Source organism: Epinephelus lanceolatus, chromosome 24, assembly GCF_041903045.1.
Source record: "Epinephelus lanceolatus isolate andai-2023 chromosome 24, ASM4190304v1, whole genome shotgun sequence".
NCBI classification, from domain to species: Eukaryota; Metazoa; Chordata; class Actinopteri; order Perciformes; family Serranidae; genus Epinephelus; species Epinephelus lanceolatus.
In genome coordinates this window covers 3,234,018-3,349,730 of record NC_135757.1, presented here as the reverse complement: position 1 = coordinate 3,349,730, position 115,713 = coordinate 3,234,018, and the positions used below count along the sequence as shown (strand labels likewise).

Here is a 115,713-nt window from a genome sequence, read left to right as displayed (position 1 = left end):
CTCAAAGATACACAAAAGTTTCCTAGAAAAGACATAAAACAACCAAAAGAGACACTAAATGACCTCAAAATTTCTCCCCTGTACAGTTGTGTACAGAGAAATTAGCTTGAGAGGCTGAAACTGTTTTTTGTCCCAGGCTGTAAACATGTTTATTTCTGCTGTTTAGTTGGACAGTTTAACATAGAGGTCTGCGGGGACTGACTCACTTTGGGAGCCAGCCTCTAGTGGACGTTACAGGAACTGCAGTTTTTGCAGCTGTTCATTTCTCAGCCCCGCAGGTTGCTGCCTGCTCTACACACACTGAGGCTGATGTCAGAGTTCTTCAGGTATGTGGTCATGAATCATTAGACGGGTTAACGTGTTGACCTGATGGTGGCGTTAACTGAAAAGTGAAAGGAGCACCACATTTATCACAACACATTCAGAAGGAAGCATGAACGTCTGTAGAAAGTCTAATAAGAATCCATCCAGTAGTTGTTCAGATACTTCGGTCCGGATCAAAGTGGCGGCTGACCTTACCTGCTGCCTCTGGGTTTAAGATTCAAAGATGCATAGCCTCGGGGAGCGAACTTCCTGTGAACAACTTCAAAGTAGCTCAGCATTTCCTCATAGACATTAGTCAGAGGCTTTGACTGAGGCCAAACTTTATCCAAACAAAGACACCAGCAGCAGTGACTAATAAGCTTGGATACAGTCTTAACTATTTTCTCTACGGCGGCGTCAGGCTGTAAAACACTACCTGATCTTTCAGATGCTGTTAACACACCTGGTTATTCAACACCAACGGAACTAACTGAGTGATTATTTTGCATGTAGCTGTGAACATCTGCAGCCTTTATCCTGTAAACAATGACGAACATAACGGTTATGAGAACATGAGCTCAGCGTGACTCATTTGCTCAGAGGTATCTGACACAGGACGGTGAAAAGACAAATCACACACCATCCTGCTTTCTCAGCCTCAGTGACACAGCTGATGTGAGTAAAACAAGATGTATTGCTTTATGTATTGAAAGAATAAGATAATGATAAAGATGGCCAGAGCTGATGACATTATAGATACTAAACAAATGTTGATACAAGAGAGCGTATACCCAGTTTAGATGTGGATACACCCATACCATTTGGGTAGTAGTACCCCGAAAGTGTTGGGTAGGTATAATATATTAGAATATCTGATGAAAAAAAGTCTGATAACATAATGGAAAGGATCCCTACAGAGATACAGCTTTTTGTTAAAGAGTGACATCCTTTTTGTTCAACCGAAAACAGCCCTGAATGGAGTCTGGTGGGTTTGGTGATGGTGATTACAAGGCTGTTTCTGGTTAAACAAAAAGGATCTTACTCTTTATCACAAAGCTCCATTTCTGTAGGGATCATTCCCATAATGTTGTCGGACACTTAGAATTACAATCTGATCCTGTCAGTGGCAAAAAACTTGAAATTGGTCCTTTATTTAGAGAGATTGCTGCAGCCAGCAGCAACGAAACACACTGCAATGTAAAAATGTAGGCCCATTTTCAAAAACTGTTGTTATTGTCAGGCTCAGATTGTAATTCTGAGTCTGTCGATTAATTTTTTTTTTAAAATTGGTCCTTTATTTAGAAAGATCGTTGCAGCCAGCAGCGGCAAATCACACTGCAATGTAACCACACGAGGTTGCTGTTAATGTACATCCACTCAAAGTACTTGTTTTTGCCACTGACAGGCTCAGATTGTTATTGTGAAAGTCTTACAACATAATGGAAAGGATCCCTACAGAGATATAGCTTTGTTTTAACGAGTAAGATCCTTTTTGTTGAACCAGGAACACTCCTGAAATCACCAGCCAGCAGCGGCGAAACACACTGCAATGTAATAATGTAGGCCCAATTTTAAAAATTGTCATTGACAGGCTCAGAAGGTAATTCTGAGCCTGTCAATGACAAGTTTTTTTTTAAATAGGTCTTTTATTTAGAGAGATCGCTGTAGCCGGCAGCGGAGAGACACACTGCAATGTAACCACACAGGGTTGCCGTTAATGTACGTCCACTCAAAGTGTTTGTTTTTGTCATTGACAGGCTCAGATTGTTATTCTGAGTCTGTCAATGACAAACGTTTTTGAAATGGATCCTTTATTTAGAGAGATCGTTGCAGCCGACAGCAGCAAAACACACTGCAATGTAACCACACAGGGTTGCTGTTAATGTACATCCACTCAAAGTGTTTGTTTTTGCCACTGACAGGCTCAGATTGTTATTCTAAGTGTCTGACAACATTATGGAAAGGATCCCTACAGAGATAGAGCTTTGTTCTAAAGAGTAAGATTCTTTTTGTTTAACCAGAAACAGCCCTGAATGGAGTCTGGTGGGTTTGGTGACGGTGATTTCAGGGCTGTTTCTGGTTAAACAAAAAGAATCTTACTCTTTAACAATAAGGTCTATCTCTGTAGGGATCATTTCCATAATGTTGTCAGACATTCAGAATTACAATCTGAGCCTGTCAGTGACAAAAAATTTGAAATATTGCTGCAGCCAGCAGCGGCGAAACACACTGCAATGTAACCACACGGGGTTGCTGTTAACGTACATCCACTCAAAGTGTTTATTTTTGTCACTGACAGGCTCAGATTGTTATTGTGAAAGGATCCCTACAGAGATAGAGCTTTGTGTTGCAGAGTAAGATTGTAAGATTGATGGTGTGATCATGCCCTAAATGGTTACATTGCAGCCTGCTGTTCTCAATACTGGACCAATTTAAAAAACTGTTGTTCCCATTAGTCACTTAGACACACAAACACTGGAAAATAGGATCCAGGCTGAAAAATACCAAACCTGCACTTCAAGGCCACGCTCAGATTTGGTTATTTCCTACTGTGAACTTTGTATTTCTACCTCCCAGTCACTGTGACGAAAGATAATCTGCACAAACATCCAAATAACCACCACGACAAATGTCAGATTTTTACACAGCGAGCATTAAAGTCGACACTGTAAATCTGCCCAGTAAAGCTCAGTCGGATTCCTCTCTCCTCAAACTGTTTCCCATCAGTGAAAGTGGGTTTTTGCAGGCAGGAGTTTCCAGCAGTTAACACATGGTAAAATCATCTTATGAAAGACAATCAAACCACAGTAAATAAACTATAAAGGCTCAGTAAAATAAGCCACAAAGAGCCGGACGAAACAGACGCAACTTACAAAAATCAGCTGATAAGAGCAGAATAGGGGGGAAAATGCTCTCCAGCACAAAGTCCTTGTGTAGATACGAGACGCTGCATCACTTAATGGGCAAATGAATGTGACTGATTCCTTCAGTGCTCAGTTTGAAGGTCAAACAGTCTCATGCTGTAAGTTAAGTTTACATCTGTCACACTAATAAAACCCTTTCAGCTTCTGTTGCTGCTCAGCAGAACAAAACTAAGACACTTTCTCTGCGTTCGTGGATACTTAAAAGATGCAAGAAGTCAACAATCGACCCTTTTGTTTCTTCAGAAACGTTCTCAGATTCAGCGACGCTAACCCTCCAACCACATCACGTGGCGGGCTATTTAATGGACTAACATTTAAACATGCTATTGACAACACATGATGCTAAATTGAGGTCTAATGGTCCAATAAACTCGCCACAGACAAACCGTCCTTTGTGGCGCTCGGGGCTTTAAAATGACGCTGGAAAAAAGTTGGATGTTAGGTGCCTTGCTCAGCTGCTCTCAGAGGCTTTATTCAGGCTTTGTAACGTTCTCTTATCTTAGTTTTGGTTTCCAAAAATGGGTGAAATATAATTAGAGCCTCTGAAACCACTAAAATAGGCACAATAAGCAAAGCTCCCAGATTACAGTAATGAAAAGCACTGCCACAGTTTGATACAAAGCAACCACCCTCCTTAATTTACGTCCAAACTCACCAACATCTGCCACCAATTTACCAGAACACGGCTGCGCCGGATACAACTATTAACCAGAGCTGCAGCCTGCCGTGTCTCCGCCGGCTGCTTTCACCACTAACCAGGGCTGGAGGATGAGCCGCAGGTCCGAGGCCCTTCCAGACCTGGAGGACCTGACATGGAAAATAACACGGCTGCAGCAGGCCTGTAATTTCAAGTGGCCGTGACCTTTAATCATATCTTGATCTACGTCCTTTATCCCCACGTCTGTCGGTGGCACGATGCTAATTTGAGACCTCGTGTGTCTGAAAGTTTCGACCTGATCGCCGTGCCGCGCTTGGAGACGGGGACGAACAGATGGAGGCTTATTATTTTTGTCAACCGTCTGTGAAACCAGAAAACAGTCGAACACGAGTTAAAGAGATGGAGATGGAGGCAGGGATTGTGATATATTGTTGGGGACACATCCATGAAGATTGCTGCAAACGGCAACCACACGCTGCCGTCTGAAATAATCATCAGCACATGAACCATTATCATAAATTCCATTATTATACTTCCTGGTTCTAGAGTTATGGTGCAATGAAGGTCTGCGTTTCGACTGCTGAGGGTAGATACTGGCGTTCACTCCTGGGACAAATGACTCTGCAGTAATCTGCGTGTCCTGATTTTGCCAAGTGGTCATTTGCCAACGTTTGTGAAGTCTCTTTCATGGCATCACAAACCACTTGGCAAAATCAGAACGTTTGCAGTAATGTCTGATTTATATCGGCTTCGATCAGCAGTGATAGAGATACCTGGGTGGACGTGCTACTTTTAGCCCCTTTGCTGGTGCGATGCAAACACACACCGCCTACATACTATAAGATTTAAAAGTTAAGTTAATGTATAAATTTGAGCTAATTTACCAAAAATATATTTACAATGTTTACGCTGTCAATTAGTTAAATATTTGTGCTTTATTATTTACATATTTACAGATTCAGATATTTACACCAGCATCTTTTGAAACAGTTAAAACAGTGTCTTCAACTGCTTCTGTGGTTTTACCTCATTTCAGTTTCATTTGCCCCGGTCTAGGTCATTCCTAGCCTCTGATTGGTTGGGTTAGTCACATGGGTGTTAGAGACAAGGAAGTGTAATTGTTGTTGTGATTCTGGTGCCGGGAGCCTCAGGGTCTGTTCGAAACCGCATACTTACCTCCTACTCATACTAACTCTTTGAGTATGTAGTGTGTTTACACTGCGCAGTATGCGATTTTTAGTACGCGAGAAGTTCCCGGATGCATACTAGATTCGCCAGAAATGTTGAGTATACATCATGAGCTTACTACTCACACTCAAATTACCCAAGATGCAATGTAACGTGACGTCATCGATCGTCACTTCCTTGCCGCGAACAGGAGAAAAAGAAAAAAGAAGAAGAAGTTATTTATTTATTTATATTTATTACTACTGTATATTATAACTTATGAAACTTTATGAAATCATTCACTTCACAACGACTTTGTTGTTCAATGATGTACATTTTTCCCTCCAATTTTCAGGCTGTGAGGTATGTTATATTGCGTTGTATATTATGATTAGATTTATAGTTGATTAAAAAGGAAACTTACATCTGAGAACAATCCCAAGACGATTGCGAGCATGATGCACTGAAGACGGCGGGCCGATCTTCGTCTCAGAGCTGACAAGACTCTCCGGTGAGGCATTTTGAACGGTCAAATTCCGTTAACGGGACGAGATCGGTCAAAACGGCAGTTTCAAGCTAGCTACATCAAGGGTAGGTTCGCCTCCCGTTTTCAAAGTAAAAGCACAATTTTTATCATTATAGTTTTCTGTATAAGAAAGGACAATGGGTGTTTTATTTTGTGAAAATAACCGGAGGTGCGTTGCTCACTACGGCTAGCTTGAGTAGCGCCGAAATCTCCGAAATTGTCCGAACAAAATTGTAAACAGCTGGTATTTGGTCAGATTTTCAACACGTTGTGGATCTAAATGGCTACTTTCTCGCCTAAAAATGTTTCAAATGTTGCTAAAGTTATATATTTACAGAGTTTAGAGCTTAAGCGAAATCAGCTTAAGGCCGGCTGATTTCGGCTCGGGCAGGAGCGAAATGCATTGTGGGTTATCATGTAGTATGCTACAGTGTAAACGGTCTGCATACTGTCTGTTGATTGAGTATGTAGTATGTAGTATGGCAGTATGTAGTATGTCAGTATGTAGTATGTAGTATGGCAGTATGTAGTATGGCAGTATGTAGTATGTAGTATGGCAGTATGTAGTATGGCAGTATGTAGTATGTAGTATGGCAGTATGTAGTATGGCAGTATGTAGTATGTAATATGTAGTATGGCAGTATGTAGTATGGCAGTATGTAGTATGTAGTATGGCAGTATGTAGTATGTAGTATGGCAGTATGGCAGTATGTAGTATGTAGTATGGCAGTATGTAGTATGGCAGTATGTAGTATGTAGTATGGCAGTATGTAGTATGACAGTATGTAGTATGGCAGTATGTAGTATGTAGTATGGCAGTATGTAGTATGTCAGTATGTAGTATGTAGTATGGCAGTATGTAGTATGACAGTATGTAGTATGGCAGTATGTAGTATGACAGTATGTAGTATGTAGTATGGCAGTATGTAGTATGACAGTATGTAGTATGGCAGTATGTAGTATGTAGTATGGCAGCATGTAGTATGGCAGTATGTAGTATGTAGTATGTAGTATGACAGTATGTAGTATGGCAGTATGTAGTATGTAGTATGGCAGTATGTAGTATGGTAGTATGTAGTATGGCAGTATGTAGTATGACAGTATGTAGTATGTAGTATGGCAGTATGTAGTATGACAGTATGTAGTATGGCAGTATGTAGTATGTAGTATGGCAGTATGTAGTATGGCAGTATGTAGTATGTAGTATGTAGTATGGCAGTATGTAGTATGACAGTATGTAGTATGGCAGTATGTAGTATGTAGTATGACAGTATGTAGTATGGCAGTATGTAGTATGTAGTATGGCAGTATGTAGTATGGTAGTATGTAGTATGCGGTTTCGAACACAGCATCAGTAAAGTTCTGTCTCAATCCTGCTGTTTCTGCTCATGAAAAGTGTCTAAATGCCACCTATCGAACCCTCACGTTACAACACCATCTGTCTCGCCGCCGATCGGCTGTTGCTGCCCCTCCCGTCTCAGTGCTGAAGCACTGTCACTGTAGGAGGCACTCCTCCTGCTCCACTCTTTCATTAAACCTGTTAAAAGAAGCTGGGTAACGTGAGCTATGTGATGCTAACAGTTAGCCCTGTCACTGGGGAATATTGCGCCGTTATGCCGCCTCACCACCAGTGTTGTGCTAGTTACTGAAAAATAGTAACTGGTTACCGTTACTAGTTACTTCATTAAAAAGTAACTCAGTTAATTAATCAAAATAGTAATGTGTTACTGAGAAAAGTAACTTTTTAGTTACTAAAATGTTTTAGCGAAAGGGAACTTCAGTTTGTGAAGGAATACTGCATGCTGTGCGCCGTTTTAAAACCTGGCCAAAAATAACAGAGTAACGCACTGTTTGGTAACGGTAACTGAGTTACTGAATTTAAAAACTAACATGTTAGTGTATTAGTTACTGACAAAACTAACGGCGTTACTGTAACGCGTTACTAATAGCACGTTATTGCCCAACACTGCTCACCACTTAGCAGCCACGTATCAAGCCGATGTGAAAGGACGGCTTTTTTCCCTGGAGTATGACGCCGGAAGTATTCGAGAACTTCGGAGTGACACTGGGCTGCATGAGTAGATGCACTCTTCCTTCTGCTCAGTGATACAGTTGGCGGGTGTAGTTCAGTAGAAAGAAAATAGTTCCTACATGACACTGCTCACAGCAAGGTCTGTGGATTATCTTGAGTAACCAGGCCATGGTTTCTGCAAAGAGACATTGATGCTGAGTTTTTCGTTTTGGCGCTTTGAGCACCACAAGCCGAGTGCCACACCAAAACTAATCTTGCCTGATAAACAGCGCTACAGGTAAGAGGAAGAATATGTATTTCTGATTTCGGGGTGAACTGTCCCTTTAAGAGGCTTGGCCCACAGAAGTCGGTGGATTTACGGTAATGCTTCATTTTATGAGTCTGTAGTTTCTGAAAAAAGTTCCACTAACATTCTCACTGTGTGATTTGGTGCTAATTACACGGAGAATAGAGAGTGTTCACGTCCAATTGATTAATTACAGCTGAACACACAGGAGTGTGACGGAGCCAATAATTCAACTTATATGAGGAGTTCAGTTTCACACATGAACATTTTCTGCTTCTCTCTGCTCTAAGTAAAACTGAAATGTTGAGGATACAGTCTGAGATAAAAAAAACTCTATGAATTTATTTGAATTTTCGGACCACAATGTTTTCGTTGCATCATCTGAAGCCAAATTAATTCAGATGTTCTTTTGGGAAAATATTGAGCTGGGGCTTAATGTTGTTACATTTACACTCATTACTGTGAAATCTAATAAAGCACATTTCATTTATTAGATTGACTCATGGCAGACGCACGCAAACAAAACCTCATGTACAGAGTAGTCGTATGAAGGAAGGAATGATCAGGTGGAACGTCCTCGGTGCAGCGTGTCGCCAACAGCCGACGAATGGCGGAGTTCATGAGTTGTAGTCGGAGTTTGGGAGCGCGTTTACTGCCGTGTAAATGCCACCTCTGCATGTCGCAGTAAAACGCTGCAGCGGCCTGTGGTGGCACAGTGGAACGTTACCGCAGCTCTCCGGGCCTGTTGATGAGGCGTCGTCGCCCCCTCTGCTCTCTGTGCACCTAATTCAGAGAGCAAACACTGCTGCAAGTTCTGATCAGAAAAAAACACTAATTCATAATCACGCTGTCAGCCTTCAGTTGACTATTATACTTTTAAACACACTATCATTTGTTTTAATTGCCCGCCGTAAATCAGTTTGTGTTTGTGTCTCCATTGAGAGCAACAGTTGCTCGGCTCCATTAGCGCCTGCAGATCACAAAGCCATTAATTCAGGCTGCGCAGGCACAAATCAACCTGTCATCCTCCGCGCAATCACTCGACTCAGAGAAGCCAGAGCTGCAGACTGACAGAAAAAAAAGCCGCTGTTGCTCTTTAAAAAAGTCTTGTAAAGAAAAGTGCGAGCGCTGCTGCCAGGCGCTGCCGGCCCGAGCCAAGCTGTATTAAAACAGGGTGTATTTTAAACAAAGGTTGCTTTTTAATAAGGCCAGAGGGTGGCATATCGCAGATAGCTGTTGACTGGTAACTGCCGTGTTTAGCGTTAAACACAACGTGTCTGCCATGGCAACACGCAGGCCAAGAGTTCCCCGTCGGTGCTGCCAGCCAAGCTGGAACTGTTTTACATGCAGAGCAATCACAAATGAGAAGTGCAGTTTAATTACGGGGGAAGAAAGAAAGAATAAAGAGGCTTTATGTGAGATAGTTTATACACGTGCATCAGATCAGGGTGCCAGGTAGCACCAGCCATCTCAGAGCTGTAGATGCATCTCGTGTTTCCCTCAGCTGACAGTGGTTGTTCCTGCCACGTTAGTGCCACGAAAAGTGTTTGTTTTTTACCAAGACGTTGTTGCGTTTCCTGTTGGGATAGTGCCATTAAGGTGGTTGTTTTTCATGGGGATATCGCTGCATTTCCTGCCAGCATAGTTCCACAAAAAGTGGTTGATTTTTACAAAGACATCGCTGCTTTTTCTGCCAGAGTAGCAACAAGATAAGTGTTGCTTTCCACCCAAGCATAGCTGCATTTGATGACGAGGAAGTGCCATGAAAAGTAATTATTTTTGGCAAGACATGGCTGCTTTTCCTGCCAGGAATGGCAACATGAAAAGTGTTGCTTTCCACTGAGACATGGCTGCATGTCCTGTCGACATAATACCACGAAAGGAAATTGTTTTTTACTGAGACATTACTGCATTTCATGCCAGGATAGTGCCACAAAAAACTGTTGTGTTCTATCAAGATGTCACTGCTTTTTCTGCTGGGATGGCGACACAAAAAGTGTTGCTTTCCACCGAGACATGGCTGCGTTTCATGCCGAGAAAGTTCATCACAAAGCGGATGGTTTTTGTTGAGACATCGCTACGTTTCCTGCCATGATAGTGCCACAAAATGGGGTTGTTTTTCCCAAGATGTCACTGCTCTTTCTGCCAGGATAGTGACACAAAAAGCACTGCTTTCCACTGACACATGGCTGCGTTTCATGCTGAGAAAGGGCCACAAAAAGCAAATGTTTTTTGCCAAGACATTGCTGCATTACATGCTGAGAAAGTGCCTCAAGAAACAGATGGTTTTTGTTGAAACATCGCTGCGTTTCCTGCCCGAACAGTGACATGGAAAGCATTGCTTACGTGGCTGCAGATTATGACGAGAAAGTGCCACAAACAGGTTGTTGTGACGAAGACATTGCTGCGTTTCCTGCCAGGATAGTGCCAGATATCGCTGCGTTTCCTGCTGAGAAAGTGCCACGAATTTCTACCAAGACGTCACGGGGATAGCACCACAGAAAGTGTCACTTTCCACTGAGACACGGCTGCGTTTCTTGCGGCGTAAGAAAAGATGATGGTTTTTGACTGAGATGTTGCTGCATTCCCTGCCCAGGATATATGACTGTTCATAGATGAAGTGCACACAGACAGTGTGTAGGAACAGCTGTTTGTCCTCCATGAAGCTGGAGGAGGTCAAATCAGGATGCGTCCAACTGTCTGTCATGCACGTTATCTCTGACTAATGTGATTTTGATGAAACTTTGGGGACGTCTTTATGCTGCTCTTGCTTTGTTACATAACACAACAATGTTTGCAGGACACAATCTCAGTCCACTCACTTTCACAGCTTTATCAGACTGCAGCAGTCGACCTGCAGCTTGTGTTTACACTTGATTTACACGTGTTTGTTTATTCGTCATCGTTATACCTGCAAACTTCTGCTTTTCTTTTTGCGTTAAATAATGCAAGTGAAGTGGAGCTCCTCTCCACGCTGCCACTGCAGCTCAAAGCAGCTCTCAGCATCTTGGTCTGAACTTCAAACACCAAATAAAAACCCAGCTTCTTGTCATTATTTCCATCCAGAAGAATCCTGATGCGTGACAGTTGATATTTACAGCTCTGATTCTGGAAGTAAGCAGCGTATTACACAACCTAAGCCGTCAATACCAGAAATCACAAATGAGTAAAAGAATCCAGTTTACTTTATAACCGACAGATGTTGGATGACAAATATTACGAAGCAGCCGCCGACTTCTGAGCCTTTTTATTTTCACCCTGAACTTGGATTTGTGTGCTTTTCAGTTTTGTAAATTTGGTTCCTGGCGTGCTGCAGCAGGTCCTGCACCAAGAGCACAAACACCATGATATATCATGCCAGAACACAATGAACAACACAGAAATCCTGCAGATTCATGACCCTGTAATAGCCGGTTCACCTTGCTCCGACAGAGCGTAGGAGGACACGGGGCCTGGCTGCCAAATGACCGAAACATTGGATGAACATGTACATGCGCCTTGGCAGCTTCGCAGCCCGTCACCGTGCAGGCAGAGTGAAGCAACATGGGGAGAGAAACTGAACCTTCACCTGGAGATAAGAACCCAGCTACAGTGACACACTTTGTTCAGCTGAGTCATGTGTTGCTGTCATGGGAAGAGCTCCCAAATGTCAGATTTTCAGTGACAGCTTTTGTTTCCAGCACCAGTTATATAAACATGACCGTGAGCTTCAGAGGATGGGTATGAACCTGCAGCACTTCCTGTGTCCTCCAAAATAATTTAAGTGCTGTACTTGAACTTTATTTGACGACAGTTTGGAGCTAGATGTTCTCTATAGGGCAACACAGATTTATTAAAACTAAATTAAATATATTCTGCTTCTTCCTCTTCTTCTTTTCAATAACTGTATTCGTGCATCAATAAAAAAATGATAAATATAATTATTTTAATACTGTAAAATGACAAGTTGACAAAAAATAAAAAATAAAAGGACAAAGCATTCTCAAGCAACATTATTCATTTTGGTGGATTTATTGTAATATTTGTAGATGTAAATAGACATATTTATACTATAATAAATTTATTATTTATATTATTACGATTTTTTATTTTTAATTTTTTAATTTTTCTTATTGTTACATTATTTTTTTTGTATGCCAATAAAAATAAATACATATTTTTTATTCAGATGTGTATTTATTATTTTAATACTGTGATATGACAGTGTGACAAAAAAGAAGACAGGTTTGCTTGTTTTTTATTATTATTATTTTGTTTTATTTTTTAGCAGTAGTAGTGGGACACTAGTAAAATCAATAAATAATTAAATAAATAAAGCACTCTAATAGGGTTATTTTTATTACTATTATTATTATATTTATTTCTTTTTATTTTTATTTTTTTCTTCTTATTATATTGATAACTTTTTTGTTAACTTTTTTGTTTTGTTAAAATAACGAAAAAACATGCCGAAATTAATTGTTATTATTATTATTATTATTATCATCAAAAGTAATATGATTTTTTAAATTTCTATTTTTCTTATTATCAAATTAATCACTTTTTGTATGCCAATAAAAAAGATTTGTATTTATTATTTTAATACTGTGATCTGACAGTGTGACAAAAAAAGAAGACAGGTTTGCTAAAATTAGTTGGATTTATTGTAATATTTGTAAATGTAAAGAGATTTATTAATACCACAGCAAACATTATTATTATTATTGTTTTTTATTATTGTTATTTTGTTTTACTTTTTAGTATTAGTAGTAGAAGTGGTATGATAGTAAAACAAATAAATAATAAAATAAATAATTCATATAAACAGGATTTTTAATATTTTTTTATTATTATTTCATTTATTTCTTTTTGTTTTTATTTTTATTTTTCTTCTTGTTTGATAACTTTTTTGTACAGCAATTAAACAACGAAGAAACATGCTAAAATGATTTAATCATAGACCATTCATTGTGCTTTAAATTTATTTAATTACTGTAGTTGAATTCATTATTATTATTATTATCATCATCATCAAAAGTAACAGGATTTTATTTTTAATTTTTCTTATTTTCATATTAATATTTTTTTGTATACCAATAAAAAAATAAATACATATTTTTTTATTCAGATTTGTATTTATTATTTTAATACTGTGATCTGACAGTGTGACATAAAAAACACGTGTGCTAAAATTAGTTGGATTTATTATTGTTATTTTGTTTTATTTTTTAGGAGTAGTAGAAGTAGTGGAACGCTGGTAAAATAAATAAATAATAAAATAAATAAAGCAAATAGGGTTATTTTTATTACTATTATTATTATTATCAGTATTATTAGTAGTAGTATAATTGTTATCATAATTATTATTATATTATTATTTATTTATTTTTGTTTTAATTTTTTAAATTACTTTAATTATGTTTTTCTGTAAAAAAACATGCTAAAATTATTTAATTATAGACCATTCATTGTTCTTTAAATCTATTTAATTACAGTATTATTTTTTATTATTATTATCATTATTTTTAGTATAATTGTTATCATAATTATTATTATTTCATTTATTTCTTTTTGTTTTTATTTTTTAATTACTTAAATTCTGTAAAAAAAAACATGCTAAATTTATTATTTTTAATATTATTATTAATAAATTATTTTGTTTTTATTTTTCTTGTTATGTCGATACATTATTTTGTACAACAATAAAAATAAATAAATACTATTACTTATTTTTATTTTTGTTTGTGTTGTTTGTCGTTATAATGTGTACAGCAGTAAAAATAATTAAAACACTGTAATATGATAGGATAGCAATCACAGAATCCCTCTTAAGGTCGGTCGGGTTGGAATGCAGCCTCCCAGTCATTCCTGCTCCGCGGTGTCAGCCTCACTCGATCCACATCCGGTCCACCTTAAATATTTCTGCTCTCTGAGCGCACCGCGACGGGAGCGCGCGGCAGCGGCGGCAGCAGCGGCTCTGTCAAATCACAACGGGAGTGACGCGCAGGCGGAGCACTTACATCAAAACCCTCCGAGGACTTTTTTTTTAACGCGTAAAAGTCACGGTGTTTTCGGTAAATCGGTGTGGAAGTACGCAGACGTCAGGATTATGAAAAGCTGCGATAGTTAGCCAGCGTCTCGCGGGCGTTTGGAGCACGTTACGTACACAAAGTAAGTTTTTCTCCCAGCTGAGAGGCGCACGAGACGCGACCGAGGACTAACGTTAAAGGGGATTTTACCGTCTCGGCTTTCTGTCGTTGTTTTTATTGTTTGTTTGTTTACACCGAGGGATGTGAGTCTGCCTGTTTGGAGCTGTTTTTATTGACACAAACAACAAGGATAACGCCACTTGTGTTTGAACCCCGCTCTGTTTGAAGTCACCATGCTGACGAACACGGCGCTTTACGCGGTGAAGAAACGGAAGAAGCCGGTTCAGAAAATGTGAGTAAACAAGCGTAAACACACACAAACATCACGGGAATGTTCCGGAAGTGTTCCTGGAATATCTCATACTGCGTGTGGCTGCATAAGAAGCGTGTATACAATAGTTCAATGTGCTTTTATAGCGGCTACAGCGCTGCTACGGTGTCCCTGAAGGCACCATCTGTACTTAAACTGTAATACTTTAATAATGCTGCATCATAAAGTGCCCTTAATCATTATTTACTTGTGTTATTTACATACAAATAACATGCATTATTACAGGAACATGTGTTTCATGCTGTATTTCACTCCCTAAATCATTCATACATGTACACACGCTGCTCTCTAGGTGCAGCGCACACACCTCCAGACTGCATCACAGCCTCTGCATCCACACAGGCCATAAAGTCTATTTTCCCTGCTGTGGTTATGCAATGCTGGCCAGTGCTGAAGTCCAGCAGCACTTCAGGCACATGCAGCATGGAAAATAAAGAAAACCTTTGCTCCAGTGTTATTTTGAATCCAGTTATATCATGTGAGACAGCTGGGCGTCCCACAGGAGCTCCTTTTGACTTCTTTATTTCCCCTCTCTTTCTGAGGGTGGAATTTGGAGTTTGGTTATTAGTGCTGGATTGTTTGAGTGTGCCAGTGAGAGCCAGAAGACCATGCGTCAGGGTCGTATGTACAGGACGGAGATGCTCCAGTGGTTCAGTGTGGCACCCTTTGTTAGCACTGATTGATTTTGATGATTTTTTGGGAGCTTCTCGTACTTGTCCAAGGCTCTCTGGTGGTCTCTGGACCACAGTTCGGCTGCCAGTGCTCTTTCTGGCCTGCTCACAAGTGTCTATATATTTGTGCATTTAAGGAACTATAAGGAAGATAATAAATCACAGACTCTATTGATGACTCGTGCTTTAAAGAACCTTCTGAAATGTCTCTAACATGGGTCCTTGCATAGACCTTTCTGCGCAAGAACCCTCAATAAACGTCATGTAGTTCTTCGTCGACTCAATCGTGCCGTAAAGAGACCTTTACGAAGGTTTTCTTAGAGCGATTCTGTTCTGAATAAAGTCGAAATAGTTCTCCAGAGAACATTAATGTCAGAAGACCTGTTGAGAACTGAACTGCACAGTCTGAATCTGCAGTGGGAGGCAGTCTGAACACTGTGGCTAGAACGACACACCCTCCAGTCTGTTATTGTCTCATTCTGCTAATCGACACATGCGGGAGATGCCGCAGTAAATTAAATGTTAGCAGCCGTCCCGAGAGCGCTGCCTCGTAATGTAATGACAGCTAAATAGAGGGTCGTGAATGAGTTTACACCCTCGGTTCCCTTGTCTTGTAGTCAGACGTCTGAAATAAGGTCTGTGGTCAACACAAGCTGAAGAGACTTTCACGGTTTGTTCGTAAAATGTCACTAAATATCCCACTTTGAATTTCTAAGCTGTAATGTGTCTTAAAAAAGACGTTTGCTAGCAAGTGGCTAAATGAGACTACACAACGTCATCATGCCGAACACAGCTTAACAGCCTCGATGCGTCAACGTTAGCTTTTTACTTCTGGCGTTTGCGCTGAGGCTTCAGCAGTCATTGAAGTGGAGTTCATTTGCTAAGATTATCTTGCTGAATCCAAAATCCAGTGGAAAAATCCCATTGGCTTTTTGGCGACGCTAACGTCTGCATCGGCCTAACAAAAACGTCATCCCTTCAGCACTCTATAGGCTGTGACTGCAGCAGTTGCGGAGGCAGCAGGTTGTTTTTGAAATTAAGTCACTAGAACATCTGAAAAGGCACCAAATCTAACGAAAAAGTCGCCAAATTGATGACAGTGATTGGCGCTGTAAAAGACAGGGGTGCGCCGGATCTAGGCTAGAACACAAGACAACGTAAGACCTTCATTGGAAAACAGACTGCGGAACAATAATCTTTTTATCTCGGTCATCTTGAAATGCTCGAATGATACTTCCTAGTCCTTGAAGAGTGGTGTAAAAACTTTTAGGAACGTTCTTTAATGGACCATGCACACGTTCTGATGACCTCGATAGTGCTTTAAAGAACTACTTACAAAGGTTCTGCAATTTAGCTCACCGTTGCGTTTATTTTTGTTATTTTAACTGCAAGTAAAGAAGTCAAGCACCATGGTAAAATGGCTCTTCTTTGACTTCTCATTACTATTAGAAGAATAGACCCTTAATGGTGCTGCAGAGAACCTTTAGAGACCCTGCATGTGGTGTCAAATAATGCCTTTCACCATGCTAGTTTACGATAAATCCCTTTTAGTACTGTACAGAACTTTTTTGGAGATGTTCTCTTGATGAACATGCTTCAGTCGTCGCTCAAAGACTCATTATAGTGCTGCAGAGAACTGTTTTGAGGTGTTCTCCAAAGCACCATGCTGGAGTCGGTGTTCTTCAACCCTTCATGGTGCATTAAAGAACCTTTCAGAGAGGTTTCGTCAAGCACCATGCTCAAACCGTACCTCGTAGTCCCTTGACGGTGCTGTATAAACTTATTAGTGAGGTTCTTTAATGCACCATGCACAGATGTTCTTCCAGTGACCTTTGACATCGCTTTGAAGAACTACCTACAAAACCTCTGTATTTGAGTTCGTCCATAGTATTTTTGTGGGTTCAAATCCGAAGTAGAGCTTCAAAGAACATTTAGGGGAAGTTTCCAAAAGCACCACACACAAAGCGTTCGTCGTAGAACCCTTTACAGTGGGACAGCACCATGGTAACATGGCTCGTCTTTGACTTCTGATAACTATTAGAGAAATCGACCCTTAATGGTGCTGCAGAGAACCTTTAGATGGACCCTAGAGGAAGTCTTTCACAGTGCTAGAGAGAATTTTTTGAAGCATCATGCTTAAGTCCTGTCCAGAACCACGCCAGTTTACTCTGGATCCTTCATAGTGCTGTAAATAACATGTTTGGAGATGTTCTCTTGATAAGCATTCTTGACTACTTCCTTAAAGACCCAGAGAACTGTTTAAGGTGCTGAAATGGGTGGTTGTAGACCCTTCATGGTGCTGTAAAGAACCTTGTAGAGATGCTCTGTTAAGTACTATGCTGAAATGGTACCTCCAAGTCCCTGTCAGTGCTGTAGAAACGCTTTAGGGAGGTTCTTAAATGCACCATGCATAAATGTTCTTCCACCAACCTTTGTTTTAAGACCTATTCACAAAAGTTCTCCTTAGCGTTGTATTTTTGTGGTTTCACCTGCAAGTAGAACTGCAAAAGTACCTTCAGGGGAAGTACCTGAAGGCACCACACAAGTGTTCTTCCTAGGAACCTTTACAGTGGTATAGCACTTCATACACCTCTCATAACTGTAGAAATAGTTAATGGTGCTTTAGAGAACGAAGGAACCCTCTGAGGAAATCCGAAGCACACTGTTAAAGGGTTCTTCTAGATCCTCCATGGAACTGTTAATAAGTGTAGTAACATGCTTGGATAGTTCCTCAAGGACTCAAAGAGAACTGTTTGGTTCTCTAAAGCACCATGCACACATAGGTGTTCCCAGACACTTGGTGGTGCTACAGAGAACCCTTCCAGAACATAAGAGCAGCTCTGAGCCACGCTGTCTTCCTCACTGGGATTTTACCAGTTTGTGATTTCTAACTTTAACAAGCCAGACGGGAGTGTTAACTGCTGCATACAGAACCACAGGCTCGAGCAGAGAACCACGGCCAGAACCCTGCCAGAACCGCGGTTTCAGTGTGTGTGTGGTACTACCTGCATTAATCATAATCAGGACGTGGAGCGAGAGCACTCTCACGCAATGTTTCCACGAGGGAGGAGGGAGGGAGGGAGGATGGCGTAATCTGAGACTCGCTGTGTGTTTTTTTTTTTCTCCTCCTTCTCCTCGACTGCCACAACATACTTTTTTCCTGTCTTTCCTTCTGTCTCTCTGGGTGTTTTTTCGGGGGGTTGTTTCTTTCCTCCCTCCCTCAACACAAATTAACATAGTTCAGTGTCACGCAAACGCTTACATAACTGTGCCATGTTCGCTCGCCTTTGGTTTTTCAGGAAAAGTTGCTCTCAGGGAGTTTATCTTTATGTTTTTTTTGTTTGGGAAAGAGTGAGTGAGTTATGAGTGTGTGTGTTAGAGACAGAGACAGTTTAACCCACACACAGGTCTCGAGGCGACGTTACGGCAGTCTGCCCTCAGGCAGTGTGCCTTTATATTTACACTGCGTTGTCAAGGGAGAACATTTGAATGTATGGTGATTTCTCTGCGTCCGTTAGAGAGAAACAAACACACAAAGGTTGATATAGGTTAAAAGACCCATATATGATGCTAGAACACATTTCTGGACATCAACGTGCAGCTCTTACAGCCCTCATGCTTCTGGTTTCAGTCTCTCCACTAGTTTCTGGAGTCTGGCTGCAGGGATTTGTTCCCATTGAATTCCCACAAGAGCTTCAGTGAAGTCCAGCACTGATGCTGCGCGATAAGGCCTGGCTGCAGTTCATCTCAGAGGACGGGGCTGAGGTTGGGGATGGATGTGGTTCCAGAGGAGTGAAAAACCAAGATTACTTGTGTCGGATTTAGTGGCATCTAGTGGTGAGGATTGCAGATTGCAGCCAAATGAAACCTCGCCATGTGCTCAGCATGAACCCGCAGTTAGTTTTTACCATGAGCCGAATTATTCGTAGAGGTCTCTTCCTCTCCAGAACAATCGGACCTGGTGAATTAAATCGCTAAAAACACTGAATAAAGCAGTTTCATGTTAAAAATCAGTGTTTTTACAATGCAATTTTGGCTCGTCATGGAGGGGCTGACGCTCCAATGGGAGTCTCCCCCTGTGGAGCCAGTGTTTCGTTTGTCCGTTCTGGGCTTCGGCAGAATCATTCCAGACTTCTTGGACCAGACCTGCTTCTTACGTGGGTAACTTATGTGTCAACTTACAAATGAACTTCATCCCTCAAGCGCACAATTCCCCTCTCATTCATTTCCATTCAATGCAAGGAGAGGGACAAATGAAACATATGCTACCGATGGCAAAGCAAATTTGCGTCTTCGCAACTCTGACCAGTGAAGTCGCAGCCTCATCTAATAGCAAAGTTCTGGGCTACTGTAGAAATGTGGCAGTGCAATATTGTGAGCCCAGTGTGGACAAGATGGCTCATTCTAGGGCAACAGATGAAACCTCTGCCATGTGCTAAGCGGGAACCCGCAGTTAGGTTTCCTCTAATTTTTACCGTGAGCCGAATTATTCGTAGAGGTCTCTTCCATCGCTAAAAATACTGAATAAAGCAGTTTCATGTTAGAAATCTGTGTTTTTACAATGCTGTTTGGCTCGTTGTGGAGGGGCTGATAACTACAGTGGCCGAGGCGCCAACGGGAGTCCTTCTATGTGGAGCCAGTGTTTTGTTTGTCCGTTCTGGACTTCGGCTTCTTGTCAATATACCCCCCCAAACTGTACACGCTGGAGCTTTAAACGGTCGTTCACAGCCTCTTTAAATAGTCTCTCTAGCTTCTGTCTGACCTGACAGGTATCTGCAAACAAAAGAAAAACTGCTGACGTATACAAATGTGTGCAAAGTGTGGACACACTTCACCAAAGTCAACAAAACAGTTGTCGTAATTTAGAGGAAGGGTACTTACGACGAGAGGGGAGCAAGACTTGCTTAGATGTTTATCTATCGTCCGTCCGTCAGAGTGCAGTGTACTTCTGGGGACGTTTCGACGAGTGGGAATTCTAAGTGCGTGACACATCAGTGTCACTAAAGTTGCCTGTCTGAGTTTTTCTTATTTTTACTTATTATGTCATGATGAGAGTGATAACACATGTTATAGAAGTTTCTTTGAATTATATCATTGATTGAGTGTGATACACAGATTAATATGCTGATTCACACTCCTAGAAAGAGTCAGGAAAGTTGAAGAACTTCATAAAACGACACAAAAGCACACAGAAACTCCACACTGGTGTTGTGTGATGACGGTAAAATGTGGAACATTTATTCACTTGTGAATGTTTATATCCAGCGCTGGCCTGCGGATGAATGCGAGTGCCAGAACACTGGAGCGACTCAGCAGGAACTAAACGGTCAGATGTCGCTGCTGGTTACTGGGTTTTTTGTGTGTTTTCATGGGGTCATGCTGATGTGAGGCTCACCGGCTGTTTCTCTTATGACTGTCATGTGACATCAGTCTCAGCTTTCACTTCCCAGACGTTACGACACCAGTAAACATCAAAACAGTGGTGCTGTGATTTTGTGTTTATTTTGTGAGTCCTGTTTTTGGTCATCTGCATTGCTGATACTAGATATTGGCTTTTTTAGTCTGACATCGCCTCTCTGGGCCTGACATCGCCTCTCTGGGCCTGATGTCGCCTCTCTGGGCCTGGTATCGCCTCTCTGGGCCTGACATCGCCTCTCTGGGTCTGGTGTCGCCTCTCTGGGTCTGACATCGCCTCTCTGGGCCTGACGTCGCCTCTCTGGGCCTGGTGTCGCCTCTCTGGGTCTGACATCGCCTCTCTGGGCCTGACGTTGCCTCTCTGGGCCTGGTGTCGCCTCTCTGGGTCTGACATCGCCTCTCTGGGCCTGACATCGCCTCTCTGGGCCTGGTGTCGCCTCTCTGGGTCTGACATCGCCTCTCTGGGCCTGGTATTGCCTCTCTGGGCCTGGTGTCGCCTCTCTGGGTCTGACATCGCCTCTCTGGGCCTGACATCGCCTCTCTGGGCCTGGTATCGCCTCTCTGGGCCTGGTATTGCCTCTCTGGGCCTGGTATTGCCTCTCTGGGCCTGGTATTGCCTCTCTGGGCCTGGTATTGCCTCTCTGGGCCTGACATCGCCTCTCTGGGCCTGGTATCGCCTCTCTGGGCCTGGTATCGCCTCTCTGGGCCTGGTATCGCCTCTCTGGGTCTGACGTCGCCTCTCTGGGTCTGACATCGCCTCTCTGGGCCTGACATCGCCTCTCTGGGTCTGACATCGCCTCTCTGGGCCTGGTATCGCCTCTCTGGGCCTGGTGTCGCCTCTCTGGGCCTGGTATCGCCTCTCTGGGCCTGGTATCGCCTCTCTGGGCCTGGTATTGCCTCTCTGGGCCTGACGTCGCCTCTCTGGGTCTGACGTCGCCTCTCTGGGCCTGACGTCGCCTCTCTGGGCCTGGTGTCGCCTCTCTGGGTCTGACGTCGCCTCTCTGGGCCTGACGTCACCTCTCTGGGCCTGGTGTCGCCTCTCTGGGCCTGGCGTCGCCTCTCTGGGCCTGATATCGCCTCTCTTGGCCTGGCGTCGCCTCTCTGGGCCTGGCGTCGCCTCTCTTGGCCTGGCGTCGCCTCTCTTGGCCTGGCGTCGCCTCTCTGGGCCTGATATCGCCTCTCTTGGCCTGGCGTCGCCTCTCTGGGCCTGATATTGCCTCTCTGGGAAATCGGTGGTGCGCCGGTCCTCCTCCTGGGCTCTTTCCTCTTCCTGTATCATAACTCCAGCAGTGGAACAGACGCCAACATCGTATTTAGTTTCTTTTGTTCTGCAAAGGTGTCGTTGCCCCGCTGGAGACAAAGTGCCTTTGTGTGAACGCAGGGGAGTGTTTTTCTTCAAGTCCAACAAACCCCCCCCCCAGAACAACTCGTTCACACACACACACACACACACACACACACACACAGACATTCATATACACACTCAGATATATACACACACCCCTTCCAGGGCAGATTTGATAGATAAAACGAGGAGCAACAACACTGGCCACTCATTGTTCTTGCAGGGAGTTGTGCCGCCGTCAGGAATGCGGCGATAGGCATCTCGCCTTGATTTCAGATATGTCGTGTTCTGGAGTATTATTGGAAGCAGATGTTTGCAAGTGACTAACGTTTGCAGATTAGTCTGAACTCCACACCCGTCCACCTGCGCTTTTCTTTTGGTTTCTGAACACAGTGGTTGTTATACTTAGTCTGATATATTCCACAGCACGGCACTGGCTTGAGCTGCTCTGCCTCCTAATGTTATTTTTAGAGGCATTTCTGAGAGCAGTTAACCTGTGAAATTGTACATTTGCTGGTTAAACCCTTCGCCCTCTGTCCTGCCAGCTCCTCACATTCCTGCTGAGGCATTATTTCACCACACTGGTCTTTAAATTTCATCTAAATCTCACATATTGTGCAGGAGGCAACTCATGTTCTGCCTGTTAATGTTATTTTTAGAGGCATTTTGGTCCTTTTTAGGGCGCAGTAGGCAGCCCCCTAAAAGCTTACAGTCAGTACGTGGGTATTTGTGCCTCTAAATGATATTTTAAAAGTAATTTTGGTGTCTGTTGAGAACATTTTACCAGTGAAGTCAAACACTGACCCTTATATCAGTACTTCTTCACATTTTCTTGTGCGAAGTTTACCACACTGTTGTTATGTTTCCTCCATTGAGCAACCTGGTAAGAAAGGCCCCACAAATTGCAAAAAAATAATAATAATAATGAAAAATAAAAAATCAGATAATTATTTAAATAAAGCTAGGGAAAAATATTTATAATATTTATTATTATATCATTACATTTCAAAACTGTGTTGCAGAATTATTATAATTTTTAACGGCCTGCCAGGTCATTTCTGTTTGTTTGTTTTTTAAATTTTTTTTAAAATTTAATTTAATTTGTTATTATTATTGTTATTATTTTACCAACTTTCTTGTTTTTAATTTTCTCTTTTTCCTGATTTTTTTTGCATTTTTTGGCGTAATTTCTTCTTTTGTTGCTCTTTGCCTTCTTCACGTGTTTTTTAATGAGATCAGGCTAATTAAAAAGGTTTCATAGGGTTACATTTATCTCAGTTATGCTGGTTTTTCCACATTCATTTTTGTATTTTTACCACATTGGTTGTTCTGTATCATTTAAATTTCACATATTTTGCGGTAGACAACTCTGACAGTCAATGCACGAGTTGTTCTGGCTCTTTGTGTTATTTATTAATTAATTTTGGTCATTTTTTTAGAGCACAGTTATTATATTTTTTGCAGAAGGCAACTCAAGTTGTTTTGCCTGCTAATGTTATTTTTAGAGGCATTTTTGGTCCCTTTTGAGTGCACTTAAGCAGTGATATCATACATTTAACCTTAGCTCAGTCCTGTTTTGTATATTTAAAAGACTGTTATTATAGTTCATTTAAATAAAAGTCAGTAAATGAAGTGTTCTGCCTCCTCATGTTTTCATTTAGAGGCATCTTGGTCCTTTGTTGCAGAGCAGTAGGGTGCTATATTTCACCTAAACGTCTTACATTTTGCAGCAGGCGACTTTAAATGCCTTTAAATGTTAGTTATAGAGGCATTTAAGTGCTTTTTGAGAGCATTTAACCTGTGATATTATAATTTAAACCTTATTTCAGTCCTACCAGTTCTTTTCACATTCCCTTTTTTAACACTTATTGTTATGTTTTGCATGTATTTTGGTGCTTTTTAGAGAGCAGTTGGTTGTTGTATTTTATCTAAATTTCACATATGTAGCAACAGGCAACATTTAGAGGCAAGAATTCTCATGCATTGACTTTAAATGTTGGTTCTAGAGACCTTTTCGTCCCCTCTGAGAACATTTAACCCGTGAAATCACTAGTCCTGACTCTGTCATATTCATTTTGTTGTATTTTAATCTAATTTAAACACATTTTGCAGCACGTTTTTGCCTTTTTGAGATCAGCTAACTTGTAAAATTCTACATTTGCAGATAAAAGCTTCCTCCAGTCTGCCACTGTGGTTTGTTATATTTCATCTGAATGTAACCGTGTTCACAACAGGCCCAAACGTACTGCGTTATTTATTGCTGTTTCCTCCTCTTCGTGTTATTTCTAGAGACATTTTGCTGCTGTCGGAGAGAAGTTAAGCTCAGTGAAGTCTCACAGCGCAGATGTGGATTGTTCAGCCTCTTGTTAGTGTTTTTAAAGGCTGTCCTTCTGGCAGCAGCTGGGCTGTAAAATTACACATTAGGATTGGCAGGTGAACGCTTGGCAAATAAAACCTCAGCTGTTTACATTTCATTAACATTTCTGTCTGTTTTTTTTATTGGTGCAGAACTACAGAACAGACCTCAGTCTCTTATGGAGCGAGCTTGGTCTGTGTGTGTCGTAGATGCCTGTTTTTCCTGACATTAAAGTTCGATATTCAGCTTAAACGTTCCCGGAGTTATTACACAGCCAGTATTTAAAGTTGTGTTTCAACGCACCTCATTTATGTTCATATTTGAGGCATTTTAATCCAAGTTTTGGCTGCTTTGTTCAACTATAAAATAATAAATTTGCTCGCCAGATATTAGCCAGCTCCAAAGACTTTATTACTTTTCATTTTCTAGTGCTGGAAAGAGACGTTTCTGTGTGTTCAACAAACTGTTTCCTCACTCTTGTTGGTCCTTTTTTTGTTGCTGAGGGGGTTTATGTTGGTCAACATTTTCTGCAACTTCACACCGCACGTTGTGACACAGTGAGGCACCAGTAATGAGGAAGTTGAAGGGTCACAGTGTCTAGAAAGTATGTGGTACTGCAGGTGCATACACACACACACACACAGAGTGAGCGCCACAATTGGCCTCACCTGACCTAGAAATCCCCAGCGGAGTCATCAGCAGGAACATCTGAACCTGATTTAACTTGAGAACCAGCAGACGTGCAGCTGCTCTGTGTGAGACCGACCTGTAACTGGGAGGTTACTGGTTCCATTCCCACTACAACCACATGCTCTGCTGCAGTGTTCTTGAGCAAGACCCTGACACCTGATCTGCTCACAGTCTTCACATCAGATATTTTATTATGTGTTCATTTGCAGATACAACTCAACATTTTACCTCGATTACGATTAATGAATGATTATTTTGTTTTTTTGTTATATCAGTCTTTTTTTTCAACAGTATTTTCATTTAAATTTTCATCCTTGACCCTTTTCCTCCAATAGTTTTGCAGTCAGCGCTTAACATCCATGTCACAGCTGTGCAGGCCTTCAACAGCGACAGTCACAAGCGCTTGTGCAGCAGCAACAACCATCCACACCAAACACAGCGCGCTAATCGAATCATTCAAGTTACTCGAGGAATCGTTTCAGCCCTGGTTTTGATGAAGACTGTGTGATGCAGCTGAAAGCTCCAGTTAAGAGCTTTGAGTTTTGTTTTGCTGGACTGCTCTCCAAGGCAGGGAGCGTCTCACTGCTATATTTATAATATTTAGACGGCGCTTGTTTGAGAACATTCACTCAGAACTTAGACGAAGATAAATAACTGTCATGGGAAACTTTCCCAGCATCCTTTGGCAGAGGAGTCCTGCTCCGGTTTGATTCGAGCTTGTCTCGGCTGTGATTGCCACGAGAGCGACCACGGAGCATGTCAGCTATCGGTTCAAAGATTTATTGTGAAGGGGAAAAACACAGACGCTCAACGATGTGAAACTTGATTATGTTTCCGTCAAGTGGAGAGCAGAAATAAAGACGACTTGTGATAAGAATCAGTTTCTGTTCTCGTGTCTTTAGTGCACTTAACACACTGAAGTTTATCTTTAATCATGAAAATCATAAAAAGTTGTTATTGAAATGGTGAAAAACACAAACTTAAGCAACAAAGCGCCTCTCAGAGGTTTATAAAAGTCCCTCTTTCTCTGCCGTTGATCAGATATCAGACTGTGGTTAAACCGTACGGGTGCGAAAATCACTGCAGAGCTGCGACAACCTGCCGCGGATAAATATCGTTCTGGGTGTAAACGAGAGGCATCTCCAGGGCTGGTTTGAGGTGCTCCACAGCTTCACACCTTCTCTGGGAAAAAGAAAAGCCCCTCTGTGCTGCAGAGGTCTGGTTCGAGTTAGAGCCGAGGAGCCGCCGGGTTTACCGCCGGTCACCGGAGTTCAGTTACAGATACAGACCTGCTTTCTGCTGTGGTGCTTCATGTGACGGCGCTGAGCAGACGGGCGTATTTAACTCTAAGTGAAGAATTAACGCATAGCTGGTGAACGTGTGCCTGTCTGTGTTACAAGAATCTGATCTTACGTGACCTTTAGAGTCGCATGTAGGAAGGGAAACGTTTCCTCTCACTCGGAAAATGTGTCTGTCCTGCATCCTGCACACACATACACACACACACACACACACACACACACACACAGAGGTGAGGCGATAACAAACAAGCCCTGACATCAGGCTGCTGACCTGGTTCCCATGGCGACAGTGGATGGAGCAGATAGCTCGGCCCTCTGGAGAGTGGAGGTGGACCGGGACATGTTGTTTTCCACTCAGGGAGGGAGACGAAGCATGGAAACTTTAAAACATGAAATAATCCTCTGCTGTTGTGTGAATATTAGGAGTTCACCGTTTAGTCAAGTGCCATTAAATCATTGCAGAAGAAGAAGGTGCAATGTGGGGATGTTATTAATAGTGCAAGTCAAACATGATGCAGATCTTATTTATTAATTTGAGGAAGTCCTGTTTCTGTCTGACCACAGTAGTATTTTTGAACGCTTCATGTACATCATGATTTATCGTGTGCAGTGACGGTTTTAAGGCGACTAATCACAAGCGGATCAACATAAAATTAATCTGCAGTTATCCTGATGATTGATTCAGTGGTTAAATAATTTTCCGGCTTCTCAAATATGAACATTGGCAGTTTTTCTTTGTTATAAATCTGTGCACTGGTGTGTGAAAATTGGATATCTTTTGGTTTTGTGCTAATCTTTCCAATAATTGTTAGATGCAGCTAGACATGTCACAATACTAGAAATTTAGTAGCTGATACCAATACCAGTGTAATGCCACAGTTCCCAATACCCAGTGCGATACCACGGAAAAACACATGAATTACATGTACTAAAAGATTTAATTTAATTTAATTTTATTTCATTTTTTAATTTATTTATTTTTTCTATTTTGTTTTATTTTATTTTATTTTAATATATTTTATTTTATTGGTTTTAAATCAATTTTATTTTTGAATTTATTTATTTTTTATTATTTTTATTTTTATTTTATTTTATTTTATTCTATATTGTTTTAATTTATTTTATTTTAAATTAGGTATGCTTTTACTTGCACTGGTTTATTGGTTAATGTATTATTTTATCTCATGATAATCTTTTATCGTTCTATTTATTATATTTCATCCCGTTTCTTTTTTTAAATTAATTTGAATCATATGTATCATCCTCTTTTAATGGTCTACTTTAATTGTTATTATTTTATTCAATTTTAATATTTATTTTAAATCAGCCCTTGGTCACATGTCTTTGTATCTTTATTGGTTTATCCTTCATCTTAATTATTATTTCATGAGGTTTTATTCTTAGATGTAATGGATTCGATTCAGTTTTATGGTTGGTTGCTGACTTTGTCTTGTGGCTGCAACTTCAAAACTTCAATTAAATGTGCTGTATAAATAAATAAAGTTTTGCTTCCTTGCTTGCTAAATTAAATTGATCTTAAATTAAATGCTCAAAGTGTATACGTGGATCTTTGTTACCGTGTTTTAACGTTGTCTTCTTTCTGTACCCGCAGACCCAAACCACCACCCCCAGATGGCGCCAAGTCCAACCCGTCCAAGCGCCACCGCGACCGGCTCAACGGCGAGCTGGACAAGCTCACCAGCCTGCTGCCCTTCACCGAGGAGGTCAGGGCACGGCTGGACAAGCTGTCCGTGCTGCGCCTCAGCGTCGGGTACCTGAAGGTCAAGAGCTTCTTCAACGGTGAGTGTCAGAAGTGTCTTTGAGCTGCTAACGTCGGAAATAAGAAACCTTTAGTCTTCCAGGGAAAGCAGTTCAGTCTTTCATGAGACTGTCGAAGCCTTAAAGGGATAATTTGGATTTTTTGAAGTGGGGTTGTATCGGGTATTTATCCACAGTCAGTTTGGAGAAGCAGGCTGGAGTCCGACACGGAAGCTGAGCAATGTACTGCTGTGGATGGGTCTGAAATAAAATGTATTTCAGCCACCTAAAAAAATCAGTATTAGTTTAAGTGTACGCCATATTGAGAGTATCTTCAGCGATGGCTTTAGCTCCCCATCTATGCTCTCGTCAAAGCCACCAGACTCCATTGAGAAAAACAGCAATTTAAGCTCTCTTAACACAGGAGCTGCTGGTGTACCGCTGCTTTGATTAAGTTAGTTTATTTGTGATAATGTGTGACTTTGGTGACTCCAAACTAACCCCTTGAGATGCCAAAGTCACACAGTCACACAAAATAAGTAACTTACCAAGGCAGCAGTCAACCAGCAGCTCCTGTGTTCAGCTGCCTTAAATCGCTGTTTTTCTCAATGGAGTCTGGCATTGAAGAGAGCGATATAACGGCTTCATTTTCCAGTTGGAAATCATCATCTGATGTTAAAGTAAAGCAGTGAAAATACTCTCAATGTAGCGTATGCTTTGATATGAATGTTTTCAGGTGGCTAAAATATGTTTTTTTGCTGGCCCCCATCTGCAGCAATAGATTTCTTAGCTTCCGTGTCGAACTCCAGCCTGCTTCTCCAAACTGGGGGCGCGCTGACGGACATCTACTGCTTGTAACATACTTTCCATGGAAGTACCCCATACAACCCCACTTTAAAAAATCTGGATTACCCCTTTAATTTATGACCATCGTGAACGCATGAACGTATTGGTGCTCGTCTCTATTTGTCAGAATGCTTAAAGGGCAGACGTCTAGACTGCAATCAAATCTCACACCCAGAGCCATGCTTTCATTTTCATACACACTCTGCGCTGATTTGAATAGCAGAGAAAAACTTAAGGTCGAATTTCACTGCACCTAGGAAGCAGTTGTTTTGTTTGTTTTCCAGATGTGACACAGAAATAAAGTGAATCCTGACCTATTTCTGTCAGCATGTCTGAGGGAAACTTGAGGCTCAGCGAGGTTATTCCAGTTTCCATCGAGCTTCCTCGCATTGTTCCGCCTCCTCTTATGAAAACAGCAGCGATTAGCCCCAGACAGCCCGAGAGACAGGGTTCCTATTTACAGTGAAGGGCGTCTGGGGCGTGTGGCCGCCACCAGCTCAGAGGCTATATCTGTGCAGGGCTGTGAAATCTGGCCCTCCTGGCTCACCGTATATTAGCAGGTGTGCTGCGGGCTGAAATGCTAATGTACACAAGTATGATCAGAGCGTGTGGGTGTGCAGTCGGTAAATACCAGACGGTACATGTGGTTTCTGGATGTTTCTGAAGACGCCTGGAGGGAAACTTGTGAGATTATCGAGCAGAGGTGAAGACGCTGACGGCGAATACAGTTGAAAATTAAGAATCAGAACTGACAATTTAAAACTTTTATTCCACATTTAAGATGAACCCTGCTAAATTTGAGTGTGTCTCCAGCTGTAACTGACACCAGCTCCCCACAGAGATCTCGAAACGAGCTAATCAGAGCTTGGATCCAGCAGGAACGTCTGTGAGGAGGTGATATATCACTATTCCTGAGCACTGCAATAATAAAACCGCTCTTGCGTTCACTTTATTGGCTTGAAATTGAGGCCTTCATCGCTGGAATCAATGAGAGTTTTTGTTCCGTAACGGACTACAAAGTCAGCCAGAAATTAAGTAATCAATGAGTCACTGGCGTTGACTAACAATCCCATCAACCTCCTGCAGACATGTTTGGACTTTCTGTGATCGGAGACGGTATAAAACTGACTTATTACGTCTGTCATGTGAGTGTATGTGCAGAGACAGTATGTTCTGAGCCGCTCTCATCAAAACAAAGTTTCAGCTTCGACCGGTTGCCAAAGGAAACAGGCAGCACAGCCGGTTGCTTTGGAGTCATCAATTATTTGGCAGCGCTGGTCACTTAGTGTCGGCTGAACAAAAGCGTTTGGAGTCTGGTTACTTTCAAGCCACACCGTCAGTGTGCGGCGAGGTTGGTGGTTCTCGCAGCTCCGCTCGGAGCTTTTATTTTGAAAGAGGATCAGTGGGAAGTTTTTCTGGTTACAGCTTCTCAAATGCAAAGATTAGCTGAGAGTATCAGAGGTTTGGACATAACAGGACATGTGAAGACATCACCTTGGACTCTCAAAACATTTCTCAATGTGTCACTGACCAAATAATTACGAAGTTGATTATTAATACTTGAAACAAACTTTTAGTTGCAGCCCTACTGTATGATAAAGACATTATAATGACATGATAATTAACTTAAAGAGCCTCTTAACACCCCCAAAAATGATTTCAAACCCAGACACATGCTGTTGCAGTTGACTAGTTGTCAACTATTAAATTAATCAAGTAGTTTTTTGAATAATTTAAAATAATGTTGGGCTGTTTTGCCGGCAAGCTGCGAGCGTAGGGTAGACATATTGGCGGAACCCTTTTAGTTTAAACAGACCGAGGCCGCCTTCCGCCACGAGAGGAGCTGTTGATGACTTGTGGGAGGAGCTGTTGATGACGCCGCACGTGTGAGCCACTGGCGGTGGACTAACAGGAAACAGCTGATAGCAGGAGTTAGCGAGCAGCTAGTAGCAAGAGGGAAACACAAACCTGACAGACACTGTGAAGATGAGCAACTGGGGAGACAAGGAATTGCGCGCCCTCCTTGTCCTCGCAAACGAAGAGGCCATTAACCGTCAGATGACGGGGACGGTGAAGAACGGGCCGACTTATGAGAGAATCGCCGAAGGACTGACCAGCCGCGGCTTCCCTCCCACGTCACTGTTTACGTCACACGCTGAGCTACACGTTTTGTTACTTGCTCACGCCCCCCATTGCCCCGAAAAAGGCACATTCTGTATAAACAAAAGTAGGTAGGCGGCATTTTGCTGCACTCCCCGATTTTGTTTTTATACTGCCAATGCTGAAAAAAGACTGATTGGGCTTTCCTGCTAATTTGCGCAATTCCTATCTAAAAAGGTCTACTGTGTCCATACTAAAAATGTACGTACGGGTGAAAAACTTAAACCAAAAACAACCGCAACCTCAGTGGCATTTGTTTCGATCCCACTGCCTCTTGACTTTAGCCTTTTGTTTACTTTCCTCACTTCCGTTTCTCCTCTCGTTTACCAAGCTGAACTGCCAATCAGAGTGATTTCATTCTGCCATCTCCAATCCTGATTCAACATGCAGAGTTAGTAAAAAAAAAAAAAAAAAGAAAGCCATTAACATGAGCCGCCTGTTAATGACGCTGTGGGCTAATGGGCATGTAGCTACTTCCATATTTCAGATGATACGTCATGTTTGTAGTCGACCAATGAAGATGAGTTTACATATCACCTTGGGTTCGTCCTTCACCTTCTCAAAATGATCCCACACTTTGGATTTCCTGCCCGACATGTTATTAACTAGCCTGTGGAATAACTGCCCTGGAAATTAACGTGTGGCCACTTCCTGTGTCTGTCCTTTCAAATTAAAGTCCCACATGGTCCTGTTATGTAGGTTTTGAGTTTCATGTTTGTGTCATTTTTAGTTTTGTGACCGATGAAATCTTGCAGACTAATGACCCAAGACATTTGAGGACGTCATCTTGGGCTTTGGGAAACACTGATCAACATTGTCACCTTTTTCTGACATGTTACAGACCAAACAACTTATTGATTCATCGACAAAGATTAATCGACGATGAAAATAATCATTAGTTGCAGCCACAGACCAGAATCAGTTGAAAGGGTAATGAAGTATCTGTGTTTCGTAGACGATGATTGATTGGTTGCCTGTGAGCAACACCTTAGAAAGACTAATTGACTCCATTAAGTCGCCAGAGATCTGAGTTTTCATAAAATCTCCTGAGAACACACAAATATCCGTCACTTTCCCTCCCACCGAGCCCCACCCATTTCCTGTGTCGGCCCCTGCAGCACCCCGGGGCCCCTCTTCCTCCGACTGTTCAGCCTTTTCCTCCTCGGCTCCTCCGTCTGAAGTTCACAGCTCCTTCGCCCCCGCCTCCACCTCAAACAAACGCTGCAGGACTCCAGTTTGTTGTTCCAGCAGGGAGGCCTGTTCGCACGGCAGGCCTGCACCGGGGACAACTCGGGGCTTTATGCATTCATGAGACACTCCAACACACACTGAGAGGTCCACCAAATTGACTCCGTCGCTCCTGCTTCAAAGCGCTTTTAGTGCATGCATCAGATTCATTTGAAGTGCATTGTGGTGCATGTGATTATCCACATTTGAGGCTCCGCTTTGTCTTTGTGATGTATTTTAAAAGTCCTCATTACTGTTGCTTTGGAGTAATGACATGTTTGCCCACCTTGAGATGAATGCAAAGAGCAATATTAACTCTGTTTAGTTATTGAAACCAGTCGTCCCTTAATTTCCTGGTTCCTCGTTATCATTCCTGATCGTCTTTATAGTTGTGTTGTGCAGACAATGCCGTGCGTCTTCCTCAAGAAGTTGTTTCTCTGTCATAATGTGATGTATTATCTGCTGAAATCGGATGTTTGGATGAGACACTGAAAGGTAAATTACCTCAGAGTATAGGTTATGAGCTGGTGCAGGCTCCTGTCTAATCATGATAATAATAAGAATAAGTCTCTGTCCATTATTTCTCTCTTTATTTCTATAGTAAACATTGTTTGCATGAGCAGCTTTTACGGCATCGAACATAAAAGTTTATAAAGCACTTAAACATCCAAATAAAAAGCATACATCAAAGACGGGAGAATATTGAGAGTGGAGATAAAAGGACGGGACAGAGGGTAGAAATAATAGAGAAAACTATAAAATAAAAGACATCATGTAACAGCAACTCCATAAAATTAGATTTTTACAGGCTGATTTTAAAGGTAGAACTGATACAGATACAACACAGCTGCTCCCGTCAAGGTTTATTTTGCTCCCTCTTGAGTTTGAAGTGAACCAAGTGCAGCATTATGTTGATCAGAAAAGGTTTCATCAGTAATGCTGGCATGGTTTCCTCCAATTTGATGATTGTTTGTTCCGAGGACCAATAGTTGATGAAAAAACAAGGTTGGATTTCCATACCTGTGTCTTTTGTAATTGGGGAAATAACCATCACGATGTCCTAGACCCTGAAGTGACAGCTTAGAAGTCCTCATTTAGTTTGACCCAAGAGTCCAAAACTGAAAAATATTTAATTTAATTCCTCTTCTATGTCTTCCTGAAATCATGAATGAAAGGCTTATAGTAACACAGTATGGTCCAGGGCAATGGGCAGGTCACTAGTTCTAACCATCTTAGCATCAGGCATCGAAACATTTAGGTAAAAGTGTTGTCAGTGTGGGTACGCTACATGTCGTTAGCTTGGTTGGATTCTCTTCATTGAGATTTACCAGCAATAGGGCTGCAACTAGCGATTATTTTCGTTGTCGACTAATCTGCCCATTATTTCCTTAGTTTAGATTCCTTAGATTAGTCGACTAATCATTTTATCGAAAAATGTGTTAAAATGTTGAAAAATGTTGGTCTGTCTCTCCCAAACCCCAGATATATGTCATTTAATGTCTTGTTTCGTACTCACGCCAAAGGGTTTCAGTTCACTGTCATTGGAGAGTGTGTAAAGCTGCCAATATTTGAATGTAACAAGCTGCAATAAGAGTATTTTGGGTACTTTTATATGAAAAATGACTCAAACCGATTAGTCGACTGCTAAAATCTAATAGTCTATTAGGCATCGATTAGTCAAGTAATCGTTGCAACCCTAACCAGCATAGTAAAGAAAAGAGATGCAAAAAAAAGGTGACGCCCGACCCTTGAAGTGCTCAATTAAGAGTTATAAAAGAGTTTAAATTCGAGGACCTGACTTTCCTTTATGTGTTAATAAGAGACGAAAGACTAAAGGGTCTGCTCACGACTCTTTGGACATCCTTGTGTCCCAGTGTTGAAACTACAGATTAATCGATAGTGAAAATGCTTCTACAAAGTAAACCTGTACTCATGATAGTCGACGTAAAGTTGAGGATCTTTATCTCTTGAATGTTGTCTATGACTCTCTGCTTTGACTAACCTTTGAAAGAAAGTAGACCATGTTACGTAAAGTCCTGCTGGGAGCACAGCGACAAGACAGGAAGTGGCTTTGATATTCTTAGCCCCTGAGCCTAGACTGAGCTTTTCCAACCTTGGCATCTGGGAAAAAAGACATATTTTCCTTGCAGAAGTACAACATGTGGACAGAGCCCAAAGTTAGATGTTGATTCATAGCTTTATGTTCCAAAACTGTCCAACAATGGTGTAAAAACTGTCGGTAGTGAGCAGAGGCTGAGAGAGAAAGAGATGCATCTTCAACCCTTTTCAGTTCCCAAAGCACAGGCATGAACGTATCCTTTGTGAGCTCGTGTGTGGCCCCTGCGCAGTCCAGACGCTGATGGCAGCAGGAGTTTCTCAATTAGACTATTCTTGATGAGGAATTCGGATGAACCACAAGACCTCCGAGGCTGGGAAAGCCTGGTGTTCGCCAACAAAGGCATACCTCCTCCGCTGTCCTGTAAACACAGGCCAACCTTATTATCTGCTGCGATAAAGACTCATAAATGAAAATATATGTATCGCTTAAAGAGGAGTTTTAGAGTCCAATAGGACCTCAGAGTGGATACCTGCAACTGTGGCCAGACCTAAAAGTACTGAGATAAAATATTGTGGTCTTAAAACATATTTGCAACTGTAAAGAATTTAGATGTGTTTTCGCAGCTGTGCCAGATCTGTCCCTGAATAGATTATTCTGAAATTTGATGTAAAGCAGGAACTGTTGAATCAAAGAATCGAATCCGTCCAGACATCCAATGCAAAGACTTTGGACGAGTTCATTCATCAGACATAAAGACATCCACAGTTTCAGAAACAGGCCGAGTGTCTGCGGCCGTGGTGAATCCCTCATTGTGATTGCGGCGTTACCTAACGCGCCAGTCACAGTCTGTGTGGTGGTGAATTTCCCATCATGCGCCTCAGCGAACAAAGACGACCCCGGAGTGTGAAGGCTCATGGGAAGGCCAGGCCAGCTCGCCGCTCCAGCAGGATGTGGCTGAGAAAGGAACGCTCTGTGTCCGTCCTCTCATCCCTGTCTCTCTCCCGAGCCGCTGGACGGGGACGATGGGCCAATGGGAAGTGCCCGGGGGTTTGATCCCATGGCCGACGCTCACAACACCGCCATTGTTCAACACAGTGGACATTTTCTGAACCAGACCTCCCTCATCTTCAGACACAGATCTGTTTTTATCCTCAGTGTCTGTCTCTTTTTTTCTCCCCCTCCATCCGACTAAAGAAAACGTGTCAACTCTGAAATAATGTCACATTTATTTTACTTTTCATGCACACAGTCATACACAACCTAACCTGCTCTTTTAGCTTGTCACTTTAATTATTTTTAAATACACATTTGCCCCGTAATATTTCATATAAACAGTATAAAGACAAATACCAGACCCAGAGTTGGAGTACTGAGCGGGCCTTCAGTGCACAGGCCCAGGGGGCCAAAGGGGTCACAGCCTCTGTTTGAAGTGACTGTTAACATTTCTTGTTGGAAAGCATTCAAAAGTCCACAAAGAGACACAAACCAGCTACAAAGAGAAACCAAGCAAGGAGCAAAACAGCCACAAAACCAAGAAAACAACCAAAAAGAGGCACAAAATGACCCCAAATATATGCAAAGCAACCATAAAAAGATGCAAAATGGCCGCTGCAAGATGGAAAATTCCCACAAAGAGACATAAGTTCTTACAAAAAGATGCAAAACAACTACAAAGAGACACAAAAAAACAACAAAAAGTCACAAAGCAAGCCCAAAGACATGCAAAGCTGCCACAAAAAAGAGCAAGTGGCCACTTTAAAGATGTCAAATTACTAAAAAGAGACGCAATATTACTACAAAAAGATGCAGAACCACCACAAAGATATACAAAATGGCTACTTTGAGATGCAAAATGACCACAGAGACATAATTTACTGCAAAGAGATGCAAAACAAGAAGCAAATGGGCCACAAAAACAAAACACAACAAAAAAGACACACAAAACAACCTTAGAGAGATGCAAAATGAGCACACGGAGATGCAAAATGGCCACTTTAAGATGTAAAATAACCTCAGAGATGTAAATAACTGTGCAAAACAACTCAAAACAGACACGAAATGAGTAGCAAATGGGCCACGAAATCAAAATACAACAAGCAAGACACATAAAGCAACCCTGAAGATGCATACTGTCACTTTTAGATGTAAAATGACCTCAGAGACATAAATTAATGGAAATAGATGCAGAACACCTACAGAGGGACACAAACAAGAAGCAAAACAGCCACAAAACAACGTCACAGAGACACAAAACGATCACAGAGCGACATAAAATGAATACAAAAGCTCAAAAGATGCAGAGACCTAAACAATACTGCTTTCTTTTCTGCAGTTTTTCATTCAGTCTGCTGTATCATTTGCGTGGGAGGACATGTTTACTTGTCTGACAATAGATAAAGAAAGATGAAGCACACCTGAGAGGTGGCGGTAATCACAGGTGTGAAAGTAAAGGATGATGTATTTCACAAGAAATGAGATGGCAGACGCTGCGCTGCCCACACTTGCAGATAAAGACGCTGCATGCACCGTAGAGAGGAGGACAAAGGAGTCTGTCTTTCGGTCATCAGTGAAATATATGCCCAGAGAATTTTCTGACGAGGGTCCTCTGCGCTTCTTAAAATTCAGAGGAATGAATTTGAGGTTGCAACATTTTTCCAGAGTAGATGGTTTTTTGGAGACTTCATTGTGCTGCTGATGAGGCCCCAGCAGAGGAGATTTCTGGCTGTGGAGAGCCGTAATTTGTGGTCTTATAATAGCTCGGCTGAACTTCCCTCCTCTGCAGGGCCTCAGGAAACACACACACTCACTCACACACTCACATACATGCATGTATACACACTTTTTCTTTGTTACACATTCAGTATTTACTTGCGCACACACACACCCTTCCCCCTTCGCCCTCCATGCGTTTTCCAGATGTGTTTCCAGTCGGACAGTTTCAGGCCTCCGTCAGTTTTCCCAGCAGATTAAAACTGCAAGAGGTCGTTGGGCTTCCTCTATCTGAACCCCATGACCCCTGCTGACCCCCAGCTTGATCTGACCTGCCTCATGGGCAAAGATGGAGGCAGGTGCAAAGGTCAAAGCTTCACACAGCATTTACAGGCTCAAAGTACAGGCATTTGTCCATGCTGTGTTTGATATGTGCAGTCAGTAATTGGACCTTGAGTGGAGATTGTTTTGGCAAAAGTGTTTTTGGCAGTTCAGATGGTTTCACTTTTCCAGCTGCTTTTTAGGCTCCAAAAATGGATGTTTTGTAGCAACCTATTGGTGTTTCTCCAGGGGCTTTTGGGCTCCAAATGTGGGTGTTTTGTAGCAACCTGTCTGTGTTTTCCCAACAGTTTTTTAGGCTCCAAAAATGGATGCTTTGTAGCAACCTATTGTTTGTTTCTCCAGGGGCTTTTGGGCTCCAAACGTGGGTGTTTCGTAGCAACTCGTCTGTGTGTTTCCAACATCTTTTTAGGCTCCAAATGTGGGTGTTTTGTAGCAACCCATCTGTGTTTCCATTGGCTTATTAGGCTCTAAACATGGGTGTTTTGTAGTGACCTCTCTGTGTTTACAATGGCTTATTAGGCTCTAAACATGGGTGTTTTGTAGTGACCTGTCTGTGTTTTTCCAGCTGCTTTTTAGGCCCCAAAAATGGATGTTTTGTAGCAACCTATTGGTGTTTCTCTAGGGGCTTTTGGGCTCCAAACGTGGGTGTTTCGTAGCAACCCATCCGTTGGCTTATTAGGTTCTAAACATGGGTGTTTTGTAGTGACCTGTCTGTGTTTTTCCAATAGCTTTTTAGGCCCCAAAAATGGATGTTTTGTAGCAACCTATTGGTGTTTCTCTAGGGGCTTTTGGGCTCCAAACGTGGGTGTTTCGTAGCAACCCATCCGTTGGCTTATTAGGTTCTAAACATGGGTGTTTTGTAGTGACCTCTCTGTGTTTACATTGGATTATTAGGTTCTAAACATGGGTGTTTTGTAGTGACCTGTCTGTGTTTTTCCAGCTGCTTTTTAGGCCCAAAAATTGATGTTTTGTAGCAACCTATTGGTGTTTCTCTAGGGGCTTTTGGGCTCCAAACATGGGTGTTTCATAGCAACCCATCCACTGGCTTATTAGGTTCTAAACATGGGTGTTTTGTAGTGACCTGTCTGTGTTTTTCCAATAGCTTTTTAGGCTTCAAACATGGGTGTTTTGTAGTGACTTGTTTGTGTGTTTCTAGTGCCTTTTTGGGCTCCCGATGACTCTAATGTGTTTTATAGTTGGTTTTTAGGCTTCAAATGTGGGTGATTTGTATCAACCTATCAGGGTTTCTCCAGCGGACTTTGGGCTCCAAACGTAGGTGTTTTGTAGAGACACGTTTGTGGTTTTCCAGCGGCTTTTTATAGCAACCTGTCTGTGTGTTTCTGGTGGCTGTTTAGGCTTCTAATGTGGGTGTTTTCTAGCCACCCGAATGTGTTTTTCCAGCAGCTTTTTATGCTCTAAACTTGGTTGTTTTATAGCGACCAGTTTGTGTGTTTTGAGTGGCCTTTTAGGCCTTCAGGTTTTGTAGCTACCTGTATGTGTTTTTCCTGCAGCTTTTTAGGCTGTAAATGTGGGTGTTTTGTATTGACCTGTCACTGTGTTTTGCTTTTTAGGCTCCAAACATTGGTGTTTTCTAGCAACTCTTTTGTGTGTTTCCAGCAGCTTTTCAGGCTCTAGATTTGGATGTTTTGTAGTGACCTGTCTGTATGTTTCCAGTTGTGTTTAAGGCTCCTAATTTGGCTGTTTTGTAGCAACCGGTTTCTGTGTTACCAGCTGCTTTTTAGGCTCCAAATGTGGGTGTTTTGTATTAGCCTGTCTTTGAGTTTCCAGTGGCTTTTTATGCTCCTAAATTTGGGGTTTTGTAGCGACTAGTTTGTGTTTTCAGCAGCTTTTTAGGCTCTAAACATGGGTGTTTTGTAGCCACCAGTAAGTGTTTTCAGTGGCTTTTTAGGCTCCAAACCTGGGTGCCCACAATGGATTTTTACCGAGCATTCATGCATGCATTTCCTGCCGTGATTTTGCCTGATCTTGATCTTGATGATCTTCTAACCATAACCAAATGTTTTTTCTGCCTAAACAACCACACATTAACATTAACCACAGTGTTGGAGAAAAACTAACGATCATTGACATTATTCTGTTCGTAATTTAGTCTGTAAAATGCTCATTACATGGTCCTGGGTTAAATACGATGCCCACTGAAGTTAATTTTATTGATATAACAGATAAGCAGCAAAAATTCACATTTGAGAATGATTTAAGAAAGTTTTTCTACTTGATTAACCACATAAGCAGTCGATTGTCTAAACTGCTGGTAACTAATTCAGCATGTGAGGTTAAACTGAGTGCAGATCAAGAGCATGTGTAAAATATAACCTTCATGCTCATCTTTTTGTAGTCTTACCCTTAAATTAGCTAGAATATATTTGAAATGAGAAAGAGGCAAGGTGCATGAAAACAAATATAACTGGTGTAATTATCTGGAGCCGAACTGCATGTAAAATAGTTTATAAGACAGGACTCATGGGAGTGTCGACTTGGTGCCTCCACTTCTTCCCTCTTCTGCTTTTCTTCCCGTCTGACTGACAGCTCTGAAGCGAGGCGTCGACAGACACAAACCGGTGTTGTCATTCCCTGTTGCGGTTGTTGCTGAGGTTTCACACACAGCGACAATGTACATGTAAGACAAAACACACACACACACAAAAAAAGAAGAACATATCAGCGGTTCGGGCTCCAAAACACGAGTGAGTCCTGCTGCAGAGTCACTGTTTGGCAGGACTCCCGAGCCGGCTAACCGCCGTCAGGAAACAGATGCCTGGTTTAACTGCATTCGGTGGGACCTGCCTGTGTCCTGAGGCGAAACAAGGCTAACTGAAGAGCTGCTGCGGAGCTAAATCAAGTCGAAAGGGAAAGTTTTTTTCAAATCACAGGAGTCATGCTGGTCATGGAGCTCCTGGAATATTAGGGGCTTTTAGAGATGCATGGCAGTCAAGTCAGAGGTTGGATTGAAGATTTCCCTGCTGGTAAACACGAGCAGACTTGGGAAAGTCATGAAATAAACATGATTTTGGACAGCTGCCATATTGCCCCAGTATTATGGGTTTGGCCCCACAATTATCTTTTTAAATAAACTGTTGCTCTGTTTTTTTTTTTTCATGGCCTCTTCTCCACATTCTTGAATGAACACAGCCTCCTTTTCTTTAAATATGCAGACATTTTTTGGACCTAATTACTTGAAAACATGAAGTTTTTCTCCTTTTTTTTTTTGTGGCTCCATCCCTGCAGTAGTGCGAGAGGCTTGATGCTGCAGCCACATCCAGATTTCTGCATTGTTTCTGAGTGAGATTTATTTGTTTTGTCTTACGTTCATTGTTTCAGCTTTATCCATTTTCAGCGAGGAGGAAGAGGATTAAGAAAAGACAGAGAACTGGTTTGTGTCAGTGGAGACTGAACATCAATATTTCTATTGGCAAGAGAGACAAAAAGTCCAACAGAGAGACCTTTGTAACACGGCAACAAACCGGTTCTGTCAACGCAAAATAAAGTCGACAAGAACAGAACAGAAAGAATAAGACGGAGGAGAAGAGACGATGAGCCAAATGAGCCAAATGTGGTTGTTATCAATGACTTAATGTCTCCGATTTGATTTAATGAGCAGAAATGTCTGTGTTTGGGAAACGTTTCGGGGATCAAGTCCTGGAAAGGTCCTGGATTAAGTGCTGGGATGTCTCCAGTGCGTCCAGTGTGATAACATCGGACCTGCAGACCCTCTGCCTGGAGGATCGCAGTCAAAACACAGCAGACAGGCGGTCGTGTAGAAACCTGCCCAGGCATCTGGGGAAGACCAGGATGTGTGAGTGTGTGTGCAGATCAGTCGCACTGCGGGAACATGCTGCCACTAAGTTACCTTTTTACCTTTACCTGTATTCATATTTCTTTATTCATACTGTCCAGGAGTCGGAAAGCCAAAAGTGAATCTTATTTTACTTTAAAATGAAGCGTAAAATGATCAATTATTAATTTTCTGTCAGTCAACTTTTTTTTGTCATATTTCACAAAAACAACACAAAGTAATGCTAACGCTAAAACGTAATGCTAAAGAAGTGTGGCTAGCATCAGTTAGCTTAGCATAATTGGATATTTCCCGCTCAGTTTAAACAGTATGAGTGCTACGAACTCTTGAGACACATGGAATTCACCCTGTTTGTCATGATCCATCATTTGGGATGGATATATCGATTCAATCAAACATATCGTTGTCTTTAAGATGCGCCTTTATTTTGAAATTCCCATGTCACATCTGGGTCACAGTTTCCCTCCAAGCAGTCAAACAATAAGGATATTTCCTGATGTCGTCTTGATTGATCCCATCATGGTGGACTGTGTGACATCAGCAAGTATCGTAACGTTGCTGCCCCTCCTAAATCCTAAATCATGCTATCTGCTTTTTTCCTGTTCCAAACTATCGTTATTATATCGGCCTTTAAAAGTCCAATATCAGTCGAGCTCTAAATCAGTTGCTTGGAAACATCTGACGCGTCGTCCCATCAACAGCACTCAACAGTGTAAATTAATAAATGTCGGTATTTGTGATGCCTCCACGCTGAGGATAGGCTTGGCTGGAGGCATTATGTTTTTTACGTTGTTTCCTGTCCATCCCATTCTTGTGAACGTGATATCTCAGGAATGCCTTTAGGGAATCAAATTTGGCACAAACGTTAACTTAGACTCAACGATAACAAAGAACTGATGAGTTTTTGGTGCGAAAGGACAAGGTTGCTGTGACCATGCATCCGTCCTATTCTTTTTAACATGATATCTTGCGGGAATTTGAATTTAGCACAAATGTCCACTTTGACTTAATGATAAACTTATTAGATTTTAGTGGTCAAGGGTCAGGGTCACTGTGACCTTCTTTGTCTCATTCTTGTGTTGGCAGTATTTTAAGAATGCTGTGAATTTCTTAACATTGAACTCATTAGGCTTTGATGTCAAAGGGCAAGGTCGCTGTGACCTTGCATCCATCTTATTCTTTGAGACACGATATCGTAAGAATGCCTTCAAGGAATTTCTTTAAATTTGGCACAAATGTTCACTTAGACTCAACGATGGACTGATTAGATTTTGTTTGCCTCATTCTTGTGAATGAGATATCTTATAAACACCTTAAAGGAGTTTCTTAAAATTTAGCACAAACGTTGACTCACAGCAAACTGGTTAGTTTTTGGTAGTTAGGGACAAAGTCGCTGTGACCTTGTTTGTCTGATTCTTGTGAGTGTAATATCCTAAGAATGCTTTAATGGGATTTCTTAAAAGTTGGCACAAATGTTCGTTTAGACTCAGTGATAAACTGGTTAGATTTTGATGTTCAAAGGTCAAGGTCATTGTGACCTTGCATCCATCTTATTCTTGTGAACATGTCTTAAGAGCACCTTGAGGGAATTTCTTCAGATTTTGCACAAACATCCCCTTGGACTCTACGCTGAACTGATTAGACTTTGCAAGTTAAAGGTCAAAGGTCACTGTGATATTGTGTCTGTTTCATTCCAATGAATACAATATCTCAGGAACACCTGAGGGAATGTCTTCCAATTTGGCACAAACGTTCACTTAGTCTGAACGATGGACTGATTAGATTTTGATGTCAAATGTCAAGGGTTGCAGTGACCTTCCATCCACATCTTAATCTTTTGTACACAGTTTCTTAAGAACACCACGAAGGAATTTCTTTAAATTTAGCACAAACATCTACTTGGACTTAACAATGGGCTGATTAGCTTTTGGTAGTCAAAGGTCAAGCCTGTTAGTTTGTCTCATTCTTGTAATGCGATACTCTAAAAACGCCTTAAAGGAATTTTTTAAACTTTGGCACAAATGTTCACATAGACTCATTAATGAAGTGATTAGATTTCAATGGTCAAAGGTAAAGGTAAAGGTTGCTGTGACCTTGCAGTCATCTCATTCTATTAAAAATGATATCCTAAGAACGCCTTGAGGGAATTTATTTAAATGTGGCACAAACGTTCACTTGCACTCAATGATGAACTGATTAGATTTTGGTGGTCAAAGGTCACTTTGACCTTATGTCCTTCTCACTCTCATGAACGTGATATCTCAGGAAGGCCTTGAGGAATTTTCCTCAAATTTGGCACAAACGTCCACTTGGACTCAAGAATAAACTGATTAGAATTTGATTGTCGAAGGTCAAAGGTCACGGTGACCTCACACAACATGTTTTTGGCTATAACTCAAGAATTCAGACGTTAAATATGACAAAACTTCACAAATGTCGAACAGAATAAAATGAAGTGATGACATTTCATATCCAAAAGGTCAAAGGTCAGCTTCACTGTGACATCATATCTCAGTTGTATAGATCTTGTGTGTGTGAAGCGTGCATGTTTTCACAGATGTAAACTGTCAGTGCAACTTGAGCGGTGCACGGAGACGTACAACCACAGAGCGGTAATTCTAGTTTTATACGTGTGTGCGAATCCTGACCACAGCTCTGGAGTTCTGGGTAATGGAGTCCTCTAGAGTGAAACCATTTCCTCTCTCTGATGTTTCTCCAACAACAACAACAAGCTGATGTTAGACTTTTGTTTTACGACAAACTGTTTTAGTTTCACTCAGGTTAGAAAAACAACTGACTCCAGGGATGAATCTGAGTCTGTACAGTAAACGGACGCACACAGTGGCTGCTGCTGAGTGTTTCCAAACCTCTCCTTCACATCCTACACAGTCCGCTCTCTGTGGCAACACGCCAGGCTTCACTAATCAATCGCACATGCCCGACTCTTTTCATCACAGTATCCTACTACACTATCAGTGACATCATCTGTTACTGGTAGGCGCACTTTGTTTTCGTGCCACGATGTTGTTACTCCCATGCAGACAACAATCATAAAACTGGCAAACAATGAAACGACCCTCGTCTCTTTCATCTGTGTGACTCAACACTTACTCAGTTTTTCTACCCAGAATCCTCCAAACAGAGAGAGCGTTTTCTCGTCCAGCACCTGACAGGTCCACTAACCGCTTCATGAGGGATTATGCAGAGGTAGTAAAATCTGGGGATGTGTTTGTTTCTGTTGTTCACTGAGGCGAAATATTTCTGCCGAGGCCTGCGGAGATTTTTATCTCCACTATGCAAATGAGTGATTTGCATTGCCGCCTCGCTCAGCTGTCCTCGCAGACCTCGCACAAAACAGCCCGACGGCAAACACGGGGCGATGAAAGGCGTGTTGTACCTGAAAGGACTTTTATTCATATGTGACGGTTGACAAGACGAGCGTGCGGCGTCGCAGCACAGCAGCTGTCAGTCAGTGATCGACACACCTTCAGTCACAATGAAAACAGGCTGTATGCTTGTTATTTAAAAGATGATTTGCTCCTAAATGAGGTGCTGAAGCTGCTTGGAAATGTGGTTGAAGTTAAAAAATGTGAAATGCGACTGAAGAGAGGTTGTAGCATGAATCAAGCCAAGCAGCACAGAGCACCTTTCACCTAAAGCCTCCACATACGGAAACCCTGCACACGCTCTCTCTGCTGTCTCTGTTCGACAGCTAAGCTTTATTTCTTATGGCCTGTTTTGTACAAATGGTAATAAATAGTGCTCCACAGAAGACATTGAGGCTAAAATGAATGACAGTAAATGCATGCACTGGCAGAAATACAAAGAAAAGCTGAGACAGAGTCAAGAAAATAAAACAGCAGGAGAAGTTAAAGAGTCAAATTTATAGGCCAAAGTTTAATGAGAAGCAGCGCGGTGCAGGTAAGTTCAGATCGATGTGTGTGCGTCCGGCCAGGCATGCAGCTCAGCTTTGGATGCAGCAGAGCTCCACGTGCGTCTCAGTTAATCGGGGGAAACCTGTAATACACGTTGACTAATCTCTCCTCAGTGTCTTACAGGAAGTGGAGTTTGTCAGAGGAAGTCAGGGCGGGAGGAAGCGCCCCGGGCGAAGTGGTGGTGGAGAGAAAAGGTGTCTGCTAACCTCTGATCTAGCCTCAGCCAGGGCTAAACTGGGTTCAGATTAGCCAAAAAGACAGGGGTTGTTGTTTAGAAAAGTACAGGACATGATGTGCTCTGTGACTCTGCTGCTGGAACACTGGAGATATGTCTCGTCTGAGTCCAACTCTGATCAAAATAGAAAGGAAAGATCAAGGAAAAGTTGCCAAAACCAAAATGTAAGAAAACAAAACTGAACATTTCGGATCAGCTCGCCCTCTGAAACGCTCCAAGAGCCTGCAGGACGTCTCTGCAATCGAACACGACAGCAGCTGATTTCAATCTTCACCACAGCTTCAGTCTGAGAGCAGCAGCTAATTAACCAAACGAGCCTCCCTGTTGTGGTGATTCGTTTGGAGCGAGAACCATCCCTGGCTTGATTTAAATAGACTTTTCTGCATTTTTGGTCGCAGTCGTAGCTTTGACCCGGCGGAGGAGGTCGAGGAAAACAGTTAGGAAGAAAGAAAATCCTCTCTGACTGACTTTAAGTGATATTTTATCATCTTCACCCCCAAAATCTAACATTTGTTGCTGCTTATCAGCAACAAAAGTTCTATGAAATGATCTCTGAAACCTCTGCTGACTCATTTAAAACTTAGAATATATCGTCCTCATCTTCCTGCTTTAGGAAGAAATGAAGACAAAAGCATAATATTCTCAGGAAAGATAATAATAACCTTCTCAGAATCAGAGCAGACACATCAGATGCCACATATTTTACGATGCAGTGAGTAAATTGGTGACTAATTTCACCAGAGCATGAGACGCATATCATAAGTTTGCTGTGTGGGGATTAATCAGAGCCGTACTGAGAAAGAAAGAATATTTTCTGAGTTAACCAGCCGACAGTCCCACCCTGAAAGAACGATGTTTTAAAGTAAAACACAAAGCTTGAAGTTCTTAACGACTCTGGACGTTTTGAGGTTTTTAAAGAAGGGAAAAGTTTTAAATAATCACCAATTAAAACTTATTTTAAAATGGAAATTCCAGGATTATTCAACCTTTGTCATATTCTCATAAACGTCACTGAACAAGTAATATTTGATTATTGAATCTCGTTATTAATTACCCTGAAACCCTGTCGCCTTAATATTAAGCTGAAACAGCTATTATTGTTTGTTCCTGCACTTAAAAATGAAAGAAATTGGAATATATGTTGAACATTCAAACTAAAGACAGATAGAGACAGAAATATTTGCAGATTAACTTTTTCTTGATCAACTTGCAGCTTTTCTAACGCCCAGACATTTTAAAGAACAACATCAAAGAATGAGAGCTGACAAAGGCCGACTGTTGCGTCACCTTATACGTCGCCTCTGTCTCGGCCAAAAAGCTGTGCCTGAACACACCGCAAAGACAGTCAACGTACGTTCTGTGCCTGCACAAGAGGAAATAACTTTCCACACCAGCAGACGTCAGTAGTCTGTATTTTTCATTAAAAAAGGGCAATTGGAAACTGACAGGATGCATTCAAGAGGCTAGTTAGCCAGCTAACACATTAACAACACAACCTGATGTTGCAAGAACAAATTATATTTATCGTACACTAGCAAAGAATAACCAAAAACAACCGCAAACTCAGTGGCATTTGTTTCAATCTCACTGCCTCTTGACTTCAGCCTTTTGTTTACTTTCCTCACTTCCATTTCTCTTCTCGTTGACCAAGCTGAACTGCCAGTCAGAGTGATTTCATTCTGCCATCTCCAATCCTGATTCAACATGCAGAATTAGTCAAAAAAAAAAACCAAAAAAAAAAAAACCATTAATATGAGCCCACAGCGCGGGACACTCCGCAAAAACCGTACTAATGAACCTTCATTAATATAGGCCTATATTTTATCTACAAGTGCACGTCACACACTGAGCGAGCCGTCTGTTAATAGCCCCTTTTACACTGCCAGATTTTCGGTGAATGTTGGGCCGTTTTGCCGGCAAGCTGCGAGCGTTTAGACACACAGAGCTGAATTGGCGAGTTGATCCAAGGTGCCCAATTTTCCGCCTCGTAGGGTAGACATATTGGCGGAACCCTTTTGGTTCAAAAAGAACGAGGCGGCCTTCTGCAACGGGAGGAGCTGTTGATGACTTGTGGGAGGAGCTGTTGATGACGCCGCATGTGCGACCCACTGGCGCTGGATAAACAGGAAACAGCTGATAGCAGGAATTAGCGAGCAGCTAGTAGCAAGAGGGAAACACAAACCTGACAGACACTGTAAAGATGAGCAACTGGGGAGACAAAGAATTGCGCGCCCTCCTTGTCCTCACAAACGAAGAGGCCATTAACCGTCAGATGACGGGGACGGTGAAGAACGGGCCGGCTTACGGGAGAATCGCCGTCTGACCAGCCGCGGCTTCCCTCTCATGTCACTGTTTACGTCACACGCTGAGCTACACGTTTTGTTACTTGCTCACGCCCCCCATTGCCCCGAAAAAGGCACATTCTGTGTAAACAAAAGTAGGTAGGCGGCATTTTGCCGCACTCCCCGATTTTGCTTTTATACAGCCAATGCTGAAAAAAGAGTGATTGGGCTTTCCTGCAGATTTGCGCAGTTCCTATCTTAAAAGGTCTACTGTGTCAATACTAAAAATGTACGTACGGGTGAAAGACAAAAACCAAAAACAACCGCAAACTCAGTGGCATTTGTTTCGATCCCACTGCCTCTTGACTTTAGCCTTTTGTTTACTTTCCTCACTTCCGTTTCTCTTCTTGTTGACCAAGCTGAACTGCCAATCGGAGCGATTTCATTCTGCCATCTCCAATCCTGATTCAACATGCAGAATTAGTCATAAAAAAGAGAAAGCCATTAACATGAGCCCACAGCGTGGGAAACACCACACACTGTGGGCTAATGGGCATGTAGCTACTTGTTTGTAGTCGACCAATGAAGATGAGTTTACATGTCACCTTGGGTTCGTCCTTCACCTTCTCAAAATGATCCCACACTTTGGATTTCCTGCTCGACATGTTATTAACTAGCCTGTGGAATAACCGCAGGTACCAGCCCTGGAGATTAGGGGCCGTACACATGCTGCGTCTTTTACTGCATTGCTTTATTTTGATAAGGCGATCTTGCACGATCCGGATCTTCATCAAAACTTGTCATTTTCAGTATGAGCTCGAAGGTTGTTGTTGTTGTTGTTGTGTCCCGTTGCCAAGGGGATCTTGAAAGCGATAACTTGCAGATGGCGGAAGGGAGGGAGAATGCCAGCCCAAATATCCAGCCAATGGCAGGCTTGTAGCCACAGTCTGCATCCGGTGAATCAGACCAACAGATCCATGAGAACTTGGCTTGAACTCCATCTGCTGATGAAGATCATGTCATGTGATCAAAAGCTCCAGGATGGATCATTCTGTCTAGTTTCTGAGCTGTCTCATGTGAGTGAATATATGATTTCAGATCATGTTGTTGTCCCGTAGTTGAAGGCTGAGCAGCGTTCTTCTTCTACTCTCCAGAACCCCTTCTTTAAGAGAGTGTTTATATGCGGACATTTCCAGAGTCAGGATACAGTTACTGAGCTGTCATGATCTCATTTTCCTCACAGGAACAAGCTGCTTCCTGACTTCACTTCCCCTTTATCGACCCAAATGTGTCGGTCAAAGTTAGCATCTCCTTTCATAGGATAATCTGTTGATGGACGTGGCTTTTATATAACGAGGAGCTGCAGCCAAGCGCTTTGATTGGTCGGAGACGCCTTCCAACAATGACGATCATTCATGTAATGACAGTTGCTGAGCTCGTTATCAATCTTGGTTCGTGTCTTTTGCTTTTTTTTAGAATGTTTTATGTTTTTTTTTTCCGTTGCTTTGGTGGAAACTCTCCAGCCGGTACACATGTTGTTGATGTGAGACGACCTCGGAGGATGTTTCTAATTAAGAAGACTTTGATCGGACCTCAGATCGCTGCCTCGGACATAATCTCAGAAGAATATTGATGCGTTTTTTTTATTTTATGTCTTGAATCGATTTAAATGCTTGATGTGCTTCAAGTCATGTCATCTTTTATGTGCTGTTACATCAGAACCTGGATCAATTTAATTAAAGCACGTTTTCACTAATGCAGTTGACCTTTGAGCAAATTAAGCATGAGTGCAATTAGAGCAAATTTCAAACAGGCAGTACAAATAATTTAGAGTAAAAAGCTGCAGTTAAACACAAATAAGAGCATAGAAATAGAGATAAAAATACTTCTGTTATGCCAAGTTATTTTTATGTCTGACATTAGTTTATTTTGGTGATTAAGAAGCATGTGGAGAACATGTCTGCAGCTCATTTATGATGAACGTGTAACATATGTTGTAGCTGTTCTTTTTTAAATGTCCATGTCTTTATTTAAAACCTGTATTCCCTGAGTGTGTTTTATTATCTGAAGGAAAACTGCTTCACTGTGGGAGAAGTGAACAGGGCGTGCATGTTAAGACAAAGTCAGGAAATTTATATTATTGCCAAAAATTGTCGATTAATCTGCAGATTACTTTTGTGTCTAACTGAGTAGTTGCCACCAGAAAAAGGTGACAGCTACTAGGCATGGGTGCTTTTTTAGCAACCCTATACCACCAGGGATAGTGCCATGAAAAGTGGTTGTTTTTTACCACATTTCCTGCCCGTATAGTGCAACAAAAAGGAGTTGATTTTTACTGTGTTATTGCTACATTTCCTGCTGTAATAGTGCAACAAAAAGTGGTTGCTTTTTACTGAGATATTGCTATGTTTCCTGCCGTAATAGTGCAACAAAAAGGGGTTGCTTTTTACTGAGATATTGCTATGTTTCCTGCCGTAATAGTGCAACAAAAAGGGGTTGCTTTTTACTGAGATATTGCTATATTTCCTGCCGTAATAGTGCAACAAAAAGTGGTTGCTTTTTACTGAGATATTGCTGCGTTTCCTGCCGTAATAGTGCAACAAAAAGGGGTTGCTTTTTACTGAGATATTGCTATGTTTCCTGCCGTAATAGTGCAACAAAAAGGGGTTGCTTTTTACTGAGATATTGCTATATTTCCTGCCGTAATAGTGCAACAAAAAGTGGTTGCTTTTTATTGAGGTATTGCTATGTTTCCTGCCGTAATAGTGCAACAAAAAGTGGTTGCTTTTTACTGAAACATCGCCACATTTCCTGATGGAATAGTGCAACAAAAAGTGGTTGTGTTTTGAAGAGACTTGCTTCAGTATTGTGTCACCAAACCTGGGTATTTTAAGCCAAACCTAACCATACCAAGAGTTTCCTGTGCCTAGACTTTACCACACATTAACCACAGCGCTGCTGACACCTAAAGCTTCAGTGTATCCACTATGGTTTCAATGGTTTGCAAAAATGTGCAGTGCCAACATATTTTCTAGTGACTGGGTTGTTTTGAAGACGTTGCTCTGAAAGCATAATGGGCGCTCCACTTGTGCTTCCTACAAGAACTAACATCCTCTCTGCCTGTGATATATGAAGATTATCTCCTGTGCATCTTCTGTGCATCCTATGCATGGTTTCCACCCTTATTAAGTAAACACCACGTGACCTAAAGGCCAAAGAGTGTGTTTAGATTCCCTAAATGTCCTGAAAGGAGGAAATGGACAGCTGTCGGAGGTCACCACCTGTTTTTACGCTCTGTGTTTTTGCGCCCAGATGATCTCAAGTCTCCCCGCAGCCGTAAATCCTGCCACAGCATGTGCAGAAGGCAGCGGCTGCTGATCTGTCCATCCACCTGTTGCATGAATCCTGGCTGCACGGAGAGATTTATACACAAAGTATTAACGTAATAAATGTGTGATATTGATACTGGAGTGTGCTGCTGCTGAGGTTTTGGGACTCCCCTGCACACGCTGCACGTCTGGAGCTGCAGCGGCGCTGTTGTTGTAATGACAGGGAAGTGAGTTTGGTTAGAACTTTATGGTGGAAAATTACTGGCAGCCTCTCAGCCCCGCCTCTCTCCTTGTGAATGAGAGTTTACATAGGCAGCGAGGCAACTATGAGCAGGTCATTAAGGAAAGGAGAAGCTGCCAGAGTGCAAAAAGATGGTTTGGTGAAGCAGGAACTTGATCTGCTCTGTGATACCTTCAGCAGCAGCTTATCTTCTATTATAGATTTAGGGAAAAAACACTGATCAAATGTGAGGCTTTTCCAACACAGTAATCTTGTTGGGTGCTGCAGGAACTTGACTTCACAAAATATAATTTCTCCAGCAACAATTTATTTATAATTATACACTTTGGGAAAAGCTTGACTAAACATAATTAAACATTTCACACTTATCCTCTCCTGTCGTCTGCATCCCGAGATTTTTTAGAGACATTTATGAGTCATTTTGAGTCTTGGTTGTTGCAGCAGGAACTTTAGTTGCTGCTCAACATAACATCTGCACATATCTTATCTCATTTTTAAACTTCAAATCTCAGAAAAAGCTCATAAAACTGAACAAAACTGACTTTCTGTAATACATTTCAATGGACGTCCAGGCAGAGAATGTCCCAGTGTATGGGAATGGCTATACGCACTGTGATTGGCTCATCGCGTTTGAGGGCCATAGGTCAATTACCACTTACAGTTAGGAAAAGGTCATGTGTTGGTTTTAAACATCCACATTTGGAGGCACAAACGCTGCTAGAAAAGCAGGGACGGGTTGGTGAATGACTCTCAGGTCTGCAGCTCAAACAATGTCGGGAAACGCTGTGACATGCCACAAAAACACTGAAGTTCCATCGTTCAAATGTCGCTGGGTAACATTGTGATGCACAGATAAAAACATCCAGCTTCGATGCCACAAATGGCGCCAGGAAACGCTGCAATGTTACTAGACATTTCGATATCAGTTGCACAGTATTGTGCATGTAATAGCAAGATTATAGAAGTTTGCAACACCTACATTTCAAGTCAAGACACAAGATGTGTAACACAGAACCTGATGTAAGAGGAGAAACAAGTTAAACAAACCTAAAGTCATTGGCCGTTTATTTCCCTCTCATCGTCTCCTGCTGTCCTTTTCAACACATTGTCTAATTAGGTTTTCAGCAGGCTAATATCCGCTAATAACAGCACATTTCCATGTTCTCTGACTGTGGAAATTTGATCTGCTGCACGACAGACAACACAGATTACAGCGGCGATGAGCTACAGTAGTGTAATCAGCAGTTTACATCTACATCGAGTCTCTTTGTCTTCCCTCTCTTGTCTTCTCTTCTGAGACACTTGAAGCCAAAGCATGAAAAAGCAAAAGCCTGTCGGAGCACATCGCCCTGAACCAACACCCCACCCCCCCTCCCCCGCCATGTTTCCCAGCTGTGTCTGCGGCCGTTTCTGGGAATATTTTTAATCTCTGAAATCAAAGTTGTGTAATTGATAGGGATATGTGCCACAAAAGGGAGGCAAGACGGTTTGGAGTTTTAAAAAAAAAGCCTGCATGACCATCTTGATTCTGTGTGCCTTCAAAAAGCTCCGCGGCTGTGATCGGACGCCAGAGATGTGCGAGAGAAAAGAAAAATAACTGTCCCCCAGAGCAGAAAGGTGTGAAGGAAGGTGGAGAGCTGCTTTAATCTTAATGAACACAGAGGAAGCCATCTTGTGAAATATGTTTCACAACACAGCCTCAGCTCAGTAGTTTTGCTTTGAACTTAATCTGTTTTCACTTGTCGTGTTTTACGTTTACATCCATGACTGAGCGTTTTCTCAGTTTCTCATTAACTTGAACGGTGACATTGTCCTGATGTCACCTTTTTTTAGCTGCAGTGTCATTGGTTTATATCAGTCCGACTGCGGCTGAGCTCTTTGGAAAGTTGGAGGAATGAGTGAGTAAGACTGGGTGTTACAGAGGTGTCTGAAGCAGTGCTGCAACTATCTATTATTCTCATTATGGATCATTACACCATTGATTGTGTCATCTCTGCAATGTGTGACTTCTTACTTCATCCGACCAACAGTCTGAAACCTAAAAGTATTCAGCCTACACTCATATAAAACACAGAGCATGTATGAATAATGCAAGTAGCCAGCATGATGTCACCTACTGGTTTGTGGACTCCAGTTTTGGGCCATTTGGCAGTTGCCATCTTGGATTTTTTGGAGCCAGAATTGACCAGAAGTCGAAGCAAACTCGTAGCATGGTGTATTTACAATTGGTATGATTGTAATGTGAATTTTTGCTCATGAAAAACAGGCTTAAAACCATTTAAACAAACAAACAGTAATAACTGGAAAACCTGAACATTTGAGTCCTGAGAGCAGAGGTGGCCAGACTGCGGCCCGCTGCCTATTTTTAAAAATAGCCCTGTTTGGAAGCTAAAAAGCAGCAGGAAATAACAGCCACTTTTGGGGGCTAAAACGCCGCTGGAAACACAGTGACTAGTTGCTTAAAAACAGCCACGTTTGGGGGCTAAAATGCCGCTGGAAACACAGTGACTGGTCACTAAAAAAACAGCCATGTTTTTAGGCTAAAATGCCACTGGAAACACAGTGACTAGTTGCTTAAAAACAGCCACGTTTGGGGGCTAAAATGCCGCTGGAAACATAGTGACTGGTTGCTTAAAAACAGCCATGTTTGGGGGCTAAAAAGCCGCTGGAAACGCACTGACTGGTCACTAAAAAACACCCATTTTTGGAAACATAAAAGCCGCTGGAATAGGAGCCAATAGTTGCTTAAAATCAGTCACGTTTGGGGACTTAAAAGCTGCTGGAAACACAGTGACTAGTTGCTTAAAAACAGCCACGTTTAGAGGCTAAAATGCCGCTGGAAACACAGTGAGTGGTCGCAAAAAAACCAGCCACGTTTGGGGCCGAAACAACAGCTGGAAACACAGTGACTAGTTGCGTAAAAACAGCCACGTTTGGGGGCCAAAAAGCAGCTGGAAACACAGTGACTAGTTGCTTAAAAACAGCCACGTTTGGGGGCTAAAAAGCAGCTGGAAACACAGTGACTAGTTGCTAAAAACAGCCACGTTTGGGGGCCAAAAAGCAGCTGGAAACACAGTGACTAGTTGCTTAAAAACAGCCACGTTTGGGGGCTAAAAAGCCGCTGGAAACACAGTGAGTGGTTGCTAAAAACAGCCACGTTTGGGGGCCAAAAAGCAGCTGGAAACACAGTGACTAGTTGCGTAAAAACAGCCACGTTTGGGGGCCAAAAAGCAGCTGGAAACACAGTGACTAGTTGCTTAAAAACAGCCACGTTTGAGGGCTAAAAAGCCGCTGGAAACACAGTGAGTGGTTGCTAAAAAACAGCCATGTTTTTGGGCTAAAAAGCAGCTGGAAACACAGTGAGTGGTCGCTGAAAAACAGCCATGTTTTTGGGCTAAAAAGCCGCTAGAAACACAGTGAGTGGTCGCTAAAAAACAGCCATGTTTTTGGGCTAAAAAGCCGCTGGAAACACAGTGAGTGGTCGCTAAAAAACAGCCATGTTTTTGGGCTAAAAAACCGCTGGAAACACAGTGAGTGGTCGCTAAAAAACAGCCACGTTTGGGGGCTAAAAAGCCGCTGGAAACACAGTGAGTGGTCGCTAAAAAACAGCCACGTTTGGGGACTTAAAAGCCGCTGGAAACACAGTGAGTGGTCACTAAAAAACAGCCACGTTTTTGGGCTAAAAAGCCGCTGGAAACACAGTGAGTGGTCGCTACAAAACAGCCACGTTTTGGGGCTAAAATGCTGCTTGAAACACAGTGAGTGGTCGCTAAAAAACACTCATTTTTGTAAACATAAAAGCCGCTGGAATAGGAGCCAATAGTTGCTTAAAACCAGTCACGTTTGGGGACTTGAAAGCTGCTGGAAAAGGAGCCTCTAGTTGCTTAAAAACAGCAACCTTTGGGGGCTAAGTAAACGCTGGAAACACAGTGACGGCTCGCTGAAATACACCCACATTTGGAGACATAGAAGCTGCTGCAAAAGAGCCAGGGGGTCGCTAAAATCAGCTACATTTGGGGGCTAAAAGGCTGCTAGAAACACAGTGACTGGTCGCTAAAAAACAGCTACATTTGGGGACGTAAAATCTGCTGGAAAAGGAGCAACTAGTTGCTTAAAAACAGCCACATTTGGGGGCTAAAACGCCGCTGGAAACACAGTGACTGGTCGCTAAAAAACATCCGTTTGGAGACGTAATAGCAGCTAGAATAGGAGCCACTAGTTGCTTATAAACAGCAAGATTTGGGGGCTAAAAAAACGCTGGAAACACAGTGACTGGATGTGAAATACACCCACATTTGGAGACATAAAAGCTTCTGCAGAAGAGCTTCTCATTTGCATAAAGTTGAATCGAGGCAACTTTATGCAAATTGTGGGCGTCCTCGCTGCCTCTGGAAACTCCAGAAAAACCTTTAAACTAACTGCTGTCAATCATGAAGATGGATTCAGGACCTGCACTGCTTATCCCTCCTCTCAGATGTTTCCAGAAACAGATTTCGGTGAACTGTTTACGTAGTATATGAGAAAGATGCCAAATGAGGTGATCAATCAGGAGTCATAAATGTCAAGCGATCTGGCACACATTGAACTCTAAAATTAGTCAAGGAAATTTGGTGTTAAAATCTGTCTTAATCTGCACAGTGTTTAGTCGGATTAAGTCACTAAGACCTGCTTATAATCAGTCAGCTTTTGTGGATAATGCTCCGTACCTGCAGCGTTAAGTCGTTTGTCTTGGTGCTCAGATTTTTACTCTGCACATCTGCACGACATAAATGTGTGTAGAAAATGGATACAGCACAAACACGTAAAAGAAAAGTGGCACATTTTCACATTTACGAAACTTAAACCAGCAAATATTTTGTATTTTATCTGATAAACTGAAATGATGAATCGACTACCAGAGCTGCCACTGATTCATTTCCTGTGTTTCATTGCTGCGATACGCTGGAGCCAAGTCCCTGAGTGTTTCAACCCAAATACTGAGTCAGGAAATTAAAACCTCTCTCGCAAAACACACACACACACACACACACACTGCAGGTATTAATACTGCAGCTGCAGAGGTGTGTGTGTGTGTGTGTGTGTGTGTGTGATGGTTTATAGTAGATAATCCCGGCTGTAGGTTTTGGCTTGCTGCTGCAGGATTCACTGTGACGCTTTAGATCAACACGTAACATCACCTGTGGATTATCACAGTGTTCTTAACAGGAAAAATCAATATCTGATTTTAAATCACACAAACGGAACGGAGGTTTTGTGACGAGTGTGAGTCACTGGTTTTTAATCTGATTTCTGAGGGTTTTTAACTCTGATAGTTAACTTGGATGGTTTCGGTTTTGGTCAGTTTGGGCATTGTCCCAACCCAAACACCAGAAAAAAATGTTGGCATTGTACGTTTCTGCTAACCATGGACCCAAAACAGTTGCGAGTAATTAAAAAACACCTACGTTTGGGGTCCTTAGCGCTGCTGCAGCAAAGGAGCCACTAGTCACTTAACAACAGCCATGTTTGGGGGCTAAAAAAAGCAGCTGGAAACACAGTGACAGGTCGCTAAAATACACCCAGGTTTGGGGATGTTAAAGCTGCTGGCAAAGGAGCCACTAGTTGTTTAAAAACATCCAAGGTTGGGGCTAAAAATCCGCTGGAAACACAGTGATGGGTCCCTTCATAACAGCCACAATTGGGGTTAAAAAGCCGCAGGAAAAGGAGCCACTAGTTGCTTTAAAACAGCCATGTTACGGGGCTAAAAAGCAGCAGGAAACACAGTGACTGGTTGCTAAAAACACCCACGTTTTAGGATGTAAAAGCTGCAGAAAAAAACACAGCAGTGGGCTGCTAGAAAAACTCACCATTTGGGGACGTAAAAGCTGCTGGCAAAGGAGCCACTAGTTGCTTTCAAACAGCCGCCTTTTGGTGATAAAAATCTTCTGGAAAAACAGTGATGGGTCCCTTCATTAACAGCCACAATTGGGGTTAAAAAGCTGCAGGAAAAGGAGCCACTAGTTGCTTAAAAACCACCAAGTTTAGGGGCTAAAAAGCAGCTGGAAACATAGTGAGTGGTTGCTAAGAACACCCACGTTTTAGGATGTAAAAGCTGCAGAAAAAAACATAGCAATGGGCTGCTAGAAAAACTCCACATTTGGGGATGTAAAAGCTGCTGGCAAAGGAGCCACTAGTTGCTTTAAAACAGCCGCCTTTTGGTGATAAAAATCTGCTGGAAAAACAGTGATGGGTCCCTTCATTAACAGCCACAATTGGGGTTAAAAAGCTGCAGGAAAAGGAGCCACTAGTTGCTTAAAAACAGCCACGTTAGGGGGCTAAAAAGCTGCTGGAAACACAGTGACTGGTCGCTAAAAAATACACGCTATGTTAGGGGGCTAAAAAAACGCTGGAAAAACAGTGATGGGTCCCTTCATTAACAGCCACAGCTGGGTTAAAAAGCCGCAGGAAAAGGAGCCACTATTTGCCTAAAAACAGCCATGTTTGGGAACTTAAAGCTGCTTGCAAAGTAGCCAGGGGTCACATAAAAACAGCCACAACAGGGGGCTAAAAAGCTGCTGGAAACACAGCGATGGGCTGCTATAAATCACTCAGTTTGGGAGTTGGAAAGCCACAGAAAATACTACGATAGTTCGCCAACAAACAGCCATGTTTGAGGGCTGAAAAGCAGCAGGAAACACGGCAATGATTTGCTAAATCACAACCATATTTGTTTGTTTGTCTTGAACAGTGGTGTGCACCTTCACAGGTGTCCACCATCACCTCCACCTCCTGATCACAATGTCAGCTCACATACTACGTCACTTGAGGAGCGTGGAAACGTATTCGTACAATGCCAACATCTTCTTCTGCTGACTTGGTTTTATTTTCCAGCATTTGTTCTGGACTAATTGATGATGAAAGTAGTGGTTACAGTAGTTGCAGCCCTCCATGTGACATTACAGTTTCACTGCAGGTCTCTCTGTGGGAGCACTGCAGTACTTTAACACTTTAAATCTATCTGGATGGTACTGCAGAGAAAATGACCTCATGTCTCGTGTTCTCGGAGCACATCTCTGGGTTTTAAACGCCGCCGCCGCCGCTGCAGCTCCTGCGGTGACTCTCTGCAGCGCTGCTCCTCTTGTTTACATACTTGAGCTCCTGCAGATGAAAGAGGAGCCGGCGCCTCCTTCCAGCTGGTTCAGACATGTCGGCAAACTGGCCTTCCTCGCCGCCGGGCCCAAACACCAAAACAATAGCTCCGGTTGTGTAATCACTCCACACACTGCAGAGGGCTGCTTTAACCTTTTCATGTCCTCCAGGAAACAAAGCACAGGGCAAAAATAAACCCTGCAAAATGGATGTAGCTAATTGGGGATTGTAGGTTTGTTTGAAGGCATGACGCTGCAAAACATATGTGTGTGGAGGTGGAAATTAATTGGGAACATCATTTTGTGTGAGTTAAGATGATTACTTGAGTAGAACAGACACATTCCTGAAAGTTACAACCCCAAAAATGCGTCTTGTTGTATGAATATCATGAGATAATGTCACATTTTAGGAGGCTGGGCTGCACAAGAACACAAACACCTTTCACTTTCATGCATAAAACCAGTTTGTTTCCATGTAGGAGTCACTGCAAACATCTTTCTCTTTCCCTCTTTCACTCTGAGGTCAGAGGTCAGCATCGGAGGACTTGCCCGAGGAAAATAAAAACATGAAATCAATTACCAAACTGGTTTAAGTGGATTCTTTGTGCAGCCGAGGAGTTAAACTTCCCAGCGTTAAACCTTCAGCAGTGCAGTCCCACAGCCTGCAGCAGCAACTGTTTAAAGGTAGCTTATCATGTGTTTCCTATTGGGCGTCATGTAGCAGCAGCTGACGGAGCTCTTGAAGCCATCAGCGTCCTCTGCCGAAATATTTTTAGCCATATGTGGTGTATATTTGGGAGCCAAATAAAAACCTGTCGCCCTCCTCCCACTGCTGCGATGCTGGGAAGGAAGGCGAGAGATTCCCGGCCCCAGACGAACAGATCCAGTGTCTCATATTAGATTTTTGGCACATGTGTGCAGAGATAACGCCCTAAATGCTAATCTAAACAGCTGTTGCAGGCATCTTGATACATTTCCAGCAGCGACGGAGCGGAGTGATTTGTTTTAATTCGAAAAGCATCTTTGATTTCAGCTGCAGCGGTCGTAAATCTGCTGCAGAGAAACTTGTTGATTCATTTGACCACAGTATCCTCAGATTTGCAGGAAACTGATGTACTAAAATTCCAAGCTGGAGCTAATTCACTGAGAAGATGGATTGTTTTGTCGTTTATCACAAAGTCCAGCAGAAATATAGTCATATAAAGCAAAATATTAATCTGAAAAAGTTGCTTGTGGTCACGATTTATCAAATTATTAACAGAATTTCATGCAAATTAAGTAAAAAAGTTCAGATTGCAGTTTCTTATGAATGAAATCAATATATGAACATTTCCTGTTTTGTCCTACAAATGGTCCTAAAACCTAAGTTATTAGCTTAATGTTATAAAACACACATTTTTTGGGCATTTCAGATTAAAATATTGCCTTCAACAGCAGATTAATTTCTCTTCTTTTGCTCTTTTAAATTAAAATCCCAGCGTCCAGTCATTTCAGATTCCAACAGCCAGTTTCACCACAGTGTTTTCACAGATGCAGGAAAGAAAAGATAAAAGCAGGACTAGAGAACAAACCAAAGTGGAGCTGAAGGAAAACAGGGCCAGAGGGTGAATTCACATGAATGAATGCAGAGCGGAGTGAAGAGTAGTAACATGGCTGCACTGTTAGTCAGAGTGTGAGCGTGGGTCAGAGTGGGATGACATTTTATTCAGTTTATATCATTGTGCCTAAACTTTTGACTTACATTTTTACCATTTAACTGTATGTGTCACGTGCATTAAATCTTGCTGGGCAAACCACAGCTGAGATATCAAGAGATGGTTATGTCTTGTGTTTGGGGGTGCCGTGTTACAGAAAGAGTGCAGAGGTGTTTTCTATTTTACCTGTTACACCTCGTTTTGGTTGCACAAGAGCAGCTGGAAACTCAGCTGGAAACACGCCATTTGGTGACACAAACTTTGCTAGAAATGCCTCTGGAAACGCAGCAATGTTGAGCTATAACACACCCCAATTGGTCGCACAAATACCACTGGAAACACGGCAATATTTCACCAAGGAAACCCCCATTTTGGTCACACAAATCTGCCTAAAGACACCATGTTTTGGTTGCACAAATGCCATTTGAAATGCAGCTGGAAACACAACAATGTTCCACCAAAGAACACCCCATATTGGTTGCACAGATTTGCAGAAACACGCTATGTTTTGGCCACACAAATGCTGCTAGAAATGCCACTGGAAATGCAGTATTTTGCTACAAAGAAACCATTCAGTTGCACAAATGACGCTGGATATTCTGCTGGAAATGCAGTAAAAACACCCCGTTTTGGATTGCACAAATTCTGCTAGAAATGAAAAGGAGTATTTTGCTAACAACACCCTGTTTTGGTAGCATAAATGGCACTAGAAATGCAGCTGGAAATGCTGTAATGTTTTGCTAGAAACATCGTTTTGGTCGTATAACTGGCACTAGAAATGCCGCTGGAAATGTTTGGCTAGAGACGTCGTTTTGGTCGTATAACTGGCACTAGAAATGCCGCTGGAAATGTTTTGCTAGAAACATCATTTTGGTTGTATAACTGGCACTGGAAATGTTTGGCTAGAAACATCGTTTTGGTCGTATAACTGGCACTAGAAATACCGCTGGAAATGTTTGGCTAGAAACGTCGTTTTGGTCGTATAACTGGCACTAGAAATGCCGCTGGAAATGTTTGGCTAGAAACGTCGTTTTGGTCGTATAACGGGCACTAGAAATTCCGCTGGAAATGTTTGGCTAGAAACGTCGTTTTGGTCGTATAACTGGCACTAGAAATGCCGCTGGAAATGTTTTGCTAGAAACATCATTTTGGTTGTATAACTGGCACTGGAAATGTTTGGCTAGAAACATCGTTTTGGTCGTATAACTGGCACTAGAAATACCGCTGGAAATGTTTGGCTAGAAACGTCGTTTTGGTCGTCTAACGGGCACTAGAAATTCCGCTGGAAATGTTTGGCTAGAAACGTCGTTTTGGTCGTATAACTGGCACTAGAAATGCCGCTGGAAATGTTTGGCTAGAAACGTCGTTTTGGTCGTATAACTGGCACTAGAAATGCCGCTGGAAATGTTTGGCTAGAAACGTCGTTTTGGTCGTATAACTGGCACTAGAAATGCCGCTGGAAATGCAGTAATGTTATGGTAAAAAGACTCCCTGTTTTGATGCACAAACTCAGCTGTTAATGGAGCTGGAAATGCAGCATTGTTTTGCTAAAAAAAAACCCATTTTGGTGGTACAAGCGCTGCTGGAAACACAGCGATGTGCTGCTATAGAACCCCGCAGAAACATCAGATAGGTGGGACCACTGGTGTTAAACTATACATCTTTCAATGCTACAGTTACGGCTGAAAATGTCAACAGAAATAAACAAGTTTGCCAATTTCACGCATCTCCGCTAATCAAATCAATTACCTGTTGCCTGCCTAGAAGTGATTGTTCGTTAGCATGACGTCAATGTGATTCAGTCTATGGAGAAAAATTTCCTCAATAAGGAAAATGATTTTTAACTGTTCTCCTCGTTATGAAAACTGAACACATTTATGTATGTTGGATATGTGATATGACAGCATTAATAAAACACGGGCACAGATTAAATCTCGGGAGGATGTCACAGTGAAGTCTCAGAGATTTCTTTCCATTGCGGTCGGCGTGACGTAAAGACGGTGATGGTGGTTTCACCGGTTTCCAAAGACTGTGACTCGCTGATGGAAAACAAGCTTTTCTTGCAGCGTTCCCGAGCTGGCCAAAAATGTAGGCCTCTTTTCTTTTCAACCACCAGTGTTTACTGACAGTGCAGGCATGGAGTCACGCTCGGCTTATGATTCCCTAAGCCTAATTCTGCGTTGATGCCATCCAGAGGCTCTGTCACTCCGTCTGGGGACGAGCAGCTCGCCTCCGGTCCCACTTGGGACTGTTTAGGTTCTGTGGCGAGGCAGACCAAGAGTTTACATTGGAAGAGTTTCATTCCTAAACACTATAAATCTATTTAGGAAAAGAAAATGGATGCCCGATGTCTGTTGCTCAATAATAATTAAAGCAAACATCAGAGGGATGCCGTTTGGAGTGAAGATGGCTTCAGGCTTCAGGGCAGCAAAGTTTTACTTTGAAAGGTGTCTCTACTTTTTGAAATGGTGGTGAGGAATTAAATTCACAGTTCAGAGAGTTCCTACATAGTTTCATCTCATGACAAGATTTGAACATTCTGGTTTTCTTTTTGGAGCCACAAAGCAATGGAAAATGCCATTTTCTGCCAGTTGTCTGTGACATGTTAAGAAGAAATATAAAAAAGGCACACACAATATGTATTTGCAAGTATTGTGATTTAAAAACAACATTCATGAAAGCAGTGTCACCATCACAGACTGGAGTTAAAATCCACAAACTTAATTTTTAGGTGTAACTTAGATCTTAAAGTTTCCAAAGATACCAGATATGTCAGGCAGAATCTGGGGGAGATGTGTCTAAAATGATGACGTTTGTAAAGTGACAGAGTATGTGAGGTGACTTTGTCAGCAGGAGGTAGAAGGGGTGGTGGATGGTGTGACACCTTGGTGAGATGGCTGCCAAGCTATAGACCACTGTTCAACACCAACAAACATCAAAACTGGTTGTGATTTAGCGAGTCATTGCTGTGTTTCCAGCAGCTTTTTAGGCACCATTTGTTGGTGTTTTGCAGAGATCTGTCACCTGTTGCTGTGTCTCCGGCATGAAAAGTGGTTGTTTTCTTATGAGACATAGCTGCGTTTCTTGCTGGTAGACTGGCAAGAAAAGCGGTTGTTTTCTTACGAGACATAGCTGCGTTTCTTGCTGGCAGACTGGCAAGAAAAGTGGTTGTTTTCTTACGAGACATAGCTGCGTTTCTCGCTGGTAGACTGGCAAGAGAAGCGGTTGTTTTCTTACGAGACATAGCTGCGTTTCTCGCTGGCAGACTGGCATGAAAAGTGGTTGTTTTCTTACGAGACATAGCTGCGTTTCTCGCTGGTAGACTGGCAAGAGAAGCGGTTGTTTTCTTACGAGACATAGCTGCGTTTCTCGCTGGTAGACTGGCAAGAGAAGCGGTTGTTTTCTTACGAGACATAGCTGCGTTTCTCGCTGGCAGACTGGCAAGAAAAGCGGTTGTTTTCTTACGAGACATAGCTGCGTTTCTCGCTGGTAGACTGGCAAGAAAAGCGGTTGTTTTCTTACGAGACATAGCTGCGTTTCTCGCTGGTAGACTGGCAAGAAAAGCGGTTGTTTTCTTACGAGACATAGCTGCGTTTCTCGCTGGCAGACTGGCATGAAAAGTGGTTGTTTTCTTACGAGACATAGCTGCGTTTCTCGCTGGTAGACTGGCATGAAAAGTGGTTGTTTTCTTACGAGACATAGCTGCGTTTCTCGCTGGTAGACTGGCAAGAGAAGCGGTTGTTTTCTTACGAGACATAGCTGCGTTTCTCGCTGGTAGACTGGCAAGAGAAGCGGTTGTTTTCTTACGAGACATAGCTGCGTTTCTCGCTGGTAGACTGGCAAGAGAAGCGGTTGTTTTCTTACGAGACATAGCTGTGTTTCTCGCTGGCAGACTGGCATGAAAAGTGGTTGTTTTCTTACGAGACATAGCTGCGTTTCTCGCTGGTAGACTGGCAAGAGAAGCGGTTGTTTTCTTACGAGACATAGCTGCGTTTCTCGCTGGTAGACTGGCAAGAGAAGCGGTTGTTTTCTTACGAGACATAGCTGCGTTTCTCGCTGGTAGACTGGCAAGAGAAGCGGTTGTTTTCTTACGAGACATAGCTGTGTTTCTCGCTGGCAGACTGGCATGAAAAGTGGTTGTTTTCTTACGAGACATAGCTGCGTTTCTCGCTGGTAGACTGGCAAGAGAAGCGGTTGTTTTCTTACGAGACATAGCTGCGTTTCTCGCTGGTAGACTGGCAAGAAAAGCGGTTGTTTTCTTACGAGACATAGCTGCGTTTCTCGCTGGCAGACTGGCAAGAAAAGCGGTTGTTTTCTTACGAGACATAGCTGCGTTTCTCGCTGGCAGACTGGCATGAAAAGCGGTTGTTTTCTTACGAGACATAGCTGCGTTTCTCGCTGGCAGACTGGCATGAAAAGTGGTTGTTTTCTTACGAGACATAGCTGCGTTTCTCGCTGGTAGACTGGCAAGAGAAGCGGTTGTTTTCTTACGAGACATAGCTGCGTTTCTCGCTGGTAGACTGGCAAGAAAAGCGGTTGTTTTCTTACGAGACATAGCTGCGTTTCTCGCTGGCAGACTGGCAAGAAAAGCAGTTGTTTTCTTACGAGACATAGCTGCGTTTCTCGCTGGCAGACTGGCATGAAAAGTGGTTGTTTTCTTACGAGACATAGCTGCGTTTCTCGCTGGTAGACTGGCATGAAAAGTGGTTGTTTTCTTACGAGACATAGCTGCGTTTCTCGCTGGTAGACTGGCAAGAGAAGCGGTTGTTTTCTTACGAGACATAGCTGCGTTTCTCGCTGGTAGACTGGCAAGAGAAGCGGTTGTTTTCTTACGAGACATAGCTGCGTTTCTCGCTGGTAGACTGGCAAGAGAAGCGGTTGTTTTCTTACGAGACATAGCTGCGTTTCTCGCTGGTAGACTGGCATGAAAAGTGGTTGTTTTCTTACGAGACATAGCTGCGTTTCTCGCTGGTAGACTGGCATGAAAAGTGGTTGTTTTCTTACGAGACATAGCTGCGTTTCTCGCTGGTAGACTGGCAAGAGAAGCGGTTGTTTTCTTACGAGACATAGCTGCGTTTCTCGCTGATATACTGGAAAGAGAAGCAGTTGTTTTCTTACGAGACATAGCTGCGTTTCTTGCTGATATACTGGAAAGAGAAGCAGTTGTTTTCTTACGAGACATAGCTGCGTTTCTCGCTGGTAGACTGGCATGAAAAGTGGTTGTTTTCTTACGAGACATAGCTGCGTTTCTCGCTGGCAGACTGGCATGAAAAGTGGTTGTTTTCTTACGAGACATAGCTGCGTTCCTCGCTGATATACTGGCAAGAGAAGCGGTTGTTTTCTTATGAGACATAGCTGCGTTTCTCGCTGATATACTGGCAAGAGAAGCGGTTGTTTTCTTACGAGACATAGCTGCGTTTCTCGTTGGTAGACTGGCATGAAAAGTGGTTGTTTTCTTACGAGACATAGCTGCGTTTCTCGCTGATATACTGGCAAGAAAAGCGGTTGTTCTCTTATGAGACATAGCTGCGTTTCCTGTCGGTAGACTGGCAAGAAAAGCGGTTGTTCTCTTACGAGACATAGCTGCGTTTCCTGTCGGTAGACTGGCAAGAAAAGCGGTTGTTTTCTTACGAGACATAGCTGCGTTTCCTGTCGGTAGACTGGCAAGAAAAGCGGTTGTTCTCTTACGAGACATAGCTGCGTTTCCTGTCGGTAGACTGGCATGAAAAGTGGTTGTTTTCTTATGAGACATAGCTGCGTTTCCTGTCGGTAGACTGGCATGAACAGCGGTTGTCTTCTTCAGAGATGTCGCTGTGTTTCCTGTTGATAGATTGTCACGAGAAGCACTTGTTTTCCTCTGAGACATAGCTGCGTTTCCTGCTGGGATTGTGTCCCCAAAACCGTATATTTTTAGCCAAAAAAGAATCCTTTCCAAACCATTACTAAGTCAGTTTTGTGCCTATGCATAACCACATGGTAACCAGTGTTGTGGAAATGTAAAGTGTTGGCACATGCAAATGTAGCGTATCCATGTTTTGCATAAACGTACAATGCCAACATTTTGGGTTGTGCATGAAGCTCAGTGTCCCTGCAGGACTGAAATATTCATCTGCAATTTGCGAGGGAGAATCATTTGTTAAGAGGACGCTGCCCGAGGTGGTTGCTGCAGTGTAAACATGTTATCTTGTTACACGTGTAACCTGATTTCTCTGCAGCTACGTAGGTATCTTGTGTGCATGTAAACACGTGGACATGAAATCTGAGACTTGGAGCTCAGAAAACAAACCCTGCAGGGTGATTATTTGGAAGAAGCTTTCCATTGACAATCTCTTTTTTGTCTTCTCTTCCATGTGTGATGATGATGACCCTTCTTCTTCCTCCTCTCCTCCTGCCACAGGTAAGACTTTTATTACTACAGATAGTTGCTGTCTTGTTGCAGGCGCTCATTAGAGACAGGGAGCACCCGAGCTGCTGCGGGACTTTGTGAGAGACATGTCATTCATGAAGCATCTTGGGTATGATCAGCAGAGGATGCCATGGCTCTGGCAGTGTGAGTCGTAGTAACAGTAGTAGTTTGACTTTGAGTAACATTCCTGCAGCCGCGCTGGAACAAACTGACCCAGCCTGTCTGACTGCATTCACCTCTGTTCCACCGACTGAACAAGCAGCTGCACTTTGCTGCACATAAAGCTGTTTATACCGAGCATTTACGCTTTAAAACTTTGACCCATAGTATTTGGCGTGAATAAGGCAGAAACACAGATATCAGCTTGAATCTGGTAATCTTTATCTGTATTACTTTTACACAGTCACTCCCTCCGTGTTTCAGTTACACCACGTCACACATGTTTTTAATGTGTTACCTTCAGTTTGGCACTTCAATATTTTAGTTATTCATTAATTGTAAAGGTTGGTATGAGCTGGACCAGGATAGACAGATGAAGATGAAAGGATGGATGATGGATGGATGGATGGATGGATGGATGGATGGATAGATGATGGATGGATGATGGATGGATGGATGGATGGATGGATAGATGATGGATGGATGATGGATGGATGGATGGATGATAGATGGATAGATGGATGGATGATGGATGGATGGATGGATGGATGGATGATGGATGGATGGATAGATGGATGGATGGATATGTTTTTAATGTGTTACCTTCAGTCTGGCACTTCAATATTTTATTCATTAACTGTAAAGGTTAGTATAAGCTGGACCAGGATAGACAAATGAAGATGAAAGGATGGATGGATGATGGATGGATGGATGGATGGATGGATGGATAGATGATGGATGGATGATGGATGGATGGATGGATGGATGATGGATGGATGGATAGATGGATGGATGGATATGTTTTTAATGTGTTACCTTCAGTCTGGCACTTCAATATTTTAGTTATTCATTAATTGTAAAGGTTGGTATGAGCTGGACCAGGATAGACAGATGAAGATGAAAGGATGGATGGATGGATGGATGACGGGTGGATAGATGATGGATGGATGGATGGATGATGGATGGATGGATAGATAGATGGATGGATGGATATGTTTTTAATGTGTTACCTTCAGTCTGGCACTTCAATATTTTAGTTATTCATTAATTGTAAAGGTTGGTATGAGCTGGACCAGGATAGACAGATGAAGATGAAAGGATGGATGGATGGATGGATGATGGATGGATAGATGATGGATGGATGATGGATGGATGGATGGATGGATGATGAATGGATAGATGATGGATGGATGGATGGATGATGGATGATGAATGGATAGATGATGGATGGATGGTTGGATGTTGGATGGATGTTGATGGATGGATGGATGGATGATGAATGGATAGATGATGGATGGATGGTTGGATGTTGGATGGATGTTGATGGATGGATGGGTGGATGGATGGATCGATAGATGATGGATGGATGGATAGATGATGGATGGATGGATGGATGGATAAATGATGGATGGATGGATGGATGGTTGGATGTTGGATGGATGGATGACGGGTGGATAGATGATGGATGGATGGATGGATGGGTGGATGGATGGATCGATAGATGATGGATGGATGGATGGATGGATGGATGGATGATGGGTGGATGGATGGATAGATGATGGATCGATGGATAGTTGGATGGATGGATGGATGGATAGATGGATAGTTGGATGGATAGATGGATAGTTGGATGGATGGATGGATAGATGATCGATGGATGGATAGATAGACGGACGGACGGATGGATGGATGATGGATGGATGAATGGATGGATAGATGATGGATGGATGGTGGATGGTTGGATGGATGTTGATGGGTGGATGGATGTTGATGGGTGGATGGATGGATGACGGGTGGATAGATGATGGATGGATGGATGACGGGTGGATAGATGATGGATGGATGGATGGGTGGATGGATGGATCGATAGATGATGGATGGATGGATGGATGGATAGATGATGGATGGATGGATAGATGATGGATGGATGGATAGATGATGGATGGATAGATGATGGATGGATGGATGGATAGATGATGGATGGATGGATGGATGGATGGATGGATAGATGATGGATGGATGGATAGATGATGGATGGATGGATGGATGGATAAATGATGGATAGATGATGGATGGATGGATAGATGATGGATGGATAGATGATGGATGGATGGATGGATGATGGATGGATAGATGATGGATGGATGATGGATGGATGGATGGATGGATGATGAATGGATAGATGATGGATGGATGGATGGATGATGGATGATGAATGGATAGATGATGGATGGATGGTTGGATGTTGGATGGATGTTGATGGATGGATGGATGGATGATGAATGGATAGATGATGGATGGATGGTTGGATGTTGGATGGATGTTGATGGATGGATGGGTGGATGGATGGATCGATAGATGATGGATGGATGGATAGATGATGGATGGATGGATGGATGGATAAATGATGGATGGATGGATGGATGGTTGGATGTTGGATGGATGGATGACGGGTGGATAGATGATGGATGGATGGATGGATGGGTGGATGGATGGATCGATAGATGATGGATGGATGGATGGATGGATGGATGGATGATGGGTGGATGGATGGATGGATAGATGATGGATCGATGGATAGTTGGATGGATGGATGGATGGATGGATGGATAGATGGATAGTTGGATGGATAGATGGATAGTTGGATGGATGGATGGATAGATGATCGATGGATGGATAGATAGACGGACGGACGGATGGATGGATGATGGATGGATGGATGGATGGATGGATAGATGATGGATGGATGGTGGATGGTTGGATGGATGTTGATGGGTGGATGGATGTTGATGGGTGGATGGATGGATGACGGGTGGATAGATGATGGATGGATGGATGACGGGTGGATAGATGATGGATGGATGGATGGGTGGATGGATGGATCGATAGATGATGGATGGATGGATGGATGGATAGATGATGGATGGATGGATAGATGATGGATGGATGGATAGATGATGGATGGATAGATGATGGATGGATGGATGGATAGATGATGGATGGATGGATGGATGGATGGATAGATGATGGATGGATGGATAGATGATGGATGGATGGATGGATAAATGATGGATAGATGATGGATGGATGGATAGATGATGGATGGATAGATGATGGATGGATGGATGGATGGATAGATGATGGATGGATGATGGATGGATGATGGATAGATGATGGATGGATAGATGATGGATGGATGGATGGATGGATGATGGATGGATGATGGATGGATAGATGATGGATGGATGGATGGATGGATGATGGATGGATGGATGGTTGGATGTTGGATGGATGTTGATGGATGGATGGATGGATGGATGGATGGATGACGGGTGGATAGATGATGGATGGATGGATGGATGATGGATGGATGGATAGATAGATGGATAGATGGATATGTTTTTAATGTGTTACCTTCAGTTTGGCACTTCAATATTTTAGTTATTCATTAATTGTAAAGGTTGGTATGAGCTGGACCAGGATAGACAGATGAAGATGAAAGGATGGATGGATGGATGGATGGATGGATGATGGATGGATAGATGATGGATGGATGATGGATGGATGATGGATGGATGGATGGATGGATGGATGGATGATGAATGGATAGATGATGGATGGATGGATGGATGATGGATGGATGGATGGATGGATGATGGATGGATGGATGGATGGATGATGGATGGATGGATGGATAGATGATGGATGGATGGATGGATGGATAGATGGATAGTTGGATGGATGATGGATGGATAGATGATGGATGGATGGATGGATGGATGGATGATGGATGGATGGATAGAAGATGGATGGGTAGATGATGGATGGATGGATGGATAGATGATGGATGGATGGATGGATGGATAGATGGATAGTTGGATGGATGATGGATGGATAGATGATGGATGGATGGATGGATGGATGATGGATGGATGGATAGAAGATGGATGGGTAGATGATGGATGGATGGATGGATAGATGATGGATGGATGGATGGATGATGGATGGATGATAGATGGATAGTTGGATGGATGATGGATGGATGGATGATGGATGGATGGATGGATGGATGGATGGATAGATGATGGATGGATGGATGGATGATGGATGGATAGAAGATGGATGATGGATGGATAGACGGACAGACAGACAGACAGACAGACGGATAGTCTCTCACTCCACACTCTGCTCTGTGTAAGACTGTGGTTGTGCTGCAGGGCGGGTTACCTTACAACAAGTCATCCTGGCTCAGTTTTCAAGTTAAAGCCGTGCAGTAGTGCATGATGGGTAATTTATTGCCTTTGTTTGTCGTTTAGGAGCAAGTTTTCTCCAGAATGTGTCAAACCACTCAGAAAGTTGCCAGTTTTCAGCCGTAAGCGAGAATCAAAAGAGGAAGTGATGAGGTCATCATTCATGATGAACTACAAACACTACACGGCCTTTAAACCTTCATCATCGTCATCAACATGCTCTACACAACCATAATGTGACTGTAATGTAAAGCGTGTTCCGCTCAGTCACAGTGTAACCTTCTCAATCAAACCGCCCAGCGTCGATGGAAATAACGAACCATCGCTGACATTTACACTGAGTGTGTGTGTGTGTGTGTGTGTGTGTCACCACAGTGGCAGCTAAGTGCTACCACATCCGCCTCGTGGCACCCGCAGCACGTGGCGCCCCTATGAAAAGAAGCTGGCTCGTTTGAGGGTTTTAAAGGCGCAGGGTGCATTTTGTGCAGCGGGAGATTGGCTCGATAGAGTTACAGCGAATCAAACCTCAAATCAATCAATCAGCCATCTGTTTTGAGGCCTGGTGAAGAAAGCATCATCAAAACTGTACATTTACTCTTTACTCTGGACAGAATCAACTGGAAAAGGAGCAATTTGTAACAAAAGTTTATTGTGAAATATCTCAACACACAAAGTGAAATAAACCATGTAGAGAACTCAGCAGAAGAAGAACGTGTTCAGTCCACCTTAAAGGTTCCTGAGTGTCAGCGGCAGGTGAGAGCGCCGGGGAATCTGAGGCTGAATCACGGCCTCGATTGTGTCATTTTGAGGAAGCTCCTTCTGGGTTTCACTGCCCACCGCCGAGCGCCGGGCAGGAAGCTGCTGAGGTCTGAGGCCGGGTTTTCCTCTGATTCACTTGTTCTTTAAACTCAGTGATGCAACACAGCAGGCCTCAAACCCACGACACCTGCACTGCTGCTGCTGCTGCTGCTGTGTTCAATACATCATGACCTTCAGCCTCCACAGGATGTTCTGCTTTATGACAGCAAGAGGGCGCTGTGCTGCCAACACACCCTGCTGATTTGACTGCTATACTGGTTTAGTAACTGGTTTCCTGCCAAATTAACTGGCTATATTACTAACTGGTTTCCTGCCTAGTTCTTTGACTGCTAAACTGGCTGAGTAACTGGTTTCCTGCCTAATTGATTGGATGAATTACTGACTGGTTTACTGGCTAGTTATTTGACTGCTTTACTGGTTTAGTAACTGGTTTCCTGCCTAATTTACCGGTGGGATAACTGACTGGTTTACTGGTTTAGTAACTGGTTTACTGCCAAATTGGTTGGCCAGATTACTGACTGGTTTACTGGCTGGTTTATGGGTTTAGTAACTGGTTTCCAGCCTAATTGATTGTCTGGGTTACTGACTGGTTTACTGGCTAGTTATTTGACCGCTTTACTGGTTTACTTACTGGTTTTCTGCCTAATTTACTGGTGGGATTACTGAGTGGTTTACTGGCTGAGTAACTGGTTTACTGCCAAATTGGTTGGCCAGATTATTGACTGGTTTACTGGCTGGTTTATGGGTTTAGTAACTGGTTTCCTGCCTAATTGATTGGCTGGATTACTGACTGGTTCACTGGCTAGTTATTTGACTGCTTTACTGGTTTAGTAACTGGTTTCCTGTCTAATTTACCGGTGGGATTACTGAGTGGTTTACTGGTTTAGAAACTGGTTTACTGCCAAATTGGTTGGCCAGATTACTGACTGGTTTACTGGCTGGTTTATGGGTTTAGTAACTGGTTTCCGGCCTAATTGATTGTCTGGGTTACTGACTGGTTTACTGGCTAGTTATTTGACCGCTTTACTGGTTTAGTAACTGGTTTCTTGCCTAATTTACTGGTGGGACTACTGAGTGGTTTACAGGCTGAGTAACTGGTTTACGGCCTAGTTGATTGGATGGATTACTGACTGGTTTACTGGTTTAGAAACTGGTTTACTGCCTAATTTACTGGTGGGATTACTGAGTGGTTTACTGGCTGAGTAACTGGTTTCCGGCCTAGTTGATTGGATGAATTACTGACTGGTTTACTGGCCAGTTATTTGACTGCTAAACTGGCTGAGTAACTGCTTTCCTGCCTAATTGATTGGATGAATTACTGACTGGTTTACTGGCTAGTTATTTGACTGCTTTACTGGTTTAGTAACTGGTTTACTGCCTAATTTACCGGTGGGATTACTGAGTGGTTTACTGGTTTAGTAACTGGACTACTGCCTAATTTACCAGTGGGATTACTGAGTGGTTTACTGGTTTAGTAACTGGTTTACTGCCAAATTGGTTGGCCAGATTACTGACTGGTTTACTGGCTGGTTTATGGGTTTAGTAACTGGTTTCCGGCCTAATTGATTGTCTGGGTTACTGACTGTTTTACTGGCTAGTTATTTGACCGCTTTACTGGTTTAGTAACTGGTTTCCTGCCAAATTTACTGGTGGGATTACTGAGTGGTTTACAGGCTGAGTAACTGGTTTACCACCTAATTGATTGGCTGGATTACTGACTGGTTTACTGGTTTAGAAACTGGTTTACTGCCTAATTTACTGGTGGGATTACTGAGTGGTTTACTGGCTGAGTAACTGGTTTACTAACTGGTTTACAGGCTGAGTAACTGGTTTACTAACTGGTTTACCATTTATATTTCTGCCAATGCTTTGACCTGTTTCTTTAAGTCTTGTGTTATTTTACAGTTGCTTCTGTTTTATATATTTTCGAGCTGAAATTTGCAGACGGAATTTGCCAGCAACTGTTTCAGCCTTTTGTTTGTTTGTTTGTTTGTTTGTTTTGGTAACATGTTGACATGACCTCAGGTCCTCGCACTGATCGTCCTGAAACAAAGGGAGTGAAGGTGAGAGCAGCAAGAGGAGAGAGAAAGAAGACGAGGAGGGAAAGAAAGTTGGGCAGAGGAAACTTATCACTCAGACATGATCAGACACACTGCAGAAACACATTAGATCAAGCCAACTCCTCTGATCCAACTGATAGTGTTACCATGTCTCACACACACACACACACACACACACACAGATAAGCACCCTGCAAAAGTGCATCTGTGCACACACACACATTAATTTAGCTGCGTACAGATGAATATGCAAATACTGGCACAGCTGTGAAAGAATGTGAGCACACACACCCAAAATCATGACTGATATGCTCTGTTGCTGGCAGCGGAGTGTGTGTGCGTGTGTGTGTGTATGTGTGTGTGTGTGTGTGTGTGTGTGTGTGTGTGCATGCATATGAGCCTGCAGTTGCATGTGCACACTGTGCATTCAAAGTGTTGCAGTGTCAATGTGTGTGTGGAGGACTGACACAGTTTACGCAGCACACACACACAGTTTATAAGAGATCCCATCTGGTCAGCTGGAGCGGTGCGGTTCACTTCTAACCTTTCACTCTGGGTTTAGAGTTCTGACAGGAGTGAGACCTCTTCCCTCTCTGCAGCACCATGATCCCTCAGGCCTCAACTAAACATCTTTGAACAGCCCCCCCCCCCCCCCCCCTCGTCTAAATAAACTCTTTACACGCAACTCAGCTGGCGGCCTGCCCAGCCTGTCTGCTGCTGCTGAGAGCGCCTGTCAGTCAGCGACACATCCTGGATTACTGACTGCTGTACTGGTTTACAAACTGGTTCACTGCCACATTGGTTGGCCAGATTACTGACTGGTTTACTGCCTAGTTATTTGACTGCTTTACTGGGTTACTAACTGGTTTCCTGCCTAGTTATTTGACTGGTTTTCTGGCTGAGTAACTGGTTTCCTGCCTAGTTATTTGACTGTTTTACTGGTTTAGTAACTGGTTTCCTGCCTAGTTATTTGACTGGTTTTCTGGCTGAGTAACTGGTTTCCTGCCTAGTTATTTGACTGTTTTACTGGTTTAGTAACTGGTTTCCTGCCTAGTTGATTAGCTGGATTACTAACTGGTTTCCTGCCTAGTTGATTAGCTGGGTTACTAACTGGTTTCCTGCCTAGTTATTTGACTGTTTTACTGGTTTAGTAACTGGTTTCCTGCCTAGTTATTTGACTGGTTTACTGGTTTAGTAACTGGTTTCCTGCCTAGTTCATTGGCTGGATTACTAACTGGTTTCCTGCCTAGTTCATTGGCTGGGTTACTAACTGGTTTCCTGCCTAGTTATTTGATTGTTTTACTGGTTTAGTAACTGGTTTCCTGCCTAGTTGATTAGCTGGGTTACTAACTGGTTTCCTGCCTAGTTATTTGACTGGTTTACTGGTTTAGTAACTGGTTTCCTGCCTAGTTCATTGGCTGGATTACTAACTGGTTTCCTGCCTAGTTCATTGGCTGGGTTACTAACTGGTTTCCTGCCTAGTTATTTGATTGTTTTACTGGTTTAGTAACTGGTTTCCTGCCTAGTTGATTAGCTGGGTTACTAACTGGTTTCCTGCCTAGTTATTTGACTGGTTTACTGGTTTAGTAACTGGTTTCCTGCCTAGTTATTTGATTGTTTTACTGGTTTAGTAACTGGTTTCCTGCCTAGTTGATTAGCTGGGTTACTAACTGGTTTCCTGCCTAGTTATTTGACTGGTTTACTGGTTTAGTAACTGGTTTCCTGCCTAGTTATTTGACTGTTTTACTGGCTGAGTAACTGGTTTCCTGCCTAGTTCATTGGCTGGGTTACTAACTGGTTTCCTGCCTAGTTATTTGACTGGTTTACTGGTTTAGTAACTGGTTCCCTGCCTAGTTGATTACCTGGTTACTGACTGGTTTCCTGCCTAGTTATTTGACTGGTTTACTGGCCGAGTAACTGGTTTCCTGCCTAATTGATCTGCTGGATTATTAACTGGTTTACTGGCTTGTTTACTGGTTTAGTAACTGGTTTACCACCTAGATGATTGGATGGATTACTAACTGGTTTTCTGGTTTAGAAACTGGTTTACTGCCAAATTGGTTGGCCAGATTACTGACTGGTTTATTGGCTGGTTTATGGGTTTAGTAACTGGTTTACCACCTAATTGTTTAGTTGTGTTACTGACTGGTTTACTGAATGCTTTACTGGTTTAGAAACTGGTTTACTGCCAAATTGGTTGACCAGATTACTGACTGGTTTACTGGCTGCCTTACTGGTTAAGTAGCTGGTTTACTGCCTAGTTATTTGACTGATTTACTGGTTTAGTAACTGGTTTCCTGCCTAATTTACTGGATGGATTACTGACTGGTTTACAGGCAGAGTAACTGGTTTACTGCCAAATTGGTTGACCAGATTACTGACTGGTTTACTGCCTAGTTATGTTACAGCTTTACTGGTTTAGTTACTGGTTACTTGCCTGATTGATTGGCCAGATTACTAACTGGTTTTCAGGTTGAGTAACTGGTTTACCACCTAATTGTTTGGTTGTATTACTGACTGGTTTACTGGTTTAGTAACTGGTTTACTGCCTAGTTATTTGACTGGTTTACTGGTTTAGTAACTGGTTTCCTGCCTAGTTATTTGACTGGTTTACTGGTTTAGTAATTGGTTTCCTGTCAAATTGATTGGCAGTAAACCAGTCAGTGCTGCTGCTGAGAGCGCCTGTCAGTCAGCGATCAGGGCTACAAGCTGCAGCCAGGCTGGGCTCAGGACAGCTGACTGGTTTTCTGACCGTCTTATGGGGGCGGGAAGAAATTGATTCATCCAAGCATCAAGATTTTATTTTGTTTTATGATTTCTTCTTCACAACTTTTCTTAAAGAACCTCTCAGATTTCCACGTTTCCACAGCAGCACTCACAGAAGCAACATTACAGCAGTGTTTGATTTAGAATTCGTGAATGGTCGCCGTGGCAGATTCACACAGGATCAAAGCCCCGCTGCAAATTTTTCAAATCAGCGGTGCAGTGAGTCATGCTAATGAGGGTTTACTGGATTAAGATTACAGCTGCCACCGGCAATAATAACAGCGACTGAAGCTCCTCCAGTAACACTTGAGCTTGTCACCATGTCTCTGCTTCAAGACAAATTACTGCAGTGGGAAACAAACCAACGGAGGTTAAGTGGGACGGCTGAAATGTGCCTCCTGCAGATTCTGGGAATAAGCTTATTATTCCTGGCAGGTTCTTCAGAGGTGGAGGTGGTGCTGTACTCCAGAGATGCTTTGGGGTTTGGGTGGAGGTTTGTTAGTGTGTGGACTTTGGTTTGGTGCTTGGAGGAGGAAGGAGTGTGGTGGTGACGGAGGAGGAGACGCAGACGAGGAAGGAGAAGGAGATCAAACCTGATGGTTTAAAGTCAGGCTCTTCAATCAGTCGTTTTGTCAATGAGGTTTGGTGCAAAGAAAAAACTTTACTCGTACTTACAGCTTTGTTTCTGTGTGTGTGTGTGTGTGCGTGTGTGCGTGTGTGTGTGTGCGTGTGTGTGTGTGTGTGTGTGTGTGTGTGTGTGTGTGTGTGCGTGCAGCCGAATGGTTTCCTGTCCTCAATGGGTCCACGGCACGACAGCGATAAGAGCACCGGAGCTACATTATGCTTCAAACTCCATTACAGATTACTGGCTCTAATGCCCCCCCCTCCTCTTCCTCCTCCTCCCACCTCCTCATGTCTCCTCTCCTCACCCCCTCTCACCTCCTCCTGTCCTCCTCCTCACCCACTACACCTCCTTCCCTCTTGTCTTTCCTCCCGCTCCCCTTTTCCCCCCTTATACAAAATCAAAAAAGAAATCCTTTTTCCTCCCTCCTGTTTCCATTGTTTCTCTCCTCCTCCTGCTCCTTCTCTTCCTCCCACCTCCTCCTGTCTCTCCTCACTCCCTCCCACCTCTACCTGTCCTCCTCCTCACCCACTACACCTCCTTCCCTCTTGTCTTTCCTCCCGCTCCCCTTTTCCCCCCTTATACAAAATCCAAACAAATCCTTTCTCCTTCCATCCCACTCTTCCTCCCTCATGTTTCTATTGTTTCTCTCCTCCTCCTTCTCCTCCTCCCACCTCCTCCTGTCTCTCCTCACCCCCTCCCACCTCCTCCTGTCCTCCTCCTCACCCACTACACCTCATCTTGTCTTGTCTTTCCTCCCGCTCCCCTTATACAGAATTAAAAAAAAAGATCCTTTCTCCTTCCACCTCACTTCTCCTCCCTCCTGTTTCCATTGTTTCTCTCCTCCTCCTGCTCCTTCTCCTCCTCCTCCAACCTCCTCCTGTCCTCCTCCTCACCCACTTCACCTCCTTCCCTCTTGTCTTTCCTCCCGCTCCCCTTTTCCCCCCTTTTCAAAATCAAAAAAGAAATCCTTTTTCCTCCCTCCTGTTTCCATTGTTTCTCTCCTCTTCCTTCTCCTCCTCCTCCTCCTCCCACCTCCTCTGGTGTTGTCTCACCCCTCTTCTCCTCTTGCTCCCATTTGTTCCTCGCCCCCTCCACCTGCTTCCTACCTGTCTTTCCATCTCACTTTACCTCCCACCATTGTTGTCCTCCTCTTTCTCTCACCTCCTCCTTCCTCTCTCCACCACCTCCTCTTCCTCCCCTCTTCGCCTCCTCCCCCTTCTTCTTGACTTTTTCTCCTCCTTTTACAAAACCTTTTCCTTTGATTGTTCCTATCTCTGTCCTCTTCCTCTCGACTCCCCTCTTTGTCCTCCACCTCCTCCTGTCTCTCCTCGCCCACTCCTCCTCCTACTCCTCATGTTTTCCTCACCTCCCACTTCTCCTCTTGCTCCATTTTTTACTCACCCCTTACAAAATCTCCTCCACCTGCCTCCGACCTGTCTTTCCGTCTTACTTCACCTCCCTCCGTTGTTGTCCTCCTCCTCCTCTTACTCCCTCCTCCTCCTTCCTCTCGTCTCTCCTCCTACTCGACTTTATTTTCTCCCCCTTTTAAATAATCATTTCCCTTGACCTCCTGTAACCTCCCTCGTGTTTCCATCTCTGTCCTCTTCCTCTCACCTCCTCTCCTTGCCCTCCTCCTCCACCTATCTCTCCACACCTCCTCCACCCCTCCTCCACCCCATCCTCCTCTTCTTTACCACTTTACCTCCCTCCATCTTTGTTCTCCCGCTTCTTTCACTCCCACCGACGTCCTCCTCCCCTTCTCCTCCTTTAGTTTATTTTCTCCCCCTTTCACAAAATCATTTCCTTTGACCTCCTGTTACCTCCCTCGTCTTCCTCTTGACTCCTCTCCTTGCCCTACACCTCCTCCTGTCTCTCCACACCTCCTCCACCTCCCTCATCCTCCCTCTTCAACTGTTTTCCTCCTCCTTTTATTGAAAACTCCCCCTTTCACCTCCCTTTACCTTCTTTACATCTCTCCTCCTACCTCTCATCAGCTTCTACCCTCCTTCCTCTTCCTCCTTCCTCCTCCTCCTCCCCTTGCCCACCCCACGCTCCCATTTGTTTCCTCACCCCAAACTAAATCTCCTCCTCCTGCTTCTGACCTGTCTTTCTGTCTCACCCCCCTCCCCCTCCTTTTCTTTCTTCCACCTCCTCCCTCTCCTCCTCCTTCACTGTGTCTCCCCCTTTAACAAAATCTTTATCTTTGACCTCCTGTTACCTCCCTTGTGTTTCCAGCTCTGTCCTCTTCCTCTCACCTACGCCTCCTCCTGTCTGTCCACACCTCCTTCACCCCCTCATCCTCCCACACCAATTGTTTTCCTCCTCCTTTTACTGAAAACTCCTCCTTTCATCTCCCCTTACTTTGTTTCCATCTCTCCTCCTATCTCCCGTCAGCTTCTACCTCTTTTTTATTTTGTCCCCCTGCTCTTTTTTCCCTTCACCTCCTTCTCCTCCTCTTTCTCCCAACCCCTCTCCACCTCCTCCCCGTCCTCCTCCTCCACTTTATTTTATCCCCGTTGCAAAATCATTTCCTTTGACACCTCCCATCAGCTTCCATCTCTGTCCTCTTCCTCTCACCTCCTCTCTTTGCCCTCCACCTCCTCCTCTGTTGTCTCCACACCTCCTCCACCCCCCTCATCCTCCCACCCCAACTCCTTTTCTCCTCCCTTTACCAGAAACATCCTCCTTTTATCTCCCTCTATCTCCTTTCTGTTTCCATCTCTCCTCCTACCTCTCATCAGCTTCTGCCTCTCTTTACATTTTCTCCCCCTGCTCTTTTTTCCCTTCACCTCCTCCTCCTCCTCTTCCTCCCAACCTCTGTCCACCTCCTCCCCGTCCTCCTCCGCCACTTTATTTTATCCCCCTGTTGCAAAATCATTTCCTTTGACCTCCTGTTACCTCCCGTCAGCTTCCATCTCTGTCCTCTTCCTCTCACCTCCTCTCTTTGCCCTCCACCTCCTCCTCTATTGTCTCCACACCTCCTCCACCCCCTCATCCTCCCACCCCAACTCCTGTCCTCCTCCCTTTACCAGAAACCTCCTCCTTGTCTCTGTTTCCATCTCTCCTCCTACCTCTCATCAGCTTCTGCCTCTCTTCACATTTTCCCTGCCTCCTCCTCCTCCTCCTCCTCCTCCTCCACCCTCATCAGTATCTACTGTATAACAACATTTAGCAGTTCCAAATTGGACAAAATGTAATCATGCAAACCATTCAAAAGCCAGTGAAGACATATCAGATGCTTTGGCAGCCGTCCCCATTACTGTGTGTGTGTGTGTGTGTGTGAGAGAGTCTATGCACACACACACACACACACACACACACACACACAATCATACTAAATGTTTTCTCTCTCTCTCTCTCTCTCTCTCTCTCTCTCTCTCGTCTTTTCCTCCGCCAGCCTCCTTCCTCTCCTTTCTCAGCTCAGGATGCCGGGGATTGAAAGTTCGCACGCGAGGCTAAGTGTGTGTGTGTGCGTGTGTGTGTGTGTGTGTGTGTGTGTGTGTGTGTGTGTGTGTGGGGAAAAGGGGAGTTCATTTGAAACCGAAGCAGCGACTCCAGCAAATTAGCCGTGTTTCCATCAGTTGTGTTGAAGCGAGTAAAGAGGCTTCCTGATCATTTCTGACCCTCCTGATGTTTCCTGTCTTTCTTTCTTTCTTTCTTTCTTTCTTTCTTTCAACAACACGACCTTCTTCTTTTTGGATGTTTCTCGTAGCGCAAACTCGTCTTTCAAAACCGTGTTGCCAAACGACCATGTTGTTTTCTGTCTGTTGTTGCCACACTTTCACTTTTGGAAGGAATGAATGCGTCTTCCTGAAACGTTTGGGCCTCAGATTCTCTGCAGTTGCATTTATATTAATAAAAAATATAAAATAAATTAAATTAAAACAAACAAAAGACAAAGATACTTAAACTTAATAATTATTTAGTATTTTTCAATGATCAGTTTGTAGGAATTAAACCCCACAAACTTTGTTTTAAGTCCTCAAACAAAAGCTGGATTAATAGTGACACCTACTTGTGATAATATTAATAGAAACAACAGCTCTCTTGATGCAATGCAAAGATTTTTAGTCTGTAACTTCCTGTACGTAACATGATACAACATTAATGCATTCACAAGACAGAAATTAACTCGATGTAACTATTTACAACATTAGAAATTTGCAATACTGACTTGAAACCTCGACATTTTTGAGCAACATGTCTCTTATATTTTTACATTTTCTTATATTTCAGTCATTTTTGAGAATCAGGACAAAACCTAACAGTTTAGCAGGAGAAAAAGGTTCTCAAGTTCCTGCTTCGTATTTCTTTGAAACCTTCTTTTTTAGGACCCTAAAGGTGTTTTATTAAGTTTTTGTCTTGCTGCCAAGGTCAGCTCACAGCCCATGGGGTTTGTTTGGCGGCCATTTTGAATTGACATCTGCACTTTTTATAACTTGTGAGCCAGATAACGTACAAAGACAAATGAACCCACTTTCATATATTTTACACCAGTAAAAAGATGATCGTAGCAGTACATTTTGACGCCAATTTATCAGCACATACTGTTAATATTAGATTTTTAAGGCTTTTAACACATTTTTTAATCATTTGAAGTTGTGGATTCCTCTCTGGGACGAGGCTGTTTTCTGGGACAGAGAAAGTTTCTACATTAAAAAAATTACCGCGGATTAAAATGTTTGAGAAATCATATTTATTTCATACATATAAAATCTTTAAAGATACTGTTTTACCACTGAAACAGAATCAGTGGGATGATAAGTTCGAATTTTAAGGGGTTTTTGTTTTGGTAGGACTCATTTGCCCCAATTCTCAGGAACGGTTGCAGCGGTATACCAATTTTAACCTCTCTAACTCTGTTAAATGGTATCTCCCAGGCGCACTACGTCATCAAACCATGTGATGTTTGGTATTGCCAGATTCAGGAAGCTCTCGACTTTTCAAAAATAACATTGTTTTTCTTTTATTTCTTATGGATTTCGCACCAGAGCAGCCTAAACACACGATGTCCAAAATGGCGATGAGTAGTGACAAGTCATGTCATGCCGTTTTTCGACGGGAAAAGTTAAAGGAAAAACATTTTTTATTTTATTTTAGGTCAAATCTTCAGTTTTTCACAGACTTCAGAGGCCCATTACTCTGTCTCTGTATCACCTAGAGTGTTTCTGACACTTTCACAAGAAACTTCAGGGAGTTTTCTTTCTGGCAAGACCTCATGCAGGCATGTAGTCAGAGCTGCTCAGAAGCTACAGTCATTTTAATTTGGGTATGTCATTTTAGGCGTTTTTGCTACAAAATGGGGGTGGAGTGCATGAGGTTAACTATTATTGCTCAAAAATGTTGAGGTTTCAAGTCAGTATTGCAAATTTCTAATGTTCTAAAAAGTACAAGAGGTTAAGATATACTGTGACATGAATATTGACGGTTATCATACCGTGTACATTTGCTTATCTATGATATTGAGGAAAAAAATGCAACTGGACAGAGAATGTCAGTAGGGCCTGAGCACAACTTCTTCTTCTTCCTCATCTCATTTTCGAGGGCCTAAAGTTTCTCAGAAAGTTATGAAATTTTGCACACACGATATTTTAGAGGTCTCATGCTTGGGTGCCAAAAATTGGCTCAGTAACGCCCCCTGTTACATTTCTACAGGAGAGTAAAAAAGGGAGAGTTTTTACACATAAATTATGTTTCAATTGAACATTTGTCATTTTCACAGATAATAGTAATATTTACGTTATACAGTGACACATTGGAATCGTAATGTTTTCTTAGACGGTTGTCGTACTCTAATTCTCAAGAATGGGTGATTTCTATATTTATATGTACACTAAAACTTTGATTAAACGCCCCGTCCCTTTCTTCAAAATTAGCTCCTTTAGTTTTGAGAGTAGTTGAGTGACAGTGTTTGCAGATTAACTCCTGAAGTTGCCCCTCGTTCACTGAGTGATTGGTGTGATCCCAGTGTGTGTGTGTGTGTGTGTGTGTGTCAGGGTGTGGTGGGTCGTGTGCAGTATCAGCGGAGGCACCCGAAGATGACCCGCCGTTCAGACGAGAAGGAATGTAAACGCTGAGACGTCTCCTCCAGACTCGGCCTTATCGTAGCAGCATGCCGGGGGGTCAGAGGTCGTAGGAAGAGCAGGGTCAGGGCTGGAGCAGTGTGTGTGTGCATGTGTGTGTGTTTTGTGCATGAACTTTCACAGGACGTTGTGTGCAGTTTCAGTGCCTGAATGCAGCCTGTGTGCGAACCTTTGCTCACATGTCTCCAGGAAACGACTGACAGCAGGACTCATCAGTCAGCTTCGGGCCCGCGGGCAGAAGACTCGATAAATCAAAATGTCAGAGCTGCAGTTTGACGCATTCTCCTCGTTAAATCGATATAAATAAACAGGGTGCATTTCACGCTGACAGTGTGTGTTTTCAGGCCCGGATCCCCGATTCACCTGTGACACTCGGGACGTTGGGTTGTTTACCATTTTTCTGTGGGCTTGCCATTTGGGCGCGGCCATCTGTGAAATAGTTGTGGTTTTCAAAGTGAGGCTTTTAACCGCAGAGCAGGAAGTGGCAGTTACGACAAGCATGGATGGAGAGAAGAAGTTAGAAAACAAGTTAATAAAGAGATGCATGTCTATTTTAAATGAAGTTTAGCACCAGCGGGGTTATTACAGCCCCCCCTCGATGGACAAATGGCGGCAGTTTATGGTTCAGATTACATGTGGTCTCCACAAATTGTCATTGATCAAAGGGACAGCACCATAACAGGAAACTGGGCGCACCAGACAACAGATGATACATGTTAGAAAACACAGAGACGATTTAGTGGGAATGGAGAAGCTCTCAGAGGGGAACTTTGAATCTGAAACCCTTCTCGATTTCCAAACCACACAAGGGCTTTTCTATACTTTCGCCCTCGCCGTTCGTTCATGTCCAAACCTGCCCAGAGAGGATCAGAGAGGGAGGAAGAGTGAGCTTGAACTGAGAAGTGAAAGACGGGGGGGGGGGGGAGTCGGTGATTCTGATCTCCTGTCACCCCTCCTCCTCCTCCTCCATGGTGCAGTCCAAAGGGATGAAGAACAATGACTCCATTCAGCTCTTGGGTTTCAAAGTCGACAGAAACCGCAGAGTGCTTCAGAGCGGGTGTTTGGAGATGGAGGGAGGGTGGCGAGGGGCGAGGGGGGGGGGGGGGGGGCAGCGTGTTCGCAAATATGATAGAAAAGGAAAAACGGGGATGTAGTGGAGGGGTTGTAAATGATTTCATGATGGGGTTAACAAGTGCACACCCAGAAAAAAGAAGTTCTTAAAGGGTCTTTGGGAAGCTTTTAGGGACTGTTACTCATGCTGTGTTCGCACGACGAGCGTCAAGGCAACAGTGTGACCAGTACATGCTCAAACACTTCTTAACATAGCTTTGTCGCCTTGTGCTTGTGTTTGTTTGCTACTTGCCACACAGCACCTCGACTTCATGTCATCTAAACATTGTATTTTAACTTCACACTTTGCCGCTGCATTGCATCCCTGCGTGCACCACAGTGCACACAACGGAACTGAAACATATGATTAATTGATGCCTCAATGTGGCTAGAGTGCTAAAAAAATCTTTGGTTTGTAATGCGTTAAGCTTATCTGATGGGGCAAGTTTCGGACGTCAGTTTGCAGCTTCATGTCACTTGCTTCTCTTGAAAATGACGCCTGTTGCTGTGTCGCTCGAGGTGTGAAGACAGCACAACAAGCATTTTAATTAATGAATAATTAGACTAAATTCATATTTTTACTTGTAGGGATAGGACTGTGAAATGTAAGAACAGTGATAATAAACATAAAACAGACAAACAATGCAAATTAATATAAAAAGACACTTAAAAACTGTTTAAAAAAGGATGAACTGATTCAAAAATTCTATTTAAAAATGGTGGAAGTATTCATAAGATAAAATAAATCATAGAATTATAAAATCATTCATCATAAAATTAAGTACGATACAACATTTTAAGAGTTACAGTAGCTTGAAGCATAAAAAGAAACAGTTTCACGGTCCTAGTTAAAGGCTAACTAGAACAGATACGTTTTAAACTTTCTATTAAAAATTTTAGCGAGCTAGCTTCCCTGATATCTGTTGGGGCGTAATTGACAAAGGCTGCATCCCCGATCTTCTTCCAGCTGTTGCTGAGAGCCTCCAAAAAAATCCCGCAATTATAGAATTTACCAAGGCCTAAACTGACTTTAGATACTATTGAAATACAGTGGTATCGGATCGATACTTGGTATTGGCCGGTATGCAAGTTCAAACTTAAAAATTCCCTAGTTACAGCTTCTCCATTGTAAGGATTTACTTAATTTCATATGATGGATAAATTTAGTATCTTTTGGTTTTGGACTGTCGCACGGATAAAACAAGTGATTTGAAGACATGTCTGTGGGTTTAGCGATGACCATTTTTTGTATTTTCTTACACTTTATAAATCAGATGTGTACAAAAAAACAATTCTTGTTTTTCTCTAAAATAGAGTTATTTATACCGTTAACGACCCACGCAGACCTTTTAGAGCACCCTTAGCTTCTTTATAGTGCCGTAAAGTTATCACCACAACATCCAAGCACCATGTATGTTCAACATAAGACCATAAAAGAAGGTCACCAGGCTTTGTATACACAACACAAATGAAGCAGGGGAGGAGGCATGTTGAGTGCCTCAGGGCCCGTCTTCATTAAACCATAGAAGAAGAGAGGGTGGAGGTGGTTTAAGGGGGTTCTCCTGTTTTATGAGGGTTCTGGCAGTTTGGTAAAAGTCAGCTGTTCCTTGTTAAAATGTCAGCGTTGGGGGGGTAGAGAGGTAACTGAAGTGGGTTTTTTAACCACGTCAGAAGCAGAGCTGGGAGTTCCCCAGGGCACCTACGTCGATCCTCTCATGTTTTCCTTTTTTTCTTGCTTCGTTTGTGTTTTTCTATGTTTGTGTCTCTTGTTTCGTCCTTCAAGAATCACACTTTGTCGTTTGTCTTCACGCCTATTTCTCACTTTGTTCAGTCAATCTCCTGTCTCACCCTGTTCTCGGTACTAAAATAGCTTATTGTTGCTGTACTGCCACACTAAACCACTAAACCAGATTGCCTCCAGCTATGAGTGGTGTGCATATGAGTGTGTTAGAGAGGCCCTCACTCTGAGCGTGCCTGGACAAACCCCCCTCCAAACACACACACACACACACACACACACACACACACACACACTTACAAACAAAACCACACTAAGGGCAACAGTGAAATCAAAGACAAAGACGTACACTCTTAATTTCCTGCGCCTAGTTTTGGTTAACACATCTTTTCTGAATATTTGTTAACAACCCACACATTGTTTGCGTTATGTTCTTGGACAACTGTTCCATATTTGCTCTTAAAATCATTAGTCAGCCTCTTAAAACCTGTAAAAGTGTCTCATTTAGTCAACAGAGAGCGCAAGTTCAGTCCTGTCCAGTTTCTGTTTGGGCTGCAGCCAAACTGTGTACTGTAAATCTTTATCTCCAGGTGGTGCATGTCTAAATTTAGAGCTCCCGTCTTCTTGAGGTATCATATTTGTCAGAGATGATCCTGTGTAAGCGTCTCCTATCATTCCTATATTGTGAGGAAATGTTTGTGTGCGGTCAGGTTACAGAAAAGATGTCAAACCAGGTGTCGTAAGAGTGAGAGTGTGCAGGTACGCCAGGTGATTTCACTGCTCTGAACTCTTGGAGATGAGGAACCAATGAGGGCAAATTGGTTGATGAAATACACGTCCCACTCCTCAAATGTGAGAATTTTGTGCTTTTCTTTGTCATAAATGATGGTAAATGAAATATCTTTGGGTCTGAGGGATGAAAATGGAAACATCTCACTGGCATTAGACAGTATTTACAGGTTTATTTGAGCAGTGCCTGTAAAAACAGCCCCTGTAAACCTGCTGAATGTCTGTGGTTGTACTGGGAAGCTCCCAGGTGGTAACCTTTTATAACGCTGGTGATGTGAAGCAGGGCGTCGCTAGGAACAGAGCGACTGTGCTCAGCTAACCTTCCCTGAATAAATAAACACACACAGAATAGAAGCGTACCTACTCGGGCTGAATCAAAGTGTGAAACCCGGCTGCTGGCCCGCAAAAGAAAACAGAGGATTCAGTATTTAAATTCATGAAATGTGAGAGCGCATGAAATCAGTTGGCACTGCTGCGTTGCGCCATAAATCACGTTAAACGCTGTGCAGAGCATGCCGTGGGAGCTGTGAAACATTTGGCATGGCACAAGGGAGAGGAAAAACTCCCTGTGAGGAGCGGGAGAGGGGGGGAAGGAGCAAAGGAGCATGGCATTAAACGTGAAGTCTGTTTTAACATGAAGCTCGCATGTTGACACATTTCACAACACATGCTGGGAAATCACCAGCATCAGGCTCAGCGGGGGAGCAGGTGAGGTCGAGTCCACAGGTAATCAGCCAGTTGTCCACCCTTCTGTCCGTATGTCCCGTTCTTGTGAACTCCATATCTCAAGAACGCCTTGAGAGAGTTTCCTCAAATGTGGCACAAACGTTCACTTGGACTCAAGAATGAATTGATTAGAAATTGGCGGTCAAGGGTTGCTGTGACCGCACAAAATATTGGCCGTAACTCAAGAACTGATACACTGATGTCTAATAGAATAAACTATGACATTTTATATCCAAAAGGTCAAAGGTCAACTTCACTGCGACGTCATAATGTTCCGCAAAAACACTCTTCTGGCCATTACTCAACGACCTAACTCAGGATCAGGATATAACCATGGCCAAAAGAATTCGGAGGCATACAACCCTGAGGCGGTAATCGTAGTACAGTTTCCACGTGACTTTGAATGATCTTTATTGTCACCATATGCACAGGTGAACTAAATCTTAACGAAAACAAGACAACCAAAGACAAAACTTAAAAAGACTCAAAGAAGCACCAGAACAAATTAACAGCAGCAGAAGCTAGCAGTGGTGTAAGAAGTGAGCAGCTTTTTAGCCGCCAGACATGGGTGTTTTGTAGCAACCTGTCGCTGTGTTTCCACCTGGGATAGTGCTACATAAAGCGCTTGTTTTTACTCCAGGCATCGCTGCATTTACAGCCCCAACACGGGTACTTTTAGCCACCACATGGTCTTTACCCCATCACAACCAAGTGTTTTTTGTGCCTAAACGTAATAAGGGCTAACCCTTGAAAGTCGGAGATTCGAACCATCACTCTACTGAGACTGGGGTACGTTTTGGTCCGCAGATTTTGCTGCTGAGTGAGCATTCTTAACTTTCACGCTGCTCTTTGGCGCAGACAGCTGTGGAAAAACAAATCCTCACATGTGTATCAAACGGTCAAATCTGATTCAGCTGACATAATTCTGGGTCAGGTACAGGCCTAGATCCCAGCAGCTTTTTAGGCTTCAAACATGGGTATTTCGTAGTGAGTGCGATATCTCAAGAACGCCTTTGGGGGAGTTTCTTCAAATCTGGCACAAACGTCCACTAGGACTCCGCAATGACATTATTAGGTTTGGTGGTCATAGGTCGAAGGTCACTGTAACCTTGTCTGTTTCATTCTTGTGAATGGACCTGCGGTTGTGCAGCGCTTTTCCGGTCTTCCAACCAGTGCTTCAACACTACAGGTCACATTCACACACCGGTGGCTGACGCTACCATACGTGGTGCCCCCTGCTACTGTAACCATTCACTTGCACTCACACACCGATGGAACAGCCATCAGGAGCCATTTGGGGTTCAGCATCGTGCCCAAGGACACTTGGGCGACATGCGACACAACATGCGGGCTGAACAAGTTGGGGATCAAACAGCTGATCTTCCAATTAATGGGCAGTCCGCTCTACCACTGAGCTACAATCACCCTGAAAACTGATTGCGATATCTTAAGAATGCCTTGAGGAAATGTCTTCAAATTTGGCACAAATGTCTACTTTAAATCAAGGATGGATTGATTAGATTTCTGTGTACAAAGGTCAAGGGTCAAGGTCACTGTGACCTCACCCGTCACACTCTCATGAACTCAATATCTTCAGAATGCCTTGAGGTAATATCTTCAAATTTGGCACAAATGTCCACTTTGAGTCAAGGATGAACTGATTAGATATTTGTGGTCAAGGTTGCATCCATGTCACTCTTGTGAACGTGTTCTCAAAAACATCCCGAAGGAATTTGTTCAAAGTCAAACCTTGCGTCTGTCTTATTTTGTCTCAAAAAGGCCTTGAGGGAGTTCTCTCAAATTCGTCACAATCGTCCACTTGGACTCAAGGAGGAACTGATCAAAAAAATTTGGTGGTTGAAGGTCAAAGGTCATTGTGACTTCACGTCGATCTCATTTTTTGCATGCGATATCTCAAGAAGGCATTGAGGGAATTTGTTTAAATTCGTCACAAACGTCCACTTGGGCTGAAAAATAAACTGATTAGAATTTGGTGGTCAAAGGTCACTGTGAGCTCACGATACATGTTTTTGACCATAACTCAAGAATTATTGTGCTAATTATGACAAAACTTCACAGGATAAAATAATGAAGGGATGGCATTTTATATCCAAAAGGTCAAAGGTCAGCTTCATTTATTTCGTAGCAACCTGTGGCTGTATTTCCTGCCGGGATAGTGCCACGTTAACACGGTTGTTTTTTCCAGAGACATTTACTGCAGGGATTGTGCCCCCAAAAGTGGGTATTCAAGTAAAGTATCTGTTTATTTTCCATTTAATAATATGCCTCGTCGTTGTGGTTTATTGGTGTATTGTTCGTGTTGTATAATCCTGTTTAAATGTAAAGCTATAGCCCCCCCAACAAAGACAAAAACAGCACATAAACCAGGACAGTGCACATTAATAAACGCTGCTGTAAATTAGCCAACAAGCTGTTTGTTTGTAGCTGCAGGCGCTGCCAGATGTTGCATCGTCACCCAGAAAGAATCTCAGATTAAAGCCGTATAAACTAAAATCATTAGAAATGAGCGCAAAATCATTTAACTTGTTGTGTGCATATTTATTCTTTTATGTGACATTTTTACTCCCTTTAATGTGCGTTCATGTCCTGGTGTTGTGTCAGTCGTGTAATATTTTGAGGCCGGGGAGTGCAGGGTGGCCAGACCTCCAAAATATGTGAGACAAGTGAAATGTCTGCTGTGGGAATGCGTCAGCGGCGGCCTCGTGAATCAAACTAAATAAAACAGGCGCTGGTGTAAATCAGCACACGAGGGCATCTGAAAAATAAAAACTTCCCGCTTTTTGTTTGCTTTTTTTGTGTGTGTTTTAAAAAGTTGATTTATGTCGACCAGACAGAGTCTCTCTTTGCTCATCCAAACTATCTCCTTGGCTCTCGGGTGTATTTTGGGATTCGCACCAGCTGCTCCACAACACAAATGATGTGTTCTCTCCATATTTCTGTGGCTCCAGATCAAACCAATGTTGGCCCAACACCCACACTATTTGAATTTCCTGCCACAGCGCGGGAACGTCCTCTTTGATAGAAGCTCCTGACATGTAACGCCACCTGGTTTTCCTCACAGGGAGGAGATTTAAAGAGTGTGCGACCAGCTGTAGCCACAGGGACGTTTCCCTTTCTGTGTGCTCCACTGTGTTTTAACCAGCCCATCTGGTTTGGTTGTCCCCTGGCGTGTTCTTGTCTCTGCAGCAGGCTCTTATGGCAAATCTCAAATTATCTGAGTCTTTTATGGCTCTTACCAAACTGTGCTTTTACTTTTGGCTTGTCCTTGGCGATGTTCGAAGCTTTTTGATGACAGTGACCATCAAACCCAACCAGAGGACAAGTTTTCCTCTGCTATTTAAAGCAATGATTTGGTGAAATTTGCTTTCTTGCTGAGAGAGTTTCATCTTTGCACGGTAAATATGAAGCTAGTTAGCTTAGCTTAGCATAAAGACTGGAGACAAAGGGAAACAGTTAGCATAGCTCTGACCAAAGGTAACAAAATCTGCCTTTTAGCTCGTTTAAAGGTCCGAAATTAATTATATTAAATTGAATAAGATATATTGAATTATTTCTCTTGCCTTTATTCTCGTCTTTGTTTAGGACGGATTTAAGATATATGAATCAGTGTATTTAGCGATGAAAATTCAGTCATAACACCACTGTTACTACAATTTTCTTGCTGTCAGACATTTTTAAACGTAAGCTCATCACATATAATCACTGTAAGGAAACGTCTAAAAAAGAGCTTCCTGTAACTTTTCTTCTGGTGGATTATAACTTATAATCAGAGGGTTATTATCCGGTGTCTCTAAATTATACGTAAAATGCTTTTTATGCTTTTTCAGTTGGAGACGCTGCATGTTTCCATCGTCTCGTTTCGGAGCAAAACTCTTCTGCACACACGAGCGCTATTAGAAAACCAGCTCGATCTGGATCGATCGAGTCTGCCCGTCAGCGTCTGAGGCAGTCGTCAACCACTTCACATGATTCCTGTCCTCCAAAATGGCCGCCTCCCTGCTGCGTTCGGTCCGCTGGGGGAAAATACGGAGGCCAACGGGTAATTTTGTGGCTCTGCCTGGTATCCTCGTTTGGCCTGGAGTTTTTTTAACAGGCGCAGGGCTGAGCCAGCCTCCATGCACCATGTGTGTGTGTGTGCCAGTACTCCAAACCAGCAGCCTGCACAGAGTGTCGGCCTGCAGCTTCTCTTCCATGGATTGATCAGTTGATTTGTCGTCTTTAAACTGTCCGCAGAGCTCAAGGTGACGTCTTCAATCAGACCAAAGTCACACATATTGATTTGTTTTATGCCAATAATTTAGTTCCATATATCAAACTGGTTTGTGTCCGCCTGTTCCTCCGCCATCACTACACCCATCATCACGGCCGCAGTACCTGTGGCCGAAGGCATTATGTTCTCTGGTTGTCCGTCCATATGTCCCATTATTTTGAACGCAATATCGCAAAAATTATGTAACAAAACTTCTTCAAATTTGGCACAAACGTCCACTTGGACTCAAGGATTAAATGACGAGAATTTGGTGGTCAAAGGTCAAGGTCACTGCGACCTGTGTCCATCCCATTCTTATGAGTGCGATATCTCAAGAACGCCTTGAGGGAGTTTCTCCAAATTTGGCACAAACGTCCACTTGGTGGTCATAGGTCGAAGGTCACTGTTACCTTGTCTGTTTCATTATTGTAAATGGACCTGCAGTTGTACCACTCCCACAGTGCTTCAACACTACATGTCACATTCACACACTGGTAGCTGATGCTACCGTACATGTGCCACCTGCTACTGTAAGGTCCATTCGCTTGCACTCACACACCGATAAACAGACATCGGAAGCAATTTCGGGTTCAGTATCTTTCCCAAGGGCACTTCGGGCCAGAGGAGCAGGGTATCCAACAGCCAATCTTTTGATTAGTGGACGATCCGCTCCACCTCTGAGTCACAACCACCCTGGAAAAATGGATGTGATATCTCAAGAACACATTGAGAGGATTTAATTAATTTTGGCACAAATGTCCATTTAGACTTATTGATGAACTGATTCGATTTTGGTGGTTAAAGGTCTCTGTGATCTTGCTCTTGTCTTTCTCATAATCGCAATATCTCAAGAAGACCTTGAGGGAAGTTATTTAAATTTGGCAGAAAATGTCCAGCTCGAATGAAGAATTAACCGATCAGAATTTGATGGCTGAAAGTCAAAGGTCAAGGTCACTGTGACCTCATGTGTCTCAATCTTGTAAATTCGTAACTTGTATCTCAAGAACACCTCCAGGGATTGTTTTGCAAACTTAGCACAAACATCCACTTGGACTCAACAATGAACTGATTAGATTTTTGGGGTCAAATGTCAAGGTCACCATGACCTTGCATCCATCTCACTCTTGTGATTGATATCTCAAAAACACCTTGAGTGAATTTCTTCAAATTTGGCACGAACAACATCTTGGACTCAAAAATGAACTGATTAGATTTTTGTGGTCAAAAGTCCAGGTGACTGTGACCTTGTGTCTGTCTTATTTTGTGAACAAGATATCTCAAGAATGCCTGGCAGGAGTTCTCTCAAATTTGGCACAAACATCCACTTGGACTCAAGGAGGAACTGATTAAGATTTGGTGGTAAAAGGTCAAACGTAAAGGTCACTGTGACCTCACAAAACATGTTTCTGGCCATAACTCAAAAATTCTTAGGCTAAATTTGACAAAACTTCACACGGATGTCTAACAGGATAAAAAAGTGAAGTGATGACATTTTATATCCAAAAGGTCAAAGGTCAACTACACTGTGACATCATAATGATTTGCATAAAACACTTTTCTGTCCGTTATTCGGTGTCATATCTCAGGAACAGAAGGGGAGACATTTGGTCAGATACTGAATTAGTGACTGTCGGAGGGAAGATGTGTGTGAAGCATCACCGTTTTACCCAGTAAGGATACAAACTGTAACTGCAACTTGATTGGTCGGTGCAGGCACATGATTGCAAAGCGTTAATTCTAGGGTTTTTTTTTTACTCGCTTCCTCCACCTGCTTCCTCTCTGAGAGGATATTTTCGTGTTATTTTCTGCAGCTGATAAGAAGTGCCTGATAAGTGCCAGATGGGGGAAGAGGAAGAGGAGGAAGAGTTGAGTGACAGTGTTGTAAGACGACAGGAAACATCAGGCAGCTCCACCCTGATAGAAAGAGACGGAGATGTTCCTCTTGGTTTTTTTCTCACTTCTCATTTCGCCAGATATAATATTTGAGAAGTTGTTTTGTAAACACAATCAGCTGCTTGTAGCTGAGTGTTGAGGAAGTTACGGTTTGAAGAAGTTGAAATACAGCAAAGCAAGTTCTGATGATAACATGATGATCTCTGTAACCCTACTGTCTCTGGTTAAACAAAAAGGATCTTACTCTTTAAATAAAAGCTCTATCTCTGTAGGGATTCTTTCCATAATGTGGTCAGATACACCATAATACTCTGAGCCTGTCAGTGACAAAAACAAACACTTTTAGTTGACGTACTTGGTGCAACATATAGTTCACTGCTCCCCAACACTGCTGCTGCATCACCCTGTTTCTTGGAATGTTGCACAACTTTGTCCGGAGATCTGCACACTGGGTGGAGAAAAGTAAAAGTTGTTTCTTAAATTGGTTTCAGTTCCTGTCTGTGGTTTCTTCTTCTGTGTTTTCTCAGACATGTGTGTTCTTTTAAGAAAGTGAAATGAACAACAATACAAAACAAACAGATTAAATAAATGTCAATTTGGCCATAAAAATGTGATCAGATGGCTCATTTTCTGTCCAACCTGCAGCTTGTTTGTTTCTTGGCACACTTGAAACTGAGTAACCCATCCTCTGTGGATGTTTTGTTTCTTCTTCTGTGGATTAAAACAACTGACAGGGTATTTTTTTATCTCCTTCACCTCCAGCCACCATGAAGAAAGGCCAGAATGGCACCAGCTGGACCAGCGAGCGGAGCCTCATGTTCGGGGTAAACGCCCAGAGCACGCCGACTCCGTCCTCCACAGCCTCCATGTCTCACCAGGTGACCTCCATCGATGGAGTCAGCTTCACTGAGGGAGACCTGCTGCTTCAGGTAACACCTCAACGATGCTGGTCGTTCTACAGATTGTTTTGTGTTTCAGAGACAAAGCAACATTAAGTTTTTTTATTTTTATCTTCAGGCTCTGAACGGCTTTGTGTTGGTGGTGACGGCTGAAGGCTACGTCTTCTACACATCCCCAACCATCCAGGACTTCCTCGGCTTCCACCAGGTAAAACAGGACGCAGGAATAAAACCAAAACCAACCTCAAAACCAACATTAGGAAGCACTGATGTCTTCTGTCCACACTGCATACATCAGCGGGTTTTAGCACATGATCTTAAGATGCAGGCAACATGGAGGTTGGTAAAAACACCCAGGACTGATGCTTGAAATGCAGCTGATAAATGCTGTGAGGGTTTGGTAAAAACACCCAGGATTGATGCTTGAAATGCAGCTGATAAATGCTGTGAAGAGTTGGTAAAAACACCCAGGATTGATGCTTAAAACGCAGCTGATAAATGCTGTGAGGGTTTGGTAAAAACACCCAGGATTGATGCTTGAAATGCAGCTGATAAATGCTGTGACGGGATTGTATAAACACCCAGGATTGATGCTTGAAATGCAGCTGATAAATGCTGTGAGGGTTTGGTAAAAACACCCAGGATTGATGCTTGAAATGCAGCTGATAAATGCTGTGAAGGGTTGGTAAAAACACCCAGGATTGATGCTTGAAATGCAGCTGATAAATGCTGTGACGGGATTGTATAAACACCCAGGATTGATGCTTGAAATGCAGCTGATAAATGCTGTGAGGGTTTGGTAAAAACACCCAGGATTGATGCTTAAAATGCAGCTGATAAATGCTGTGAGGGTTTGGTAAAAACACCCAGGATTGATGCTTGAAATGCAGCTGATAAATGCTGTGATGGGATTGTATAAACACCCAGGATTGATGCTTGAAATGCAGCTGATAAATGCTGTGATGGGATTGTATAAACACCCAGGATTGATGCTTGAAATGCAGCTGATAAATGCTGTGAGGGTTTGGTAAAAACACCCAGGATTGATGCTTGAAATGCAGCTGATAAATGCTGTGAGGGTTTGGTAAAAACACCCAGGATTGATGCTTGAAATGCAGCTGATAAATGCTGTGACGGGATTGTATAAACACCCAGGATTGATGCTTGAAATGCAGCTGATAAATGCTGTGAGGGTTTGGTAAAAACACCCAGGATTGATGCTTGAAATGCAGCTGATAAATGCTGTGAAGAGTTGGTAAAAACACCCAGGATTGATGCTTGAAATGCAGCTGATAAATGCTGTGAAGGGTCGGTAAAAACACCCAGGATTGATGCTTGAAATGCAGCTGATAAATGCTGTGAAGGGTCGGTAAAAACACCCAGGATTGATGCTTGAAATGCAGCTGATAAATGCTGTGAAGGGTCGGTAAAAACACCCAGGATTGATGCTTGAAATGCAGCTGATAAATGCTGTGAGGGTTTGGTAAAAACACCCAGGATTGATGCTTGAAATGCAGCTGATAAATGCTGTGAGGGTTTGGTAAAAACACCCAGGATTGATGCTTGAAATGCAGCTGATAAATGCTGTGACGGGATTGTATAAACACCCAGGATTGATGCTTGAAATGCAGCTGATAAATGCTGTGAGGGTTTGGTAAAAACACCCAGGATTGATGCTTGAAATGCAGCTGATAAATGCTGTGAAGAGTTGGTAAAAACACCCAGGATTGATGCTTGAAATGCAGCTGATAAATGCTGTGAAGGGTCGGTAAAAACACCCAGGATTGATGCTTGAAATGCAGCTGATAAATGCTGTGAAGGGTCGGTAAAAACACCCAGGATTGATGCTTGAAATGCAGCTGATAAATGCTGTGAAGGGTCGGTAAAAACACCCAGGATTGATGCTTGAAATGCAGCTGATAAATGTTGTGAAGGGTCGGTAAAAACACCCAGGATTGATGCTTGAAATGCAGCTGATAAATGCTGTGAAGGGTCGGTAAAAACACCTAATCCTAATGAGCAGACATGTAAGAAAAGGAGCGTTCAAATGTTGTTCAAATAGTATGAATACAATTTTTAAGGTAATATACGTACTGAAAATAAGGTTCAGAAGGACATCAAATTTAAATCACAGGAATAACAAGCTGTAAAATAAACAGCGTCCTTTAAACTCGGCTCACAGTGTGTCATGTGCCCACTGTGTGTGTGTTTATGTGTGAGTGCATGAGAACTGAACTGCTTTGTTGGCTGTGAAATCTTGACTTGTAAACACATCCGTTTGAACCGGGGTTAAAGATGTCTGCAGTCGGGGATAGAAAAAAACAGAAAAGAGTAAAAGAAACGTTGGTTGCCTGAAAAGAGTGCACATGGTAAACAACACACACACACATTTGGATACACTAACACACAGAGAAATGCACTTATACACACACCACAGCTTTTCCACAACAGTCTGAAGTCAGGATGCTCATCAGGGCAGGAAGTGTTTTGTTCTTCAGGCTACAGTAGCTGGCTGGTAGTAGTGACAGCAACAGCAGTAGTTACAGCAGTGATAGTATGGAAGTTTTTTACTGGACTTTGTTATTTGTTACCCACACAAGACATCTACATGTACAAAAATATCTGTGTGAGGTGCAGTTACTCTCCACATCAGCAGGTGGCGACATTCCCTCACATGAGATAACTGTACCAAGCAGGCTAAAACAAATGCCTAACTAGCATTAGCATCCTTAACAATAACACCTGATCACAGAGACCGAAGTCAGCCACTGTCAGTTTGTTTCTAGAGAGCATGGGGAATTTATTTATCTAAGTATGAACACTTGTTTCTTTTTATGTCAAGCGTTTGAAATATGGATGATTTGTAAGGATAATATTATTGCGATGGTAATTTTCAGTAGCGCGTTAAAGGTAATCCCCATTATGTGTTAGCATCGAGCTAACTTACTAATTGAGAGCATCCCCCTGCAGAGTTGGAGCCGTCAAAAACGTATCCATTTTAATTCAGCCAATCACGTCACAGTAGTGGGAGTAGTCAACATTTGAACTAACTAGCTATACTAGCGCCACTTAGCATCTGCGTATCAACTCCCCGATCATAATGGAATATAGTAACTTCAACCACTGCTCATTTTCAAAGGACCGCCACAATAAAATGTGTTATTTGTTTATATTATAGCAAAATTAACGAATAATGAGTCGTAGTTGTTTGTGTCTGGCTGCCAGCATTAGCTAGCACAGCTATCACGCTAGCGCACACGTTCGCATTGTCTGTTTCGACTTCGAAATGATAATCAACAAAGAAGATGTTCCTTGGAGTGGTCCTCCTCTGGTGAAAGTTACTATATTCTCTGTTAATCCATGTTTAAGTAGCTGAGAATAAGACAAGCTAAGGAGCTAGTGCGCTAGGTTGTAGAAAAGTTTTCTATTTCTTTAAACACAAAATTAGTGAACACAAGGCTAATGTTATTTTTACATGACGATCCAAAATATGTGTTTGGCAATCTCCATCCGTACAACATACAGCTGGGAGTCTGGTACTGTTTCTCGGTAGTCATGGTACTAATGATAGTGATAAGGTCGTAGCAGCAGTAGCAGAAAGAATAAGTCATGTACTATAGTAGTAGCATGAGCAGCAGCAGCAGTAGAAGAAGAAAGGTAGTAGTTGCAGTAGCATGAGTAGCAGCAGCAGTAGAAGAAGAAAAGGTAGTAGTTGCAGTAGCATGAGTAGCAGCAGCAGCAGAAGAAGAAGTAATGGTGGTTAAATCAGTAGTAGTACAGATACTCATAGTACTCGGCATCCTTTCACACTGAAGTTCTGGTTGTGCGTGCACTGAGCTGAGATGCTGACAAACATCAGACAACAGATCCAGAGGAAGAAGAACTCTGGCTCTTCTCCAGCTCAGTCCTCAGCGTGCAGGAGTGTTTTGTTGGCGAGCTGCAGCTCTTATTAATGTTTGTACTGGCGAGCTGCGTTCAAGAGCGATGATGCAAGTGTAAACACACACACACACACACACACGGTGTGAACAGCGCTCTCAGCCCTGACACATCGAGCCCGGTGGATGAATGCCACTGGCTTAAGGCTGGAAACACAGAGACGCCGTTGTGCTGAAAGGGCCAAGGTGCTGAGCGCACCACACCTCTCGGCTTTCTTTCTCCTACTCAAACAAACCCAACACAAAACCCTCCTTTGTCAGCGGTGCTGAAAAATGGCTTCAAACTACTCAGCAGGCTTTGTTGAGTTCAAAGACACCCTGAAGTCAAGATTTGTGAGCGCAGAGGTTTATTTTTTAACCACTACAGAAACAGAAACAGTGCTTTAAATAAAAGATGTGCCAGTAATGCTGCTGCTGCAACTACTATGACCAGCCCACTGGCTGCTAGTACTACGACCACTACTACTACTACGACTTCTACTACGACTACCACTACTACTACTACGACTTCTACTACGACTATTACTACTACTACTACTACTATTACTACTACAACGACCACTACTACTCCTACTACTACTACTACAACGACCACTACTCCTACTACTACTACTACTACTACTACTACGACTTCTACTACGACTACTACCACCACTACTACTACTACTATTACTACTACAACGACCACTACTACTCCTACTACTACTACTACAACGACCACTACTCCTACTACTACTACTACTACTACTACTATTACGACTTCTACTACTACTACGACCACTACTCCTACTCCTACTACTACTACTACTACGACTTCTACTACTACAACGACCACTACTACTACTACTACTACTACTACGACTTCTACTACTACTACGACCACTACTACTACTACTACTTCTACTACTACAACCACTACTCCTACTACTACTGCTACTACGACTTCTACTACTACAACGACCACTACTGCTACTACGACTTCTACTACTACTACGACCACTACTCCTACTACTACTACTACTACTACGACCACTACTCCTACTACTACTACTACTACTACTACTACTACGACTTCTACTACTACAACGACCACTACTACTACTACTACTACTGCTACTACGACTTCTACTACTACAACGACCACTACTACTACTACGACTTCTACTACTACTACGACCACTACTCCTACTACTACTACTACTACTATGACCACTACTCCTACTACTACTACTACTACTACTACTACTACGACTTCTACTACTACTACGACCACTACTGCTACTACTTCTACTACTACAACCACTACTCCTACTACTACTACTACTACAACAACTTCTACTACTACAACGACCACTACTCCTACTACTACTACTACGACTTCTACTACTACTATGACCACTACTCCTACTACTACTACTACTACTACTACTACGACTTCTACTACTACTACGACCACCACTACTGCTTCTACTCCTACTACTACTACTCCTACTACTACTACTACAACTTCTACTACTACGACTTCTACTGCTACTACGACCACCACTACTGCTACTACTACTACTACTACTACTACTACTACTACGACTTCTACTACTACAACGACCACTATTACTGCTACTACGACTACTACTACTACTACTACTACTACTACGACCACCACTACTGCTTCTACGACCACCACTACTGCTACTACTACTACTACTACTACGACTTCTACTACTACAACGACCACTACTACTTCTACTACTACGACTTCTACTGCTACTACGACCACCACTACTACTACTACTACTACTACTACTACTTCTACTACTACGACTTCTACTGCTACTACGACCACCACTACTACTACTACTGCTACTACTACTACTACTACTGCTACTACGACTTCTACTACTACAACGACCACTACTACTTCTACTACTATGACTTCTACTGCTACTACGACCACCACTACTCCTACTACTACTACTACTACTACTTCTACTACTACAACGACCACTACTACTACTACTACTTCTACTACTACGACTTCTACTACTACTACGACCACCACTACTGCTACTACTTCTACTACTACAACCACTACTCCTACTACTACTACTACTACTACGACTTCTACTACTACTACAACCACTACTCCTACTACTACTACGACTTCTACTACTACAACGACCACTACTCCTACTGCTACTACTACTACTACTACGACTTCTACTACTACTACGACCACCATTACTGCTTCTACGACTACTACTACTACTACTCCTCCTACTACTACTACTACATCTTCTACTACTACGACTTCTACTGCTACTACGACCACCACTACTGCTACTACTACTACTACTACTACTACTCCTTCTACTACTACAACGACCACTACTACTGCTACTACGACTACTACTACTACTACTACTACGACTTCTACTACTACAACGACCACTATTACTGTTACTACGACTACTACTACTACTACAACCACCGCTACTGCTTCTACGACTACTACTGCTACTACTCCTACTACTACTACTACAACTTCTACTACTACAACGACCACTACTACTTCTACTACTACGACTTCTACTACTACGACGACCACCACTACTGCTACTACTACTACTACTACTACTACGACTTCTACTACTACAACGACCACTACTACTTCTACTACTACGACTTCTACTGCTACTACGACCACCACTACTACTACTACTACTACTACTTCTACTACTACGACTTCTACTACTACAACGACCACTACTACTTCTACTACTACGACTTCTACTGCTACTACGACCACCACTACTACTACTACTACTACTTCTACTACTACGACTTCTACTGCTACTACGACCACCACTACTACTACTACTGCTACTACTACTACTACTTCTACTACTACGACTTCTACTACTACAACGACCACTACTACTTCTACTACTACGACTTCTACTGCTACTACGACCACCACTATTACTACTACTACTACTATTACTACTTCTACTACTACAACGACCACTACTACTACGACCACCACTACTGCTACTACTACAACTTCTACTACTACGACTTCTACTGCTACTACGACCACCACTACTGCTACTACTACTACTACTACTACTACTACTACTACGACTTCTACTACTACAACGACCACTACTACTTCTACTACTACGACTTCTACTGCTACTACGACCACCACTATTACTACTACTACTACTATTACTACTTCTACTACTACAACGACCACTACTACTACGACCACCACTACTGCTACTACTACAACTTCTACTACTACGACTTCTACTGCTACTACGACCACCACTACTGCTACTACTACTACTACTACTACTACTACTACGACCACCACTACTGCTTCTACGACTACTACTGCTACTACTCCTACTACTACTACTACAACTTCTACTACTACAACGACCACTACTACTTCTACTACTACGACTTCTACTACTACAACTTCTACTACTACGACGACCACCACTACTGCTACTACTACTACTACTACTACTACGACTTCTACTACTACAACGACCACTACTACTTCTACTACTACGACTTCTACTGCTACTACGACCACCACTACTACTACTACTACTACTACTTCTACTACTACGACTTCTACTGCTACTACGACCACCACTACTACTACTACTGCTACTACTACTTCTACTACTACTACTACGACTTCTACTACTACAACGACCACTACTACTTCTACTACTACGACTTCTACTGCTACTACGACCACCACTACTCCTACTACTACTACTACTACTTCTACTACTACAACGACCACTACTACTACTACTACTTCTACTACTATGACTTCTACTACTACTACGACCACCACTACTGCTCCTACTTCTACTACTACAACCACTACTCCTACTACTACTACGACTTCTACTACTACTACGACCACTACTCCTACTACTACTACTACTACTACGACTTCTACTACTACTACGACCACCACTACTGCTTCTACGACTACTACTACTACTACTCCTCCTACTACTACTACTACGACTTCTACTGCTACTACGACCACCACTACTGCTACTACTACTACTACTACTACTACTACTCCTTCTACTACTACAACGACCACTACTACTGCTACTACGATTACTACTACTACTACTACTACGACTTCTACTACTACAACGACCACTATTACTGCTACTACGACTACTACTACTACTACAACCACCACTACTGCTTCTACGACTACTACTGCTACTACTCCTACTACTACTACTACAACTTCTACTACTACAACGACCACTACTACTTCTACTACTACGACTTCTATTACTACGACGACCACCACTACTGCTACTACTACTACTACTACTACTACGACTTCTACTACTACAACGACCACTACTACTTCTACTACTACGACTTCTACTGCTACTACGACCACCACTACTACTACTACTACTACTACTACTTCTACTACTACGACTTCTACTGCTACTACGACCACCACTACTACTACTACTGCTACTACTACTACTACTTCTACTACTACAACGACCACTACTACTTCTACTACTACGACTTCTACTGCTACTACGACCATCACTATTACTACTACTACTACTATTACTACTTCTACTACTACAACGACCACTACTACTACGACCACCACTACTGCTACTACTTCTACTACTACGACTTCTACTACTACTACGACCACTACTCCTACTACTACTACTACTACTACTACGACTTCTACTACTACTACGACCACCACTACTGCTTCTACGACTACTACTCCTACTATTACAACGACCACTACTACTTCTACTACTACGACTTCTACTGCTACTACGACCACCACTACTACTACTACTACTACTACTACTACGACTTCTACTACTACAATGACCACTACTACTGCTACTACGACTACTACTACTACTACTACGACTTCTACTACTACAACGACCACTATTACTGCTACTACGACTACTACTACTACTACAACCATCACTACTGCTTCTACGACTACTACTGCTACTACTCCTACTACTACTACTACAACTTCTACTACTACAACGACCACTACTACTTCTACTACTACGACTTCTACTACTACGACGACCACCACTACTGCTACTACTACTACTACTACGACTTCTACTGCTACTACGACCACCACTACTACTACTACTACTACTTCTACTACTACGACTTCTACTGCTACTACGACCACCACTACCACTACTACTACTACTACTACTACTTCTACTACTACGACTTCTGCTACTACTACTTCTACTACTAGTACTGCGACCACTACTAATGATGACTTGTGTCTCTGTTCTCAGTCCGATGTCGTCCATCAGAGCGTCTTTGAGTTGATCCACACAGACGACCGAGCGCTCTTCAGACGGCAGCTTCACTTCGCCCTCAACCCAAATAACAGCCAGCCAGACGGCACTGCAGCGAGCCCCAGTGAGTCTGCTCATCCTGCAGTATATAAACCTGTGTCATATCTGACCAACACACCTCATCACTTACCTGTAGAGGGCGCAGCTAAAGATGAGCAACTCCCTCCACAATATGCTGTAAACATTTAACGTAGTACCCAACATAAAATCAGTCTTTACAGGAAGGGTTAATCATTTATTCTAATCTAACTCCATCCTGATTAGTAACAGCAGCACTAATCATCAACCTTAGATGGAACTGGATGGTAAATATTTCCTCATTGCTGCAGGCGAGCAGAACTCCACGGAGATCAGCACCAACGTGATGGCGTACGACCCGCAGGCCATCCCTCCAGAGAACTCCTCCTTCCTGGAGAGGAACTTCTGCTGCCGTTTCCGCTGCCTGCTCGACAACTCCTCCGGCTTCCTGGTAAGTTACATTTTTTAAAACGTGACTCAGTCGCGAGTGCGGAAAACTGTCCCTGAACCTGCAGCTCAGCCAAACTTGTTTTGGCTTTTTGTCTCCAGGCCCTGAACTTCCGCGGCCGGCTGAAGTTCATCCACGGTCAGAACCGGGTGTCTGAGGACGGGACGTTGGTTCCCCCGCAGCTCGCTCTGTTCTCCATCGCCACGCCCATGCAGCCGCCGTCCATCCTGGAGATCCGCGCCAAGACGCTCATCTTCCAGACCAAACACAAGCTGGACTTCACGCCCATGGGCATCGACGCCAGGTAGAGGCGGCAGATTGAGCTGTGTTCTTACGTACTTACGATGGCTATATTAGATTTGGATAACTTCTTCTTGAAAAAACAAAACTTGAAACTCATGACTTCTGACCTTTAACTCAAACATCTGAAGTGTTTTATTTGAGTTGATTTCTGTCTTCCGCAGAGGGAAGGTGGTTCTGGGTTACGACGAAGTGGAGCTCTGTATGAAAGGGTCGGGCTACTACTTCATCCACGCTGCAGACATGATGTACTGCGCTGACAACCACATGAGAAGTAAGTCACGTCTTTACTTTCATTTCATGTCTTTTATTTAGTAAACAGCTCAAATATTTGCTTGTTGCAGCTTCTCAGATGAGAGAATTTGCATTTTCGACCTAAATAAATTATTGATTAAGACTAGGAGGCAACGAGAGGGGACAAATATTATGCCTTCATGCCTATGACCGCCAAAGGCATAGGTCAAAGGTCAAGGTCACTGTGACCTCGTTTCATTCTCATGAAGGTGATATCTCAAGAACGCTTTGAGGGGATTTCTTCAAATTTAGCACAAATGTCTGCCTGGACTCGAGGATGAACTGATTAGATTTTGGTGTTCAAAGGTCAAGATCACTGTGACCTTGCATCCATCTCATTCCCGTGAGCGAGATATTTCAAGAACAGCTTGAGGGAATTTTATCAAATTTGGCGTAAATGTCCACTTTGAGTCACAGATTAACTGATTAGAATTTGGTTGTCAAAGGTCAAGTCTATGTGACCTCATCTGACTTATTATCTCAGAAACACTGTGAGGGAATTTTTTTAAATTAAACAATGAACTGATTGGACGTTGGGTTTAAGGTCAAGGTCACTGTGACCTTGCATCTGTCTCATTCTCGTAAACGTGGTATCTCAAGAACACTTTGAGGGAATTTCTTTAACTTTGACACAAACATCCACTTGGACTGAAGAATAAACTGATTAGAATTTGGTGGTCAAAGGTCAAAGGTCAATGTGATCTCACGAAACATGTTTTTTTTGCCATAACTCAAGAATTCATACACTAATCATGATATTTTGGTGAGATTGGTGACTCTAATCTTGAAACTGTGCTGATTGTATAGATCTTCTGTGCGTGAAGAACATTTTATTGATTTTTTTCGGTCATTTTATTAATATTTATTGGACATTTTATAGAAATTTTTCAGTCATTTTATAATAGTTTTTTGGACATTGTTTTCATATTTTTTGGGACATTTTATTGATGTTTTTTGGACATTTTCTTAATAACTTTTCAGACATTTTATTGATTTTTTTCAGATCTTTTGTGATATTTTTTCAGACGTTTTATTCATAATTTTTTTGGGACATTTCATTGATTTTGTTTTGGATATTTTATTAATTTCTTTCCCAGACATTTTAGTAATATTTTTTCATACACTTTATTAGTATTTGTTGAAATTCTTTTGGGGACATTTTAATATTTTTTCCGGACACTTTATTTGTAGTCGTCGGACATTTTATTTATTTATTTATTTATGTTCAGACCTTTTATAATATTTTTTTGGACATTTTATTATTTTTTTCAGACATTTTATTAATATTTGGCAGGTAATTCTAGTTTTTAACGGCCAATCTGATTTTCGAAGATGGATCTCTCTCTCTCTCTCTCTCACAGTGTTTCATGGTTTATTCAACTGATTTAATTTTCTTTGTGCATAAAAGACACAGATGGAGATTATTAATTTATAACAGGGTCCTTTAAAAACAGAATAAGATTCATTTGTGCAGCCTTTACTCTAATGTGATGGCTTTCTATTCAGACTTCTGTCAGGTCCAATATGTTTCTAGATCTCCAATATGTTGGTGTGTGAATCAATATATTGATAAATATATCTGACTCTTTCTGTGTCGTCTCCAGTGATAAAAACCGGAGAGAGCGGCTTCACCGTCTTCAGGCTTCTGGCCAAAACTGGGACATGGGTCTGGGTCCAGGCCAACGCCAGGTTGGTCTTTAAAGCAGGGAAACCAGACTTCATCGTGGCCCGGCAAAGAGCTTTGACGTAAGTTAACAACCAAAGAGCTAAAAGTGTTTCTTAGTGATGGTTTGCAGTCGGAGCAACGACCCACTCTTGTTTTTTTATTTGCCACAGAAATGAAGAAGGGGAAGAGCAGCTGCGTCTCCGAAGGCTGCAGTTGCCGTTCAACTTTACCACTGGAGAGGCGTTACTTTACGATGTCACTCCGACTGTCGAGGTCCCCGACCCATGCTCGGCCCCCAAGCAGAGGAAGTTAGACAGCTACTCTGTCAGCCCCAGCTCCATACTGGGCAGCATGCTGAGTCAGGACCAGTCTATCTACTGTGAACACAACACCAACACCCTCAACTCCGTCAGTGATATCGCCTTCCAGGACACCCACGCTACAGTCAGCGTCCCTGGAGATGTGTGGCAGCTCACTTCGCCCAGACCTGTTGTGGGAAGCCTGGTGAAGTCCGAGGCCTCAGTTCAGGACATGATGGAGACCCTTCAGCAGATCCTTGGGGACAACGACCTTGCCGACGCCCTGGACGTGGGGCCCGACGAGCTTAAGAGCTGGGAGAGCACCCTGCTGAAGATGAGCAACAACAGCTGCGAGATGAGCGAAGACCTGGACATTCTCAGCAACGACATCCTGTCATACGTGGAGGAGCAGCTCCAGAAGGAGAGCACACTCAAGCTGCCAGATCAGCTGGATGACATACCGACCTGCCTCTCCACTTTGGAGCTCCAGAACCAGAATCCAGAGCAGGGCGTGGAGCAGAACTTCAGCTGGCCTATGGAGCCCCAGAACCAGCTGATAACAAATGGAGGGCAGATGGTAGCCGCACAGCCGACTCCGGCCCTGGGGATGATGAAACTGACCCACATGGATCTCCCTCAGATGAGTTCTGGTTTAAACGGTCCAACCCTTCAGCAGATCGCCTCACAGCTCCCCGCTTCTGTTGGACTTCAAATGGGAACCACAGGCAACATTGGCGCTCCAGTTACCTTCAACCCTCCCATGGTGGCCCAAACACAGAACCAAGTGAGGAACATGCAAGCCGCTAAGGACAACAACCTCGGAGCGTTTACGCTCAGGCAAATTTCAACCAATCAGATCCACCCTAACCAAATGGCTCAACCAATGCAGAACCACCTTCAGATGCGGACGCCCAACCTACCAGTCGGCCTCCAGGACCAAAGCGCAAAGAGACAGTTAAATCCTGTGTTCAACTTTCAGGGAAACCAGTGGAACTCGTCCGTCCCCAACTCAAACCAAGCCGACAACTTTGTAGAAACATACACCCAAAATATTTCAAACGAACCGGCTTTTACCGCAGATCCCTCCTCGTCCAGCTGCTTACAGGGCCACTTTGCACTTCAGACACAGAACAGCGAGAATCAGAGACAGTCTTGGCCGCTGGAGCAGCAGCTGATCACAGGTGGACACCAACAAATGGACGCCTGCCTCAACCAAATGTCAGGGTTTCAACGGAATACTCTCCCTGGAGTTGTCACGGCCCAGAACACCGTCAACGGCAGGCCCATATTCAGGACTCAAGAGACTCCTGATGTACCATTTCCTGTTCAGCCAGTGGTGGAGCCGCCGACTCTTGCACAACCTAGCAGTTGTATGTTCAGTAATGCCCCCACCTCTGTGCCTGTAAACGGAGTGCACCTCAGTCAGCCGCCCCCCTGCCAGAGACTGAACCCCGCTGGCAACCAGATTCCCTCCAAGCCTTCCTGCTTCTATCAGGGTCTCCCCGGAGGTGGAGCCGTGCCAGGGATGACGGCTATCCCCAACCCCGATGAGGCGCCACTGTCCTGCCAGATGACGGCCGGTCTCGACCCGAATGGCCTGCTGGTGCAACAACAGCCGTACCTAAACTTCAGTGAACAGACACAGGTAAATCAGTGATGCTGTTTTTATTATCTGAAGAAGCCTTATTTTTATTTAAAGGAGCAGTTTGGTGACATCTAGTGGAGAGAATTGTAGATTGCAACCGAGTTTCTGCTCAAATTCAACTTGATTGGGGACACTTTTTATGACTTTATTTACGACGACGTCGCACTGAATCTGTGTCCTTTCTCCTTTCACAGATCAACAGCCGTCCGGTCGTTGGTAACGGAGGCTTCCCCTTCTCCTCGCTGCCCAATGGGAACGCATACTACTCAGAGAACAAATAGGAATCAGCTGCTGCAGCTTGTGGACGGCAGAGGATCCCGACTCGGACTGAAGCGGCAGTTAAAAGGAAGCAAAAACATGAGAGTGGATCAGACTGAAGAACAGAATGTGCCCAGGAAGCACGTGGAGACACGACAGGACGCCTCCCCTTTCTTCTCATTAGAAAACAGTGATGAAAGCTTTAAGTGTTCAGGACGGCTGCTCTTCGAGGAGGAGGAGGTTGTTTCCACTGCTTGGATTGTACCAAAAAAAAAAGATTTGTTTTGTGCAATCGTGATCAAGTTGGAGGGATTTAAACGCAAGCACATCTGGGGTTTTTTCTACCATGTTGATGGACGGAAGTTTGGCTGCAGCCTGTCTGGGTTGTCGCTCATCATCGGCCAGTCGAGCGGCTCCATGCAGCTCTTTACTGGAGGTGAGGTTGTCAATCAAATCAACCCCTCGTCCTCATCCTCAGGCTTTTCTCTTGTAAAACCCACACACACACGCTGCGCGAGTCTTGCAACAGAGTCGAAGTTTTCAGGCAGTCGTATGTTTGACACCCTTGATGACCAGTCCGCACCTGATCTTATCAGAACAAAGTCCTTCCTCAGCGTCCTTAACGTCCCCTTTTATTTGCTCGGACCTGACAGCTGCGGTGTTGCTCACGATTTCAGCCTTCGACGCTCGTAGTTTACTTTTTAGAGCATCAAAATCTTCAGTTGGGGCATTCTTCAGTTCTTGCCTTATCATTGACGAGAGGATGTCGGACTTTGTTGCCTCCAGGTCCATGTTTGTAACTGGGTAGCAGGTCGGGCGGGGCTACCTGGAGGACTCGATGTGGAAGGAAATCATTCGGAATTAAAGTCTTTCCAGGTTTACATGGGAAATATTCATTCCGAATGAGAGTTTACACGGGAGATCAGTTTAATCGCCTTTATTGGGGTCCGCGCAAGGTTTGGGGCAGGGAAGGTTTCTGATTGGATAGGGGGCGGGGCAGATGCTTGACGACGGCGTTCTTAGTGCCTTTTTCGGGCTTGTTTTGCTTATATTCTTGAAGCAGCAGTACGACAACAACCTTGTTCTGCTAATGCTTCGTCTGTTGAGGAGGAGAAGGGAGGTAGAAGGTCGAAGAAGGGAGATAGAAGACCGTGCTGTGGCGAATGGAAACCGGTGAGTGCAACGAGTCCGACTGCTCTATCTCAGCCTGTTGCTATGAGCGCTGTATACATCATGGCGCCAGAAGGGCAAGGAAACGAGCATGCGCAGAAAGACCGGAATGAACTTAAAGAGGAATGAGTGTGTACAAGTGCGAGACGTTCTTTCATTGGGAATTAGAAATGGAATATTCCAGCCCCTTACATCGGATTGAAGTTTCAATCACATTGGCTATTTTCATTCTGAATTAGGTGTTTACAAGATCACTTTTAATAGGAATGAACTTTCATTCCGAATGAAAAGGGAATTAAACTGTCCATGTTAACGCGCTCACTGTCAGAGTTTTGAAATTATAGATAAACAAAATATGATTACGTGCAGTGGATGCCATTGCAGGAGCCCTGAGAAGCACGTCTTACCCCATGTCTTGCTCAACAGCGCCCCCCAGAAAGGCATCGTTTAATATAGACTAAAACAGACTTTATTGTGCAGTGTTACCTGCCTGTTTTAAGACAAGAGAAAAGCCCTACAGGATGAGGACGGAGTGGGCGGGTTGGTTCCCTCCTCACCTCCGACGAAGAGCCCCGAGCATTCACGCCTGTCTCCACACAGCGGCTGACACCTGAATGTCTGAACTGAACGAAAGCTAAAGAAAGACGACACCCTGTCAATCCTCTGCCGTCTCCGACTCTCCCCAACAACGTGCGCTCAGAAGGATAAAATATATCTTTGTTTTTATTTTTTGTTGCTGTTTTTGTCCTTTTGAAAAACGTGCATTTCAACTCTTCACTGTCCCGGCGAGGGAGATTTGCTTTGCAGACAGGGTATTAATAAAAAAGAAAACGCACAACGAAATCACGACATCATCCTACTAACAAACTATGTTTTTTAAAGATTTAAAGACGATTGAGTGAACACAGCTGCTTCTTTAGTGCCTCTCTTGTGAATTTTAAAAGCATTCAGTCAGAGCTTTTATCACTGAGCCAGTTCGTCCTTTTTCTTTTCTTATAGTTTCTTTTCCTGTTGTAGGGAGAAAGAAAAATACAGACAGTGCCTTAACGTGACAGCAGGCTCAGTCTGTTCAGATTTTAAAACATTTCCAACGAGAATATTTGTAAAACCAAACTCGCCCTTGCCTTAGTTGCCAATTTTTGAGATTTATTTCTTTTTTTGCACTGCAAGTGTTTGCCAAAGCGTTGTGAAGAGAAAATAACTCTAAGCTTTATAACAAAAAGATTTCATAAGCAGGAGAAGAAAATTTTTAGTGCTGGATCCTCTAGATTTTATAGATATTGGATGATAAACTCATTATTGTGTCTTATTTGAATAATTATAATAATAATTCTACATTTTAATGACCCAGACTGAGTCTCAGTGCCTTAAAGTTGCCTTTTAAAAATGTTTTTTTAGATTCAAACCCCTGAAAATTCCAAACCAGGATGTTAATCTGAGAGTGGACCCTTTGTCCATATCTCCGTCCTCTTCCTCTTTCCTCTTCCTGTCTTTGTGGTTAATTTATCGACGTTCTTGCTCGGATCGGGAGCATCGGTCGACGAGTCGCCCCGGCAGCAAAAACACAGAAGTAAAACGATTAAAGGCAGCTATTGTATATTTTAAATGAGGGAAAAAATTGAAAAAAAAAAAAAAAGATGAACACTTCACATGTGCCTTTTAATTGTCTTCGATTGTCTGTTTATTTTAAAAAACAATTCAGCACTTAGATTGAAACGAAGCGCCGTGAGAAAGCCTCAAACTGCAAGACATGTGCGTCGTTTCATCCAGTACTGATCCACGAGATCTGACTTTTGTCTGAGTTTTGTGGCACGAGTTCTCAGCACTTTTGTACTTTTTAAAAATATAATTCTCCGAGAATCAGTAGGTTTCAGACGATTTTAGAAACTAAAATAAAAGTAGTGACTGCAGACTTGAATATGTGACGTAAAAACCAAAAGAGAAAATCAGTGAAGCCATCTGTGATGCTTTATGTGCTCCAGGATACCAAAGGGAAAAGACACAACACAGATCCACACAAAATAATTTCCACACTCAAACAGCAGGAAACACATCAGACAGATTGAAGCTGTGCTTTCAGAACGTTCACACGTTAGAAATGTGCTGCGTTCATGTCACAAGTTTCCAACTTGTGAACAGCGTTCACACCAACACCCAAACTGAGATATACAGAGTCTGCTGAAAGCTGCCGAAAGTCCAACTTTGTGCTCGATAATGCATCAAAAGACGAACAAATATGGACGCCAGTGCCTGTTGTTCAAAGTGAGACACCCCAGGTGAAAGCATAACCATAACATGTTGTTCAGATTTCTGTTGTGGAAATTAATAAAAAAGCCCTTATTTAATTAAATAAAGCCAAATTTTCACATTTAATTTACATTTTAGAAAGCTTGTAATATATAAAAAAAATAACCATGGTGTAAGTAATCAGCTGAAGAAATTTCATGGTAATATCTATGAAAAATTTTACCCCAAATGTTGGTATAAAAATGTATGAAACTTTACAAAACATATATTTAAATGGCGTTTTCTCAAAAACGTTCTTTTCTAAAGCTCTTTGCTAAACTGCAGTAGCACTTAAATATGCCAAATTTGCATATTTAAACATAAAATCTCTGAAAAATTGTAATATACAAAAAGAATTGTCTTAGTGTAAGTAATCAGCTGAAGACATTTAATGATAATATCTATTAAAAGTTTTACCCCAAAGTTTGGTCTAAAAATGTATGAAACTTTACAAAACATATATTTAAAGGGCGTTTTCTTAAACTCGAAGCCAATTTTTTTTTACTTCAGTAGCACTTAAGCTCACCAAATTTTCCAGTTTCATTCCCATCTATATTGTGAAGGTTTTTACCGAGGGGTTTGTTTATGTGTCGTTCACAGCCTGATTTAGAGACCTTAATATTCCTAAAAATATGGTAAAAATGCATTTTAAATGGCTGTTGACAGTTTCTTCTGAATTATGGATTAATGAAAAGAGACAATATGTCAACTAAATTTTTTTGTATTTAAACAAAATTTTAGGAACTTGTAATACAAAAAAAAAAAGTGTTAATGTTAGTAATCAAGTGGGGAAGTTTCATGGTGATATCTATGAAAAGTTTCACCCCAAATGTCGGTATTAAAATGTATGAAACTTTACTTTAACATGTATTTAAAGGGCATTTTCTCAAAAACATTTTTTTTTCTCAAGCTCTTTGCTAAAAAATTTGAACTTCAGTAGCACATAAATATGCCATATTTGCATGTTTAAACATAAAATCTCAGAAAACTTGTAATATACAAAAAGAATTGTCTTAGTGTAGGTAATCAGCTGAAGACATTTAATAGTGATAGCTATTCAAAACTCAAAGCCAAAATTTTTTACTTCAGTAGCACTTAAGCTCACCAAATTTTCCAGTTTCATTCCCATCTATATTCTGAAGGTTTTTACTGAGGGGTTTGTTCATGTGTCGTTCACAGCCTGATTTAGAGAAGTTTTTTATTCCTACAAATATGGTAAAAATGCATTTTATGGCTGTTGACAGTTTCTTCTGAATTATGGATTGATAAAGAGAGACGATATGTCAACATACAATTTTCATATTTAGACATAAGATTCTAGAAACTTGTAATACAAGAATAAAAAAAAAGTTTTAGTGTTAATAATTAACTGTTAGCTAAATTTTTTACCCTTTTCACCTGGGATGTCTCCTTAACATAATAAACCTAAATTTTATGGAGATACTGTTGTATATTATGAATACACAGTATGTTGAATTGTCACACAACCAATCAGAAGACAGATTATTTTGGTTTGAGACAGTTGGTCACACAAAACATTTAAGAGAAGTTGCAACAGACATTTTTCTACTATGAATTTGATTTTTCATACACCAACAATATAGGAATGGGAGAAGTAATGTACAAAACAGCAGCTTTTTCAAATATAATTCGGTTATAGATTGTTTCAGTTGGATTATGGTCCACATAGTCCATGACATTTGTGTTCTAGACTTGTTTTCTAGTCTTAATCATGACTTGGAAGTTGACATGAACTCTAGTCACAAGTCAGAAACTGCCCCCGTGTCCCAAAACCATCCTACATACACAGTTATCACCACAGTACACAGTTTCACTAGTTACACAGTGTACAAAAACTGTTTCATAGTTTGGATTTGGGACACGCTATGTCATGTGAACGCTTTCTTAGCAGCAAGTGAGATGTTGAAAGGCATTCTGGGTAATGTAGTAAACCACTGACAGCAGAAGTAAAGGAGGCAGGTTGAGCTACAGTTTGTTACGATTGCTTTGGCTCAATTTTCTTGAAATAATGTGCAATTTTTTTTATTTTTTAGGCTCAAAATATCTTTAAAAACATCTGTTGTAAAGCAAATTTAACACTTTATTTAAGCACAGAATTTAATTTGTAAAGATATGAGTTCATTTTGGATCTTTGCATGTTACATGTTTGTGAAATTGAGCCACAGCAAATGTAAAAATATAAAAAAAATGTTCATTGTAATAAAGCACCTGAAAGCACCACATTTGTTGATGTGTTGTTTTAGAGGACATTTTTGACATGTTGGTGGTGCTTTCAGGTGCTACAACAAAAACCACAGAGTGTGTCTCCACAGCTGATTCACCAAAATGAAACCAAACCCTCATCACAGATGGACGGTATCTTTTCAGGTTCAGTACAAAGTGAAGCGCTCGTTTCAGAGGCGTGTGACCTCTTGAAAACCCCGAGTGCTTTCAGTCCAATCACAAAGTATTCATATAAACATATAAAACATATCTCATTGCTTGCTTCTAGATAAAATAAAAACATTTGTACTTGTTATACTCTTCAAACCCCGGGAGGCCAAGGCTCCAGATTGCAGTATCTTTGTGTACCTGTATATAAATATATATATTTGTCTTCTCCTTTTTTCAATATTGTCCCATATTGTGTATTGTAATGTCGTATTGCCTTAACCCGACTCACGCCTTCGTCCTTTTTTTGTACATTTTCTGCACAGCATATTCATCATGTTAACCCCTCGTTATGATGTTTTTTTTGTAACTTTTCAACGTATGATATCTTGTGGATTTGCCTTCAATATTTTGCCTCTAACAGTGTATTGAGTGTTTGAGTCGATCTTTTCATGCTCACCATATTAAAGGTGATGTGATCACACACAGGAGTGTTTGGAGAAGGCCTGCTCTGTCGTCTGGACTCGACATATGTGTGTTTTATTGTCACATTTTAACCAAAAAATGTGGGAAATTACAGGAAATTATTTGATGAGAAGAGAAAAGTTCATTTTCTTACTCTAAATAAGAGTTTAATGAAAAAATAGTCATTTTTGGGTCGATTTGAGTCCAAAATTAGAAATTTTAATTTAAATATTGGGGAAAATATTAACAAAATCGACCTGAAGCTTAAATTTACAAACCGCTCAAATTCAATTGAATTTTTGATGCATATTTTTCCATTTATTCAACATTATTATTGAACTTCATTGTAGTTCTGGTCAATGCAGTGGTCTCCAGTGTCCACTAGATGTCAGTGTTACTCTATGTGTTTGCCATTGAATGCATCTGCTCCCAGTTAAGCCTCCATTGGTTTCCACCCAGCACCAAACTGGGCCAGAAGGGATCAAAACCAGTCTAATGTTTTGTCTTACTTTGACACGCTGCATCACAAATATCTCTGAACGGTTGTGACGGTGACGGCTGCTCATTAAAGGGAAAGAAATGTGACTGTAAAGCAGGAAAAACTGCCAGAAAACAAAAATGA

The 115,713-nt window shown here is 42.6% G+C and overlaps 1 protein-coding gene across 1 annotated transcript; it reads left to right on the top strand.

The window, feature by feature from the left end:
* Positions 1–13,914: 13,914 nt before the first annotated feature.
* LOC117249897 (aryl hydrocarbon receptor) lies at positions 13,915–110,572 on the top strand. Its single transcript, XM_033615712.2, has 11 exons — positions 13,915–14,316; positions 27,746–27,933; positions 94,348–94,514; positions 94,603–94,692; positions 103,789–103,915; positions 104,181–104,320; positions 104,419–104,621; positions 104,782–104,891; positions 106,516–106,657; positions 106,748–108,521; positions 108,716–110,572. Exons 1-11 carry the CDS (start codon positions 14,258–14,260, stop codon positions 108,800–108,802), a joined length of 3,087 nt encoding a protein of 1,028 aa, XP_033471603.2. The 5' UTR covers positions 13,915–14,257; the 3' UTR covers positions 108,803–110,572.
* The last annotated feature ends 5,141 nt before the right edge of the window (positions 110,573–115,713 follow it).

Bases quoted from the DNA above. Each gene is read 5' to 3' on its own strand.
- LOC117249897 (XM_033615712.2), top strand. From the start codon at position 14,258: ATGCTGACGAACACGGCGCTTTACGCGGTGAAGAAACGGAAGAAGCCG. The intron at 103,916-104,180 runs GTGAGTCTGCTC...TCATTGCTGCAG, and splicing joins CGGCACTGCAGCGAGCCCCA to GCGAGCAGAACTCCACGGAG. The intron at 106,658-106,747 runs GTAAGTTAACAA...TATTTGCCACAG, and splicing joins GCCCGGCAAAGAGCTTTGAC to AAATGAAGAAGGGGAAGAGC.